The following is a 144,179-nucleotide window of genomic DNA, read 5'->3' on the forward strand; positions in this document are numbered from 1 at the left end:
ATTTTCCTAAAAATCCTTGCTAAATAGAAAAGTAAATAAGTATGCATAACAAAAATAAGACATGGGGCAAAATGAGACCATTTTAAGCAAAGCATTTTTTTTGCAAAAATGCTCAGTTTTGACATCGAAAAAAAAAAAAAAAAAAAAACGGACACTGGCCAACCTGGGAAGTGCGAAAAATTTTCTTTTCCACCTATCTATTTTCCTTTCGACAACCGGAAAAATTCTGAGGTAAAATGGGTCAGTAATATAAAAAAAATTTTTCCTGAAAAAATGTATCTAGACTGAAATTCTGTATTTTACGTCAACTTTGACTAAAAATGCATAGAATATTTTGATAAATTTATAAAATTATTTTATTTTTATAACTCGTTTTGAAATTTTAATTACCAACTGACGCAGATGAAATTATCATAAGCTATCAATGTCTTTCGCTCAGTTTAACAACGTGCCTGATCTAGTTAAACACGTTTAGTTTCATGTTTACTTTTTTTTGTCAATATTCTCCTACTCCGATTTCCCTGGAAATACCTGCTGACTGACGCAGTCGACTATTACTTAAGCATAAAAAAATACTATGCTAGTAAATTTGAAAAACCACTGACACTCAGTGACTGGTTATTGTTGTTTACTTTTTCATTCTTCACCTAAAAACATACTGAACGAATTATATTTCAATATTTTATTTACCTTCTACGTATCACACTATCACGTCCTTAGACTTCCGTCAATATGTTAGACCGGAAACGAGAAACTCGGGTTAAGAATTTACACGGCAACGTTGTGCTGCATTTAAAATCACTGATGATTCAAACTTAAGATTACGAACTGCAGTTTAACATCGTCTATGTTGTCATCTTTGTTGTCGTTTTCGCTGTCCACCAGTTGATGTCGCATATATTTATATTTTATTTACATTCTTTACGTTTTCGATCATCCAACTGAAAACCCGTATTTTAAATTTCAAATGTTTGCGTTTTTCAAACACAAATTTTCATTTTTTTTTTTCATCAGCAAACAGGAAATTTTTTTGAATTTTCTTTAAATCAGGAGCGCAAGTTTTAAATATTTTTTATTATTTTGAAAATTTGAATTTTTGAGAATTTTAAATTTATTGGCTTATAAAAAACTGTTATATATTTTCAAAAATATGTCGCAGTAGAGGAAGGGAGGGGTGGGGCAAAATGGGTCCCTAAAATTTAAGGGCCCCATTTCTCTCCCCCACTTCCTCTACTAGGAGAGAGTGGGGCAAAATGGACCTCTGGAGGTAAAATGAACTGACATTTATATTACGTGTCATATATATATATATATATATATATATGACAGCTACATGCAGTGATATTTATAATCCCACTGCATTAATATGTCATTATATATATTTAAAAAAAAAAAAATGTTGCCTACAGATAACCCGGGGTAAAATGCCACACTATTTTTCAAATAAAAAAAATCTGTCAAATTTAAAATAAAATAGTGAAGTCTAGGATAACAATCTGTACATTTACTTAAATTTTCATGTACTACTAAAATTATCAGATTATGTAATCAGCCCTAAATGTATCTAAGTGACTAGCCCATCACTTACCTTCCCGAATATATATAAACCTATACCCGTAGGGTCATCGATGACTCACGATTAGCATAAGATTCTTAGCTTTTAAAAGTTGGCTGTTAAATAAAGGAGCCGAACAACGCAGACATGATGCGAGACGCACAGGCACAGGGTCATTAATAATTCATCATGTAGGGACACCACTGGTATTTAGCTTTTGAATATTCAGACAGCCCTATAATTATTATTTATCATTTTTATTGCAATTTAACTCAATAATATTTCATACATACATTTATATATATATTTTTATGTAAATATATATACACATATGCTAAAGACCGGAGTAAAATGATATGGGGTAAAATGGGACAGCAATTTTTTTTAAATTCTACTAGGAAACGGGGTAAGTTGGTTCAAAAAATATCGAAATTTCCTCTGAATTTTTTTTTTTTCCAAAATTTTTTTTTGAAAAACGGAAATAATAAATGTCGGGGTAAAATGAGACAATAATGATTTTTTAAAATAAAATTTGTCATTTAAAAATAATTACACTAAAAAAAGGGGCAAGTAGGTCACTGGAAATTAAAAATTTTTGAAAACAAAGTAACAAACGTGGGTAAAATGGGTCACCATAAAAATTTCCTAAACTTAAATAAATTATTAAGAAGATATAATTATTTTTAACAGATGAAAAAAATATGTGACGCATTTAATTTTTTTTATCATGACGCATTTTAACTCTCGGTCACTTTTTGGTAATTTAAATAAAATAATTAAAACTCAAAAATAATAAAAAAAAAATTACTAAAAATTTTTAAGGCCCACTGGTAAAATTGACTTTTTTTACGAATAAAAATGGTGTCTTATTTTACCCTGGTGACTTATATATATATATATAGATATATATATAATGACCATGCAATATGTACCTGCTATAAAATTTTTCTAAAATAATTCCAGGACTAGTTGAATTTACATCCAGACAATTTTATTCATGTATCCGAATTTAAATTACGTTTCAATACTAAATCAACATAGATTCTTATCAAATTTAACTATATATATATAGTTGAGATAACTCTCACTTAAAATATTAAATAATAAATAATTTATAAATTGCAATAATAAAAATAAAAAAAAAATTTATAAAAATTTAGAGGAAAAATTAGTCATCGACGGATGTGGACGTTGGCAAGTGTAAGTATATAAATAGGTCGAGTACTAATTCGGAATGTTAATATGCAATAGTAAGTCAATATTGTTATTTAATCGTATGGAAGTGAGTATAAATTATTTATTGGATTAACGACCTATTTAACGGTTATGATTATGTAATCACTGCGGTTTAATGATAGCCGTTTCTAACACTGAGCTTATAGTCAAAATATAATTGAGCTGGACAAAATTATTCTGGGGTAAGATAGGCCATTATTGTGAAAGAATTTTTATTTGGCCTACTGTCCGACTCGGGTTTTTTTTTACTCGTTTATTTTTGGTTTTGGTAAAAAATGGGGAGAAGGGGTAAGTTGGTCAATGCAAGCTGGGTAATTTGGTCAGCCTGAGAAGTTTTGTTAGTAAATTTTTTTTAAAGATTTTAATTATTTTGAGAAAAACAAAAAAAATTAGTGTCTCATTTTGCCCCTGTATAAATGAAGATTAGGGTGGCAATTTTTTTTGGACTTTTTGTTTTGGAGCTCATGTGAAAAATTTAAGTTTGAAGTATGGAAAAACTACCCTCCAAATTTCAAGTCATGGAAAAATTTTCTAGAGGTCGCTCAAGAATTTTTGAACTTTTGAAAATCAACGAAAACCCATTTTTTTTTTTTTTTTTTTTCAAAATTTTTGGTCCTCGCTAGTTGAATCTTTTCTATGCAGGCCGTAGAGAAACAACCGAAATTTGAAGTAAAAATATTAATACTTGAAGGTCGGTGGATATTTTTAAAAATAAATTTATCGAATTTTGAAATCGTTTTGAGCGAACTTTAAATATTGATATTAAGACTTGATCTCGTTATCTCTATTGTTTTATAGTGCAACAAAGGAATTTCGAGAGTGAGCGTAATTTAAATTAAAAAATATAATAAAAATAATGAATACTTAAAATTAGACAAGGCGGCCACTAATTTTTAAAAATAAAATTCTCTGAGTTTTAAAAATTTGTCAGTTTAATAATATTTTCATTTTCTGACTATATATGTTAATATTTATTTATTTGTATTGAAAATTACAAAGAAAAATAGTGTAAGGTGATTCAATAAATAATCAATTCGATAAATTTATTTTCAAAAATCTTCACCGACCTTTAAGTATTAATATTTTGACTTGAAATTTGGGTTGTTTCTCTACGGCCTGCATAGAAAAGATTCAACTAGCAAAGATCCAAAGACAAAAAAAATTGGTTTCATTGATTTTCGAAATTCAAAAATTCTTCAGCGACCTCTAGAAAATTTTTCAATGACTTGAAATTTGGCGGGTAGTTTTTAAATCAAACTATAATTTCTCATAAGCTTAATAAAAAAAAATTTCCACCCTACTATATATTTTTATTTATACCTCTACATAAAAATTCTAACCTGAGGTTTACAAGGAGTAAGATCCTAGACAGACTTAATAAAATATATGTCAGTCGCTTTGTCAACATCTGAAAAATCAAGGCCAAGGAATCTATCACCTGATCTACTCTCAGCTCCGTAGTCTCGCACTCGAATCCTACATATATTTCATAACATCATTTATATATATACATATATATATATTTAATTTTTTTTTCGTTGTCCAGTCTCTTTTGCATTCGTTAGCCAGACTAATCATATCGCCACCTTTTATTATTCATTTTTAATCGCCTTGACTATTAAAAAAAAAAAAAAAAAAAAAAAAAAAAAAAAAAAATTGTTCAATTACATAACTCGGTTACGTACTTGGAGTAGTCGGTAAAAAAAATATAAAATTAGCAAGGCAGATTAGCTGGATCGAACCTATCAAATGACGGTTTCAAATAAATATTTTTATTATTGCATAAAAAAAAAATGTTTTTATTTACCGCCATAACTTTCTTCAGATTTGCGAAAGTATTTCGACAAATGTAGATTACGATCTTTAGATAGTCGTCTAGTGACATAAATATGTAGTTTAATATCTAGTTTTATTTATAATAATAAAAGAATAAAAAAGATCGGGTAAAATAAATATAAAAATAAATATTATAAAAATATATAAAATGAGGTCGAGTTTGATGCTCCAGAAATTAACGCGTCAGAAAAGGAAGAAAAAGTGACGTCAAAAGTGTACCAGCCACGCGCGACCGACATGGAAGGATCAAGGATCGAGAGCCTCGTTTAAGGATCCAGGTCCTGTCTATATATATTTATATGTTTATAAATATATAAATGATGGATAAGGATGTATGGCGGTGAGCCATGGAAACAAAAGGAAAGTACCGCTATTCTTAGGCTAAAGCTGATATGGCTCGCGGTGCTCAGATTAAACAGAAGCGGGAAGATCGGTATCGCATCAAGTGTTCAAGAACTTTTTGCATTGCTAATTTTTTTTATTTTTTTCTTCGATGTTTTTTTGACTTTAGTTTATTTAATTTTTATTCCGATCAACGATTTTATGGAAAAAAAAAAAAAAAAAACTTTTATTGGCCGCGCGTGGATTTATTTATATATATATATGGAGGGAAAAGTGGGGGAAAATATATGATACTGGTTAGCAGACGGTTAATAATTTTTGGATTTTTTTTTTAAATGATGGGTTAAGAAAAAAAATATTTTGAAAAAATGCACTTGTAGGTTTTTTAATTTTCTACATGTGCATATTTTTTTTTTTTTTTTTTTTGGAAAATTTGATGAAAAAAAGAGATCTGAAAATTGTTAATTGTCTGTTAACCTCAGGATCATAGTTAGCAGATGGTTAATAATTTTTGGATTTTTTTTTGAAATGAGAGATTGTAAAAAAAAATATTTTGAAAAAATGTATTTGTAGGTTTTTTGATTTTCTGCATGCGCATATTTTTAGTTTTTTTTTTTTTGTCATTCATTTGGTGAAAAATAAATTATTTGGTAAAAATTTCGAAACTGACGAATTTATTATACTTTTCACGACTAAATGAACGTTTACTGAAAAAAAAATTTTTTTTATTGAAAATTGGTGTCTCGTTATACCCCACTATATATGTATATATATTTATAAAACGTATGTATCACGTTTTAGTTACACTCGATTCGAATTCTCCGTCAATGTTGACTACAAGATGTCTGGGTGACAACTTGTTCTACTTTTACTAAATTATTTTGTTTACAAACAACCTACGCTGTTGCGTTAACTCGTGAAAGTGTCACATGTTTACTCGTTCATTATTTACTATTTATATAATTTATGGATAACTATTATTTTAAATAAAAATAACTTTTACATTTTAATTATTTTATTATTCTACTGCGATTTAGGTCTGCGTCTTGGCCAAGTCATTACTTAATTCTGATTATTATTTTATCTAGATTTCTATGGAAAAATTTACTGTACATGATAAACTCTATATAAATCCCCATAGGAATCTGAAGTAGATTCCCATATTAATTTTTTCATGGTTCAGATTCCCATGGGAAATCATTGAAAAAATCCACGTGAATAGGAATTCATACTAGAATTTTCGCATGGTTAAGATTCCTATGGGAAATTATTACAAAAATCCCCATAGAAATCTAAGCCAGATTCCCATATGAATCTTTGCATAGTTTGAATTTCTATGGGAAATCATTGAAAAAATCCCCATAAGAATCCATACTAGATTCCCATACGAATTCTTGCATAGTTTGAATTCCTATGGGAAATCATTCACAAAATCCCCATAAGAATCCATACTAGATTCCCATATGAACCTTTGCATAGTTTGGATTTTAATGGGAAATCATTGAAAAAAATCCCCATAAGAATCCATACTAGATTCCCATATGAATTTTCGCATGGTTTCGATTCCCATGGGAAACCATTACATAGAAATCTAAATTAGGTTTCCCATATGGATTTTTACATGTTTCAGATTCTTATGGAAAATTATCACAAAAATCCCCATACGAATCTGAGCAAAATTCCCATATCGATTTTTGCATAGTTTGGATTCCTATGGGAAATCATTGAAAAAAATCCCCATAAGAATCCATACTAGATTCCCATATGGATCTTTGCCTAGTTTGAATTCCCATGGGAAATAATTGAAAAATTCCCCATAAAAATCCATACTAGATTCCCCTATGGATCTTTGCCAGGTTTGAATTCCTATGGGAAATCATTGAAAAAATCCCCATAAGAATCCATACTAGATTCCTATACGAATTTTCGCATGGATTAAATTCCTATGGGAAATAATTGAAAAAACATTTTTATACTCTTATTTTTTACCAATCTCATGGTTCATCTTCCCCATATTCATTTCTACTAATTTAATTTCCAGACTTTGCCATCTCGGATTATATATATATTTACATATTTATTATTATGGATCAGATCAAATAGTTGAATATATATGTAAATAACTTGTCTAGTTTTTAATTTAAATAGTCTTAAATTGTAACATATATATGTTTATATATATATATATAAAATAAAAAGTTGTCTCACAGTGAATTCGATCAAAAATATATTTGCATTTAAGCGAACGTACGCGAGTAGTGACCGTGACCTCAAGATTCGTCTTATAAATCGAGTTTAATGTTCCATCTTACCCGGAAGTCTCTGCATCTTTAAATTTTATTTTCATTTTTTTTTTTACGAAAATAGCTAAAAAAAATATTTATATATATGTATACATATACATTTGGCATGAAATATATATGCAAGGTGGAAAGGGTACTTTACAATGCATTATGTAATTGAAGACGCATTCTATTGTCTATCGATCGCGAATGCGAGATAAAAAAAATTTAAAGAGACTCGAGACTGGTTTTTGAATAGCAAATTCAGCGTAGGTGCCCTCCAACGAAGAATTAATTATGTTTTTTTTTTCTTTATTCTTTAGTTCGTATTCTTCAGTTTTTTTTTTTACAAAAAGAAGTTTGCGAGTCACGTGACTCGAGGGCGGCCAAAAAGATGAATTACATTTAAATATTGAATTTTTTATTTTAACTTTTGGGAATCGTTTGACCATGAAATTTTTTTATTAGAAATAAAATCTATTTATTTTTTTTATCATTAGTTTTTGGGATGCGTACAAAAAATTTTTGTATTTTAAATTAGACAGGGATTCGGTCAAAATTGGCGCCATTTTTGGTGCATAGATTTTTTTTATTTAAAAAATGGGTCAGCGCGGGAAATTTTAAATTTTTTATTTTTCATTTTTTCAAACCGAGTCTGAGGTAAAATGGGCCACGAAAAAATTGTTGACCAATTTGCCCCATTATTTTACTCGACCTGTAATTAACCCCCCCCCCCCCTTTAATTATAAAATAATTAATTTTTGAACTTTTACATCTGTCCATTTTGCCCCCAAATTTGGAATTTATTACAGGAAAAAAAAAATTAGATTCTGAATTTAAATTTACTAAAAAAAATTACGCGTGGTTGCAAAATTAATTATCGTAAAAAAAGTAAGGGGGTAAAATGGGTCGTGTATTAAAAAATGTCCTAATTTTTTTTTTTTTTTATTTTTTGGACTGAATAAATATTCAGCATCAAAACTGTCTGCAAAATCTACAAAATTTACCACGGGGTAAGATGACACCCTAAAAAAAAATTTCATTTTTAAATTTAAATAATTTCCGCCAATTTTTCCCTTTGAAATTTAAATTTAAAAAATTCTCATGACCCACCCCCACCTATAGGGGGGAGAGGGGGGGTCTAAATTCTAACTCTTACATCTTTTTTGAGCTTTAAATTTCTTATAAATTAGAATCCACTAGAAATTAACAGAAATCACTTTCCCAGATTTCCGATAAAAAAAGAATTCACGATAAATAAAAAAAAAATGTATATTTACATACACATATATGGTAGCAGTAAAATAATTCCTTTTTTTGTCGATATCGAACAAACACGCGATTCGCGGTTGCCATGACGAGACTCGCGAGTTGTCTGACTACTCGACATCGTCTCTTGTTTCCGGTCGACACTTTCTTACGCAAGCTGTCAGTTCTTTAAATTTTTATATACAAATATATATCTATATATATAAATTTTTTTTTGTCTCGCATTTGTTTTATTGCCCGACTTTTTGTCATAATAAATTTGACTTCGACAAACAAGTTGCCGTTTATTTTATTTTATTTTTTTCCGCATAAAAAAAAATCCCATGGAAATCGAAGGTGCCCTTGAGGAACTAAATAAAATTAACGGGGAAGTTGACCATAATAGAGACGTTAATTTATTAATTAGTGCGATAAGTGACGAAAAAATGATTATAGTGGAAAATAAAACCAAAGCGCTCGATAAATTGGACGTTGAGTTAAATAGTGACTGCAATTTTTCCCATAATGATTTTGAGCAGCCCCTAGACGAGGGTGACGCCAGTGAAATTAAGAAAAAATTTTACCATGACAGTTTTAAAATTGAAATTGACGAGGGTGAGGATTTTTTGGAGATTGAGAAAGAAAATTTGAATCGGGTCATTATTGAGGACAAAGTTTATGAATTTAATGAGAAACATGGAAAAAGGTATGGTAGAAAAAAAAGTTATTGAAATTTATGTTAATAAGGGTAAAGATAATTTTGAATATTTAAGGATGACGGAAGATCTGATAAGGAATCACTGCAAGAAGGAAAATTTATATCAGACACCGTATCTTAATGATGTGCTGTACCTCCACTACAATGGATTTTCATATATTGAGAATTTGGGAAAGTACACGGGGCTGAAGTGCCTGTGGCTGGAGAATAATGGAATCAAGGAGATCGCTAATTTGAGCAATCAGAGGGAATTGAGATGTTTGTATTTGCACAATAATTTGATATCGAAAATTGAGAATCTTGAAGCCCTTACTAAGTTGGACACTCTTAATTTGTCGCGCAATACTATTAGGACTATTGAAAATCTTGGTGAGTTGGGATTTAAATTCTGGCAAAATGGGTCATTTAAAAATTTTTGACGTTGAAAGGTAGCTAGAGTTTTATTTGTCAATTTCAAAATTTATCGAGCCTTGAGTTGATTTATTTAGATTTTATTGACTTAATTTCGATGGAAATTAGATATGGTTCGAAATTTTTTATGTGAATTTTTCGAGGTTAGAAAATTGCTCACTTGAGATTTTTATTCCTCATTTTTTAAAAAATTACAGCTTCAAATTTATTTACTTTGATTTTATTGGCTTCATTTCGATGGCAAGTACAAAAATTTCATAAATTTTTTATAAATTGTTTCTATGAAATTTTTCGAGGTTAGAAATTTGCTCACTTGCGATTTTTGTTCCTCAGTTTAAAAAAAATCGCGGCTTGAAATTTAATTATTTAGAATTTACTGTCCTAATTTCGACGGAAGATAGACAAATTTCATAAATTTATTATGAATTGTCTATGAAATTTTTTTTGAGGTTAGTCAACTCGTCACTTGCAGATTTTATTACTCGCTCTCTAAAAAAATACAACTCGCAATTTAAAAATAATATTTTTCTCGGCTTCATCTTGAGTGAGCATAAAAATATTCTCAAGCGCGGGAAGAACTTGATTAAATTTGAATATTACAAGAGGGTTTTTAAATTTTCCATCTGTCAAGGTTAGGAAGTAGGAGAATCGGAATGAACATTGAAAAATGTCATCTATTGGATGACAATAATTAAAAAAATTTTCTCAGCCAATATTTTAATAAATTCAAATAAAGTCGCGGGAATTTTGAAAATTTAAATTTTAAAAATTAATTAATTGCTAAATTAACCGAACAGTGGCCATTTTATCCAAACATATCGATGTTGGTACTCATTTTACTTGAAATAGTATCGACTTTTGAAAAATCATGTCAATTTTGCAAAAAAATTATGAAAAATTTTCAACTTACAATTGTACGTAAAATTAAAATTAAATTCAAAAATTCCGCAGCCCAATTTGTCTCACATTTTTTCCCCGCTAATTAAAAAAAATGAAAAATTCCAGTGACTTTCACTTTTAAAAATTTAGTTACTTAAAATTTTTAAAACCTGTTTTGCCCTTATGTGGCCCATTAGTAAAACTATAAATATTTCAAATTGAAGATGGCTTGAAAGTTTTGAATACTTTGAATCTATCGCACAATTATCTGACAAGTGTCCAAGATATTGAGCACTTGAAATATTTGGACTCACTCTCAGTTCTTGATGTCTCGCACAATCAAATCGAATCACCAGAAGTAATGGAGGTTGAGTATCTTATTCATTTAAAAGATAAGATATGGAAAAATTTGACACACATTTGAAAAGTTACTTTTATCTAGATTTTTGGCGCCATGAAGTCTCTACGGGTATTGACGTTAATGGGAAATCCAGTTTTGAGGTCCATTAAAACCTACCGTAAAGTAATGATTTTAAAATGTAAGAATCTGAGTTATCTTGATGACCGTCCGGTTTTTCCCATAGATCGAGCTTGTGCTCTAGCATGGTATCTATGCATTTCATCGTCTACATTTTTTTTTTTATTCATATATTGTTTTTTTTTAATGACCAATTAGTTGATGTCAAGAAATTTGATTTAATTTTTTTGGCCTAGGGAACGAGGAGGCGCTGAAGAAGAAATGAGGGAACGGGACCGATGTAATAAAGCAGAACAGAAAAAAATAAATGATAGTGTTATGGGGTTACGTAATTTGCCGCGAATTCAAGGGGAAATTGAAACAAATTTATTTGATACTGATGATGAAAAATCGTCTGATGGTGAAAATGATGAAAATTTAATGGAAAATTGTTTGGAAAATGTTGATGAAAATTTTATGGAAAGTAAGAAAAATTTATCGGAAAATTTTTTGGTAAAAGAAAATTTAGTGGAATGTAACGAAAATCACTTGGAAAATGAGGAAAATTTTATACAAAATGGAGAAAATAATGAAAATTTAACGGAAAATGTTCATAAAAATTTTACGGAAAAGGAAGAAAATAATTTGCAAAATGAGAAAAATTCTAAGGAAAATTGTGTGGGAAATGAAGAAAATATTTCGGAAAATTTGTTGGTCGAAGAAAATTTCAGGGAAAATACGGAAAATAGTGTGGAAAATTTAGTGGAATGTAAAGAAAATCACTTGGAGAATGAGGAAAATTATTTACAAAATGGAGAAAATAATACAAATTTAACGGAAAATGTTGATAAAAATTTTACAGAAAAGGAAGGAAATTACTTGAAAAATGAGAAAAACTCTATGGAAAATTGTGTGGGAAATGATAAAAATATTTCGGAAAATTTTTCAATGAAAGAAAACAGTGGAAAGAGTTTAGAAAATGATAATTTGTTCAAATTAAATCTTCCGCAACTTGAAGGAACTATTGTAATAGATTTGCCGCCATTGGACGATGAAGACACAGAAAATTTAATGAAAATTGGAGTGTTCCCTAGAAAAATCGGGGATTTAATCAACATCTCTTCCGATGATTCCGATTCAGACTCAGAAAATTCGACAGATTTACCTTCACCAAAATCACGTCCATTAATTCAAGTCCTCAATTCTCCCGCCAAAAATTTGAAATCTCTAGAAATGCAGGTCGCACAGTGCGAGTAAATAAAACAAAAAAAGATTATTATTATCATTATTGTTATTATTATTATTTTCTTTAAATACCTACATACATTTTTATTTTATTTTTTCCATTTTCCACATTCACATTAATTATACTGACGTTTGATGGCAATGAACGAGCCTCCGTGAAATAATTATGAGGTCATGAAAAAACATTTTATATTTATTTATTATTATTATCATCACTATTAATAATAACAATAATAATAATATAATTGTAATTGTGGATTATTTTAATCATTACAACGCCGATGATCGATGAATACAAATAATTTACCCAGTGTCAGAAATTTATACGTCATACTTATTAATTATTATTATTATTATTATTATTATTTATTATTTTAATCATTTATTTAATTAATAAAACTCGGTACAAGTTAATTGTTTCCCATTCATTCTAAAGAGATAAGAAAATTTTTTTTAATGGGCACTGATAACTGACACCGTCGTAATTACTGCGCCCTTACGATTTTTTTTTTGTATATATATTTATTATTATTATTATTATTATTATTATTATTATATTTAATTAATAATTACCATCCACTTAATTGGCTTTATTCTTAGTGTAAATATATAAAGCCGTGGAAAATAAATCCGTGGAAATATATATCACGCTCGTCTATAATAATATAATTAATTATAATTATAATTTTATTAATTAAAAAATTAATTTCGCGCAATTAACGCAAGTGGAATTAAAAAATTGAACGAATCTAGAGCGCGAGTTTTATTCACTTGGACCATTAATTTAAATAAAACCTTACGGTTTTTTTTTTTAAATGTTTAATTACTTTATTGTAAAGAAAAAAAATTATTTATATTGTTACATATAATTTTTTTAATTATCGTAGCACTGATAGAAAGATTTAATAATTAACAATAAAAATAATTAATTTTACAAATTAATTGTTAAAAAAAAAATTTGTTCGATATTTAGTAACTTTGAGTATCCAATTTTTATGAGTGATAAATTATTTATTTACAGGAAGTATAAATTTATTGATAGTCGGCAAATGTTAATTTAGGGGAAAAAATCCTCAGATATGGTCATATATTATCGTATATGATCATATATGAACATATATGGTCATGTATTATTTGTATGTTGTTGATTGAACTCATATATGACATATATGGTCATATATATACGAATATGTTCACATATGGCCATATATGAACATATATGGTCATGTATTATTTGTATGTTGTTGATTGAATTCATATATGACATACATGGTCATATATATACGAGTATGATCACATATGGCCATATATGATCACATATTAATAATTATCATCATATAGGATCTATATGATCATATATTGACTATTTCTAATTTTATCCGATTCCTAATTTTATATGACTCAATAAGATCATATGTAAATTTATATATGATGACATATCATCATATACGACCATGACATCATATATGATATATGTATAATATTGTTTCACCGTTTTAAATGGAAACCACAAAATATATGACTATATATGATAATACATATCAAAATAGTATCAGATTCTGTCAGGTATGATGTAGAAAAATCATATATGGTCGTAACTAGTCATTAGTTCAGATATTATCAGATTTTCAATCTTGTATGTCCCTATAAGAACACATACTTTCATATATAATGACGTATCATCATATATAACCATGAACTCATATATGATTATATATGGTCGTATGATTCATATATTATTTAATTCCCAATTATATATGCCCCTGTAAGATCATATACAAATTCATATATGATGAGATATCATCATATACGACCAAGACATCATATATGATCATGTATAATAATGTTCAATCTGTCTTTCATTGACACCTCAAAACATAGGATCATATATATCAAATACTATCAGATTCTCATTGATGTATGATCCAGTAAGATCACATATCATCATATATGATCATATATCCATATAACGGTATCAGATATTATCATATGCTCAGATTTCATCAGATTCTCAACCATGTATGATCCAGTAAGATCACATATGATCATATATGATTATACATAACAATATTCCATCCGTTCTAAATTAATACCTTACCAAGTTTAACCATATACGATCATATACTATATGATGCTATCAGATATTATCATATACTCAGATATCATCAGTTTTTTCAGCCATGTATGATCCAGCAAGATCACATATCATCATATATAACAATATCCCGCCCATTTTAAATTTAAATATCATCAAATATGACCATATATGATCATACCTTCCTTCTCCATCAACTTTATACTCAATGACTATAAATAAATATATTAATTTGATCCTATAAATAAACCATCTAATTTTTCCACATTGATATCACCCAATAAAAAGCAATTCTTCTATCAGTGGGATATAATTATAACAATCGCAATTGTACGTCACGTTTTATCATTTCATTTATCCAACAAATTACCAATTTGACATTTACTTAAATTTTTTTCTTTTAATTACATACGAGATAAATTATACATAAAATGAAATAGAAAAATCGCGGTACTGTTTTTTTAAATCACCTCTCATTCTCACTCGTAAAAAAAAAATTTTATAGACAATAATAATAAAACACAAGCGAGTCAGTATCAAATCCTTGAAAAATCTACATGACTTCATATCAGTAAATGCAGTAGGGTAAAAAAATTTTAAAAAGCAAACAAACGTACGAAGATCATTATAGTGATGTACACTTTAGATAAATCAAGCGGTTTATGTTTATATATATATATTTATATGTATTTAAGTATAAGTATTAATTCATTTAATTTTTTTTTCCATCCACTAATAGCTGATATACGTATATATATATATTTATATATATATATATATATATATATATATATATATATATATATATATATATATATATATATATATATATATATAATAATAGGTTTAAATGTTTAAATGTTATATAAAAAATTGTTGAAACCGTCTTGTCTATCTACCGTTTAACAGCAAAGACACGTGCCCTCCATTTATAATAATAATTATTATTATTATTAATATTATTAATATTTTTGTCAGTTAATATACACATTTATTATTTTTGGCTTTTACTCCCTCATTCGCATTGAATTTTTTTTCTTTCATTTTTTACTCATTCGTCACATGATTCAATTACGAATTTTTTTAAATTTCGGTTTTTGTTAAATCGTTTTTTTTTTTTTTTACTCGAAAGAGGCAGTTCTTCATGACGACATGGCGCCATTTTTTTTTTTTTTTTTTTTGCGAAATTATAAATAATTGTAAGTAGTAAAGAAAAATTAATAAATTAATTTTACATGTTGGTTTTTAATTATATATATTTGGCGTATAAATATGGTGATATTGGTATCACTTTTTAGTGCGTAGTCTTAAGTTTATGAAATAGGACCCAGATATAGAAATTTTTTTTTTTTTAGTTAATTCGAGGATAAATTAATTTTTTAATTTTATGGTTTATTTTTTTAATTATTGAGGTGAGAATTTTAATTAAATAATTAATTAAAAATTCTTTTAAAAAATTTCTGTTAATTAGTTTCTTTACAAAAATTAATTAAGAAATTTTTATTAATTGTTTCCATTAATTACTTTTTTTTTTAAAATCCAATTAATTGTTACATTAATAATTTTTTTTTTAATTTACAATTAATTAGTTTTTTAAAAAAAATTAATTAGAAAGGGTCGAGTAATTGAATTTTAATAAAAATTAATTAAAAAATTTTTAATTGATTGTTTATATAAAATATTTACTTTAAAAATTTCCGTTAATTAAAAAAGAAAAAAAGAATTATTTAATTAATTTTTAAAATAAAATTAATACGGATTTTAATTTAAAAAAAAAGTACAGTAATTAAAAGTATTTAATAATAATAATTAATAATAAACATACAAGTTATATATTACGCGAATTTAATTATGACTAGATCATATATTTATGTAATAATAATGTTTCATTTATTTGTTTTTTAATTCCACTTAAAACTTACTAATTATTATTATCAATAAAATAAAATAATAATAATAATAATTAATTAAAAATAAATTAGAGGATCAATCCGTGAATGAAGCTCGCGTTTTAACGCAGTACAAAAGGATTTACAAGATCTAGATACAAAAAATCGCAGATGATACTTGTGCTCTTTAAAATATTTAAGTTAATTAATTTAATTATGTAATTATTATTATTATCATTATTATAAATATTAATATTTAAATTAGTGTACTTAATTTAATAGGGTCTTAATTACCGAAAGGCAAGATTTGATTGAAAAACGCAGGAGTAAATTGACAGAATTACAATCGACGATTGTTATTGTTATTATTATTTTTTTTTTCTTTATAAATTATGGGAATTATTTTTTTTTTTATAACAAACTTGCTTTTTATTTTGAATACAATTCTAGTCTTCCTGCAAATTAATCATTAATTATCTTAAATACTTATATTATTTTTATTGTTATAATTATTTACTTATAGTTATTTTATTTAATTAATTAATTAATTATATAAATTACAATTATTACAATTTTAAATGCAGATTTAAAATACAAATTTTTTTCCTCAAATTTAAAAGTAAATTTTTTTTTGCTGAAATTTGAATTTTTTATTTTTATTCGGTTTTTTTTTTTTTAATTTGAATTTCGATAAAAATTTTTTATTTTTAACAAAAATCAAAATTTTTATAAGAATTCAAATTTCAGTTAATAAAAATTTTTAATTTGAATTTACAAAAATTAATTTTTTTTCAGTTTTTTTTTTTAATTTGAATTTTATTAAAAAATAAATTTTTCGTAAAATTCAAAATAAAAAAAATTAAATTTTTATCAAAATTCAAATTAAACATTTTTTTTTTTTGCTGAAATTTGAATTTTTAAAAATTTATTTTTTTGTTTTTATTCAGTTTTTTTTTATTTTGAATTTCAATAAAAATTTCTTTCTCTTAAACAAAAAATTAAAATTTTTATTGAAATTTAAAATAAAAAAAAAATTAAATTTTTATAAAAATTCAAATTTTACAAAAAAAAACAATTTTTTTTTTATTTGAATATACAAAAAAAAATTTTTTTATTTCTGTTCTTTTTTTTTTATTTTGAATTTTAATAAAAAATTTTTCAAAAACTCAAAATTTCTATTAAAATTCAACTTATTAAATGGGTCCTATTTCAAAATTATTTAATTTTACAAAAAAAAAAATCCTTGCCTGTCAAAAAAAAAAAAAAAAAAAAAAAAGAAACAGTTACAATTTTCGAAATAAATTTCACTGCTCAAAAATTTATCTCTAGTTTATTAAGTGACAGCTTAAAGGCAAAGGTCTATACAAAATAAATAACGTTACCATTAAATCAACACATCAATAATTAATCAATCAATCAATTAATTAATTACAGTTATCATTAGACTTAAAATTAAAAATATTTAAAATTCATTTTCTGATTTATATTTTATTGTTTATCATTACCATTATCATTATTATTATTTTAATTTGTGTGATCGTGTGCGCGAGATTGCGTGAATTATTTTTCCGATGCACAAGCATCCAGTTCGCATGCTCTCGATTTATTATCATATGCAAATAAAATAAAAAAAAATAAAAATCAGTATATTTATTAGCGATACAGTAAAACGTCTCAAGTCTTTACGTTGCCAATTAAAATCTAAATCGAGAGCTCAGTATTTAGAACATTCATATTATTTATTATTAATCATTCATATTTTCTTAAGTCACGTGTGTATTGAACACAAAAATTTATCTATCAAACGTAATAAATTTAATACCAACATAAATTCAGTGACTGTTCTAATTTATTATTATTATTATTATTATTATTATTATTATTTATTATTATTATTATTATTATTATTATAACTTTGTAAATCCTCTACGGCGCATGCAGACGACTCGCTGATACTGTTGGTTCTTTTATTATTTTTTTTTTTTTTATTTACTTGTTTAAATTAATTAACAACTCACGATAATTATTTAATTCCAGATACGTAAAAATGAGTCCCATGATCCCGTTGCCACGGCCATGCCGTCTTCAGTTACTCCAAGGCAGGACACACGATTATCGTGACCCGCGAGTATTCCTAATCAATAATTTTTTTTAATTATTAGTGAATTTTTTTTTGTTTGTTAGGAAGAAATAGAGGGAGAGCTGAATTTTTATTGAGTGAAATTTTTAAATTTTTATGTTTGAATTTTGGTGAAATTTCGCGGGTAAATTTGAAATTTGAATTTTTTGAGGGAAATTAATAGTATGGAAAATTACGGTATATATATTTATAAATGTATATTTGGAGTTGAATTTCTATTGAATGAAATTAAAAAATTTTGAATTTGAATTTTGGTAAAATTTCGCGGGTAAATTTGAAATTTGAATTTTTTGAGAGAAATTAGTAGTATGGAATATATATATATTTGATTTATCGAGAAGGACAAATAGAAATTAATTCACTTCTCACAATAAAAACAAAAAAACAAAGTGATAAAAAAAAAAAAAAAAAATACCTGCGCGTTCACTCTTCATAGAATCCCAGACGTTACAATTGAAGTCATCGTAACCAGCCAATAAGAGTCTACCGCTCTTGCTAAATGCGACACTCGTGATACCACAAATAATATTATCGTGGCTGTACATCGCCAATTCTTGATCTGCGCGTATATCAAAGAGTCTGCAAGTCGCGTCGTCTGAGCCAGTAGCAAATGCGTAACCATTGGGAAAGAACTTTGAATAAAAAATAATAAATTTATTAATTACAATTAATTAGACTGTAAAAAGTATTTGAATTCACCACCAATTTTGTACAGAACTTTGAATCAAAATTGTGGCTAAACTATTGAATTTATCAATAAAATGATTTAATACTTTTTTGTAGAAAATTTAATTTCCTACAAAATTGTTATCATACATTTTTGTCATATTTTTAATATTTAGCCCAGAAAACTAATTTAAAAACCAAAAAACTACAACAAGTCTACAATTTCTGAACCTCAATACTTGAAATTCAAATTCTGAGTTATTTTTCAAAAATACGATAAAAATATTTTAGACAAAATTTGTAGGGAATTTAATTTCCTACAAAATTGTCCTCATATATTTTTTTCATATTTTCAATATTTATCCCAGAAAATTAATATAAAGACCAAAAACTGCAACAAGGTTCCATTTTTTGAACCTCAATACTTGAAATTCAAATTCCGAGTTATTTTTCAAAAATACAATAAAAATGCATCAGACCATTTTTGCAAAGGATTAAATTTCCTACAAAAAAGTATTTTTTGAATTTTTCCATAAACTCAATATTTCCTAAGTTACATCAGCTCAAACTTTAATTAAAACCTTTCTAAAAAAAAAAAACAATAATAATAATAATAATAATAATAATAATAATAATAAATACCGTGACAGCATTAATATCGCTCTCATGCCCAGGGAAAGTCTGTTTGCAAGAGCCCTCACGTATGTCCCATAATTTAGCGCTGGCATCACACGCCCCAGATACAAAAGTCCTCATGTCCGGTGCTAATGACAGTGACATAACGTCACCAGTATGTCCAATGAATGATGTGCACTGTTGTCCAGTTTCAATGTCCCAAAGTGCGCAAGACATGTCGCCAGAACTGGTGACTATTTGATTGTCATCAATAAACCGACAACAAGACAAGTAGCCAGTGTGTCCAGGTAATTCTCTGCTAACCCGTACGTTGCCCTCGCGAGTTTTTAAACTGTATATGGAGCAAATGTTATCAAGACCACCGCAGGCTACGTAACTGCCTGATGGTGCGTAGGCACAGGTCATTACCCATGATGATCGCAGAGGTATTGCGTGGACTTTATTCGTAGTATAGCTGTCCCATACTATTAATTTACCGTCTTGGGATGCGGACACTAGATTTCTGTGATGTTTAAATAAGAGGTAATTAATTTTTACTTGATTAGAGGTGATGGGGCAGGGGTAAGACGTACCTAGAGTCGCTGCCCCAGTGCATGGCGTAAATTTTGGCCAAGTGACCACGCAACGTACGTCTCGTCCGCATTTGGATTCGCCCGATTGGCTCCATTCCGGCAGTTGCCTGGACCAGGCTCGTGTCGCAGGCGACTTTTCGAGCATCCTGGAATTTTTTTTATGAAATTATGATTTTGGTTATTGATATATTTGTATATATTTGGGGGGATTTTTAATTAAGATTGGGAAATTTATTGTTAGATTGGTGGATTGGAAATATGGCAGAGTGAATTTAGAAAATTGGGAAGGGGATTTGGATTTTGACATTTTATATCTAAAGAACTAGTGGAGGAAGACAATTTTTGTTGAAATGAAAATTGTAGGGAAAAGTTTGATCTTTCAAATGAGACCTTGATCAAGTCTTAATTTTCATTAGTTTACAAAATATGAATTTTTTAAGGAAAAATTATAAAAATTTTTATTTGGAGTAAAGTTTTGGATTTCAAAATTTTATATCTCAGAAAATAATGGAAGAGGAAAATTTTTATTAAGATGAAAATTGTAGGGAAAAGTCTAATCTGTAAAATGAGACTTAGACCGACTCTTAATTTTCATTATTCTACAAAATATGAATTTTTAAAATTTTGAAGAGAAAATTATAAAAAATAGATTTGGAGTAAAATGTTTTGGATTTCAAAATTTTATATCTCAGAAAATAATGGAAGAGGAAAATTTTTATTAAGATGAAAATTGTAGGGAAAAGTCTAATCTTTAAAATGAGACCTAAACCGACTCTTAATTTTCATTAGTTTACAAAATATGATTTTTTAAATGAAAAATTATGAAATTTTCGATTTGAAGTAAAACTTCCGTACTTAACTCCCGCCATTATTTAAAATAATTTCCCAAAATTGAAATTTAAAAATTGAAATCATGAATTAACTAAAAGAAAATTTCGATTGCACATAAAAAGTAATTGTCTTCTCAAATGAAATACCAAGAAAATAATTGACAATAAAAAATCAATAGGCAATAAAAAATTACAGTGGAACGACTTCTAAAAATAACCCATTTATTTTACTAAAGCATTTATTTGTTAGTAAAAAAAACGGTATAAAAAATAATATATCGCGTGTATAAAATAATCGCGTGTTGCCGGTACTGGTATGGTAAGTCAGAGTTACAGAATGAGAACGAAAGAGGGATGATGGTGGTATTGATCAGCGTTATATGCCGCGCCCTACTACAAGCTCCCTCTCGCCCTAACGTATCACAAATAGAAACATAATAAAAAATAAAATATTTATTAAAAAAAAAAAAAGAAAAAAACAAAAAAAAACAAAGCCAGCTCACCCGAATCGCATTTTTCAGAGTTTCCGCCTCCTGGCGCAGGCTCTCTAGTTCGTTCATGCTTGTTTACGAAGCTTTTACTCTAAACAAACTCCAATCAAATAACAACTGATTGATTCCTCGAGCGACCGGCGTCCTTTCCTTTCCTTTCCACTGCTTATCCTCGTCCTTTTCGCAATTAAATCCTTCGATCCTCGCCACCTGCTGACGCCAGCCGAATTCGCTGTTTACTTTTCCTGCCACCACCTTCGGATCCTCCAGTCTTTGCCACCCCTGTAATTTTTAAATTCAATTTTTTTATCTGTTATTATTATGGGGATGTATGAGAGTGGGAGGTATTGGAAGAGCGGGTTCAGTTTTTTAATTTTTTTTGGCTGGCAAAAGTAAATATTTTCGGGCAATGGCCTAGTAATTTATCCTTTTTAGCGGTACCTGTTGATTCGGTAAAATTACATGGCGAATTGCCACGAGCCTACGTCCGTGACCTAGTCGGGACCTTTACAGGGTCCACGCCCACTTACTCTCTCTTTCTTTTTACTCATATATTTTTTATTATTTTTTTTCTTCATAAATTTTTAAGTTTTCAATATTTGAATTTTTTTTTTAATTCAGTACAAAAATTTATATATATATATATAAATATATACAAATAAATTTTTGCATATTTATACATATATATGTATATATATTTATATATGTATTTTTTTTTTTTGTAAAAATTTATACTCCATAATAAAAAAAAAAAATTCCATATATATATATATATATACATATGCATATGTATGTAGGTATGTATATATTTTTTTTTATATAAATTTGAGGTCCATTTATATATAAATTAATTTTTTTTATGGAATATAAATTTTTATTAAAAAAAAAATATATATATATATAAATATATATACATATATCTACATATATACTAGGTATAAATTTATTTTTGATTTTTTTATTTTTACTCCATAATTAATAAAATTTATATTTGTATGTATATGTATACATGTATATGTGTGTATATATATATATGTATGTATGTATATGTGAGAAAGTATGCGCATGCGTAAATTCTAAATAAACTAAAAAATAATTTCTTAGAATAAAAATATGATAAAAACGATAAATACCAAAATATAAAAAAAACCGCGAAATTTAAAAATTCAAATTAAAATTTTAAAAAACCGAAGTTCAATTGGCGGTAAAAAAAATTCAACTTTTTTTTCCATAAAATGGCCACTTACTCGACCTCGTATCGTCACGATATCATTTCCACCTCTTCATAACCTCTTGACGTCAATTAGCACGCCCTCGACAACCGGACACACTTTATTTAAAATAAAAATATAAATTAAACTAAAAACTAAAACCGCTGATAACTACCGGCAAAGTACGTCAGTGAATCGCTAGTTTCCGAAACCGGTACATCCGTAATGCACATGATTCACTTTTGAAAAATACATTTTTCATATATATATATATAATGTAAAAAATCGGAGCACTATTGTAATTTATTAGAATGACGGAAGCACACGAGGAAGAGAGTGAAGCAGAAGCAGAAGGAAATGTATAGCGATGGAGGGAATGACGGCAAGTGAAGTAAAAAAATGGTTTGCTTGTGGATGAGGAAGAGTGACGTCGGTTGCGTACTGGCTGGTTTAGTTGTACGACTCGAAATCGATGAGGGAAACAGCTCCGACGCCCCACTCGAGACTACTGCGGTCGTCGTCGTCCTCGTAATTTTACTAAAACTTCGTCTACTAAAATATATATATATATATATATATATATATATATATATATATATATATATATATATATATATATATATATATATATATAAATATACTTTTTTTTGCAACAATTACTAATTACCAACTACCAATTGTCAATTGAAAATGATAAAAATAAATTTCCCCCTCTTAGCTAACTCATATTTTATTTATAGACTTGACTTCTTATTTTTTTGTCTGCTTCAAAAAATTTAAATAATTACGCGCGAAAAAATTGATTTTAAAAAATGATCCTGAAATCAGCAGACAATTTAAATTTTGAATTTTTTTTTCAACTAATCAGAGACAAAAAAAAAAAAAACTAAAAATATGCACATGTAGGAAATTGAAAAAACTACAGGTGCATTTTTTTGAAATATTTTTATTTTTGTAATTTATAATTTTTTTTTAAATTCAAAAACTATTGGCCGGTAAATTCAGTATTATGGTAAAGTGATCCTGAAAGCAATTTAAATTTTTGAATTTTGTCCCAACCAGACAAAATAAAAAAAAATAAAAATATGCACATGTAGGAAATTTAAAAAACTACAAGCGCAATTTTTTGAAATATTTTTATTTTTATAATTTATCATTTTTTTTAAAAATTCAAAAACTATTAAACATCTGCCAAATTCAGTATAACATGAAAAATATAAAATTACTAAAAAACAGGGTAAATAATTAATAAACTAAAATTTCGAAAAAATGCACATTTACAAAATTTCAAAATTAACAAGTGCATTTTTTTCAAATATTTCTTTTTTAAATATTTACCCTATTTATTTATAATTTAAAATTCCCTTGACGTCTATTACATTCACACTCATCATAAATTGTCTCAATTTTCCAATTTGACTCAAAAACTTTTTTGAAACGTATTTTTACTATCATATATATATTTAATATGACCCTTAGGGTTTTAGCTTTGTCTAAAAAAAAATCAAAAAATTGAACGCCCAATTAACCCGGCATTGTACTAGACAACAAACGGCTGCTAATATTGAAGCTAGACGATAAAATTGTTCCTTGTAAAGTTTGCACAGGTCGGAGACCAAGTACTAGGTACTAGGTACTATATTTATATATATTTATACATATATATTTATATAGACGGTACATACTCATGTACTAACTCATATTCTCATCACTTTACTAGCGATTACGCTTCAACTTTTACGTCACGGGTCATTAGCCCGTAAAAAAATAAGTATATTTTATATATTATAAATATATAAATATAAAGATGTATGTTGCGAATTAAGAAAATTTTATTTTCAAATGATTAGCGAACCTTGAAGACGGCAGATGCGAATGACGGTTTGAAAAACACCTGCCGGTTTAAATAAATTATCAATTTTTTTTTTTTTTTCAAACGTTGGCTTGCATTGAAAAAAGTTATGGTAAAATATAACAGTGACGTCAAACTGACGGAGATTCATTGCGTCGACGCGGGTTTTAACCTCTTTAAGATTTTATACCGCTGGGATTGGAATTGTTTTAGATTTGGAGCAGGATCTTATCGGAGGGATGAAAAATCGGAGTTTGAATTTTTATTTTTAGCTCTGACGTCAGAGGGAAATTTCGGGGCAATATGGGTTTTTTTTAATGAGGGGTGATTGATTGATCGAGTGTTTGATTGATAAGGGGGAGGTTGCAGATATTTTGCAAATCGGGACTGAGCCAAAGATATTGACCCTTGACCTCGCAGTCTGAGTTCATTTTATTTTACTTTTATCAATGGGACATTTTATATATTGATAAGACTAAAAGATGAATTGTCTTTATTTTTACTCTTTTTATTTATTGACTTCATTAATTCGCGCACAGAAATGAAGAAAATTTCTTCGAGCAAAGACAATTTTGCATTTCGAAATGAAAATTAATTCTTTAGTAGGAAACTTTTTTACTCCAAATTTTTTGATTTTTTTTTCAACAAATGAATTACAAAAAAATAAAAACTAAAAAAATGCACATGTAGAAAATTGAAAAACCTATAAGTGCAATTTTTTCAAATATTTTTTTTTCATGATTTGCTGCTTTAAAACAAAATTCAAAAATTATTAGACGTCGGCTAACTTTAGTATCATCAATTAGCCGGCGTTTAATAATTTGTTGATTTTTTAAAAAATGATAAAGGTTAAAAAAAAAAAATATTTTAAAAAAATGCACTTGTAGTCTTTTAAATTTTCTATATGTGAATATTTTTAGTTTTTTTTTTTTTTTTTTTTTTCAAATTTAATTGTTAAAAGGAAAAATGAAAGATTTTTTAATTGTCTGCTAAACAGGATCGTTTATTTTTGTTGATAAGTAAAATTTATGATTAATTTTTTTTTAGTTAATGAGATTTATGACAGTCATTAAAATTTTTTATCAGTTTATAGAAAATTATTTTAATTCCTGATTACATATTTATTTTTAGATGTAAACATATATATATCAGTGATATTTATGAATTTTTAATTATCTGACAGAATTTAAAAAAAATTCTCAGAACTTTTAAAAATAATTAATTTTAATTAGAATTTTTTTTTTAATTAACAATTTATAACAATATTGAATTTCTCATACATATATAAATATATCATACTAACATATATATTTTGTTATAAGACAAAATTTTTTTGAATATTTAAATTTCCCACCAAAAAATTTCAAATTTAAATTTAAATTTAAATTTTTACCAAAAATATTTTTTGTAACTTATACATATATATATATATATGTAATAAATTCAAAATAAATTGGAACGAATTAAAACTTTTTTTTAAAAAGCGCGCGAACGCATGCGCATTTAAAATACGCGCGTACGCATTACGCAATAGAAAAATGACGCTCGTGCGTATTCGGCCTACACTTCTGTCACTCTCTCTCTTTCTCTCTCTTTCATAAATTTCATCTCATCTCATTCAAATACGTGGGAATCTTAACGAGCTCATAAAATAATTAGGTCGCATTAATAAAATTTTCCATTACCGCTCCACTAAAATAAATCCCCATTCAAATCTTCCCTCCCAAAATTCAAAATAAAAAATACTCCAAAATCAAAATCCAATAAAAACAAAAAACCAGTTTGACAGAACGGCCGCCATCTTTGAACCGAATCACAAAAAAATCAACCTGACATTAAATAACAAAATTAACACTTTTAATAACAACAATTAATTAATTAATTAATTTAAATTAAATTAAAAAATTACCTCGTAATTTTCCAAAACGCAGCCGTCTTTTTTTTAAAATTCAAATTTCGAATTATTAAAGATGGTTTCCACTCAATTTAAGTATTCACCACAAAATACACTCGAAATATATCACATATATTTAAATATCAGTCCGTGATATATTTAATTAAAAAATTTAATTAAAATTAATTTTTTTCGCGATGTCAAATTAAAATGACAGCTGATTAATTTTAAATTTAAAAAATTTTTAAGCACTTGCACACATGACACAAAACATGTAGACAAAAAATGTAACACTGTCAGACAAACAGCAACAGTCTTAAGCCGGTATTATTATTATTTTTGACACTTAACTATTTTATTTCAGCTCGCGTCCAAGTCCTGTTAAGATGGTGTCCGATAGGTGGAGGTAATTATTATTATTATTAACTATAGTTATTTATATGTAATATAATATCATAAAATATTATTTATATAGATAGTAATAATAGTTATTATTATTATTTAATATTAATTGTGCAGTCACTATTTAAATATAATAATATTCGCGGTTATTTTTAAATAATCGGTATTGTTTTAATAATATATTTATTTATATTTTAATCTATAATACTTTGGAGCTTTAGCAAACGACAGCGGCTTGCTGGCGAGCGGCAGGGCGGGGCTCCTTGAATGGACTCCCGTAGACCCCGTAGGCACACGATTATTCACGAATTTTAACGGAAAGAAACGAATCATTACGAATTATTCTGCGCAGGTTACGCGGGAAATTTGAATTTTTAATTTTTATGACAGTTGACAGCTGATGGTAAGAATCAAATTTATATTAACGATTGTTAATATATATATATATATATATGATATATATGATATATATGATATATATATATATATATATGATATATATGATATATATATATATATATATATATATGATTATAATTATAATTAATAATTTAAATAATGGCGGGAAAAATTTTTAAAAAATAAAAATTTTTTAAAAAAATGCGGGAAATGAGACGCGGGCGCGAACCGTGGACTTGAGGGTAAAGAATTTGGTTTAAAATGAATAAATTTTTGTAAGGGAAAATATGAAGTTTTATATATTGATTGGTAAGTAAATATGAGTAAAAGGAGAGAGGGATGAAACCAATGCCAGAGTCATCAGCATGCAATTAACTTGTGAAATGTCGTGCGGAATGCAAAATTAAAGGGACGGTACTGTCTGATCGTACTTGACGATCTGAACACGCGATAATCTACTACAATGCATCGTTGCATTTAGTATGCAATTTAAAACTCCCTCAAAGCCAACCTCGTCGTTATATATTATGAAAGCTTCTCACTATATGCCAGATTACGACTGCTCACGTTCTTCAAACGGTTTCGCTACTGAATAATTGTACTCATTAATATGCTCGAGGCCATTAATATTCAATAAATCAACACACTTGTCCTTATATATATAAATATATATATATATATATATATATATATATATATATATATATTCAAGGAAGAGTGGGGCGAAATAAAACATTTTTTCATTTAAATTTTATTTTATTTTTTTTTTTTATGAATATTGTTATAAAGTTCTAGAAAGTAATGGGGTAAATTGGTCATGAGTACTGCGACCATTTTAAAACTTTGACTAAAAATTTTTCATATTTGCTAAAATTTTAAAAAGTAAAATATAAGAAAATTTTGAAATTTGGTGGGAAATTTAAAATGATTTTTTGAAATTTTATTTTACCCGCCAAATTTCTTAACTTGTAATAAAATTTAAATAATAAGCAGGAAATAAAATTTCGAAATGGTGGCAGTATTCAGGGTGACCAACTTACCTCGTATTTTGTCTATCGATAAACATTCAGACGATTTTTTTAAAATTTGTATCTCATTTTTGGTTATTTTAGCCCTTTTACGAAAATAAATCACCTTTGAGGTCGCGGCACCAACCGAAATACAGCGAAAGGGTAAAAAAAATTAATTTCATATATTTTATATCGATCACGAAGCGCCAATTATTTTTCCTGGCTGAAAATAGACAATTTCTACATCAGAACATTAATTTTTTAATTAAATTCTTGGCCAAAGTTAAACTAAAAAAATCGGGACCTAATTCGGAGTGATTACAGTTTTTATTTAAATCCTCATTCGCCTCAAAAATAATACTTATAAAAAAATGCACTTATTAATTTCAAAATTCTCTACATGTGCATTTTTTTAGTTTTCTTTTTTTGTCTCTGATTAGGTGAAAAAAAAAAAATTCAAAATTTTTAAATTGTCTGCTAACCAGGATCACGTTTTTTACCTTTACGAACTTCAGCTCTCTTAAAAAAAAATTTAAATAAATATTTACTATAAATAATAGTAATAATAATAATGATAAATTTAAAACTTAAAAATTTTATCTAAAGCCACGAAACCCCATAAATTTTCATAGACTCCAGCAATGTCCTGATAATAAAAACTAACGGCTTACAATCTAAATCCCTGTCGCTTATCAATATTATTTTTCTCATCCTTCCTATTTTTTATCCGAGCCTCTAAAAGACCAATAACATGCAACATAAAAAATAATAACCGTGTTAATTGTTTGTTAAACGTTATCAATATTATCACGTCTGTTTTGTTGATAGTGACATAGTAACTATTTTATTTTACCTCCACCCTCTTTCTCGTACAAATTTCCACCCCTATCTACTCGCTCTCTCAAAACTTAAATTTTTCCGCGGTGGGGATTCAAATCGCGCGCGCGCACTCGCCGCCATTCTTGCGCACTGATCGCGCATGCGCACAGACTTAAAATAAATAAAGTCCAGTGTCTTTTGCAGTCGTCGTCGAGCCCACGCCGTCATCCTCGGCATTTGTAGTCTTACACCAACGGCATTCGTTAGTCCCACAAACATTCATATATATATATATATATATACATACATATATATATTAATATTAAATAAATAATTTAAAATTTAAATAAAAGCCCGCGTTTAATTTTTCAAATCAGTGATTTAAAAAAGTGACATTTTTTTTTTTTTGTTAAATATAGATATATATATATAATATATATGAAATCATGATTAAATTTTATATAAAAGTGGTTGAATTTAAAAATATTTGTGTTGAAAATTTAAATAAAAAAAAACGTATCGCGATTTGATAAAAAATTAACAGCTGACTCTAGACATCGAAAAAAAAAATTTTTTTTTTTATCTGATAATTAAAAAAAAAAAAAAATTTAAACCAACGTGCCTAAAATTTGTCACGTTTATTTACCGCCTGAATTTAAAAAAATTAGGAACGTTAATTATAAAATTTGTGGAGGAAATATAAAAAAAATGAATAAATATATAAGTAATTTAAAATTTATATCACAAAAGGTCCAGCATCAAGACTACGAATCTACAAAGTGGATCGATTTAAATGTGGAGTTTAAAATAAATAATAAAAATAATAATAAATTTATAAATATTAAATGGGTCCAGATCCTAGTTAACGAGACTCCGAGTCTTAGCTACGACTGAACAATTAATTTATTAATTAATTAATATTAATAATAATAATAATTAACAAAACTGAATAAATCGACAATCACACAGTGCATTTATTTTCCCATAGTCACTATCGGGTAGACAATTACACTAGATGATTACAGTCAAGGTCAAGTTTAATTATTTGAAAATTTAAAAATTCAAATTCCCGCTTTTTTTTTAAATTTAAAATTAAAAATTCAAATTGCCGCTTTTTTTTTAAATTAAAACTTAAAATTCAAATTACGGTTTTTTAAAATTTTAAAATTCAAATTCCCGCTTTTTTTTTTTTACATTTAAAATTAAAAATTCAAATTGCCGCTTTTTTTTTTTAAATTAAAACTTAAAATTCAAATTACGGTTTTTTAAAATTTAAAAATTTAAAAAATAAAAGGCTTGGAAAATTTTTTAAAAATAATCGCAAATAATTTAAAATATTAAGGAGTAGGTTAAAGTCGTTGTATTAAATCTTGGCAACGAATAAATATCGCGAAAATTACCCGCCGCGCTTTTTTGACCACGCATTCACACGGCCTTCAGCTATTAACTTTTATTAATCGGCAAATGCTTTATAACTTTGCTCTACGTGTCTTTTATACAATTTTAAATATAAATATATAAATAATAATATATACATATGTATGATAATAATAATAATAATAATAATTAAGTGTTTAAACGTTAATTATGCTCAATTCGTGCTGTGCTTTTTTACGAAACTCCGAGTGAGTTAAATGTTTATTTATTATTTTTTATTTAGTGCGTAGTTGTGTCGACTGTTTATTGTATGTATATATGCATATATATGTGTGGATGTATATAGATTAAATTTGGATAGTAATTGTAATTACGGTTATTCGTTTTTACATTTGTTGTAATAAATAAGTGGAGAAGTTTGAGATAAATAGTGGTCCTTTAAGGACGAAAATATAGGGATGCCTGTCAGAAGAGGACACGTTGCTCCAAGGACCACCATTATTGAAACCATCATTAGGAAATTTGATACTCATGGTAATGTATTTTTTTTTATTTTTTTATGGGGATCAGAAGCTAGACATTTCAGAATTTTTAGATTTTTGTTGAGGCTATAAATTGGAAAAAAAAGATATTTTGAAAAATTGCACATGTTGTTTTTTAATTTTCTACATGTGTATATTTTTAGTTTTTTTTTTTTTTTTTTTTTTTTAGGGAAATTAATTTTTTTGGGAATTATTTATGGGAAATGTTGATGTGTGAACGTAGCTGACGATTGTTAATTTTATAAATTTTAAAATGAGTGAATTATATTTTAAAAAAATAAAATTTAAAAAATGGGCATTTAGAGAATTTGAAAATAAAGATGTGCATTTTTTTAATTTTTTGATTTTTATTTGTTTTTGTCATTTATTTTTAATTTGAAATTTATTTCATATCCGCTACTTTCATATTCGAAAATTTAATACTCATGGGAATGTGGGGGGGGGGGGGTCGCCAATAAAATTCAAGCGTTACTGAAGAAAAATAAAAATTCTAACGTGGGGTAAAATGGACCCATGGAAATTTCTACATTTATCATTTTTACTCTCTTAATTTTCTTAAGACAATTTTTATTGAATTACTGAAATAAAATTTTTAGAACAGATTTAAAAATAAAATTGGACCAAATTACCTCATGTCGTACTTTGATACTTCCTACAGCCGATCATTTTTTTAGTTTCAATTTTTGATACCCACTTTGACCCACTTTTCTCTATCAAAATTTTTCAAAAAAATTTTCTCATGAACTTTTCAATCTCCATTTTTTTTCTTTGTCATTATTAATTAAATTCTACACCCACACATATATATATAAATAGACATACATTCAAAACTTTAATTTTCTAAATTTTCTTTTCAAATAAAAAAAGTATCAAAAATTTCCTATAATAAAACCAGACATAAAATTAATCAATAAATTAATTCAATAATTGAATAAAATTGTACAGTAGATATAAATCAATCTTAACCTATCATGATATTCTGTATTAACATTTATTAACCTTGACCGAGTCTGTAATTTTTTTATTTCTTATCTTACAAAGTCCCTCAATTTTTCTCATGACAAAAATTATAACTTTTTATGTAAATTATCCGTATCATTCAATCACCAATCAATCTAAATAACAATAATCACCTTAAACGTAAAAAAAAAAAAAAAATATATCTATATATATATAATAATGATAATAATAGGACATTAAAAATATATCAAGGGGTCGCGTGTCACAAAAATCACTCAGCAAAAAAAAAAATGCATAAAAAAACGTATAATTTTTTTTTCTGTCAATCATGTCAATTAAATAAAGAAAATAAAAAATTAAAACTGAGCCGGATCAGTCTGATAGTAATCGAAATTGACAGACGGATAGATTTCAGGTGAAGCCTTATGAGTTATAATTTTATGTAACATATGTATAGCAATTTATCAATCCGACTTTAAGGCCTTAAAATTTATATTCTAAATGACAATTGTCCTCTTTCTTTATGTCCACAATCATTTTCGTACATCGCAAGTAATGGCTTCTAATCTGACGTTTTTGAATTATTACTTATTTACCCGCGAAATATTTTTAATCGCGACTCAAATTCAAATTTATTTAAGCTTCTGGTCATAAATTACATATATCATTTTTTATTTATATGAAAACAGTAAATTTTCAAATTTTATTATTTCCGCTATTTTTTTTTTTTCAAAATTTTGACATATCAAGAATTTTTTTTATTTTGATACTTCATACATTTAATAATTAATTATATGTATTTATGACATTTTGATGTCAATTGTCATATTTTTTAAAAATTTATAGAAAATTAAAAAAAAATTTTTTTTTAATTTGAACGAAATTCAAAATTAGCCTCATTTCTAAACACAAAGTAGTAAAAATAAAAAATTGTTTAAAATTAAAATAACTATGAACTTTAAAAATGAGTTATTAAAATTCCTGAGCGTCTAAAATTAGGCGGGCTTTAAATTTAAAATTCAAATTACTTGAAAAGTTTTAAAAAAATTTGAACAAATTTTAAACTCCCAGTAACTGAAAATAAAAAAAAAATTCCTCGTAAACTGGCCTATGGTACATTACAGTAACAAAGAAGATAATTGCCGATAATTAATAACTAATAAGTAATGAGTAATGAGTTAATTAGCATAATATTGTGCATGTTGATTTGCATAAATATCTATTTTGGTCATTACCGGAAGGATATTTCGAGGAATACCAGAAATTCGTCCTCGTTGTGTTGAGAGCACCATGTCCGCATGATTTTCCCGCATCGTAGCAAATACGTGACCTCGGAACCGTCGACACGCTTGCCCCGCAAATCCCACGACCCACTTATCATTTTTATTATTATTATTATTAATATTATTTTTTATAATACCTTCACCCCTTTAATAACTTAAACTTCCACCGGTCTTTCATATCGTTAATATAACATCCGCGACTTTGACCGTTTTATTCAGGGCCTGTTGATAAACGAGTGTTGCTAAAATATATGTCAGAATTCATCAAATATAAAAAAAATAATAGTACGTTTTAGGGTAATGGTAATGGACATACATATATATTTTTTTTATCTAATGGATGGTGTTCATATGTTATCAGTTAAATTTTATAAGAATAATAATACTAAAAATTCGGGGGTGGATTTGGAGTAAGGATTTTAGAAATTGGAATTTACTGATGGGAGTGCAGGAGGTAAAATTATGCATGGGGATTTTTCGAGCGGTGCGATGGGGATTTTATTTAAATTGCATTCACTTCTCTGGAGTTTTGACACTTAAATAAATTTATATTTTATAGAAATAACTTTTTTATGAGAAATATTATTATTTTAATAAATAATTTATTGAGGTATTGATAATTAACACATGATATATTATGTTTTTAATTTATAAAATGTTTTAGTAACTCACTAAATTATAATTTCATATAATCCATAGTAAAAACATTTAATTATTTAATTGTTATGGTGACGTAGTTTTTATGGGAATATTTTATATTTCGGTAGAATATAAAATGTTATTTCGCGGGTTGGTTGATGTGAGTCATGTGACAGTTTGTGACTCTGTGAAAACTGTATTAATGATGGAAAATGTTAAATCTATTTCTTTAACTTGATAAGCGTCAAAGTTTTAATTATCAGCTGGTTCGAATTTTTAAAAATTATTTCGCGGGAATATTTGAAAAGGGAGCTCGTAATTATTTCCATACTCAATATAAATGTCTAAATATAAAAGACCAAACCTCACTACGTATTAGTAATTTACTCCGCGAGTTTTTACTACACAGAAAAAAAGGATTTTCTGGCGCAAGAAAAATTTTTCATTATCAAATGAAAACAAAAATTTTCTTAGGACTAGAAAAAATTTATTGGCGCAAGAAAATTCTTTATCGCCCCTCGAAAATTTTACTTTTCAATTCATAATACAAAAATTTCTCACGGCAAGTAAAAATTTTTTTGGGGCGAGTAAAATTTTTTCCGCGAAAAAATCCTTTTTTTCTCTGTACGATTTCATTCTGCATTTTTATAATAAATATTTTTCAAAACTCCCTTTCGTGTAAAATTCACTCCGAAATTAAATAAATAAAAAATCCTACTCCATGTTAATTTCGCATATTTTTAGTGTATTATTATTATTATTTTTTTATTCATCTAACAGATAGTGCTCGTATGTTGTCGCTTTAATTTTACCTTTATTATTATTATTCATATTCTAGCTGACTCTATCTATTCAGTCAGGAGGTAGGGCATTTGTAATCTAGTGTGGTTGACGAAAAACCACAATGAAACATAGCCAAGGGGTATTGACTAGTGACTAGTGGGTGGGTGGGAGAAAAGGAGAGAAAATAGAGAGCGAATAGTGACTAGTGACGAGTAAAATATAGTTGAGGGTAAAATATCTCTTCCGTAGAAATAATAATGGAAACCGATACAATTGTCCTGAGAGCTCATGTAATGAGCAGATGAGAGCTCATTGCGGTACAGACTTGACCACGATAAATTTATCCTGTATGCTGACGATGAGTTTGGCACACTGCCAAAATTTATAAATTTCATTTAAAAACTACTTCTTCCGCGACTATCGTTTCGTTTACTTTTTACTAAGTGGATATTCCAATTGATTTTCATTTCTTTATTTAGCTTTGGCTTTATATTCAGTTTTTTTTTACTTCCCACTAGAAACTGATTAAATCCCAGCTCTTATTTTTTTTTAATTTAATAACTTTACTATTTAGGTCATATTAAATTTTTTTTATCGGAATCTGTTAAAATTCTGTAATTTATTTTTTAATTAAAATATTTCTAATCATTACTTGAATTTTTTTACTCTTTTATGTATTTTTTATCTTTTCACTTGAAATAACTTGTGAAGTATTGAGTTTATGTAAAAACTTGTAGAGTACTTTTTTACAGGAAATTTAATTCTCTACAAGTTTGCTCCAATAAATTTTTCGCGTATCTCTTATAATTACCTTGGAATTTCGAATTTAAGAAACCGAGTTCCAAAATTCTGTTCTAAATTTCTCTTGAATATTTTCTTTTTCTTTAAAATTATTTTCTGAGTAAACTATTGATAATATGAAAAATATGAAAGAATGCATTTTTGTAGGAAATTTAATTTTCTGCAAAAAAGTATTTCTATATATTTGTCATATTTTTTATAGTTTAGTCACAATTTTGATTTAAAGCCAAAAACTACTGAGAGATTCAGAAATCTACGATTTTCAAAAACCGGGTTCTTTAAAATTAAATTTGGAAGCCATATATAAAAAATATGACAAAAGTATAAGAAATTAAATTTATAGAAAATTAAATTTCCTTCAAAAAAGTATTCTTATATATTTGTCATATTTTCAATATTTCAGTCACAATTTTAATTCAAAGCCAAAAACTACTGAAAGATTCAAAAATCGACAATTATCAAAAACCAGGTTTTTAAAAATCAAATTTGGAAGTCATATATCAAAAATATGACAAAAATATAAGAGACTAAATTTGTAAAAAATTAAATTTCCTACAAAAAAGTATTCCTTAATTTTTTCTCAAAACTCGATAGTTTCCTCTCAATTTTAATTTTAAACAAGTAAATAATTTTTGAAATTTTATTCAAAATCTTATTTAAAAAAAATTAATAATTATTATAATTAAATTTATAAAATTAAAGATACAATGACGTTTTGTATTAAAATAAATAAGAAATTCTTAGAATTCGAACTTAAGTACTTCCGGTGTAAATATATATATTCCAATTTTAATTCGCAGTATTTATTATTTATATCAATGTTAAAATAAATATATATATATATATATATATATATATATATATATATATATATACATACATATATATATTAAAAATTTTTGAAGGTTGTCCAATTAAAAAAACCCATTTGTAACCACCAATTATTTTTCCTCATTACAAAAAAAATTTTCCAAATTACCAGAAAAAAAAAAAAAAAAAAACATTTCAATGCTAAAATAATAATAATAATAAAAGTTTGTAACCAGACGGTCATTATACGTTACCAAAAATATTTAATGGATCGTTCTGGCATCGACGTCGTATTTAGGACGAAGGTCAAACTTTTAACATCAGTTCAACCGGAAGTGTTCCAGAGTCTACTCTGTAAAAATAGTTATAAAAAAAAAAAATAAAATTTACATTACCAAGCATCGGCTTAAATAAATCAATATAATCCGCGCATTAATTTACAACTAAGTATATACATATATATGTTTAAAAAATTAAATAACTAATTTATGAATTTTTTTTTTTATAAATATTACAGACAGAAGTTTTTTGGTAGCCAACGCTCAACAGGGACTATGTCACATTATTTATTGTTCGGATGGATTTTGCCGGCTTACCGGATTTTCGAGGGCGGAGGTGATGCAACGGCCAGCCGTTTGCGATTTTCTTCATGGACCAATGACCTCACCTCATGCTATTGCTGCATTACGTGATGCATTGATTGCAGGAGTCGAGAAACATTTTGAAATCCTATACTACAGAAAAGACGGTAATTTATTTATTTATTTATTTATAGATACAGAAAATCTTTCATTTAATTTTGCGCGGGAATTTTAATCAAAATTTCTAAATTTAAATTAAAAAAAAAAAAACCTAAAAATAGGTTTATTTATATTCATTTTATTTTTGTATACTTTGATGGGGGTGGGGATTTTTTTTTTAAATTTAATTTTTAGAAGAATTTTAACTTTTTTGAATTTTGGTATTCGGTCAAAATTTGAAATTTTTATTTTGAAAATATTTTTAACATTCAAATTTAAAAAAACTTTAGTTAGTAATTTTAATTAATCGTCTAAATAAATATTTTTCGAAATTTGACAAAATGGGTCAGAAATTTTTTTTTTCAAAATTTTAATTAAAATCTAAGGGAAATTTTTTTTTTTTCAAAAAATTTTTGTCATGATCCAGGTGGCCCAACTTGCACAGTTTTTGTCTCAAAAAAAAAAATGTCGCGTCCTACCCCGGGTTCAAAAATAGAAAATAATTAAATTTTCAAATTTTCTTTAAAATTCAAATTTTTCAAAAATTTAAATTTAGTAACTTTTATTAATCGTCTAAAAAAATAATTTTTTTTCAAACAGAAAAAATGGGTCAAATTTTTTTTCCAAAATTTTATTTACAAGAGAAAATGGTCCAATTTACCGCAGGCACTGCGGTCATTTAAAAGTATTGACCAAAAATTTTTGTCATGACCCAGTTGGCCCAACTTACCCAGTTTCTGTCACCGCAATAAAATTTTCCCTTTTCCTCCAAAAAAATCATCCGACCCCAGGATAAAAAACGAAAAAATCCAAATTTTTTAAATTTCTTGCATAATTTATTTCTATCAATTATCAAATTTAATATTTAATCAAACAAAAATGTGTCCGTTGCTTTTCGCTTGTCAGTCCGTCCGTTATTATACGTGACCCATGACCCTTTATCCCTACACTTATTTTTTCTTTTTACCCAAATAGAATCAAGACCAAGACCCAGACCGCGACCAATCCGCCGCGACAAACTGACGACATATATATATATATATATATATATATATATATATATATCCAGCTTTTTCTCATTTTACTCAACCTCATTTACCACATTCACGCTTTCCCTCTACTCACTTATTCAAAGTAATCTTGGTCTATACAAACTTTCCCCCTCTTTGATCTCACAATCTAACAAAATTACCCGAGTAAAAAAAAACCGGATGAAAAGCTGTCGTGGGATTTTTTCAATTGCCTATGAAAATTTATATACAGTATCAGTTTCTTTTTATTGAAATACTTTATCGGTTTTTTTTTTAAGGAAAAAAAAAAAATGCGGGAAAATGTTTATTAGTAAAGTTTCAAAAACAAATATGAATTTATGAATTTAAATCAAGCAAATTGTTCGCGTTAAGTGGGAAATTTTTTTTGTTTAAATTCTATTGGCGGGAAAAAAAATTTGAACTTTATTTGAAAATGAATTTTTCATTAAAACGATTACTAATTTACATACGCGATACATAAAAGAAAATTCAACCACCTGTAACATATCAGATTTCCATATATATATGAATGTATATATATGTGGATATATGGCTTATACATTTGTGTATAGATGTGTTCTGTAGAGTGTAATCATGAATTCCTTTGAATCGCGATTCAGTTGCGCAATTTAATCGCGACATTTACAGTTGGGTATAGACATAAATATATATGTTTGTACTGTTATTTAAATTTTAACCATATTTTTGAAATAAAGTAGAATGAGCGATATTTTTTAAAATAAAATTTTTAACTTAATTTTTTAAAAAAATTTCAAATTTATTTTTTCTGACAAAAAAGAATAAAAGTTATTTTTTTATATAAAAATATTAAAGTTGTGTAGAAGTATAAGTTAGAGCCGGGGTAAAACGACACGGAAACCATTTTTTTTTTTTGGTAATAAATTATTATTTTCGGTGGCTGGGACGGGGCAAGTTGACCATGTCCGCGCCCAAATTTTAAGTGAAAAAAAAAATATTTTTTTTAGTGTTTGTTATTTTAGTTATTTTGGTGATTTAGGGGAAACTTAAAAAAAACGAAGAGGGGTAAAATGAACCGATGAAAAAAATTTTTGTAAAAATAAAAAATTAATAATTTTAGTACGGCCACGACAATTAATGCCTGCTTCGATGATTAAATAAATAAATTACAAAATTTTTATCTAAATAATTATTTAATTAGTTGTAACTTATTAATATTTAACAATAGATTTTAATTACAATTATTAAAATAATATTATTGTTAAAAAATAATTAAAATTACCAACCAAAAAAATTTTAATCTGTACACTGTGTCCACTTGTCTAGTCGAAATTATTTTTTTTTACACTGGTTCATTTTACCCCAGTTTCGTTTTGCATCGCTACCCCCGTTCAAAAAAATATTTAAAATAACCTCTGAAAAAAAAATTTTATTTAAATTTTTGTGTCCACTAGGTCAACTTATCCCACTTTCAGCCATCATAAATTAAAATTTGAAATACCAAACCGGAACACTTTAATCACTAAAAATACAGTCTTCTCTTAAACAAGCAGAAATAAACTTAATTTAATTTTCAAATTCCATTTTCCAAAAACTAAAACTCGTAAGAAAATAAAATACTTCTCAGAAAACTAGACAAAAATGAACAATTGAATAGTTTTTGAAACAAAAGTTTGTAATGAGAGATAGACAAGTCCAAGAGCTGAGTAACACAATTCAAAAAGAGGACACACGCGCTGTTATTTTGATGCTTTCAAAGCGCACACTTAACACATTCATTTCACCCATTTAATATCTACATATGCTTACACACATTCGTAACAAAACGTGCTACATACATAACACGTCATTGGGGCAATGCACTCACGTGGTAGTGACGTCACTAGGCCGAGAGTACCGTCATCGACCAATTGGGGAAGCTGCCGTTGACCCAAACTACTGTCGGCCGGTTTGTTTTCTCGACGCAGTAATCCCAGTAATCGTGACCTCCTATTATATATTTTATAATATACATACATATGTACATATAGATACCCCCAACCTAACCGTGATCATCGGACAACTCATTTTCACTCCAACCTTCTGCTTAATGTTATTTTCATATATTTTTTCACACCTTTACCTTGTCTTAGTCACCTGTCACCTGTCCCAACCCATTAATATTCTTCTTCTTCTTCTTTATCGTCTTATTCTTCATTTTTTTACTGCATCGTCGCGTATAGTTGATACACTCCAAGCTTAGTCTGCTATGTGTGTGTGTGTGTGTGTGTGTGTGTGTACTAGAGTACGTGAGTACATGATAATGATAATCATGGGTCACCTGCCAAGTATCCCACGCACTTATTCGATTTAATATCAAATACTACAGGTTTATTTCTGATCATACAATTTTGGGCGCCAGCCAAAATATTAAAATATTTCATATTGTTTTTTGTATACTGGGATTACTTTTTTATTCGGCGGTTTAATCATTGGAAATTTTATGGATATATATTTTGGGTAATCCAGAACTAAATGTGACACTATTTAAAAAAAAAAAAATTTTTTTAAGTTGGCGCCATTTTTCTGCAAAATTATTTTTTGCTGGGAGAAAAAAAAATCTGGAAATTTGGGATTGATAAGGGCTGATCAACTTGCCCCTTTTTTTTACTTATTATTATTTTTTTTTTTTTCAAAAATGGCGTCAAAAATATGTCATATATATTTGGATAGACGATAGATTTTTTTGTAAAATTGACAGATGTATTTTTGAAATTCTTTTTTTGTAACAGATTATTTGAAATATGAACTGAAAATTATTTCTGTTACTTTTTAAGTCAAAGCTAATTTATATATTTATTTTTCAAGATTTCTAGTATATATATAAATACATATTTCCTTATTTTTTACACTTAAAAAACATTTTATTGCACCATAAATGATGTCAATTTTTAATTTGATAGAATATATAAATGTCAATAAAGATTATTTGATAAACTAAAAAAAAAAAAATATGAGTAATATCTTGTTCATAAACAATGAGACCGTAAAATAGTATAATATTTTTTTTAATAACCTTCATGACGGTATTAAATGACTCGTAACTTCGGCGTCAATAAAATGAAACTAGCATATAAATTGTGTAACATTTAATGAAGCAATTGTGCAACATTTAGATGCTTCAATGCAGACCATAAAGCCTCGACGTACGTTCATATATAGAAGACTAAGACAATGAGGCATAATGTGAAACAAGAAAATATGTAGTGGATGCAGTAATAAAGTCTGAGTATCATCCTGTTGCAGTTTAGTTGTTATATCTTAGGGAAAAGAGCATCGGTCAGAAGTAGTCAGAAGTAGTCCGAAGTAGTCAGAAGTAGTCTTGGTTGGGCGTCGACACTAGCTTCTAGCGCAAGCACCCTCTACTCTTTTCGGATCGATGAACGTTCCTAGCTTTCATTCCACACAGCTTCCAACCCATGCACCACATTCACCACCCAGCCCACGACCCACCGCCCACTTCTTTACTATACCTTCTTCCCCTTTGTTCCCACTCTATACTACCTTCGGTACGTTCACCCTAGTCTCGATACTCTCTTTTATTTCCCTTCGGCTCAAACTTTGATCTTCACTCTAACCAATAAAATACTTATATTGTAATAAATTTATTTATTTATTTATTTATACTTATTTTGTCTCGTTTAAAATTATATTTATCGTCGACAGAATTTATCTGTCGACATTACACAGGTTTTTCTAAATAAATCTGTTAAAAAAATTTTCAGAGGAAAATTTCTGAAGGTTTTTCTGAATAGATAGCTTAAAGGGTTTTTCTGAGAAGAATTTTTGTGAAATTAATTAAGAGGGTTTTTCAGTGGAAATTTTTCAAAAAGTTTTTCTAAATGAAAATTTCAAAGGGTTTTTCTAAGAAAATTTTTTTGAAAACTAATTCAGATGATTTTTCAAAGGAAATTTTTCAAAAAGTTTTTCCATTTGAAAATTTCAAAGGGTTTTTCTAAGAAGAATTTTCCGAAAATTAATTCAAAGGGGTTTTCCGAGGAAATTTTCCAAAAGACTTTTCTAAATGAATATTTCCAAGGGTTTTTCTAAGAAGAATTTTTTTAAAATTAATTCAAAGGGGTTTTCAGAGGAAATTATCCAAAAGATTTTTCCAAACGAATTTTTCAAAGGGTTTTTCTAAGAAAAATTTTCAAAAGGTTTGTCTAAATGAAAATTTCAAAGGGTTTCTCTAAGAAAACGTCTTTGAAAATGACTTTAAGAAGTTTTTCGGAGGAAAAATGTTTGCTCTGAATTTAAATTTCTTAAGGTTTTTCCAAGCAAATTTTTATGAAAAATCACTTACAAAAGTTTCCATAGTGAAATTGCAAAAATCACTGAATTCCGTTTTTTCTAGGTTTTTCAAACTATTTTCCTGAAAAACATTTCGAAATATTTTTTTGAATCAGTATTCTAAAAAAATATCTAAGCCAACTATCAGCAAGGTTTTTCTAATTGAAATTTCAGAAACAAATGACTAAATATAAATTTCCTAAGGTTTTTCTAAATAAATTTTCAAATAATTTTCCTGAAAAAAAATTCCAACCATCTTTTCCAAGTCAAATTTAAGACAAAAACTTCTCAATAGAAATTAAGAAAGGGTTTTCAAAGTAAAACCTTTGAAAAATTTTTCAAAAAACCTTTTCACATAATTTTCCGAAGGAAAAAAGATTTCACCCAATTTCAACCTAAATATTTTCTAAAATTTTTTAAAAATGAATATATCAGAGGGTTTTTCGAAATGAGGTCTTCGAAAAAATTTTCATATTACCTTAAATAAATTATGTAGATAAAAATGTATATGCGTGACATCACAGCGTAAATAATCTGGACTTTGTGTAAAATCAATACAAAATTATGAAAAAAAATATTCAAGCAAAAAAAAAAATATTTATAAATAAAAAAGTTGTAGGAAGGATTATGTAGGTTGGGAAAGGCTGTTACGTGTATATATGTATATATAAATATATATATAATTTTTTTTTCATTCATTGATTTTGCTACATATGTATCGTGTTCTATAAACGGAAGTCGATCGACAAGAATTTCCAGCTCGCTATTATTTTCTCATCTACTCTTTCCTCAGCGCTATTAGCTGGCATTCATGTAATTATTACTCTGGTGAATTAAATTATGACAATAATACGGATATTTAAATATCGAGTAATTGAGCTCTTGTATAGAGACAAAGCCATTCTCTATTTTTTGCTTCATTTAAATGCTATTTTTTTTTTTTTTAAATATCGGCTGTAATTAATTTTTTTCCCTCTGATTTAATAAATTATTTTGAAAATTACCATCCTCGGATTATACGTAAGTGAATTACATAATTTTTCAACAGAAAAAAAAGTTAAGCGATAAGAAATTTGTTAAGCGAATCAATTCCGTCGGGATCAATGAAAATTAATGGGCTGATTCAACTCATCTAGTGCAGTCTATAAATAACTTTTAGTGTTTAATTCTTTTTCTTTTGATTTATTTATTTTTTTTAATATAATTTATTTTTCTCACTTAATATATTCCAGGCACCAAGTTCTTGTGTAGCGAGGTTATTGCTCCAATAAGAAGCGAGGTAGATGACATCTGCCTGCAGATTATCAACTTTGAAGATCTGAGTGCTCAGCCACCCCCGCCGCCAGCTGTGCCTCCACCTTCGACAACTAACAATCGTCTTGCGACACGATGTAAGAAATTAATAATTTATCATTATCTATTTTATTTTTATAAGTTTTTGTTAAAAATTTGGAAAAAATGTTGATCAAAAATATGTATTCTGTAAATAAATTCCAAAAACTGTTCTTATATATACGTATAATTTTTTCAAAAAATATTAAACATTGAATTTTGATCCTATTCCATTTTTTTCCAAAAACAGAAATTTGTATCGAATTCCTTAAAAAAAAAAAAAAACAATCAATTTTTTATCCCATTCCATTTTTTCCAAAAATGAAAACGAAATTTGTTATCAAATTTCTTAAAAAACGAAAAAATCAAATTTTAGCTCCATGTCATTTTTTCCAAAAACGGAAATAAAATTTGTTAAAAAATTTCTTAAAAATTACATTTTGACCCAATTCCATTTTTTTCCAAAAACAGAAATAAAATTTATTATTAAACTTTTTAAGAAACAAAAAAATCAAATTTTTATCTCATTCCATTTTTTCCAAAAACAAAAACTAAATTTACTATAAAATTTCTTAAAAATTACATTTTGACCCAATTCCATTTTTTTCCAAAAACAGAAATAAAATTAATTATTAAACTTCTTAAAAAACAAAAAAATCAAATTTTGATCTCATTCCATTTTTTCCAAAAACAAAAACTAAATTTACTATAAAATTTCTTAAAAATTACATTTTGACCCTATTCCATTTTTTTCCAAAAACAAAAACTAAAATTCTTATCAACCTTCTAAAAAAAATCTATTATAAGGATTTTTTCCTCCTCATAATTATATAAAATAATACCAACAACAATAATAATCGTCATGAAAATCATCCTCGATATCACACTAGGTCAAACTAAAAAAGTATGTTACGGTCTCAGTAATTATTCAGCAATTCCAGTCATTACAATAAACCAAACCAACTAAAATAAAATAAAATAAAATAATTATCCAATTGTAAATAATTACTGCCTCATTTAAATAATAAACCTTTCAATGTAAAAACCAAGTCAAGTATCCACCGCAGCAATGGCTGGTCCTTCGAGCCGAAAGCTGCCAATGCAAAACCATTTGCATGCATAAATTTTTAAGGGCCGAAAATTCAAAGCCCACAATAGGGCCGGGGTTGAAAAGACAAAACGTGATAAAGAGACGTAAACATCTTACTAATATAACGTTGATCGCGTTTTAGTATCTGGAGTATTTGTTCGCACGCCAGACTATTTTTAGTTTTGCCTCCGCAACGTTGTCGGCTAGCCGGTAAAACGCGTTTAAATCGTTAACCCTGACCTGGTAATAAATGTTACAGTTGTTGTTATTGTAAATGTGCTTTTGAAATTTCTGTATCATTGTCAATGATAATAAAATTTAATATACATTCATATATTTAGTTAACTTTATATATATAAATATATTAGACTGGGCTAAAAAAACCGACTATTTTTTTTCACGAATGGTCTTACAATTTTGGTGGATACCAAATTAAAGGGCCTGTTAATATTTGAGACCTTAGTAATAAAATAAAATTCAGAGGTCGCTAATTGCAATTTCTCTGCCATTTAAATAACATGGAATTTTTTTTTTTTTCATTTGGAATTTTATAACTCGTTAGTGAATCAGTGGATCGAAAAGGTCGATATACATTTTTTGTTGGAAATTGAACGCTCTACAAAAAAGGTCTCTTATCATTTTTTGATAAATTTAATTTTTCAAAAGTTATTCGAGGTCAAAGAGAAATTCATAGTAAATTTTATAATTATGTGAGATTGGCGAAACTATCAGACTTATCACAAATTGTTATAGGACCTTTTTTGTAGATCATTTTATTTCCCACAACTTATCTCTTACAAAGTTTTCAAAATTCCTGAAAGCTCTTTAGATATTTGCATTTAAATGTCAGTTTGTCAAGAAATCGTATTCTGGCCAATTTTAATTAATTACTTTTGAATGCAAATAACTAAAGAACTTTCAAAAATTTCGGAAACTTCATAATAGATAATTTGTAGACAATGAAATTATCTACAAAAAAGGTCCTATAACATTTTGTGATAAGTCTAATAGTTTCGTCAATATCACATAATTATGAAATTTACTATGAATTTCCTCTGCCCTCGAATAACTTTTGAAAAATTAAATTTATCAAAAAATAATAAGAGACCTTTTTTGTACGGCGTTCAATTTCTCCCAAAAATATATATCGGCCTTTCCGATCCACTGATTTACTCGTTATAAAATTCCAAATAAAAAAAAAAATTCCCATGTAATTTAAATAACAATGAAAACTTACAATTAGCGACCTCTCCACATATATATATATATATATATATATATATATATATATAGATATGTATATGTATATACATTTATATATGTATAATATATATGCATATTGTTTAAAAATATCAATTTTTTTGGTAAATAAAAAATTAAATCTATTTATTTTTATATTAGAAAATTTAATTACTATAAATAAAAAAAAAAAAGAATTTTTGTTTATTTATTTTTGGTAACACGTGTATTTTACGGATAAGTTTGGTAGAAACTGCCAGATACCATCACGTGTTTTAATGCTGAGTCTTTTTTTATCCGCGTACGATTTAGATTGCAAGTAACGGGTCTGGTTTATATTTTGACCTAGTGAGTGGTAAATTGCTTTAGTGATTAGATCGCTTAGGATTTTAAATCCTTAATCCGCAGTGAATTAAATAATAATAAATTAATTATTTATATATTTTTTGATTGATAATCGAATTTATTTACTGCAGAGTTGGCAGAATTAATTAAATAATGACTGTGACAGTTGACAGAGCCAGAGCATCCTTTCGTGCTGGATTGTCTAGAACTGGAGTCGTTGGTCCTCCGAGGGTTAGAAATAGACCGAGAGCCGCTTCAACTGTGCCGCAGAGACAGCTCGCTGATGGGACCATTTTAGATGAAGAGGCTTCTGAAAATTGGTAAATATTTTTTTGTTATTTTTATCCTTTATTTTATTGACCATTTCATTATTTTTTTATTACGTGCAGTTGTGGCTTCAGAGCTTTTAAATTAAAAAAATTTTTTTTTTCTAAATATCAGAAAATTAATTAATTCAGATTTTTTGAATTTTTATTTTTTTTTTTTTAATTTATTTCAATTATTGTCATATATTTCATTACCTGACATAAATTAAAGTATAGATTAAAATTTTATGCAGAAAAAAAAAATTTCGCGCGCAAAAAAATTTTCTGCGTCTTGAATTAAAAACAAAAAATTTTAATTAGGGGTGATAATAATTAATATTTAACTCAGAGTAATTTTCGTTAACAAAAAAAAAAAACAAAATTTATTTACTGAATTTTCAAAAAAAAACAGAGTCGGTATTTTTAAAAATAAACGCAGATTTTTTTAATTTTTTGCAAGAAAAAATTTTTCAAATTTTTAAAGCACAGAAATATGAAAATAAAAATTTTCAATAAGATAATTTGGGATAGAAAAGTTCAATTTTTTTAAAGTAAGGGAACTGTGGCGCGTTGGCTTGAGGCTGAAACTCACGCGCGAGAGATCAAGGTTCGAATCCCGACTTAAGCAAAAAAAAAAAAAGTTAATTTTAAGTGTTTTGCTTTATTTTCGGCACGAATTTCGAGACACTACAGGAATTTTTAATGCCGATGCGCGACAAAAAATAATAATAAAAAAAATAAAATAGTGATTTTATTGTTGCATTTAAATTTCGCGGTCATAAAATATTAATTTAATTTTTGTGGCCGCTTAAAAATCACTTTTTCGTTTTCCCGCCAAGTTTTTATATTTTATTTGACATGTAAACGTAAAATTTAAAAAAAGAATTTATTTATTTTTTCAAACTGAAAGTTTACCCCTCTCTTCCTACATATATATAGATATAAATAGAATATATATCTTTTTAATTTCAACGTTTACTTAAAATGACGAGTCTCTAAATGGGAGTTTTTTTTTCCCGCAATCTTCTTGTTCTCTTTTTCTTTCTTTATTCAACTGAGAGTGTTTGCTAGAACATTACGAAACAAAAGTTTCATTTAGAAGTAAACAAGGACAAAAGTTTCAATCTGCAACAGACGACATATCTACAGTTATTTTCGGTCTCATGAAACAACGAATTTGCTGTCGTCTGTATTATCGGTATCCTGTCCCTTTTTATCTATATCTTACCTTCGGGTTTGGCTTTAGCTTTTGCTTTTGCTGTGGCTTATCATCATCAATCGTTATGAATATTGATTGTAAATAAATATATTACCGAATCGTTTTCGTGTTCACCTACTTCGGGTTGTCATCAGCATTTTTTTAGCAATAATACGGTTTATTAAAGCTCCAGTATTTTTTTGTTACTTTATACAATAGAATTTTACTTGCTTCAAAAAAATTTCTACTGACCCCAGTGAATTTTTTTGTATCATAAATTGAAATCAAAACTTTTCTTAGGGCAAGAAAAAATTTCTTGTTTCAAGAAATTCCTTCTTTCCGGAAATTTCAAACTCGTCTCAAGAAATTTCTTACTTGTCTCAAGAAAATTTCCTGTTTCCAGAAAATTTATTGTTTCAAGAAATTTCTTACTTGTCTCAAGAAAATTTCCTGTTTCCAGAAATTTTATTGTTTCAAGAAATTCCTTACTTGTCTGAAGAAAATTTTAAGTTTCAAGAAATTTCTTGTTTCCAGAGATTTCTTACTTGTTTCAAGAAAATTTATTGTTTCAAGAAATTTCTTATTTGTCTCAAGAAACTTTCTTGTTTCCAGAAATCTCTTACTCGTCTTAAGAAAATTTATTGTTTCAAGAAGTTTCTTGCTTGTCTCGAGAAACAATGAGAAAAAATTTCTCAAGAGCAAGAAAAAATATTCTGGGTCTAGAAAAATTTTTTTTGCTCCAAGAAATTTTTTCTAGTCTTAAGAAAATTTTTGTTTGTTCCTCAGTCAGTCAATGTATTGAAAAACAAAAATTCCAACTGAGTGACCTTCAGTCTAATCAAATTAATTTTCTGAAAATCACTTAAATAAATAAAATTTATACAAGTTTAAACTCTAGCCATTACGATTACTCTGCTATAAATAAAAATCTTCCAAGCTAAATTAATTTAAAACATTTACTATTATAGAAAAATATCTAAGTTAAATGAATATTCTGAGAAATAGGTCGAAGTCATGAAGAAAATAAATAAATGTTAATTAAATAATTTAAAAAAGCTCGAGAAAAAAATGGTGTCTCTGAAAAATATAATAAGAAATGCGTGGCAAAGAGTAATTTATACGACTTTTTAGTTTTCTATTCACGTGAGAAATGTCGCTGTAGTTTTTATATTAGTTGTGACCGGATCGATCGCGTGTAAAGGAGAGACCGTGGAAATCGAGATCTCTTTCTCGCGACCCGTTTTAAGCGGGTGTAGAAAAATGAAAAAAAATATATAAACCTAAAGAAATATTGGAGCTTTGAGAGTTTAAATTCAGGAACAGGGAAATGTAACTAAAGTGTACATGCTGATTTATTATGTAATAAAGGTGATTGGTTATGGGAGAAAACTTGTTTCGGAATCCTCTTAATATTTTATGTAGTCAAATATTACCGATCAATAGATTCGTACATTATTTATTGCCGTAGTTAAATTTATGAGAATTATTATAATGTTGAAGTCTGAAAAATTGACGGATTATTTTTATAACTTTAATTTATATGGGGGAAGGCGGGCTCAGGAAATAATGGAATTTTTTTTCATGGGAAAACGAATTTTTTTTTGACCTACATGTCAAATAATTTAACCAAGTTTATAGTTGCCATAGAAAAAAATTTTTTCTGGGTGGGTAAAATGGACCATGGACAAAATGTCTGAAGATCTTGGATAAAATTTAAATATAGTGGAAACTAAAAACCATTAAAAAAAAATATATCAATTTTTGAGGGTGGCCCATTTTGCCCACCCTACAATTTAAAAATTTTTTAAGATTTTTTTTTAATTGCATGAAATTTTTCTCATGTAATTTTTTATAAAAAAATTTGAAAAACGATCGACTGTGAAAATTTCTAAATTTCCCGCCATTTTTAAATTCAAAAACTGAATCTAGAATTTCGATAAAATTTCTTGTGCGGCGATGCAAATCAAAATTCAGGCATCCATGGCATGTTTGGAGGCCTTGGGGTGGAAAAGTCTTCTGGAAAAACGTTAGCACATGAAAAAAAATTTTCTAGAAATTTTCATTAAGAAAATATTAAATATAGTAAATTTTCTAATGGAGTGGAAATTCTCCATATCGCAGCAGATATTCACCGAGAGTTTCATTGAATTTACTTTATTGAAAACTAAAGAAAAATGAGTGAGGTAAAATGGGTCAAAATTATAAAAAATAATTTTCTGGAAAATTTTTATTTGCCACAGTCTGGATGACCAACTTGCCCTATTTTTTATTTCTAAAAATAGTTACTGCGTAATTTCACTTGTCCATTCTACCCCGGCAGATAATTTTTTCTTAATCCATGAAAATGCAATTTTAAACCTTTTAATTATTTTTTTTTATCGGGACCCCATTAATCAAATATCTATAACTTATAAATGAATAACAAAATTCAGTCTCCCACTAGCTTTTAATTGAAATTGACTCCGGAAGGTAATTCATGTTCTCAGAAAATATTTTATTAGTAAAGATCATAAAGTTAATTTAGTATCAATTGCTGACAATTGTGGTAAATTTTTACCCTAAAAGAGCGCGATTAATAAAACAAAAAATTATTACCTCACTTTTCATCAGTGACATGTTAACTCTCTTTATCTATATCCATAGTTCTAAGCTCGAGGGAAATTAAACCAACTCTATGATCCTTGTCACTAAAATTATTTTACTCAAAAAACAGGCCACTAATAATAATAATAATAATAATAATAATAATAATAATAATAATAATAGAGATCTCGAGTTTAAAAATTTTGACAAAATTTTTTGATGATCTTGAAGAAGTAGACAATTAATAATTTTCGATTTTTTTTTTTCAACAATTAAATTAAAATAAAAAAAAAAATAAAGAAATGCACATGTAGAAAATTTAAAAAACTACATGTGCAATTTTTCAAATATTTTTTTTTTCTTAATTTATCGTTTTCAAAAAAATCCAAAGATTATTAAACGTCGGCTAGCTTATGATCCTATAGTTAGCAGACAATAATTTTCGAATTTTCTTTTTCAACAATTAGATTAAAATAAAAACAAAAACAAAAAAATGCACATGTAGAAAATTAAAAAAACTACATGTGCAATTTTTTCAAAAATTTTTTTTTTTAAATTAATCACATTCAAAAAAATCCCAAAGATTAGTAGACGCCAGCTAACTTCACTATCACAATTTTTTGGCAATTCTTATAATTTTATCCTCAGTATAAAGTACTTGGGGTAAAATGGGTCACATTGAAATTTGCAAAAAATTGTTATTTTCACCCAAAAAATAAAAAAAAGACTGCTGCAAATAAAAACTCGTGCCCTCTTTAAAAAAAATTCAAAGGATCACGCGAATTTAAAAATAAAAATTTTGATAAAATTTTCAAAGACCCAATAAATATGAATTGCATTGGATCAGAAGCTCCAAGAATAAATAGCTTCCTGCAGCATTGAATCGTGCCCCAGTCCCAGTCTCCTCACATCATGAACTAAAACAATACAAGAAATAATAAGAGAAAGTGGTCTCAAGGAACATGAGTCAGACACGCAGGTAACGGCAGTTAGCGTCATGTCAGACCTTCGCTGACAATGACATCAACTACAAAACAGCTATAAAATCACCAGGCTAAGCCCTACACTACAGGACAAAAGCAATATTGTAAAAGTAGCTCTAGCTCTAGCTCTAGTTCTAGCTCTAGTTCACCCGAGTCTACTGCAATGACACCGATCGGTGTCTAAGTAAAAGCAAATAAAGGATCACGCGATCCCACGTAAAATAATGGAGACCCTGAAGTAAAACCGGACGTGTGTCCGACAGCTAAAACTACAACCCAGATGACAAAGTAAATCCAAACCCATGACTCTCTTCTGCTCATGAGTTTTCAAGGTCTCCAGTTTTCAAGATATCCCAGCCCCCAACACTCGTATTTACCTCAAACACGCCAACAAATCAATTTGTCAGGTGGAAATTCCGATGGATTATAACTTTAAGTACTTGCACAACATCTGGACAAATAATTTATATCATACAAAGTTACATATTTAGTTATTTATTCATGAAAAAATATCATTAACGGTAAGGAAATGAAGGTTAGGTGAGTTTATAAGACAGAGAACAAAGACATGTGTTTGTTTTTTTTACAAAGAAATGGACAAACTTTTGACAACAGATATATGTATTGCGGTAATGTTGTACGTCATGTTTATACATCGATTAGTATGGATGGTGACCTAACACTGACACACTTGGCGATCCCGAGACCGGCTGACCTCCGACCTCATGGCGTCTGTTTATCGATCATTTTCTATCAATGTTCTGTCTTTTTTGTTGCTTTCCTGGAACTGTAAAAGCGGGGTAAATTGGATTTTGGAAATTGGAATTTACTGATGGGAGTGCAGGAGGTAAAATTATGCATGGGGATTTTTCGAGCGGTGCGATGGGGATTTTATTTAAATTGCATTCACTTCTCTGGAGTTTTGACACTTTAATAAATTTATATTTTATAGAAATAACTTTTTTATGAGAAATATTATTATTTTAATAAATAATTTATTGAGATATTGATAATTAACACATGATATATTATGTTTTTAATTTATAAAATGTTTTAGTAACTCACTAAATTATAATTTCATATAATCCATAGTTAAAACATTTAATTATTTAATTGTTATGGTGACGTAGTTTTTATGGGAATATTTAATATTTCGGTAGAATATAAAATGTTATTTCGCGGGTTGGTTGATGTGAGTCATGTGACAGTTTGTGGCTCTGTGAAAACTGTATTAATGATGGAAAATGTTAAATCTATTTCTTTAAATTGATAAGCGTCAAATTTTTAATTATCAGCTGGTTCGAATTTTTAAAAATTATTTCGCGCGAATATTTGAAAAGGGAGCTCGTAATTATTTCCATACTCAATATAAATGTCTAAATATAAAAGACCAAACCTCACTACGTATTAGTAATTTACTCCGCGAGTTTTTACTACACAGAAAAAAAGGATTTTCTGGCGCAAGAAAAATTTTTCATTATCAAATGAAAACAAAAATTTCCTTAGGACTAGAAAAAATTTATTGGCGCAAGAAAATTCTTTATCGCCCCTCGAATATTTAACTTTTCAATTCATAATACAAAAATTTCTCAGGGCAAGTAAAAATTTTTTTGGGGCGAGTAAAATTTTTTCCGCGAAAAAATCCTTTTTTTCTCTGTACGATTTCATTTTGGAAATTTTTCGCAGTTTAACTCTACTGACTTATTGACAATAAAATGATATTTTACTAGATGATAATAACAGAATAAATTTATTTCAGTCCACTGACATGTGGGTCACCAACGATGGTAGAGTCCTGGGGCCCAGGATCCGGGAGAATGGGGACCCCACCGCCAGTGCCGCTGCCATTGCCAGCCAGCACCAGCGGGCATGGGATCTCTGCGGGCCTTGGAGCGGCAACTCGACCGACGACGACTACCACAGTGGCAACTGCGCCGATAGCCAGCCCCGAAGGAGTAAGCGACGTCAGTAAATGCTTTATAGTTATATTTAAATATTGAGCACTTATGTTTATGCATGCACGTGAATAAATAACTGCGGGAATAATTAACGGAATTTATATCAACAGATTTCACCGAAATCGGGAATCTGGGATGGCACGAATTGCTCACCGGGAAATGGTAATGATGGACCGTCAAGAAGTGTATCTCATGCTGCCAGTCTGGATGCCATTTCAAGGAGGATGGTCAAGAATGACATGTCCAGAATACCATGTAGGAGTCTCACTTGCAGTGTTCGTAAGTCCCCCACGTGTTTTCCTCCTCGGACATACTTATACTTATATATATTTATACAAATATATATAATTATAACATATGGGGTGACCATTACTTGTCTTATTTCTTAAATTTATCTGTCAGTCACAAATATTTTAATTAATATCAAAATTTAATTTTTGGAATCTTTGAGAAAAAAAAATATTTTTTTTTTAAAATGGATCCCGTATTCGTATAGTTAATAAAATTCCGCGTTAAATGAGTACCAACAACGATATATTATGATTAAGCATTTTTTCATTTGTTTGGTGATTAATTAGTAAGTGATTTCTTGAGATTTTAAGAAAATAACGTTTTGGAGGGAACTTTGGTCAGGATATTCTGAAAGCTGACGTGATTCTGAGTTAAATGAGTACCAACATCGATACATTCCGCGTTGATGATTAATTAATTAGTTAATTAATCAAATTCATTAGGATAAAGTGAAGTATGTTCAAACATAGTGATGTGGGTACTCAAACTAAAGGAAATTTTACATTCTCACTGACTGTGATAACAAAAAAATTATTATTGTAAATTTTGGAAAAATTCGTTGTTAATTTTTTTTCCGAAAATGAATACGATATTTTTATAACTGATAAAATTCCCAGTAAAATAAGTACCAACAACAATACATCACTTTGATTTCATATTTAAAAATTCGCGCGTTTTTTTTTTCAATTAATTAAAATATTAAGTGACATAAGTAAACTTAAAAAATAATTAAAATAATAGTCACTTTGTATAAAATGACATTTTCCTTGAGTAACTGACAATGACGTGGCTTGTGATGATCCTTGTTTATGTAGTCGTCACGATCCTGTCTATCAATATCTTGGTGTCGTATTCGATGTCACCTATTTTTAATTAATATTTTTTTTTGTCTACCTCAGTCTCACATTTCCTTGTTTGTATTGTCTAACGTAAACGTTACCGCTTATTAATTTCACCAAACCTACACTCTATTTAAATTTTCCCGCCAGTCCTAACCTTGACTCAAATGAAAAAATTCAAATTTCTCTTTTAAAATTCAAATTTAATCAACTTCTTTTCGGGCTTGATAATATTTTTATGTTCACTCAAGATTAAGCCGAAAAAAATATCATTTTTTTATTCTAAAGTACACTTATTTAGTAAATAATAAATGAAAACGGCAAGTGAGCGTTTTCTAATTTCCGGAAAATTTCATAAAAAAATTTTATCAAAAATTTATAAATTTTTCCTTAACTCCATCGAGTTGAAGGCAATAGAACATAAATAAGTTAAAAATAAGCGGTATCTTTTTTTTTATCGAGTCTCAAAAATCGCAGGTGGGCGAAATTTTTGTTAAAAAAAAAAAATTGAAATAAATAAGCGGTAATTAAATTTTGTGTTTTCCTTACATGTGAGTCCATTTGTATTTGTGTGTTAAATAAAACCAGTGTAGAAATGAGTACGCAATTACGGACACGGGCTGCTTTTTATATGAATAATAATAGATGGCAGTGTTTTGTGGTGACCTCGGATCGATTGTTAGTAGAGAATTTTTAACCAATAAACTCATTGAAATGAAATAAATAAAGCAGGATAACGATATAAATTAAATGTGAAAACTGAGATAAAATATTCTAGTACCGAATCGAGGAAGTGAATGCGCAACCGGGTTCGAGCGGTGGCCAGCAACGGTCGATAATCTCATGGAAGGTAAAAAACATAATCCACAACAAAAAAATAAATCGAACAATAAATTAATAAATACTAAATTAGGAAAATTAATTTTTTGAAAAATATGCAACTAAAAATTGTTTTGCAACTTTTTTTTTTTTTTTTAATAACAAAATCACTAAAACTGGGAAGTCCTGAAAAATTTTGACAGCGCGCTTATTTTTTTTCTCATGTCGGTAAATTACCGTCACTTGCACGGATAAATTTTTCCTTATTTACCACCAGGGGCTTTTTTACCGTCGGAGGGTTCATTTTTTTTTGGATAAAACAAAATTATATATTTTTTTTTTTAAATTGAATTTTTTATTTATTTACTGGGTTAAAATTTATGTCGATTTTAAATGAAGATAAAAAAGGCCGTAAATTTTTATTTGATAACGAACATTCGGTATCTTTCAGTCGTAAAACATTTAATCTAATAATCTAACTAGATAAGTAGATAATAAATAGACCAATTTAATTGACCTACTTATACTTTTTTTTTTCTCTAAATATTTAGGCCAAATTATTGTGATATGAGTGGCAGCATTTTTTTTATGATTTCAAAAAAATTTTTACTATTGAAAATTGTCGTCATTTTTTTTTTTTAGAATTTTTTTATTTTCAAATTTGGGAAATTATTAAATTTTTAAATTACTTTTTTATTAGTACCGATTTTTTATATTTTCTACCGACAGTTTAAATTATTGGCGGTAAAAAAATTTTTAAAATAAACAGTTGGACTCGATTCAAAAATTTTCAAAATTTGGAAAAAAAAATGCTGTCTTATATTACATACATATATACACACAAATATATATATGTATATATATATTTATACATTTACACAAAATGCTTAATGCGCAATTTCTGAAAAATCCTAAAAAGCGTCGGCTTCCTGTCAAAATTTTTTTTGCGCCATCTATCAAAATCTAACCTTAAAGTCATTGTACATTAATCATTCGCCATTAATCATAATTTCAAAAAAAAAAAAAAAAAAAAGAAAAAAGTATGAAACGAAAAAATATTTCACACGGAAAATGAAATTTTCACTGGATGCAGCTTAAAGACAGCGAAACGACATTAACACTGGCCACCACTAATACTATAAATAATTATATGCTTATACATATAAAATATAAATATAACTATATATATAAATAAATAAATATAATGCGACTCTTGATTATTCTGGACAAAAAAAAATTCAAGACTCGCCGTAGTGTAGACTTGAGCCTGTTTTCCTTATATTTGTTTTGTGTTCATTTTATGTACAGTATATATGTAAATATAATATATATATTAGGGGAGAGCGGGGGTACATAAGACACCATTTTTTTTTGTAAATTTTCATTTATTGTTTCAAAAAATGTATGGGGTAAGTTGGTCATGAGGGTCGCGGCTATTTTTAAAATTTAAAAAAAATTTCGTGGTTAGCAAAATTTTAAAAAGTGAAATAGTAATGCGCATATGAACAATAAAAAAATATAAAACTTTTTGTCAAAATTTTGAAATGGTCGCAATATTTAGGGTGACCAACTCACCCCATATTTTTTCTAAACTGCAGATAAATTTTTGCAAAAAAAATTTTTTTTCGTTTGTCTGCATTTTTGGTAAAAAATTCACAAATTGACCAACTTACCCCATATTTTTTCTAGAAACTGCGGATAAACTTTTTCAAGCAAAAATTTGAATTTCGCGCATGTTTGTATTTTTGGTTAAAATTTGAAAACTGACCAACTTACCCCTCTTTTCTAAAATTTTTACAAAAATTTATTATGAAATTTTTTTTTTTTTTTTTTTTTAAATGGTGTCTCACCCCCACCCCCACATATTAATAATAATAATATTTATAAAAATTAAATTCTAGCAACGAAACATTCAAAAATATTTCCCGGTGTCGCATCCGAAAGTGATCTCCAAAGATGGCGGGCTTCGAAAGAGAGAAAATCGCCGTCTCTCAGTCAAATGGGTTCAGACTCCGTTAAACACAAAGTAAGTAAGTCAACTAATGTCTAATGTCCAATGTGCAACATAAATATATATACCTATAGATATATTTATATATAAACAGAATAGAGGAGCTCATTCTTTTTTTATCACAAAATATATTCTCGCAACGGTGAAAATTAAATTTAGACAAGACCCCAGTTACACTTGTGTTCTTTTCATTGTTTGAGATTGTCATTAATTAATTGATTAATTTTTAAATTCATCGCGGGTTGATTATAAAAAATATTAATTAACGACACAAGTGTCAAATGAAACTGCAATTAATTTTCGGTTGAGATGACAAAAGATTACAGCAGATATATAATTACGGAAATGAATGGCTCGTTTATTGCTCTTTTCCCTTTTATCTTTAGTCTTTTGTGTCCTCATTTTGTGCAATCATCCCTTATTGTGTTTCTCTTGTGACACAGTTCTCTCTTCAGGACAACGGCTCCGCCAAGTACTTTCAAGGAGTTATGCACACACCTAATATGGGAGAAAAAGTTGCTCAAGTAAGTCCTCATTTACTTATCTACACATATATTTTACGTATTTGTTATGATTATTCTGGAAAATGTCTGAGGATGCGAAAAAAAAAATTATCGGGTCATTTTTTATTTGAATATTTGGAAAAGCTCTTGACGATTTTTTGTAAATCTGCCGATATCTGGGAAATGGTTGGAAATATGAAAAATATGAAAGATATAAAATTTGTAGCTGATGAAATTTGGAAAATAATGAAGCAAGAACGGTAATTTTAATTTGAATTGTTTTTGAGTTATGAATTTTTGAAATTTATATAGATAGTGATTTTTATTTTTGATTTCTTGTTTTTGATAAATTTCTTGCCGATATCTGAGAAATGGTTGGAAATATGAAAAATATGAACGATATGAAATTTGTAGCTGATGAAATTCTCAAGCGAACCCCGCAAAATCCGTCCTAAAATCTTCATTTTTCTCCAAGTTATCAATTTTCAAAATTCAAATTACCTAAAAAATTTTTTTTTCCCGCCGATTTTTATTTATTTGCTACCTCACTGATCTCCAAAAATTATGACACAAAATTACCTCCCCCCCAAATTCCAAACCAGCTTCTCCACACCCCATAATTAAATTTTTTTTCACTACCCCCATTCAAAATTCAAAACCTAGATCATAAAATAAAAAAAAAAACATCAATTTTATTCTCTTCCGTGCTCATATTCTCATAAAAATACTATTTATTTTCTAGATAGATAGTTTGATATTTAATGGAGCATTTTGTAGTTAAATCTTCTGGAAGATCTCCATTAAAGTAAATAAAAAAAAAAATAATAATAATAACAATAATAAAAGTAAATCGTAGACCTTTACCCCTTTCTCGCGTGACAAATCGATCTACATATATATATATATATATATATATGTGTATATATTTTTTTTTCTGAGAATATATATATCGTCCACAAGCTTATAAAGGCAGTGTACTGTATAGGTATGAAACGGACATAGTAAAGGATTGGGGGTAGTTTGGGGGTTGGTAGCATGGCGGCTCCGCTAGACTGCGTACTAGTCAGTGCTGCAGTGACCGCCGATTCGCGCGGTGGCTCACGTAACCCACTCCTGTCACTTTACTTATATTTACTATAATAAACTATAATATCTTTACTTTATACTTCTTACTCTTTATTGCTTCTTGTTTATCTTTCTTCGGACATATATTATATATACATCTATATATACATATCCAAATATATATACATATATATGTGGTTTATAAATCGCGATCGTTGCCCTACATAAGTGACAATAATTACCGTAATAAAATTACTCATTTTTTTTGTAAATAAACTTTTTTTTTTTATGTATTTTTGGAAAATTTTTTTTGAAAAATTTAACTGTTTCTTTGAAGACTTTTTTCTTTTTTTTTTTTTGAGAAGGAAGTAATCGGATTATTTCAATTAAACATTTTTTAATTGAATTTTTTCTTTTTAGATAAGTCGATTGATTTAGTAATTAGCTTCGTCGGAGCTCGTTACATTTTTCTTTGATGTTGACATCAAAGAAAAATAATAATTATTATTTTTTTTGTTAATTAATTGAAGTTGATTATAAGGTGAAGAAATTTTTTGACTTTGAATTTAAATTGTGGACTAAATATTGAGTTTGAGAAAAAAGTTAATGAATACTTTTTTTTAGGAAATTTAATTGTCTACAAAATTGTATAGGGGTAAATTAGTCATATTTTTGATATTTTGGCTAGAATTTTAAATTTAAGAGAAAAAAGTTTTAAAAATAGTTAAAAATTTTTTTTTAACAGAAGTGTAAATTTGAATTCGGTTTTTTTATCATCGCTGTAAAAATTTATGGACTAAATTTTGTGGAAAAAAATTTACAATTTTTTTTTTTTACTCAAATTTTGGAGTTGATTTTTGAAAAAAACCAAAAAATGATAAATTTCGATGGGTTGACTTTAAATCGAAATTGAGACTGAATGGTTGAGTTTAGGGACAAAGTTGTCAGGAGCTTTTTTGTAGAAAATTAAATTTCCTATAAAAAAGTATCAGAGTATATTTTTGATATTTCGAATAGTTCGCTCAGAATATCAGTTTAAAGACCTCAGAATATTTATAGATTCTCATGTTTAATTTATTTATAAACTTGATGCTTTAAATCGATATTATGAGTTATTCATGCGAGATACGATAAAAATATATCAGACAAAATTTATAGAAAATTCAATTTCCTATAAAAAAGTATTCTATTAATTTTTTCATAAAATCAATAATTAACAAGTAATTTAAATTCCAAGATTAACGAAAAGTTAACTCACAATTTTTAATAAAAAAAAATAATATATTAATTTAAATTTGTCATATATATTTCCAATAGTATAAATACAATCCAAAGTTTTTCAATAAAATCACCAATAAAAATTATTATTACTCTTATATATACAACATCTGTAATAAAAAAACATCCGCGTTACTTTTCCCACTGACCTTTTTTTGAAAAACTGCAGATAAATCTCAAGGTTCTCGGCCCCCTGCCAACTTATCGATTTCGAAAGCTGCAGAGTTTGTCGCCTTGTTATATAAATCACAAAAAAACTTTTTTAATTAATACTTATTAAAAAAAATAGTAGAAAAGCCTTACATTTATAAGTAGACACCGAAATAAATTTTGTCGCAAATATTGTTGCCATTAGCGACCGACAAAGTCGCAGCAGATCAATGACTCGCGTCCTTGTGGTCATTCCACATAATATTTATGTAGAGACCTAGCTCTATATACTTAATTCAACAAATACTACCAACTAATTTGCTTATGATACATTTTTTTATTATTATCGACTTGAAAAAACAAATTTTTTGCCAAAATTAAAATTACCTAATTTCGATAAATGACCAATGCATTTTTTTTTTTTTTATTGATGTAAATTTTTTATTAAGTCCAAAAATACCAAATTTCGATAAATGACAATTTTTATTTTTTGCTATTATTATTAATTAGAAAAAAATTCAAAATTACCTAATTTCGATAAATGACAATTTTTATTTTTTGCTATTATTATTAATTAGAAAAAAATTCAAAATTACCTAATTTCGATATGTGACATAGTTGCAATTAGTATTATTATGACAATTATTATAGATTTGTACCAAATTTTGAGAAAAACATAAATAACAAAATTTTGATAAATGACGGTTACAATTTTTTTTTTTTTAAATTTTTGACTTAAAAAGAGTTTTTCAGTAATTAAAAAATTACCTAATTTCGATAAATGATTTGAAATTTTTTTTTTGTTATTACTATTAATTTCAAAATGACCTAATTTCGATAAGTGACGCAATTTCAAATATTATCATTGTGACAATTATTATAGATTTGCACCAAATTTTGATAAAAACAAAAATTACCAAATTTCGATAAAAACAAAAATAACCAAATTTCGATAAATGGCGGTTGCAATTTTTTTTCTTTAAATTCATGACTTATATCTTCTTGACTTTTTTTTTATTATTGTTAATTAAAAAAAAAATTACTATAAAATTCAAAATAACCTAATTTCGATAAGTGACATCATTGCAATTATTATTATTACAAATTTTAAAAAAATTTCTAAAACCCAATATTACCAAATTTCGATAAATGACAATAGAAATTTATTTTTTATTTTTTATATCAAGTGATTTATTAAGCGCATTGACCTCTTGTGAGTTCAAAAATTTAAGTGAATTCTTGATTGATTTATATACATATAATATATGTATAAAAACCACTTGCTATCCACTTGAATATCAACATACTCGAACTATGCACTCTATCGTGCTCTATATAAACTAGTAGACATGCGATATTATTTTTATTATTTAACTTTTATAATTTATCATAATTTATGATAAAAAAAAAGTATAAATTAGAAACCGTAAAGAAACATTAATCGCGTATTTACAGTTGGGTATATAGACATAAATATATATGTTTGTACTGTTATTTAAATTTTAACCATATTTTTGAAATAAAGTAGAATGAGCGATATTTTTTAAAATAAAATTTTTAACTTAATTTTTTAAAAAAATTTCAAATTTATTTTTTCTGACAAAAAAGAATAAAAGTTATTTTTTTAAATAAAAATATTAAAGTTGTGTAGAAGTATAAGTTAGAGCCGGGGTAAAACGACACGGAAACCATTTTTTTTTTTGTTAATAAATTTTTATTTTCGGTGGCTGGGACGGGGCAAGTTGACCACGTCCGCGCCCAAATTTTAAGTGAAAAAAAAAATATTTTTTTTAGTGTTTGTTATTTTAGTTATTTTGGTGATTTAGGGGAAACTTAAAAAAACGAAGAGGGGTAAAATGAACCGGTGAAAAAAATTTTTGTAAAAATGAAAAAATTAATAATTTTAGTACGGCCACGACAATTAATGCCTGCTTCGATAATTAAATAAATAAATTACAAAATTTTTATCTAAATAATTATTTAATTAGTTGTAACTTATTAATATTTAACAATAAATTTTAATTACAATTATTAAAATAATATTATTGTTAAAAAATAATTAAAATTACCAAAAAAAAAAAATTTTAATCTGTACACTGTGTCCACTTGTCTAGTCGAAATTATTTTTTTTTACACTGGTTCATTTTACCCCAGTTTCGTTTTGCATCGCTACCCCCGTTCAAAAAAATATTTAAAATAACCGCTGAAAAAAAAATTTTATTTTAATTTTTGTGTCTACTGGGCCAACTTGTCCTACTTTCAGCCATCGTAAATTAAAATTTCTTCTCTGAACTATATCTAGTGTCTCATTTTTCGGGTGGGGTATGAAGCTATTGAAGGTAAAAAAAAAAAAAAATAGTGGCTGTGAATAATTTAAATGAAGTCAAAGGAATGTAAAGTGAATTTAATATGAAAATAAAAATAATAAATGAAAAAACTTAGTAAGATATTTAATGTGACTTAAATGAGCGATGAGGAAGAGCTATGGCGGCTGACTGAGGGTGGGAACAGAAGGAACAGTTGGTCGAGCTGGTCGTCAGGTTGGAAGCTAAAAGACCAGAACGAGTCCGACGACTACGACGATTACGAGGAACGCGAGTCGGAAAAAGTTCAAAAAGAAGAACGGGAACAAGAACAGGAACTAGTGGGTGTCGAAGTTAAGAAAAATAAAGTTTTAGTTGTCGAGAGTACAAGCGGATGTGAACTGGCGCCTCATAGTGCAATGAACGCGGGGGCTGGCAGGGTATCAGATTCCCCCAGCCCCCAGGACATTAGACTCCTTCATGAGCTTGTCGAAGACATTGAAAAGTGTGACGAGCAAAGTAAACCACGGGAAGAAAGGGTGAGATCTCGATAATGACACATATATTTTTTTTTTAATTAAAATTTACAAAAGTAATTAAAAATTTTTCTGATGGACATAATTAGGAAGTTAATCACAGTATCACTTTCACTCGCGAATTAAATTTTTTTAAATTTATTAATCTGGATTATGGTAATTAAAAATACAATTTTAATTAACAGTCTTAATTAACTCAATTAAAAATGAGTATTTCTAATTTTAATTCTCGTTAATTAGGGCGCTAATTGTGAATAAATTTATAATAATGATATTTCGTTGACACAGTTAGAGAGGTTGGGAAATTTCCTTCAGTTTGAATACCCACATCACTACGTTCTAAACTACTCGATTTTACACTAATTAACCTGATTAATTAATCGATTAATTGGTCATCAACGCGAAATGTATCGATGTTGGTACTCATTTTACTCGTAACCGCGTTAGCTTTCAAATTATCACGGCCAAAGTTCCCTCCAAAATTTTCGTTTCAGAAAATCATTATTAATCTACTCTTAATTAATTACTATTAATTAAAAAAATACCTCATCGTAATATATCGTTGTTGGTACTCATTTTACGCAGAATTTTGCCAGCTTCAAGAAAATCACATTCATTTTTTCTATAAAAATTTTCAGCACTCCAAAAATCAAAAAAACGTCTTTTCATTAAATCTCAAATTTTTTTTATGAATAAAGTTGATTAATTTTTCTTCGCGAGTTAATTTCCATTGTTTTTTATACATTTAACTCTGAACTACAAAGAAGTACTTGACAGATTAAAATAAAAATTATTTTTTTAAATTTCATTTAAAATTTCGCGCTCTAAAAATTTTCCGCGCGTAAATTCAAATCTCTATATAAATAATAATTAAAACGTTTCACGAGAGTGAAAATTTTTGTAGAAAAAGTAATTAATTCCACATCACAATCCCTGATAATTAAAAAAAAATAAAAATGTTGTTGAATTTTAACGCAGCTTTGAATAACGGCATTAAATTTTTTTACTGTAACGTAAAATTGATGCACGCAGCTTGAGTTGAGCTTCTCTAATAAAAATTCGATACACTAAAAAAGTGAAACCCATTTTTATTTTTACGTTCAGCTAAAAAAATTTGACAGTCTGACCCTGGGGACGTCTCAAAGGAAATTATCCTTTTGCCAAAAAAAATTGCCCTTTAATGGAGATTATAGCGACGATGTAAATCCAATTTCTGAAGGCAAATGACTGGAAAATTACAGTTATATTTAAATAAATTTTTTCCGAATTATTACCAAGGGAATTTAATAAATATTCAAATTTATTCAATATTCGATCGATTATAATCAAAATAACGTTTTTGTAACCCACTAGAAAAAGAGATAGCAAAAATGGGAAACTGACCTGCGTGCCATTCCTACCCGCTGTTCCAAAGTGGCTCAACCCGTGGCATAAAATAATTTAGCTAAAGATCTAGGTCAAAATATTGAAACGATAATTGATTTTTACACATTTTTATTACACCGAGCAGAAAATAAATATTATTATTATCATTATTACTAAATATTTTTTTTTCTTAATTAATCAGTGTTTTTTTTACTTAAAAAAAACATTTCTTTAGAGAAAAGTCATTATCAATTAAAATAATTATCAAATAACGATTTTCAATCATATAAATTTCTTGCAGTTCAAAGAAGTTTTTTATGATGAAGGGCAAAATGGACCATCAAAAAATTTAGCAAAAATTTTTTGGATTTCAAAAATTATTTTTAATAGACTTTTGGACTCATTTTATTTTTGTCGAATTTTGAGTCTCAAAATTTTGTTTTCAGAAATTTTTCAGTCCATGTATTTTTGGCTACAAAAAATTTTACTTTTTTTTTAGGCATGTCCATTTTACCCACCTGTCATAAAAAAATTTTTTTGTGTCTACTGAAAATTTGGTTCAATTTTTTAAATTGGGTCAAAAAAAATTCCCCGTACTCTCGAGCTCAAAAATCCATTTCTTTATCGCTTGGGTTTCGCCCGCCCTTCAACTATATATATATATAGCTTGTAAAATATAAATCATAAATTCAAGTAAGTACATTTACTTAATGAGCAATTCATTCAATTGAGTAAACATTCACTGAACCAAATATATATTTACGTAATTCGAGAAACTCTTATAAATCAGTCACGATTATTTACTTGATTCAATAGAATATTTTATCATTACCATAACAATATATATATCTACATTAACATGTAAGTCTATTATTCTCATTCAGTAAATAGTAAAGTGGCTCAAAAAATTATTTTTATTTTTTCGCTTCCATCCTTCGTAAAAGTATAGGGGAAGGAAAAGAGACAAAATGGGCCCCTGAAGAAATGGGGACTTATATGCAATTTAAAAGTCAGCCTATTTTGCCCCCAGGAGTCCATTTCCCCCCACTCTCCCCTAATAGAGAAAAGGGGGAAAAATGGACCCTTTTAATTTTGGGCCCATTTTGCCCCCCCCCCCTTCTTCTACGTAAAAAAAAATTATCAACAATATTTAGTTCAAAAAATTTAATTCGCAACTTAAATCATTTTTGGAAATCTCAAAAATATAAAAATGCCCAATTTTTTTCTCCTTACAAGAATTTTGAAATTTTCCAAAATTTTTATATTTCCAGCCTCTAAAAATTTCTACTCCAAGGTAAAAATTTTCCTTTTAAAAATTCCCTACTAAAAAATTCCTTTTTATAAATTTTAAAAATTTTAAAAATGTGACCTCTGAATTTTCAACCAAAATTCTACCCCATTTCCCTATCAAAAACAAAAATTTTACCTCCTGTCAAAAATCCCAAATCTTAAATTTCGATTCCGTAAATCTCATCAGTATTTATTACCCAATAAATTTCACGCATCGACTCTATTTCAGAGTATCCATAAACTATTTAGAAATTGTCATAGCTAATTTCCTTTCCCACCACCTCTGATATTTACTTTCCAGCCATCACAAAATCCTTTATCTGTCTTAAATGCGAAACTCAAAATACGGAACGCGAACTCGCTTCAATCTAGTCGTTCTAAATCCCAACCTTTTAAACCACTTTTTCTATGCACTAAAACCCACCCCCTGCAAATAAACATGTATATACCAATATATATATATATACATATAAATATATATGTTATATAAATGCTAGGTTTTTGACGCCTGCGCAGCTTAAAAATAATCTTCGCTCTCATTCTGGTACCGCGGAATCAATATAGGGTTCTCGTAGCACAGGTGGCGGTCGTGTGTTGGTTCTTGTAGTTTCTATCTAGGATTTTATCCAGAAACGGCGCAGTAGCTTCCATGCACGTGAATGATTGTGCATCAAGTGTTATCTTAAAACTAAACAACCCAGTTCCTATCCACTAAAATGATTAAATATTCAATTAGTCTAATTACCAAAAGTTTAACAATTATCCTGATAAATTAACTCGGCTGTCAAATTGACATTAAAAAATTTCGAAAAATAATTTGAGTGAATTTTGAAATAATTTTTTTTTTCTAAGTGAAAAAAAAAAATATATTTTTATATAAAAATCGTAAAGTTTTGAAAAAATAAAATGTCCATACCTGATGTCTAGTGAGAGGGAATTTATCACAAAAGAAAAACGGGGACGTAGAGAACGCGGCCGTCGACGTCGACGGAAAAAGATACCTTTTATTTAATTTTTTTTTTTTCACAAAAAAAAATCGAGCCAGTGATTAAGTGAGTTATCGAATTCGTGCCAAAAAAAGTTTTAACCATAAGTTGTAACGCACAAAAAAAAATTTTAAGTTCAAATTTTACTCGACTGAAATTTACAAATTTTTTTAAATTTACATTTTATGAAAAAAAAAAATTAATACGCACAGAGACTGTTTTTTTACTTGCCTCAATGCCGAAATTTAAGTATTACAATTAATTTATAAATTTATAATTAAAACCCGACTGTCTTTCGCCTCAATGCCTTAGTTTTTAATAAAAATGTTTTTAAAAATAAAAATATTAATAAATATTGTCCAATAAATGAGAAAGTAATTTGTCAAAATTGATCAACACGAGGAAAGGAAAGACGTGGAGCGGGGAAAGGACAAAGGCTGGGGCTGGTGCGAAGCCAAAGGAGTGGGGGGAAAAGGTAAATTATCAGATGAAGAAGAGGCATCGAATTATTTGATCGAAAGAATCGGTCGTTTGCCGCCACCGGTTGTCATTCGCCGGAAAAGGATCGGCAGAGTGGGCGGGAATTATCCGTACAATAGACCGACGTCAGACACGACCAGTGACTCCGCGGGATCAGACCTCGCACGAATTATCGAAACGGACTGCAGTCAAGAGGGGGGTAATTTTATAACCAAACTGAGATCTGCGTCCTGCAATGGCGAGCATGCGGGATCGTCGACCTTTTCCAGCAGATCTTCGCTGAATGTAAGGGACCGGAAGTCTCAGGGCAAGAGGAAGTCGTCTAGGGAACGACGAACCCGTGAGGAAGAACGGAATCCATTTATTGGAACGAGGAAAAAATATTCGAGGTCCTCTTCGGTAACTTCGTCGACGTCTTCGGTGGTGTCGAGTTCGTTCGCGCTGTCGAGGAAATGGTGTCTGAAGAAAAGCAGTCAGGAACTCGTGGAAATCCCGATTGAGGCTGAAGAACCTCGGGATCCCCAGGGAATAGAAGACACGGAAAATTACCAGGGGCGAGTAATCAGGGAGACATTTTTCAGCATCGGTTGGCCGAAAAGATCTTTCACGCACCCGCTGGGAAGAAAACTCGCAGCCTGGGGCCGCGAAAGCAAGAATCTTTTGGTCAAGTCTGTTTCGTCGGCTAACACGTTCGTACCGACGACAATGACGTGTATCAAGTCCCCAAGGGCCATGTCGGAGAACCTTCTGGGACAGAACGATGCTGATGCTCCAGTATCCTGTGGCGATATGTCTCCTAATAGGATTACGTCCTCCCGCACGGGGGGGAATCAATATCAGGCTGAACGAGCTGGGAGTTCGCTGAGGGCCGACAGGCTCGGATTGACAAGAATCGAAATAGATCCTCCTGAGAACACCAGCCCGCATCAGGTTTCTAAGCAGAAGTGGAGTAGTGTGAGGGTCAAAGGTGGAAGTACCAAGAGCCTTTTGATTGAAAACGGCGGGCTTCAGGCCAAGGTTCCTATCAATAGAGAGGTAATAATACTCGGTTATGAATTAACTATCAGCTATCAACGGAGGCACTTTATTGATTTTCTTCACGGGATTCGGCCCGTCTTTTGTTTTCCGAGATCTTAATATTTTATTGTTTCAAGTTTATAACTTTAATTAAATACGACCTGGAATAAATTATTCAGTCATGGAGATCTAAATACGGGCTTTTTATAGACTGATCAATTTTTCTTAATTATTCAGATCTGACTTGCGCGGATCACGTGGGCGGGATAAAAAAATCAAATTTTATCGCTGGAAATTGAGAATATTTTGAAAATTAAAAAAAATTAAGATCTAGATCTGCTGGATCTGAATAGATCTACTAATATGTGTAAAAAATTAAGAGTGAATCTGGAATTCATTTTTAGTCAGAATTGACTTCGTCTTTTGAATTTTCGGAGGTGAAAAAAAATGACTTTGTTAATTTTTACTAAATAAATACCTCGATCTGCATTAAATCTGCACAGACTCCGAACTGAATCCGCTGAGTTTTTTTGCAGAAAAAAAATATCGATAAAATATCGAAATTGAACAACTTTTTGTATAATGCGGGCCATTTTAGATATCATTCATCAGCAAATCCATTTTACAAGTGGCAGCTAATTTTTTTCGACCATTCTTTCTGTAAAAAGCTCATAAACCTCAATCTTTCGTCTGTTTCGTTGAGTTTTTTGCCGGATTAAATAAATAAAAAATTGCCCGCACTGTTTTTTTGCAGTATATAGATTTAAAACCTCAAAACAGGTATTTTTGAATTTAATCAGATTTCATTAGATCTTAATAGTTTTTACATAAAATTTCGGCGATAAATTAAACACCTTTTTTTCAATGTGGGCCATTTTAGTTATCATTCATCAGTAAATCCATTTTACAAGTGGCGGCCTTTTTCCAACCATTCATTATATAAAAAGCTTAAGTTAGGCCTCGATCCGTTTAATTTTTTTCGGCCACTCCAATTAAAATGATTCCTCTCAAATAAATTTGAGCGGGATTTTGCGAGAAGGTTTAAAACTTATAAGCTTAGTTAAGAAGTTACTGCAATAAGCTGTGGATTTAAAGTTTATAATCACTATTTGTACTGTTCAAACGATTTATCTCTCGATTTATCAACAATTAAATTCCTTTCTTACATAATTGGTAGCGCAATTATTTGTTTTAACTCTAATAGTAATTATACGAAAAATAATTATTCGCCATTTAAATTTCATAAATTAGAGTCAAAGCTTCCTGAAGAGATACCGCCACTTAAAATCTAATTATACAAACGGTCTTGTTATTGCGGCTGCCTGACCTTTCTCTCAAAATTCCGTCACCGGGTTTCCGTGTAAATATTCACTTATTAGGTTCCATAACCCGGCTCCAAATCCCCTTTGCCATCAGCAGTGGCTCTTGTTTGATCCAAAAGCAATCAACTTATTATTCATAACCATCATCTCTGTCATCATACGGAAATAATGATTGCCACCCCCACTCTACTTCCTAGCGTTACTAAATCATCGGCCCTGTTATTGGTTAATCGATCAGTATTTGAGACCCATAATTCCTCGCTCACTTATCCGTTTACTTTTAATGCCTTAACTCTGCTCCAACTTTAACAAGCTTCCATCTTGCTCAACAATAGGGTTTACGATCAGATATAAATTTACATGCTTAAGCCACTCGAACTTTTTTCAAGTATACGACTAGTTCTATTTTTATTTCCTCTGGATTTTTTTTATTTCTGCGAGTTATTAATTTTTTCAGCGATATTTTTAACCTTCTTATAGAAACATCAGCTAGCTAATTTAAATAAATCTATATATTTATGAGTATGCTAAAAAAATTGGCTAATTTATTTCCTGTTGGAAAAGTTTTCGCTACTTGGAAAAAAAAAATTCCTGAAGATACATTTTTTTTTTCAATCATTTTCGGTGCATTTCACAATTTCTTTACAGAAAATTAACCCAAAATAGAATTAAAATTTTTTCCATAAAATATTTTTTGTGTAAAAAAAAAATTCATTTCAAAAAAAAAAAAAAAAAATTTTTAAAAGTTTTTTTTATGAACTTGAAAAATTAACGATGAAAAACTATTTTTCAACTTCGGAAAAGGCAAGAAAATGAAACCATGGTTGACTGAAAACTTATTCTGAATGTTTCATAAAAGAAGAATTATATAGTGACGTTATAAGAAAAAAATTTCATATGTTGTTGAGAAAAAAGTAAGAAATGTCTTTTCCTGAATTTTTCATTCATGCATGCAAAAAATTTCTGGAAAAGCCTGTTGGAAGTGAAGTTACTGAACTTTGCATAAGTCATGCAGAAAATGTTCACATATACATATTTCTATATATTTTACATATATAAAAGCAGATCCATTATTTATCAACAAAATGGCGCCCACGGATCAGTAACTTATCCCCCGATTTTTTCTTAGAAAACAGATGGAAAAAAATGTGATTCTAAAAATTTGAGCTCCATGCTTTGAAATCTGGTGGCTGCATAATTTTTTCTTAAATTGCAAAAAATTAAAAACAGAAATTTTTTAGAGAATTCGAAAATTTATTTTTTCCGGTTCTATAGAAATTTAAAGATTTAAATAAAATAATATTTTTTTTCCTCTAACCTTGACTGCCTTTAAGTGAATCATATGCTCATATATATATATATATATATACATAAATTTTGATTGTTTATGAATTTTTTTTTTGTTGAATAGATTAAGTGGAAAGAAGTTTATATTTTATTTTATTTTTAAGACAGAACGAAAGATTTAATGACTTTTATTTGAGATGATGATGAAAGTGAATAATTATGAGTAGTAAGGCAAAGTTTAACGCAATATTCTATTTTAAAATCACAAGAGGAAAAAAAAGAGAGTTCTGTTGGTACCGCAGAAGCAAATGAAAGCTTCTTTATTTTTTTTTTTTTTTTTATATGAGCTTTATTTTTATTTCCGTCGATATATTATTACACACGAAGAAGAAGTTGGGACGCGGGGGAGGGAAAGAGGTAAAGAACTCGAAGAGCGACCTCCGTTTTGTGAACTCGTGGTCTATGGTTTAGTTTACTCGCGTGTGTTTCCGCGCAAGTAGGTCTCGTTAAAGTTTTAAATAAAAGGAGAATTAAAAATGAAAAATCAAACGGCAGATACCAAACAGTAGATTTATATTGTGCAGATTGTTTTCGTTCATTTTTACGCCGGAAGCTTTCGTCTGAATGTGAATAAATAATTCTCTGTGAAAAAAAAAATGTCAACTTTACTATTATTATTATTATTTTTAGTTTTGGTATAAAAGATATTTCCTGGTAATTTAATTATGTCGCAAAACTACAAAGTTTCTCATATTATTTTTCGGGTTTGATAATGCATTTTGAGTTTATTATGCCGGGTAAATCTTTACGGTCTTATTTTAGTAAATGCAGTAGGAAGCAGAAGTTTGGCTCCACTTTATCAACGGTAATTTTTTATTACTTTTTATTTCAAATAAAATTTGAAAAGATTTTATTAATATTTCATTTAATTGTTACTCAATCTGCAATCATTGTTGTACTTTTTTTTAACTTCCCGCTAAAAAAATTGAAAGTTTAAAAAAAAAATAAGTTATTAGTTTCGGTGCGATTTTAGAAAGTTGAGTTTTCAACAGATCTCGACGTTTTCAGGTCCTAGGAATCTCTTCTGACTATTTTCAAGATGATGTACGTATGTATGTAAATATTCAGTAATTTTCGAACGAATACAGCAATTTGGCTTTTTGAGGTCGCGTTTGAAGCAGCTTATTAATTTCAACAGTTGTGAGAACTTGAGCATAATCGGTATAGTATACTCGGAGATATTCCAATAAGAAAATTTTTATAACGATGTTGAATTGGACGATATTTATGTCCGACGAAAAATTTATCAACTATTGATGAATAAAGTTGACATCGACGCTCAGATAGATTTCTTCCAGGGTACTCTTATGTTAATAGTCCGCAACAAGAATTTTGACATAGTGAAAAAATTAAGAAATTTTGGTGCTGACGTGCGAATAGGAAATTATAGCGATGGTAACGAAATGACTCAATTAGCTTTCATTGTTAAAAATAACAATCTACGTATAGTAGAACTATTGGTTGATTCCGGAGCGAAATTTGCCTCAGGGATTGATACAGTTCCGATGGCCTTAATATTTTATCGTAATGAACCAATAGTTGAGTTACTGAAAACTGAAATCGAGATTGAGTTCAAAGAAGAGAATGCATTTTTGAACTCATATATTTATTATGCAATTAAGGGAACTCCTGAAATTATCAAAACTATCTGGCCGTATTACCCTGGTGACTCAGCCCTCTGGTTACATTTCTTGTAGTTATTACGCTTCTGAAAGAAATTCAATAGCTGTGGAAGTGAATTTAACGAATTACGTGAAAAATGTAATGAAGTAAAACCAACTTGAATTATTACAGAATTTTGTATAAATCTATGCGCATGTTAGCAATAGGAATATTGAGGGTTGAAGACGATGAAATTTTCAAACTTTCATTGCATGCTAGTTTTTCATAGTAAAGAAAAATGTTATTTTATCGGTTAGAGAAAGCATTGCGAAGAAAAAAATTAGTACTTTTTGCTGAAAATGTTTTGTAGGATATTTCCAAATATCGACTTTCGTATGATTTAATAAGAGATTTAGTTTCCTTTTCTTTAAGTGACAAAGATTTACTGAAATTGTATGGAAAATAATAAAATTTCTATTGTTAAGTTTCTGAAATAAGCTATTCAATTTAAAGTTTTGTAAAAATAATAAGTATTACGTTCACCTAATCTTCAGTACATTCTTTTATAATGACCTGAACAATTGCATTGAAATGTTCCACTTAGAGACGCATTTAGCCATGAAAGATAGTGACAAAAATTCTATATTATATATAAAATGCATGAAAAGGCTTTGGATCTGAATGGGAACAAAAGAAAGTTTATTTAGCATCTTAGGTATAAATTGTAAAAGTTAAGATATGAAATTACATGGAGAAAAACATGTTTTGAAAATATTACTTACATTCAATCCCTCTTTCCAGATCTGGGATTTTACATTTCGTTGAAACATATTTTTGCAGAATTTTTTCATAGAAAATGAATTTTGCATTTTATTGCATACAATATTTTTTCTACTGCAATTACATGTTGGTAGCAAATAAATTCTGATGATCGGCATAATCTTTCAGTATTTTTTATAATGCATTTTTAATGATTCCTGGTTTAGAAAATCCAATGAAAGCGCTTACTTACTATCTTCTCGATCTTGTAAACAAGAGGCTTAAAATATCTAGAAAAAAAAATTCATAACTCAGCGGTATTTTCATCAAATACTATATTGTGAAAAAATTGAACAGTGAATGCCGAGTGAATGATTTTCTATTTCACTCCAAAAAAGAGTTTTGCAAAATATTAATTATAAAAAAAATTCCGCAGAATGAAATCGTAGTAAAAACTTGCGGAGTGAATTACTAATACATAGTGAGGTTATTAAAATAATAATATTTCTCATAAAAAAGTTATTTCTATAAAATATAAATTTATTCAAGTGTCAAAACTCCCGAGAAGTGAATGCAATTTAAATAAAATCCGGGCCGCACTCCGCTCAAAAAATCCCTATTCTCCTTATGCAATTATTTTCTTTTAAACTCTAAGTGACTTACAATTATTTCGTGTATTTATTGATAAAAATTTTCATTTAGAGACTGACTTTCTGAAAAAAGTACAAACTGGACAATCTTTAGAATTTCCACATGTGGAAAATTCTGACCACGTCCATTCCAATTTTCAAGTGAAATAGATGATTCAGTTATTTAACAATGACCAGGGATTTATCAGTAACTATTTCTCCCTTCATTTTCCCTATTCTTTTATCAAATAATAATAAAAATAATCTTTATTCAAAAAATTCATTTCATATTCAATCCATATCTCATCTCATCGGAATTTTTTTAAACGATTACCAGGATATTAAATTAATATATTATAGATTATTAAATTCCTGCACAAGTTGAATATTACAAAAAGAAAAAAAAAATTTATTGATTATTTATTTTCGCAAAGTATACAAAACAATCTAAAGGTTTTTAAAATAATTTCAAATATAAATAAACAACTTTGTATAAAAATAAAACAAACATTTTTTGATAGATTTTTTTTTATACTAGTAAATAACATCTCGAGTATCGACCAGCAAAAAAAGTAAATATAAATATAAGAGTATGGCAGTAAGCCAGTAGGCTTTTCGCTATACTCAATATTACAGAGGAAATATATAAGGGATGGTGGGAAAAATGGATCAATTAGAAATTTTTTTTAAAATTATTCAACAATATTTATTTTTTTCATTATAATGTACAAAATGGTGTCATTAATTGTAATTATAAGTTTTTTCAATTAAAACTTTTGTAATAAAAACTAAATGCATTTAAAAATAAAAAAAATTTACCTTAATTTAATATTTCTATTTTTCGATGAAACACAAATATATAAAAATAAATAAATTCAGCGGATCTTACTTGATTTTTTTCTCAACGTCCCCATTTCATTCGCCCCTCCACATATATTTATACACAGACAACCACATATACACACATATATATATTTTATATAAATGTAAAGACAACTTATACACATAAAGTCTTAGTAACACTTTGTAGGGTTTATAAATATATATAGGGGTGGATTGTGTACGAGTAATACAGGACACTTCTCTTAGAGGGTGCGCCTGACCTATGCACCCTCATCCCCATCGCGAGCTCAGTACACGTTTAAGCACAAACAAGACCACAACTAGAACTCGTCTCCAGTTTAAACCATTCTTTTCTTCTTATAATTGTAGTAGCAATTAATAATAATAATAATAATAATAAAAATAAAAAATTACTAAATGAATTTCTAACAATGCGATGGTGGAAAATCCAGTGACCCGATCTAATAATTTTGCGACGGAGGTAATACAGATAATTGCAACAGACCTACGGGTTTTAATTTTTAATTGCGCGGTGGTACGTTTCCGGTCGTGTAATGGCTAGATTTGTGGCTAGGGTGATAAGATTACGTATGTAGATATGTAGATATGTGAGGGTGGTAATTAACGTGATTTTTTTGGTGATAATGTCAACAGGTTCTTTCACTTGGCGCAGATGTACTGCCGGAATATAAACTACAGTCACCGCGTATCCACAAGTGGACGGTCCTGCATTATTCACCTTTCAAAGCAGTTTGGGACTGGATTATTCTTCTGTTGGTTATGTATACAGCCATTTTCACACCCTATGTCGCTGCTTTTTTACTCAGTGAACCTGACTATAACAGCAGGAAGGCTAAAAAGTATAGCGATGATCCAATCGTCATTATTGATCTCATTGGTAAGTTTTTTTTAACCACATTCGCTGAAAAAATATATAATCTTGTCAGATTTGGTCAGATTTATCCATACAAATCTTCCCAGATTATAAATTTAGCTCTTATCTATTTGGTGACGTCCGACTAGATGCAGCGTAGTGAAAAAGTAATCAGATTTGAGTAGATATGGCTAAATTTTTGTCAGATTTAAAAATTGTCTTTATCTGACTAGATTGAGCACGATCTAACCGGGTTGGTGTAATGAAAAAAATATTAGATTTGAATAAATGTTGTCAGATTTAATGAGATCTTAGAATTGTCAATCTGATAAGATTTAATCAGATTTGATGCTAAATAAGCTGGCATATTCAGATATAATATAACAAAATCAATGATCAAATTTGTTCGAATCTGATTAGATTTCATCTGATCTTGAAGTGTGTATCTGACTAGATTTGGCCAAATCTTATCAGACACAGTCAGATCTGATATGAGATAATCATTAGATCCCAACAGCCAAGAAAAGATTTGTCCAGATTTTTAAATTTTACAAATCTTGTCAGATTTGAAAAATCTAAATCTGATGTTGTTTCTACAAATCTGGTCATATCTTTTTATGCATCATCAGAAAAAAATCAAATCTGACCATTAAGTCACAAATAATCAGATTTAAAATTTTTTTTACATGGATGAGTTTTCTTATAAATTTTTTCTGTCTAACAGTTGACGTGACATTTGTCGTTGACATTCTTATAAATTTTCGTACGACATTCGTGAACACGAATGACGAAGTTGTGTCAGGACCGTGGAAGATCGCCGTCCATTACCTGAGAGGGTGGTTTATTATTGACTTGGTAGCGGCCATACCGTTCGATCTTCTCCTCTACGGCTACAACACCGACGAGGTGAGCGATATTACTCATATTTATCGCACTTTATACTTATTTTTATTATTTACTATTATTATTATTATTTTATATTCGTCTTTATTTTGAGTAAACATATTTTCTCTTGTCCTCTACGCCTTATCCCACAAAATAATTCTATCAACTGGAATTCATTTTCACTATTTTCGTAATACGAGAAGAGACGGGTTTAGCTTTATAACGAAACAACTCACGTGAGACTAATGAGCGAGTCCTACGATCGATACGATGGTGTCGTCGGTGCAATATTCGAGCCAATTACTTCATATATATTATATTATATATATATATATATATATATATATATATATATTTTAATAATACTCATAGTAATAATAATAGATATTGAAATAATAATGTACCAGTCTTTATTACACAGATTGAAAATCTGACCTCAGAATTTTAATTCGATGAATTTTTTACCCCAAATAAATACGATTTTTAAATATCGCGGGTAAATTTATTCAATGTCAGTACTGCTTTATACACTGTGCTCGAATACTTATTCGGATGGTATGAATATAAAAACGTTCATTGCATATGAATTTATAATTTGACGACCTAGTGATTAGTAAACTAGTTTTTGACCTTTTCAAAATTTTTGTATATTTGGAATTAAAACGTTTATTTAAAATTTTAAATAAGTGTGACGGGGTGTGAAAATATCTTTTGCAGCGTCGAGAATTGAAAAAAACATTTTTAATTATTATTGTGACACTTTATTCTTAACGGATACCGTATCTGATAATTATTTTTTTCAAAGAGAAAAGCAAAAGAATTATGACTGAAAACAATCATATATGGTCATATATCCGTACTCGGGGCTCAATGTTCGAAAAAAAATGATTTCCCAAGCATATTTATATATATATGAATCATATATGTCAAATAAATCAGACAAGTAAATTTATGATCATATACATATTCATATATGACCAATTTTCTCATATGGTCATATATGATGCTTTGATGAGTCAGATAAATATATTGATGCTCCATAGATAATCATATATAAATATATATGCTCATATATCATCAATTGGAAGTTAAATTCTAAAATATAATCATATCTGATGATATATATTCCCACATAGAGCATATCCACTTATATATGAATCATATAAATTAATCGACACACACATATATATATATATATACATATAACTTTTTCAGTCATATATTTTTTAACCTCAAAAAATTTTAAATGAAAAATTTTAAAAAATAATATTATTCTTCAATAAATGAAAGTACAAATAAATATTATTTTAAATTCACATTTCCCGAGCTAAGAAAAAAAAAATTACAAGTATTGCGATGCAAATAAAACGCTCTAGAGTTCATTAAAATCCGCAAGTGAGGCGTGAGTAAAACGTTGACTCAGATCACGAATAAAGATCAAAAATTTAAAAAAGAAATTTTCTTTTTCTTCTTTTTTATTTAAATAAAATAGAATTGAGGATTCTAACTTTAGACTTTATCAGAATTAAAAAGCAGTACTGTACTCGAATAATCTCGATCGGAATAAAAATATAAAAATAGATCAGAGGACAGAGTAAAAGAACATGTGAATTCGAGGTTATCGAATCTTAATTATAATTTATTTACATATTTATTAAAAGTAGTATAGACAAAAAACAAAATAAATAAAAAAAAATTATATTTAACAACTTAATTAACATTTCTGTAGCTCGGCTTGGATAAAGACGAGGTCAGTTGTACTAAATTCCATGGCAAGACTTAATTATATACATATATATTTATTTTTTATATAAAATATATATGGTGTGGCCGTGTGACAACACCCATAAAAATAATATAACATATCGCACACGTCTTGCAATTATATTTATATATATAAATATATAATCACTCATCATACTCGTTTATTACACACATGTGTCTTTCTCTTCCTCTCGACTCTTTTTATCAATCAACAAATTAATTATCTACTAAATCTATAAACAAACAATTCATCATTTGCTTTTTCTGTAACTAATCCCCACGCAGAATTTTTGGAATCGATTTTCAACTGCAAGCTTATTCAGAAAATATGAAGAATAACAATAAGAAAATTAGTAGTCAATTGGTCAGATGCTTAATTTTGATAATTTATTACTGGATATTAATATAATCATATTCGCTTACGACAACCATCGTCTTATTGCTTTTTCAAAGTGCTTCGTTTTTTCACTTTTCTATCAAATCAGTCATTTTTTCTAACATTCACTTCATTTTTTTTATCTTACATTTTATTTATTTTATTACAGAGATTTTTCATGAAATTGCTACTTATTTTTTTTTTTTAATGTATGTAATATATATAATAATATACAATTTATCAATTTTTGGATATTTTATAAATTATATATTGAGATTTTAACCAATAGCTGAGACTAGAAAATTTTAAATACAAACTGCTGGTTACTTCGACTAGAGCGATAGGGATTATGGCGCGCAGGCCTGAGATTGAACTCGTACGCGGGAGATCGGGGTTCGAATCCCGGCTCGGGCAAAAAAAAAATTATGATTTTATTTTATTGAGTTGTGATATACCTGAATACGAAAAAATTCGGTGTGGAATTTCGAAATTTTAGAATTTCTAACTTTTGTCAAAATTTTACGAGTTTTTTGAATTTTTCAATAGTAGCAGACCCGGATTAACAATAAAACTTGATTTAGATGTTTTTCAAAAAATTATTGCATGGAATTGGAAGACGAAATGAATATTTTGCAAAAACATGTCCAAAAGATTAATTGATGTTTTACTTAATTTCTGAAATATAAAAAAATCACTGAAAAAATATCAAAATAAACGTTTTGTTGAAAGTTTAAAAATTCAACAAATTCGAATTTTCAAACATGAAGCTGTAGCTAGCGTCCGTAATAAGTAGCGGCCACGCAAAAAAATTGCGTGGCCGCTACTTATTAGGTCCGCTAGCTTCAGCTTCATTTTTCAAATTAATGATAATTATTGGGAAAAAATTTATAAAATGTTGAAGAAAAATGAAAATTCGTCTCAAATTTCGAAGTTCAACAGTTCGAAGTTTGCTCAAGGCAGAATAGTTAAATTTAGTATATGTACAGAAGCCGGAAGAATAAATGAGCAGTATCTTAAGCAATTTCATGAGAATGCTTCTTTAAATTTATTATTTACAAAACTTTATCTGCCAATAATTCATTTATATATATATATATATATATATATATATATATATATATATATATATATATATATATATATATATTTAATTAAACTTTTGTTAAACTGATAATTGTTTGCCAGTCCAATTTAACACGTGACCTATTTCCTTCACAAAATTAAAACGTACTATATAAAACTACAATTGTATCTTATTTAATATATATGTACCCAAAATATCTAGCCAATTTCAAATAATGAAGATTGATATCACATATATATAATATAAATATAAAGATATATGAAAATAAACAGAACTCTTATTGTTTTCAAATTTGAAATTCGTTCCAAGTTACAGAGAGGAGAATAAATTCAAAATAAATATTCACATTATTGAAATTACACTTTAGCTTGTAGACAATTAAATGCTTTGATAAATTTGTGTGTTCACTAATCAAACATTTATCACTTTTAATTATAGGTAATTTGATAAGAATGTGTCAATATTCAAATTTACAAATATTTGAATTATTTGGAAATTTTCAAATTGCTCGAAAGTTTTTGGATTTTTTGATCCAATGAATGATTAAAATTTGACCAATTTTGAATAATTTGAAAATTTTTCTATTTTGCAATTTTTGAATCATTCAAAAATTTGAAATACTCATAATTAATTTTGGAAATTTTTTTTTTTAACAATCAAAATTTAGATAAAAAAAATAATAATCAAAATTTGAAGCGGGAATTTAAATTCTACTTGAATAATTCGAAAATTTCAAAAAAATTCAAAAACTCAAAATTCATAAAAATTTCAAATTATTCCAAAATTAAAATTCTGAATCGAATAGTAAATCAATTCATTAATTATTCGCACGTTCTTAAAATTCAAATCTCAAAAAAAAAATTAAAAAAAAAAAAAGTTATTTATTTTTGACATCAATCGCTTGTCATTCCGTGACACACAAAAACACTGAAACACTGAAATACGATATTTTAGGAGTGAGCAGAAGCAAAATGCCTCTTTATAAATATATATGAAATATATATAAATATATGTATGTTGACAATGGCCTTAAATAAAAAAAAAAGTACGGTTTATTTTCAGACAACGACTCTAATGGGGCTTCTCAAGACTGCGCGGTTACTGCGTTTAGTCCGAGTTGCAAGAAAAATAGACCGATATAGTGAATACGGAGCCGCTGTATTGCTGCTACTTATGGCGACGTTTGCGTTGATCGCTCACTGGATGGCTTGCATTTGGTAAACATAATAAATAATAATAATACACAACAATGTGTATCCAATGACATGAGATCTTAAATACTGAATAGGGAATCGGAAATCGATATAAATATATACTAACAAGTAACTTGTTTTGCAGGTACGCTATTGGAAATGCTGAAAGGCCACTTTTGAAAAGTAAAGTCGGCTGGCTCGATATACTCGCAAATGACACTCATCAATTCTATTATCACAATAATACTGGTGGACCCAGTATTAAGGTAAATAAGTTACTATGCGTACTACACTGGAAAAAATAATCTGTAACAGCTACTGATTGACAATCGGTAGCCACTACCGATTATTTTTTGGTAGCGGCTCGCGATTATTTTTCAGTGGCCGCTACTGATTATTTTTCGGTGTAGCCGCTACTAATTTTTTTACGGTAGTCGCTACTGATTATTTCAGTAGCTGTTACCGAAATAATTGGTAGCGGCTACTGATTACCAATAGGTAGCTGCTACTGATTATTTTTTTCAGTGTATAAATTGACAGATTTTTTTTTTCTTGGGGGTGTCATTTTTGAGCAACTTGTTTTTTCAACGCACTACTAGCTTTTATACTTGCAGGAAAGTAGAATAAGATGCGACTTATTGCGATTTTCTATTTCCCATTTAAATAATATGAAAAAAAAAATTTCAAGTTTGGAATTTTATACCGGCAATGGCTCATTGTATAGATGAGTTCAGCATGTAATTTTGTAGGAAATTAAACGGTCTACAAAAAAAATCTCTTATCATTTTTTGATAAATTCATCTGTTCAAAAGTTATTGGAGCTCATAGCCAAATTTATAATAAATTTTCGGATTTTTTTACTTTTCCAGCGAAACTATCAGGCTTATCACAAAATGTTATAGGACCTTTTTTGTGGACAATTTTATTTCCTACAAATTATTATCAATAAATTTTTTTCGAATTTCACATTATTTTCGAGTTATTTTCATTTTAATGTCAAGCTTTTAAAATTAATCAAAACACTATTATTTAAGAACTTGGCATTAAAATTAAAATAACTATCAAGTTATGCAAAATTTGAAAAAACTTTATCAGAGATGATTTGTAGGGAATAAAATTGTCTACAAAAAAGGTCCTATAACATTTTGTGATAAGTCTGATAGTTTCGCCGGGAAAGTAAAAAGATCTCAAAATTTATTATAAATTTGACTGCAAGCTCCAGTAACTTTTAAACAGATCGATTTATCAAAAAATGATAAGAAACTTTTTTTGTAGAGCGTTTGATTTCCTGCATTTAACAGGCATTTATTTTACCTTTCTGCAAGTATAGAAGCCAGCAGTGCGTTGAAAAAAAAAGTTGCCCGAAAATGACACCCTAATTTATACTCATACTTATGTTCATTACAGAGCCGTTACATAACTGCATTATACTTCACCTTCAGCAGTCTTACGTCAGTAGGTTTTGGAAACGTCGCACCCAATACGGATACCGAAAAAATTTTTACAATCATCGTGATGTTAATTGGATGTAAGTTTACTTTTACAAAAAAAAAAAATACGATTTTAGATGGAATCAGTGGGTTTTTTAAACCGCAATTCGGTTTCTTTTAATGGAGCATAAGGTAATTGTATAAAAAGTATCGGTAGAGTTGAAAACTATGTCAGCTAACCAAATATTTATTTGAATTCGATAAAAGTTTTGAAGAAGTTCTTAAAGTCAATAAACTAAATGAAATTTCTGTGAGTTTAAAGTTAATTTTTACACGATCTTCAAAGTTCTGTTTGTAAATAGGGTTCAAATATCAGTAGAAAGTTATGCTATTTATTACTTTGGGTAAATAGACTTCATTAGATAGATCAAAACAGAGCAATCTATAATTAGAGAAGTGCTAATTAACATAAATACTTTTTATATACAGTCGAGTTGATTTTTTTTTTCATTTTTCAGAAAAATTCCTGCTAATTATTTCAAAGCCGCCGCTCTATTTTAGGTCACGAAAATTAAAATCAATTTTTTTTTATTTTCACAATTTTTTTGAATTTGAAAAATTTGACCTAAAAATAATTGAAAAAATCCTGACTTGAAATCTGTTAAATTTTTTCTCTCCCATTTTAAAAAAAATTTCCCGCTTTTTTTTTAAATTTTGAATTTTTTTTTAAATTTTAGTCAAAAAAATATTTGAAAAAATCGCACCTGTAATTTTTAAAATTTTCTACAAGTGCATTTTTTCAGTTTTTCATTTTCATAATTAATTTTTCAAAAAACATAATCCGAAAATTATAAATTGTGAAGTCATCAATTTTTTTTCCCATTTTAAAAAAAAATTCATCTCTATTATTTTTTTTTTTTTTTTTTCAAATCAAGCCAACTTTTAATCCTATCAAATTATCAATATCGAATATTTTCTTACAGCCCTTATGTACGCGAGTATTTTCGGAAACGTATCAGCAATAATCCAACGACTGTACAGCGGAACTGCACGATATCACACGCAGATGCTGCGTGTCCGTGAATTCATTCGTTTCCATCAAATCCCGAACCCACTGAGACAGCGACTGGAAGAATATTTCCAACACGCTTGGACTTACACCAACGGTATTGATATGAATAGCGTCTTGAAAGGGTTCCCCGAGTGCCTTCAGGCAGATATTTGTCTTCATCTGAACCGGCAACTTCTCAACAACTGCAAAGCTTTCGAAAAGGCCAGCCCCGGTTGCCTGAGGTAGAAAAAAATTGCTGGAGGTGGCAGTAAATTCAAAACTTTAAACAAGGCTTTGTTGTACTTAAACGTTAACTTTTTAGGGCTCTTTCGCTCAAGTTCAAAACAACCCACGCTCCGCCTGGGGATACGCTGGTCCATCGTGGAGACGTCCTTACCTCGCTCTACTTTATATCGCGCGGCAGCATTGAGATACTTAAGAATGACATCGTTATGGCGATTCTTAATCCCCCGGACATATTTGGGGAAAATCCCTGCGAGCATCCTACTGTTGGAAAGTCTTCCTGCAATGTACGGGCACTTACTTACTGTGATTTACATAAAATACATCGAGATGATCTTCTAGATGTCTTAGCGCTCTATCCGGAGTTTCATCAACATTTTATTGAAAATTTGGAGATTACTTTTAATATGAGAGATGTAAGTTCATTTTTTTTTTATTTGCGACTTTGTAGAGAAATTTTTTTCAATGTAAGTTTGGGAGCTGGATAGTAAAAGCAAAATGGCCGCCGTGAATGACAGCGACAAAATGGCCGACATGCGTAAGTTAGGTTTAGGTTAGAAATGAACGTCGAAAAATCAACCAGTTTGAGGTTCGTCGAAAATTAACGGAAAATTCTTAGCGGAAATGTCAAAATGGTTTTACAAAAAAAAATTGAATAATTGCGGGAACTGGAGCCGCGTGACTGTCACAAAAATTAACGAATTTGGGCCCGTTGAATAAGGCCGCGATGACAAAAATCAAATTTGGGTCAGTCAAAAATAACCGCGAGAAAAATTCTAATTTAAGGTCCATTTAAAATAACCACGGCAAAAATTACCGAATTCGGGCCCTTTAAATAAGGCCGCGATAGAGAAAATCCGAATTGGGGTCAGAAAAAAATAATCGTGAGAAAAATTTTCTGACTTAAGGCCCATTGAAAATAATCGGGAAAAAATTAACGAATTCGGGCCCCGTTAAATAAAACTAATAAAAAAACTTTAAATTTGGGTCTGTCAAAAGTAACTGTAAAAAATAGTCTCTGACTCAGGGCCCATTGAAAATAGCCATGACAAAAATTACCGAATTCGGCCCCGTTAAATAAGGCCGTGAAAAAAAAAAAAATTTGGGCCTGGCAGAAATAACCGAAAGAAAAATTACCTGATTGGGACCCATAAAAAATTACCGCGACAAAATTACCGTCAATTCAATCATCTCATTTTGGGCCCGTAGAAAATTGTGACAGAAAATTCGAGTTTGGGTCTGTCATAACTAACCACGATAAAAATAACTGTAAAGGAAAATTCCCTGACTTAGAGCCCATTGAAAATAACCGAAATATAAATTACCGTCACGAAAATTATTAAATTTCGGGCCCGTTAAATAAAAATTTGATAAAAAAACTCTTACTTCAGGTCCACTGAAAATAACCGTGACAAAAATTACCGTCACTAAAATCATTCAATTTTGAACCCATGTAAAATAACCATAACAAAAAAATTCGAGTTTGGGCCTGTCATAAATAACTGCGATAAAAATTACCGTAAAAATCCTGATTCACCAAAATTACCGAGTTCAGGCCCCATAAAAAAATCAACTTGACCAAAAATTCCCCTGATTTGGGGTTCATTTAAAATTGCCGCCACTAAAATCACCAACTTTTCAGTTCATAAAAAATAACCTCAAAAAAGTCATTAACTATGCGTTCACTATAAAAAACCATCTTAAAAATTATCATAACCATTCAAAATTGACTCCCGATCTCATAATAAAATATGTAAAATTATTAAGGATGAGCAAGCAGGAGTTGATCCGATATCAGCGCGATTTCCTGTGAGCACTCCAACAGACGTAGATGGAGACACTCGAAGATTTGCGTTCCGTCCACCACGTTATCGATTTGGACCAGGTGTAATCGGTGCACCAAACACTCACCTAGTGCCGACAGGTCGTCAGAACTCGTTCCAAGACGACCCCGACGACTAGTAAGTACTCAACTCCCGTTTCTTCTCCAAATGCAAAAAAAAAAAAAAAGCTAACCTGGCAACACTTTTTTAGCGACAAGTCAAGTGGCCATGGGATCCTGGAGTTCAGTACCGACAAAGCGGGTCAAGATGTCACTCCAATGAACCTCGAGTTCGATGAACCCAAGCAACGAAGCTCGACCCTAAACTCCATTACCGGTAAAATATTAATCTGATATTTTTTCATAAATTTTTTTTACTTTCCTACTCCATTAATTTATAAAAAAAAAAAAAAAAAAAAAAAAAAATATAAATATTTATTTACTATTTACTTTGCAAGTTCCTTGCACGATAGTGTGTTAATTCAGAGTTAAGCACGACTTTAAAGTCGGTATATTTATTTTATAACTTTTTAAAAGCTAGCGTGGATGCTCTGCGATCTTTAGCAATCATCCCATCCTTTAAGTTTTTTTTTTTTTTTTTTTTTTACTGTTACTACATTTTATGAATTTATGAGTAAGACGTTAATTATTTAAAAACATAACACATACACACAATCATTTATCGCTTTTTCGCGTTAATTTCAACTTTACACGTAAGTAAAAAACGGTTTACAAAAATATTAAACGTTTCGCGCTTTGCGTGTTAACATAATCTGTCATTTTATCATCAATCAGGGTTGCTAAGTAATTAATTAAATTAATTCATTAATTTTAATTTATTCCCGGTGGAATTTTTTTTATTGCCCGGAAAATTTCTTCATATACTTGAATATTTATTAATATATATAATATATGTTTGTGAAAAAAAGAATTGGGGAGGGGAAATTATACAAAGGGGTAAGATGGGCCGCACAAAAATTTTTTTATCTGAAAATTTAAATTGAATTTTATTTTTCATTCATTTCCGTCCGGATTTTTTGAAAAATTATATAGAAGGGTAAAATGGGTCACCTAAATAAATTTTGAAGACAACAGAATTGATTAAAAAAAATTTCCTCAAATTAATGACTTTCTCATAATTAATAACTTGCAACCATGTAAAAGAAATAATTAATTAAATTAATTACAAAAAATAAAATAAAAAAAAAATTCCCTGGTGCACAAAATTAATTAATTAATTATTATAAAAAAAAAAATTACCCACGTTTGAGTACGACTCAAAGTCGGTTTAACGCCTATAAAACCTGGTTGTTCAGGCATGCTAACCCACCTCAAGCGCAGCATACCGGACCTTCGACAGCACACTAAGATCCACCTGCAGCCGCTAACGAGTCACGACTACTTAGCTAAACAAGGTAAGCAGTATGTTCATTAACAACAACAACAGACAATTATCTATAAATAATTAGAAAAAAAAAAAAACATTGATAAGTAACTTAACAAAAGAACGATGAGTTAATTTATTGGGCAGCACCGTCAACGTCAGCACATGCACGCCTTGTCTGAATCTGCCGACCGGCAGTCAGCTAAATCATTTATCAAAATAAAATACTAACTTATATATGAGACTGACGTCAACTCATTTACTTACTTATTTATTCATTGTTTTTTTTTTTTTAATCACAGTGACCACACCATTGACCAGGCCGCCACGCAAAAGTTCGACCAATGGTGATACCAGTCACTGTAATATTATTCAACCGGTTTCAAATCCATCTAGTCATTACACAACACCATCACCACCTCAGCAACAGCTTCAGCTTCTTCAGCAAAATTCGCATGGTTAGAAATAATGTCGTTCATTTTTTACTGTTGCTCTTATTGACAGTCAATCGGTTATTTAAATCTTTTGTTTTAATGGTGGATTTTTTTGAGAAATATATGTATGGGGTAATACCTCTCATTACGCAATTCAAAAAAAAAATTTATATAAATATATAGTGCATAAGATAGGAAATTGAATGCGCTTTAAAATGAGTACCGACATGCCATATTTATTTAATATATTTTTTTTTATGTATATATTTCTCTAGAAAAATATATAAATATATATATAAAATATCTCATTATAAATACGGCATGTGGGTACTCATTTGACAGCCCACCTAATTCTCTATACTTTTCTGCAATCAAATATATATATATATATATATATATATATATATATATATATATATATATATATATATATATAGTGCATTAGATAGCAAGTTAAATGTCCTTTAAAATGAGTACCAACATGCAATATTTATTTAACATATTTTTTAATATATTATCTATGAAAATATAAATGTATAAAAAATAATTAAAAATAAATATGGCATGTGGGTACTCAATTGAAAGAGCGTCAAATTCTCAATGTTTATATGTACTCAAATATGTATATATATATTTATACATATATATTCGAGACAGGAATTATTCATAAATTTTTGAATAATTCGATGAATTTAAAATGTTCATAAATTTCTGCTTTCTTCAAATTCGCATCAAAATCGACTCAAAAATTGAACACAAAAATTCATAATCCGATTTCTGAATTTTAAATTTAAATTTTCCCGCCCAAATTCCAATTTTAAACCTTTTATCTCACGTCCTTCCTATCAAACAAAAATAAAAAATTATCAGCGAACGTAACTCTGATTGACTGTTTGCCCGCCATCTAAAAATAAAAATTCCAATAATAGTTCTGTCAAAAGCAGGTGAGTTCCAAAGCGGGCCGGGGCGACCCCTAGAGGACATAAACATCCGCATCGACGATCTGTCGCGTCAAGTGTCATCTCTAGAGCGAACAATGGCAGGAGATCTAAGATTAATCTTGGCGCTGCTTCAGCAGACACTGGATACATCAAAAGACAGTTCCAGCACGGATATGATGCCTGGCACAGCTCCAGCGGCGCCAATTACCGCAGTGAGATCATCCCGAGCACCCGCATTAGCACAAAGATCTGCCAGCGAACCCCAGCCCTCGTCTCTGCCCGGTTCCTCATCCGCTAACGGAAACGGAGCCAAGATACAGTCCAGTGCATCGCACAGTCTCTTCCGGTAATTTTTTTCCCATATTTATTTCCATTCAATTTAAATGCCACTGATAAATCCACTTCCCCTATTGTTAATTAACTCTTTTAATTTATTTATTTTAAATCGCATGTACTCCCATGAAAAAAAAGTGTAATAGATTTATTTCTTCTTATTGTCCATCAACGAAAGCTTTCTTTCAAAATCCCTGGATCAGTTGCATTTGATTTCGGCGCGTTTTGTTTTGGAAAAATTGGACAAGATCCGAAGGTGACGTGATCATACAATCAACTGAATACATAAATAATAATACTGTTATTATTTACTATTTACCATGTATACTAATAATAAATATATAAGAGAACTTATGTCTCTCTATTAATCTATTCTTCTTCAGCTCGTTTTACAGCAGCGTCACGTGTCTCCATGTCCATTTGTCCTTTCTTATCGATCCTTAACCTCTAAACGATCTCCGTGGTCACGCGAGACCCAGAGCGATCGATTCCCTGATGTTCATCACCGAACTTCGTCTAGAGAGAGACTGAACTTCGGGCGACCCCCACTACTGGCGATTTCTGAACTGCGCATGCGTGGAAAAGTGGGGGAAGCTTAGTTCATTCTCTCGCTGGGACGATTGAACCATTAAGGTCATTATTGTTTATTACTGTCATTTTATGGAGGTAATTTGAGAACCTGGAGATTGTAGATTAGAGATTTTAATATTTTACGGAGACAGGTGGCGTTGTTTTATAGATGAGTATATTTATGGGACATTCGGGATAATTTAAGGTCAGTGAGTTTTGGTATTTTTGCTGATGGAAAAGAGTATGGAAAGTGTTTTTGAAGCTTGAAGCCTTTGGAATTTGAAGGTTAGGTATCGTAATGCGAGAGATAATTGGCCCTTATGGTGCTCGAGACCGTAAGGGCGCATTAGAAATTTTTTTGGTAAATTGTTAGACTTTTTTTTTAGAATAGAAATTTATAAAATAGGGTTTTTGATATTTTTTGCCCTTATGGCGAGAGATAAGGGCCGGGAGTTATAAGGGCGTAAAATATTTTTCTTTCTATTTTGGTTTTTGGATAAAGTTCTTTAGAAATGCAAGTTTGTAATTTTATTCATACGCCCTTACGACGGGATAAGGACCGGAAGTTATAAGGGCGTAAAATTTCTTTTCCTTATGTAGTTTTTGACAAAAATTTTCATAAATATAAATAAGTAATTTTTTCATACGCTCTTAGGGCTTGAGATAAGGGCCAGAAATTATAAGGGCGTAAAATATTTTTTTTCTGTTTTTAGTTTTGGAATAAATTTTTTTAGAAATTCAAAGTTTTAATTTTATTCATACGCCCTTAAGACTCGGGATAAGGACCGGGAATTATAAGGACCTCAAATATTTTTCCATTTTACTTTTTTAAAATTTTTTTACATGAATACGAATGAGTAATTTTTTTTCATACGCCTTTAGGGCTTGAGATAAGGGCCAGAAGTTATAAGGGCGTAAAATAAAAGGTCGTAAATTTCTTTTCTGCTCTAGTTTTTTGAAATTGTTTTATGAATAAAATTTTGTAACTTTTTATCGGCCCTTAGGACTCAGAATAGGTCCTAAGGGCCATAAGGACCAAAAAAAAAAAATAGATAAAAACTTGCATTTTTGAATTTTTACACTTCCAGTTAAAAACTACATTAATTAGTCAAAAAAAAAATAGTGCGTATATTTTACTAGGATGCGCTCTTACGACCTTTTTTACACGATTTTAAATTCCAAAAACATAAAAAATACCGATTGTATAACGTCAACAATAGACTTTCCATCAGCAAAACGAACCAAAAACTGCTCACCCCGAACCAACTAGTCTCCGAATGTCCCAACCTTTAACTAGATCTGTAACCTAGTGGCGCATACACATCCACTGTAAATAAAGTCACCGGCTTGCTCGGGTAACTGAAGGCTAATGGCAGCTGCTTAAGTAACTAAACCATAGATTAAACCGGCTTAATCAGCCAATTATTAACCAGCATCACTAAAATAAGAAGACTAATTGTTGAATAATGGATTTGTCCGGGTAGGCCACCAACCCGCGATCCAACCTCAACCTCATCGGGAACGTCGCGACTCACTCTTACATCAGACACATCAGCCCTCGCCACTGCCCTGCAGAGTGCCCTCAATGGCGGCTCCCGTACAGCCCCAACGAGGTCACAGAGTCAGCCCGTCGATTTAACTGGCCCGCCAATCACTTCCCAAGCCCACCATCACCATCACCAGCTTCATGGATGGCACAGTCAACCTGCCGCCTTTAGACGCGGGGAATTTAGAACCGGGTATTTTTATTTCCATTAAATCCAACCCACCGATAAATCAATTAATCAATCAATTAATCAACCAACCAACCAATTAATCGACCAATTCTTCCATTAACGCCCAGCTAATTAACCTGATTTAGTTACAGTTCATTCAACAAAAGATCAGAGCCAGAATCAGACGACCCCTGGACCGCGATACCAGCGGTCACTGTCGCTACCGGAAGTCTTCAGCGACCCAGATCAAGTGACTTGAGAAAAGACGGGAAATCTGATAGACTTGCGCAGTCGCAGTCGCAGTTACAGACTCAGACCCAGACCCAGACTTCAGCATCAGCGACATCTGACACCCGGCCCGAAACATCTCGACAACCCAGCGATGAAATTTCATGGGAGTTCACGATCAACGAAGCCCCGATTGCCAGGTTGGAATCTCTGGATGAACTTGATCAGGATCATGGTAGTTAGGCGACAGTTTATTTATAATTGATAACAATAATAATTAATAATAATAATAATAATATTCCACATACGGCAGAAACATATCATATGTTATGTCGTAACCACATTGGCTGTGCTTTTAATTATATCGCATCTCATCTTCGAAAAGCTCTTATTTATTTATGATTAAACTTTGAATATATATATATATATATATATATATATATATATATATATATATATATTTAACTGCATAAAAGTGTAGAGGATTAGGTACGCTTTCAAATGAATACCCACATGCCATATTTATTTAAAATGTTTTTCAAGATATATATATTTATCTATAAAAATATATACATATATGTAAAAAATAATTCAAAATAAATATGGCTTGTGGGTACTCATTTGAAAGCGCATCACATTTTCTATACTTTCATGCACTCAAATATATATATATATATATATGAAGCTTTATGGTATTTAATAATAATAAACGTCCATATTATTTAAAAATAGAAAAAAAAAATAAATAAGTCACAGCCAAGAGCATTTTCGACGCGAAGTTATGTTTCATTATTGACAACTAGGTTACGTTTTTTTTTATTAACCAATCAGTGATTGGTTAATTAAATAAATATATAAATATATATGAAGAGAGCATGGATATGAGTGCGCTTTGATAAATATTGTTATTTTATTTTACTAAGGTATTTATTTATAAATATAATAATTAAATTTTTTGTTGTTAAATATAAGCGAGTGTGAGATACGAATGAAATTTATATTATCGATTATTTAAATTCGATTTTAGCTGTGCGACGATTAAGTCAAAACTTAATTAAAATAATAATAATTATAAATGTTATTAAATTTTATACAAGAAACGAAAAATAAACAAAAAAATTATCACGCGTACCGATCTCTCTTTGTCTTCACTTGTTCTTTACGCTTTTTTTAAAATATTAAATATATTGATTAATTATTATTAATATAATTATTATTATTATTATTATTGGTATGATTATTAAATTTGATGTAATATAGAAAATGATATATTCAATAAATAAGATGTTGAGGTGTATGTTAATTTGCTCAGTATTTGTATTGTATTATGTAATAAATTATTATCATTATTGATATTATTATTGAAATTTAGATTTTAATGCACACGAAGTATAGCCGCAGTTTAAAAAACAAAAATAATTATTTTATAAGTATCGAATTTTGAATATTGGGGGGCCGCAAAATGAGCCGCTGATTTTTAGTTTGAAATTTTGATTTTGGGGTAAAATGGCCCGCTTTTTTTCACTGAGGGTAAAGTGGGCCATTAGTTTTTATTGAGATAAAATATCTATCTGTTTTAATCACAGGAATTTCGAGATATTTTGATAAATCAGAATTTTGGGGTAAGATGGGCCATTTTTTTTTTTTCAAAATTTGGTAAAAATTTGGATTAGTTCATATATATATATATAGGTTCAAATATATGTAGAAAGAACATGAATTGCAAGATATTTTGAAAAATCAAAATTTTGGGGTAAGATGGGCCATTTTTTTTTTTTCAAAATTTGGTAAAAATTTGGATTAGTTCATATATATATATATAGGTTCAAATATATGTAGAAAGAACATGAATTGCAAGATATTTTGAAAAATCAAAATTTTGGGGTAAGATGGGCCATTAAGTTTTTTTTCCAAATTTGGTAAAAATTTGGATTAGTTCATATATATATATATATATAGGTTCAAATGTATGTAGAAAAAAAATGTATTTCGAGATATTTTGATAAATCGGAATTTTGGGGTAAGATGGGCCATTAAGTTTTTTTTCAAAATTTGTAAAAAATTGGCAATAGTATATATAAATATATAGTTTCAAATATATGTAGAAAATACATAAATTTCGAAATATTTTGATAAATCAAAATTTTGGGGTAAGATGGGCCATTAAGTTTTTTTTCAAAATTTGGATTAGTTGGGGGTAAAATGGGCCACTAAATTTTCCAATTGTGAGGTAAAATGGACATCAGTTCATATTTATATAAAAGTATGTATATATATATATATATATATATATATATATATATATATATATATATAAAATGAATTTTGAAAATTTTTCATAAACTAAAAATTTGGGGTATAATGGGCCACGAAGTTTTTTTTTCAAAATTGGGGTAAAATGGGCATTAGTTCATATATTAATAAATATAAAAATAAAATAAATTCTTAGAATTTTTCGGAAATTTGAAAGTTGGGATAAAATGGGTCATTAATTTTTTTAGCCCCAAAAAAAAGTCAATTTTATTTTACTCATTTTGCGCCCCTCTTCTATATGGCGAAAAGTTAGTAGAAGAATTTAGTAATTATGTACTATAATTAGTGAAATAAATTATTAATTATAAATTATTAAAAACGTATTGTAATTAGTAGATGTACATGAATGATTTGAGAATAATTTTGATAATTGAAAATGGATTTTTATTTCATTTAATTTTATTTTACAATTCTAGTATTGGTGCTAATGTAGATTTAATAATAGAAAGTAATTAGTTAATTAATGGTTAATTAATAATTTAAATTAAATCCGTTTTCAATCATTGAACAGCCTTCGCACTCAAGCAATATTTACGAGTACTCTCAGTCTCACTTTATTTTTATTTTTTATCAACAAAAATAATTACCAAAGTGTTTCATAATTATAATAATGGTTATTATTTACCTAAATATTTTATTAAACAGCGAATTTAAATAATTAAATATATGACTAATAAATTTAAATAAATAAATAATTAAATTTTTATTTATGTCTTCGTTTAAATTCTTTATGAGATTTAAATATCCGCCATGTTTAATATTTATACTGCTAAGTATTTTAGTATCAATGAAAGCTTTATCAGAAAAATAAATTAATACAATTTTATGATAATTAATTAATTAATTAATGTCCGTAAATTAATCGAAAATTTGATATATGTTCAACTTTATCATTAAATTTAAAAATTATTTTTTTTTAATGAATGCTCACCCGCATTTTTAATTTGGTTTTGTGATGAAAAAATTTTCATACATTTAAAGGATTTTTCTGGTTTACTAAAACATATATATATATATATATATATATATATATGTTTGATTGTATAAATATATAGAGGATTCGATGCTCTTTCAAATGAGTACCCACATGCCATATTTATTTTGAATTATATTATATATATATGTATATATTTATATGTATGAACATATATCATAAAAATTATGTAAAATAAATATGGCATGTTGGTACTCACTTGAAAGGGTATTCAATTTTCTATCTGAATATATACTTTTTTTTTGCCAATGACGTTATCGTTAACGTCTCGATATGTCGATATATCGATATTTGTAAATATCTGCAAAAACAATTTAAGAAGTAACACACGTTCCGCGCCGTTATATATTTATATACATATGTATATATATTAATGTTTAAATATATCAAATATACATGATATAAATTACAATATACATATACATATATATATAAAAAAAAATTTATTCAAATTAAATAACACTCATATATATTTGAAACCATGCAATATAGATATATATACACATATATATATATATATATATATATATATATATATATATATATATATATATATATATATATGCATGTTTAATATTTCATTGTAATTGTTATTATATATTACACGAATGAGCGCACTGATTTATATTGTATGACGTTAAAAAAAAAATTTTAACTGAAAAAAAAAATTCCGCAATGAAATAAAACATTATTAAATTTAATTGAATATCTTTTTATTAATTTTTATTAATATATACATATATATAAATATCCCAAGTGAAAGATTGTCGAGCTGAAATATTAATGAAATTTTTTCTCGACCGGCAAAAGACTCAAGTTTAAACACAAAACCGAAATTTGGTCGGAAACCCGAAATTTTCTATTTTATATGGATACTTGATATTTTTACGATTAAAAAATAAAATAGTATAGCGGAAAATATACTGACTAAAGTTATCGGGTAATTTTCGGTTTGTTTATTATTAAGAGTAAGAAAATTTCGGCCAAATTTAGTCTTTTTTGAAAATTTTCGACCGATTATTTTTACCCGGGGTACTTCTGCAGAAATCTGACTTATCAAAAAGTTATTTGATGGCAACTCCTACCAGATCTACGGCGATCAAAGTAGATTTCATATATGTCAATATTTTTTTCAGGAAAATCAATGAAAATATTGGAAAACTCACGTGATAAATTGACGAAAATCTCTGACGTTAATTAAAATTTCATTTTTTAAATTCCAGAATTAAATTTTTATCCCGACACATGAAAAATAACCGTAAGTTTTTTAAATTTCCCTCAATCTAAAAATTAAAAAATAATAAAAAAAAAAAAAAATATCAAAAAAAATTTCAAATTCCCACGGATCTCATTTTTCCCTTCTCCTTATCAATTAAAATTTTTCTTTTTTTCACTCCGAGCTCCAATCTCCTTTTACTCCAAAGATTCAAGAAAATGTACAAAATTTCCCAAAAAAATTTCATCTCACCTCATCTTCTACAAAAAATGAAACCTCCATATTTTTTTAACGTTTTTTTTTATTTATAACTCCATACATAAATTACCAAGATTACAGTAAAAAATAATTATTTCTAAAAATATTTTCTAAATTACTAATTATTAATTACAATTTTTTTTTTTTTACAATTTTTTTTTTTTACAATTTTTTTTTTTTTACAATTTATAGTAATATTTGGTAAATATATAAGTCTATGTTACACATATTTATACACACAATTTGGTATTTAATTATAAAATAATAATAATAATAATAAATCTAAAATTATCCAAATTTACATTAAAAAAAAAAAAAAGTAAATAAATAATTAAAACTAAATTCGCTATGAGTACCAGTAAGCTCCAGGTGACTGCTGGAAACTATTCGGCGGATAGCCAGCAAAAGATTGATGATGATGATGGTAAGGATGCTGTAGAGCTGGAGGACTGTGACGAGGAGCGTTGATGGGAAGATTCCAAGCTGGTGGAGACTCGCCCTGACTCGGCTGCGGGGGATGAGTCTGAGTCTGAGCCTGAGTCTGGCTTTGAATCTGAACCTGGAGCCTCTGGTGTTGATGCTGAGAATGAGGGTCATGATGAAGGGGATGAGGGTGAGGGTGAGGATGAGAATGCGGGTGCTGGTGAATGGGAGAGACCGAGCCGATGGACAAATCAGTGGAAGACGACAACTGGTCCGGCATCATGTTGAGGGAATTGGGAGTTGGTGGCAGCTGATGGTGGTGACTCTGCTGGTACGGCTGCTGGTGATGCTGATGGCCTGATGATCCGGGGGTCAGAAGTGTTGGGTAAGAATGCGCTGGGTATAGATCTGAAAAATGAGTTCAGTTCCTGGTAATCAACTAGTCTAGTATGGAAAAATTTTATCTTATTTGAAGGAATGGATCCTTACCTTGGGCAGAAGAAGTAAACGCGGATTCTTGACCGTGAGTCTGCATTGGATGACTCGGGAGACTCGCGACTGCTGTGGCAGCAGCGGTAGCTGCGGAGTGACCTGAAGATGCTGTTGGATGCAGGATGTAAGAGCTGTTGGCTGGATAAGTGGAGGCCATGTAACCAGAGCTTTCAGACGCGTTTTGCTTACGCAGTCTCGCCCGGCGGTTGCTGAACCAGACCTGGATCCTCGCTTCTGTTAACTTGGTCCTCTGAGCCAACTCTTCGCGGGTGTAAATATCCGGGTACTGAGTTCGGTCGAATGCTCGCTCAAGTTCATCTAATTGTTGCGCTGTAAAAGTTGTTCGGCTACGCCGCTGCTTACGTTTCAGTGGAATTCCTGGTTCGCTTTCGCAGTCAGATCCTGAACTTGTCTTACCTATTAAATTATTATTATTTTTTACTTAGTTTCATTTAATTATTTATTTTTAATAAATTCGAAGGAGTCGCGGGATTTTTTTTAAATTTTTTTGTGTCCTAACTTACCCCAGTAATTTGTATTGCGTGAAATTTTATCAAATTTTTTAAATGTCCCATTTTACCCCACTTGTAAAATTACAGACACAATTTTTTTTATTTTCAAAATTATTTGAATTTCCGGGTTTATCGCAAAAATTTTTTAAGTGTCCCATCTTACCCCAGAAACTAGTGATACTTTAAAATTTCCCTTAAAATTTAGTTTTGTATTTTCAAAATTATTTGAGTTTCAACTTTCCCCTAAAATTTGAATTTTTTTGAAATTCGACTTGAAAAAAAAAAATCAAATTTTTGAGATATCCCATTTTACCCCACTTTCTTCTAAAAGTTACAACACGTCATTTTTTTTATTTTCAAAATGCTCTCGTGTCCCAACTTACCCCAGACTTAAGTAATATTTTCAAATTTCCCTTGAAATTTTTTTTTTGTTTTTAAAATTATTTGAATTTCCCACTTTACCTCAAAAAATTTAATTTTTTTAAAACTCGACTTGAAAAAAAAACTACTGGGATACCCCCTCCTCCCACTCTTCTAAAAATTCCACCACATAAAAAAAAACGCGCGTCTAATCGTTCGCCGACGCCTGACGACCCGCGACAATATTAATTTTCCACGCAGTCTATTTCAGTTAAATTTTTTCCCACAAAAAAAAAAAAAAAACAAACTGCCCTGGCGTCAAAAAATGAATTTACAAAAAACTCAACAAATTTTTTTCTACCATTTGTTTTACTCCCCACTTCCATCTGTAACCCACCCCCAGCCCCCCGTCGACTGGGGTCACTTTTCTTAATGAAGTTTGTTTTTTTACCAAGGTTTTTGTTTTCATTGATATATTTAACACGAGAGAAAAAAAACCAGGCGCCAAAGGTTGCCGCCAAACGATCCCCTGAGCTATCGGCTTACGGTAAAACGCGTGAGAGTCTTTCATCTTAACCGCGATACAAGTCATAGTCTTCTTTTAGTCTTTACACATCTCGTATCAGGATTTCACTCTATTACATATTATTAACACACCAGTAGGTTAACTCACGGGTGCACGGCTATAACACAACACCGTAATGCGGAAAATCAAACCGATGCTTAAATGGGGGAGAGAAGAGGGGGTAAAATGAGATATCATTTTTTTAACGAAAAAAATTTTTTTTTTATGTAAATGTTTCTATTCCGCCTCAAAAAAACGGAATAAGTTGCTGATGATTAGTACGGCCATTTTTTAATTTTTACCAAAATTTGAAGAAGTGAAATAAACGCGCATATAAAAATTAAAAAAAAAAAATTTTGATTTTGTGGAAAAATTTTTAAAATTTATGTAAAATAAATTAAGTATAAATGGTAGAGTCATTGCTGGTAATTATAAAATTTTTAAAAGTTCATTTTACCTATCAATTTTTGTGCCGATTTTTCAAAAATTTTTTTCCCGCCAAAAAAATTATTTTTAATTCGTAATGCAAAAATTTTTTTTAAAAGAACAAGACAAAATTTTCGGTGTTACTATTGGGATGACCAACTTACCCATATTTTTTCTAATCAATAAAAACCCGTTTCATTTTCTCCCACTTCTATGCAGACTTTAAAAAAAAAGGATTTTTGGCGCGAAAAATTTAAATCCTTAGAAAAGTTTTTTTGGCGCGAAAAATTTAAATTCTTAGAAAAGTTTTTTTGGCGCGAAAAATTTAAATTCTTAAAAAAGTTTTTTTGGTGCGAAAAATTTAAATTTTCAAAAAAGTTTTTTTGGCGCGAAAAAAAAAATTATTATTTTTCAGTGTAGACTCAACGGAAATTGATGATAGAAAATAAAATTAACGGAAGTGAGGATCAAAGTATAAATCATAATAAAAACTCAATAAAGAAATTCCGTCCATAAATAATATAACATCAAGTGTAGAATGGTAGCTATTGAAAAGACTCCCCATGGCGAGCGGCGAGAAAATTACAGACTCGATCATCATCAGGCACAAACCGTTCATCTTTTGCGAGTACCAGCAATTTCATATCGCGATCGCTTAATTCACCTTTCGATCTAAATCCCCGAATTAATAATGATAAATAATAATAATAATAAAAAGTAGTTGATGCTTACCGTCGGGTAATTTAACGGCGCCCTCGTCTTGGGGATCTCGGTTGCGCAGAAGCCGTGATATTGCTGAAAGACTCGGAACTGTAGTGCGATCGCAAAGACCATCTTCGACCAAACGATCGCGGACTTCGTAAGAAAATATTGAAGGGTTCTTACGTTTATATTCTTCTATTCGATTCTCGATTTCTGGAGTAGCGACTCGCGGCTTGCTGCCGCCGATTACTCCGGGTCGGATGCTACCGGTTTCTTGGTAGCGGTTCAGGATTTTTGACACACATCCATGGGAGACTCGTAGCTGTCTGTTTAAATATATTTTTCATATATATACATATATAATAAAAATAATTTCATTTTTTCCAAAACAAAAATTTATTTAAATCTAAAGTCGGTTTTTTTCTTTTTAAGAGGATCTATAGATCTTAGATCTAGAATGTAGATCGCAGATCTTGAATTTTGGAAATTTTTTTATTTTTTAAAGAAAATTTAAAAAAAGTTAAAATTTTGCAAGCCGTCTGATTTGAGATAAAATGGCCGATATATTTATATATTTATTTGGAAGGCTGGTTAAATTTATTTAGCAAGGTAAAAAAAGCCCTTAAGAATAATTTTAAAAGCTCGGTGGTAATTTATCGCGATTCAAAATACCAAATAAATATTTTTAGTCGCTGAATGTTAATTTAAATAATTAAATAATTATCTGGGGTTGCTGATAAAACAGCCGGGCGGAAAATAATCTAGAACAAAAGCCCGCTGAGTAAATCTGTGGGTCAGAGTTGAGATATTTTTTGAATCGTACGGGGGTGAAAGTTTATTTTAAATAACAAATAATTATAAAATTTCCCGCCCTCGGTCAACTTTTAAAGTTACATTAAAAAATTAAAGGGACATTTTTTCGATAATTAATTGGGCTAAAAAAAATATCTCAAGGAACGAACTGATAAATTAAAAATTTTAAAAGTTACCATTATTTTTAAATAAAATACAAATAAATAAATAATTTAAATATTTTTTAACTTTTTAATTTAATTATCTACAAATTTATCTGGCATATATATCATCGATAATAACCACATATTTTCCGTCCGTTAAAATTAACAATTAATTTAATAAAATAATTTTTTTCACGGCTAATTTTATTTTATTTCAGCGGCCATTTAAAATCATATTTAAGGGCTTCAATTTTTTTTTATTCATTAATTTCAGACTGTGAAATAAAAAACCTAGGAAACTGCTCATGGCCCATTTTACCTCAGAGTAAATTTTTCTAATTTTCCATAGCAATTAAAAAAAAAGCAAAAATAATTATTTACCTTGATATATTACAAGGTCGGACTCCGGATGCTGCCAACTGGACAATCTTCATCCTCACCGATCCCGGCAACGGCCTTCCATTAATAAAAACACCACCCAATTGATTAACTCTTCCCTGTCCTGGTATTGATCCAAGATCTGAATCACAAACAACATCTATGTTATTAAAAATTAATTGACATCTCATGCTAATTGCAGTAATGAGCTCTCGTCCGTTCCTGACCCAAGATAATGAACAAGAAAATTTTAGGCTCAACCCAACACATTCATCCCCAACTCACTGAGCAAACGTACAAAAGAAAATTTTCTTGAAATATGACCCCCAATAAACTGCCCATGTTTATTTTATTTGTCTTCTTATCTTGACCTAACGTTAGTTTACATTTGACCCTTAAGCTCAGGTATAATTTCCATTTCTGTTTGCTTAAAGATCTTAAGTAATGAATCCCTAGAATTGCTAATTACGTAGTCGGCTTTCAATATATAATTCCTTTATATACATACTTATATATATATATATATATATATATATAACAAATTTTGACCCCTAAGACAAAGTAGAATTCTTAAATCCTTATTTGAAATAGTATAGAGCTTCTATGTGAAGTGAAGAAAAAAAAAGGGGATGGGCCCAAAAACCATTTGTGAGATTTATGACGTTAATAAGATCTCAAGTATTTATGTTGCAAAATTTCCCCAGATGTTTCATAATATTTTGGGATATTCCCGAGTTTTTCCCAAGGACGAAAAAAAAAATTTACCCTCAACTCTTAAATTCATATTGTAGCAGCCTACATAAATTTCTATGGCTGAATATTTGGTGTCTGCCTTGAAAAATAAAAATTTCACCTGTGCATCGAAAATGAAATTTTTTGAACGCATGCATGGGAAATTATGATAAATTTTACTTATTAATGGGGAGAAAACACGTTTTTGAATGATTTGGAAATTAACAAACAATTTGAAATTTTCGGATTTTTCCTCAACAACTTAAATTATAAAAATAGTAAAAAATAAAAAAATGCACATGTAGGAAATTTAAAAGACTATAAGTGCAATTTTTTGAAATTTTTTTTTTTTTTATTATTTATTGTTTAAAAAAAAATCCAAAAATTATCGGACCTCAGTTCACCAATTTTGATGATAACAGACAATTTAAAATTTTCGAATTTAAAAAAAAAAAAAACTAAAAATATGCACGTGTAGAAAATTGAAGAATCTATAAGTGCAATTTTTTCAAATAATTTTTTTTTAAAACTTATAGGTTTTAAAAAAAATCAAAAAATTATTAGACAGTTATTATACGTATCATAGCAAAACTAGGTTCAATCGTCGTAAAAAAAAAACATGATATCAAATAATTTTTAAATAAAAAATTTCTTTGTTTTTGGGCCAGGTTCAGTCCAAATTGTAGAGTAACTTTTATCAAAAATTATCTCTGTAGTATTACATCAGTTCATTTTAGGATTAAAATTTTTTCCCTCAAAAAAGTATATATATATATATTCATACCTTGATAAGAATATCCAGTAAAACATGGTCTCATCATAGAATAGTTTGTCGTAACCGTCATCTCAAGTTGCGGATACTTAATTTCCACAACACTCGGAATTAAACCAGAAAAAAATAAAAAAAAAAAAATCAAACACTGAACAAGTAAAAAAAAAACTAAGTATTAACTAATTAGTATAGTATCTAAAACACACAACCAGGAGTTCACAAATACAATCACTGCGCGATAAGAGTCTATGAACTTAAGATACCAGTTGGTAAAATTTCGATGGTGGCTCAAACTGTGCGATCGATCGGCGTTAGATCTCGACATCGACTGAACAGTTGAGGTTTAGGATCCCGAGTTAAACCAACCTTGAAGGCCCGCCCACATTCTTTAGGACCTCAGATGCTGCCAGCACTTAAAGTGTAAGTAAAAGCGCTAGTCATTCGTCGGCGATGGTTTGCCCCAGGTGGTGGGGAGATTTAGCAGGTTACCTGGAAATTGTGACCAATCAGCGGCCAGTGTGCACAGGTCACGCCTTCGGGCTGACTGAATGATAGCTCAGCTATCAGTCGATTTTGATCACTGTTATGAAATCTGCTACTGATGCTCTTAATCTATCAGGGAATTTTCGGGATTAGAAGAGTCCTTATTAGAAGGCTTAAAAAAGGATTATTTTCATCTATTTCCTGAAAAAAAAGGAAAAAGGGGGGCATTAGGATGATAAACATCTAGAAGTTGTTATAAGATGGGATTTAATATGTAATTTTGTTAATGAGCAAGTAGGGGTGGGGGTGAGACCCTGAGGTCAGTGAAAATAAGGAGAAAACGAGGCTTAGATGGATAAATGTATGAAATATATGAGAATATTTATGTTTTAGAGGGAATGTAATGTTAAGAAAAAAATTTTCATTCGCAAAATTGGGCCCATTTTACCCCGGTTTGTGCAGGTAGTATTTTCTACAATAGATCTAATGATATTTTAATATTATTTTAGAATATTACATGATGACTCACAATATAATGATATTTTAAAATGTATATAATGATATTTTAATGAACTGTAATTAACTGTGATTGTATTATGGGGTCGTATACATATCGATGTGATATCTAAATAAATATTGCCATATATTTTCGAAAATATATAAGGGAGGGGGAACAGAAGGGTTGCTTAAAGAAATACTTTCGATGACTAAAATACGCTAAATCTTTTTGTTTTTAATGATATTCTAAGTAAATAGATAAAATTTTCAGCTGCCGTGAAAAAATGAAATTTTTATTTTTGGCGGGAAAAATGGGGTAATTGAAAAAACAATTTCTAGAAATTGATCAAATTTCATTAAATTAAATTTTTATATGTAATATACATAAAGGAAACTTACACTTCATTGGTGGACACGAAAGCAAAAAAATTTTTAACTTCCCGCTAAGAAAATCGACGATTTTCAAAAATTTCGGGAAGTTATTGTTTTCACCCCGATTTTCGAAAATCGAGTTTTCATCAGATGTCGACGTTTTGAGGTCCTACGAAGCTATTCTGACTATTTTCAGAATGATGTCCGAGTGTGTGTGTGTGTGTGTGTGTGTGTGTGTGTGTGTGTGTGTGTGTGTGTGTGTGTGTGTGTGTGTGTGTGTATGTATGTAAACTCTTTGTAACTTTTGAACTAATGAATCGATTTGGATGGTTGAGGTGGCAATCGAAAGAGCTTGTTGGCCTTCAACTTTCCTGGAAATTTCAGATTATTTGATCGAATAGACTCGAAAATATTTGCGAATTACGAAAAAAAAAAAAAATTTTTTTTTTAGTTTTTTATTTATTTCTCAAAAACGACTTATACGATCGACTTTAAAATCTAATCAGCTCTAGTACTCAATAAAACGCGTCGATTGCCACCTCAAACTTAAAAATCGGATAATTCGTTCGAGAGTTATCGCGGGAGAAAGAAATGGTGAAAAACGGTATTTTCTAAATATTTTCGAAACGACTGACGCGATCGGTTTCAAATTTTAATCAGCTCTAGAACTCAATAAAACGCGCCGATTGCCACATCAACTATCAAAATCGATTGATTAATTCAAAAGATATCGGCGTTGAAAAGTTAAAAAAATAACATTTTATGTTATTTTTTCCGGATAAATCAGAATATAACGTACTAAAATGTGCCTGATATCATACCAACTCATCTTTTTCATGGTTTCTTTTGATCATATAGTGTCATCGAACTTGGTTTTTAGTTTAAATCATATTATTAACAAAAAAATCGATAAAACGTAGTTTTTAATATTTTTATCGGATATTTCATATTTTATTGTTTCTTACATGAGTCAAAATTTATTTAAATCTTGATTTTGATCCCCGACATTATTTTCTGCCTCAATACACTTATTTTACTGAACATAATCAGGAACTAAATTTAAAAAACCGCTTCATTGACGATTTTCGATTCTTAAATTTTCAAACTTCATCATAAGAGCATGACTTGTTAGAGCTTGAAAAGATCATAAAAAAACAATTGCATGTAATAGCATTTTCGAGCTCGAAGATTTTCAGAAAAGTTGAAGGCTAATAAGCTCTTTCGATTGCCACCTCAACCATCCAAATCGATTCATTAGTTCAAAAGTTACAAAGAGTTTACATACATACACACACACACACACTCGGACATCATTCTGAAAATAGTCAGAATAGCTTCGTAGGACCTCAAAACGTCGACATCTGATGAAAACTCGATTTTCAAAAATCGGGGTGAAAACAATAACTTCCCGAAATTTTTGAAAATCGTCGATTTTCTTAGCGGGAAGTTAAAAAAAGATTCTAATTTTTTTTTTTTTTTGATTTTTTAGATTACAGTATTTTGCATAATTAGTTTTATCAAATAAAACATAAAATCATATTCATAATAACATAAGATTAGAAATTTTATCAAAAATCAATTAAAATTTAATTTTCTCTAATCGCATTCTCATAGAGTTTAATAACTTAATAGTAATGTTTACTGAGTTACAAAGTAAAATTAAGTAAATAGACCTTGAGAAATATTTTGAATCGTAAATTGAAAACAAAAATTGTCTTAAGACTAGAAGAAATTTTTTATTGACCCAAGAGAATTTTTAATTGTCCCCGAAAAATTGCATACACAATAAAAATAAAAATAGAAATTGTCAAAATAAAGTTCTCAAAATATTTTAATTCATACAGAAGGCAAAGGTTGGGGTCTGCAAAACCCCATGTGTTAAAAAATAAAACATTAGCTGTCGATAATTCGAAACAAGTAGCATTGGAACATCAGCAGCAAGTTTGTTTTTGGGCATGAAAATTCGTCTGAATGTGAACGCGTCAACGTAACGGTGTGTTAACCCGAGCTCTTGGGGGTCCTTTTCACACACAAGTATTTTTAAACAATATTCAGTACACATGGATCGAATAATTGCTGACCGATGCTTTTTCCTAAAAAAATTCATTCCATTTTTTAAAAAATTTCTGTTCGTCCATGTTCTCATTCCCGTTTTCGTCAATAGTCCCCGGAGGTGGGATTTTTCTGGCCATAATAAGACTTCAGGGTGTTTTGTGACGAATTATTCACGGGATCGTTAGATTGTATTATGGAGTTGATGAAAACTCAAACAAGGCGATAATAACACACTGATGGCAGCATATCAGTGTTAGAATCCCAGGTATGCTTGACGCTTGTTGATAAATTTCAGGTTTTTCACCGAAATTTTCAAACTACTGACACCTCTTTCGATTCGCTTTATTTACTTGATACTTTTTTTTTTACGCTCCTGTTGGTATTTTTATAAATTTATTTAAACCATAAGACGAAACAGGTAAGCTAAGTAAGATATATGTTGGCTGGCATAAGTTATAACTTGTGACGAAATGGTATTCTGAGCCATTTTTGCTGTGGAAGCATTGCAGCAAATATTTTGGAATATTTTGTGCAACAATACTCAATACGTAACTCAGGTTTGGACAGTGGTAATTTTTCAACATTGAAACCGTTTATGAAAAAATTATTACAATGGACTATCCTTAGAAAATGAAAAAATGCATGAAATGAAAAAATTTATTTTTAGATGATTTCTGGAAAAAAATGCATTTATTGAACACATGGAAGAAAATGTAGAATATCTTACAGAATAAATCATTGAGAGCATGGAGCTGCTGAATTACGATAATGGGCAATCTATAACTTCGTAACCCGGGGTAAAATGGTTAATGCAAAATTTTGAAAAACAAAATTTTAGTCTAAAAATTTTTTTTTTAAATTTTGATACATAGACTGCATTTCTTTGCAAATTTTAACTTTAAAATTTTATTTCTATAGATTAAAATCAGTGAGAAATATTTTTTCAAAGCATTTTTATTCTGTTTCTACATCAAAAATTTTAAATATTTCTTATCAATAAAATTTTAATCCATTCAAATTTGAATCCTCCGCGCCCGTCTCAAAAAATAGAAAAAAATTTTTTTTCGCCTTTTCTATCATCTTCAAAAATACATGCATTGGTAAAATGTCCAAACCCTTAATTATTTTCTTGGACTTTTTCAAACTTTCCTTAAAATTATCCATCATCTTTCACCTAAACGAAAGGAATAGAATGTAAAGAAAGTGCAAATGTATACAAAATACAATACTAAACTTTTTAAAAATCTTAAATGCACCTTTTGAGCAGACCACAGAGGTGACCACAGGAACAGTATTTTATCTGAGAATATCTTTTGGTGCCATACCAAACACTGAGCGTTTTCAAACCGCAATAGTGCATAAATAATCAGCCAAAAACTTGTAGATGATTTATGATCACCGATCCAACCGCAAACTATCGACAACTTCTTCTGTCTACAAAGACAATATTTTCCCTCTACACCCCCCCCCCCCCACACTTACGCACACAATATAAATATTTGCCTGACAACTTCAGTCGATCAAAGGGTGGATTATTTACGGTTTATTTTTAACTAATCCTCAAATTAAATCTCTCTCGCATTGAAACAAATAAACAAATAAAAAAAAACGTAATTATTTCCAGTCAATCTACGAGCCGTTAAAAATTATCAACTTCCGCGATATTTTTTTTTGTCGCTACAGATTTGATTTCTTTTTTATAGACAAAAAAAAAATTTTTTTTTAGATGACACTCTTGGGCTTATGTTAAATGTTTTAGGAGAAATCTCAACAGTAAATTTATAATTTTGAAGAGCGTGTTGACGCATTCACACTGCGACGGATCTACGGGGTGCCCTCGTCGTAGTCGTTTACTCTCGATAACTACTAAAATAAAGTAATAGTATATATGTATATATGTATATAATAGTGTAGAGGGAGTTTTTAAAAATAATTCTCATCTTGCTTTGTACCACTCGCTGCAGGTTCCCTAAGATGGAGACCAGACCGAGGAAGAAGGAGATGAATAAAAGTTTAAAAGGCAGGCAGTAGTTGGTTTGAGCCCGAACTTTGGCCACTAGTTCTGGGTTTGCGAAAATCGGTTGGTCAAGCCGGACCCACCAGCGCTCGTCACACCGAACCGAGGACGGTTTTTTTCTCTCAGGTAAAATTTTAGAGTCTGAGATGGACGTGGACAGGAAACAACTTCATCTTTACAAAATTATAAATTTTTTCTTCCTGCTCCTGCTTCTCGTCCTTTTCCTTTTCCTCTTCTTCGAGGAGATGTTTCGACTTACTAAAGAGTCCTTTAGAGGCTATAAATCTTCAGGGCATTGTTCTCTTGCGTGCCTTTAAATTTAAGGACAACGAGGCACAGGATGATGGGATGATGGGTACATGAGACTGACCAATAAACTCATCATTCCTGATATATGACACAAGTTATATATTTTTCCTTACAATAGAAAAATATTTAACGTTTTTATTAAAATCTACCGTCTAATTGTTTATTATTATTTCAGTTTGACGTCCAGATGGTATTTTTATAAGCCAATTTACTGCTAAATTATCATTTGAAAAAATTTTCAGTGAGTAGACAATTTTGTTATTGATATTAGGGTTCAATGATAAAATGGACACGAGTGTGAGTTTATATTCATGAGTCGATCGTGTCAACTCGCCGAGTTTGAGCAGAGCATTCATATTTTGCTTTGTACATCCGTTTTTTTAACCCCATCAAAACTTTATTGAACCTTTTAATCCTTTGCAGCCTTTTTTACTTAAATTTTTAAAAAATCACCAGACAAATAAAAATAAATTTTTTAGTTGTCCCGGTTTGGAGGTTTTATTTATCAGAGGGCACAGACTTTAAAGCTCAACTGGGTGGTGCCTGAGGCATCATCTTTAGTACAAGACGATATATGAGTTGCTGATAACAGCAAGTGTCGGTATCGATACTCGATATCAAGGAGATTATGTTGACGTTGCGACATCTCGAGTGTCTTCGCTGTCTGTATCTGCTCTTAGTCTACAAATCAATTAATTAATTTACAGATATTACGCGATAGTCCATCCAATGAGGGCTCAGTACACCTGCACCATCAGCCAGGCGAGACGAATCGTCATCGCAACCTGGACTGCATCATTTTTTTTGGCCATTCCTATCATATTCACTCAAGTAAATTATTATTAGTATTTTATATTTATAATTATATTTTTAAAAATAACTTATTTGTACTTTTATTTAAACCCGAAGGAAAATATGCCCCTGGAAAAATTTAATATTTTTTTATAATAACGATTTTGGTTTTTACTAAAATCCAACACAAGTTTTTTAAATATTTTTCAAAATTATGACTTTTTATTAAATACGAGTATATTTTATTTTAAACTCTATTATTTATATTTTTTTTATTATTTATAAATTTATTTTCAGCCGGTTATTACTTATAATAATAATAATAATGATAATATTATAAATATTATCGATGCAATAAATAGTTTGGTGTAAAATCCTCAGTTTGTAAACTTAAATCTTTTGTCAGTCTGCGTAAAAAAAATTGTGAAAAAAAATTTGAAAAATACTGGCTACGCTGGACTTAAAAATGTCAGACAATAACTAATTTTTTATAAACTATTTTAGGAATTGTGAAAATGCAGCAAAAAAACAAGAGTCGATTAAAAAAAATTTGACAGTTTTATGATTGGGAAAAAATACCGAAAATATCGCTTTGAAAATCGAGTCAAAAAAATTATGAATCAGCCTTTTATCAGCAAAAAAATTTTAACACTAACGGATTCAAGTAACGTTCAGAAAAAACTTAAAACTGACACTTTTTATGCCAAAAAAAAAATTCTCAAATTTTACTTGAGTCAAAAAATGTCAAAAAAAATTTCCGTCAATCATCGCTTCATTTCATATATATTTTTGGTTAAAAAAAAAAAAAAATAAATTTTAATTTTCAAATTTTTGAAACCCAAAAATCACACATAATTTTCTTACAAAAATTTCTGTCCTTGGAATATAATTTCAATGTAAAATCATATTTTCATTGAGCAAATCTTACACTAGTAGTCTTCGACTGCAAACATCCTAAAAAAATTTTTGTCTGTTCCTTTTTTTTTGTTTTTTTTTCATGCAACAGGAAAAAATTCCAGGAGATTTGAAAAGTCAATAATTCTTAAATAAAAGAGAAAAAGAAACTAACAAGGACTCGAACGTTGTGTAAATGTTAGGTAATAAAGTCTGTCATAAATCCGTAACATCATAAACTCATAAATATTCGTCATCATCGACCATAATATTCATTGTGTCTCGAATTTAAGCATTTCCATGTTGGCTCTATCCGAGGCACAAAATATGTGAACTCCAATTGTCAAACGAAAATGTCGCTCACCCTTTTTTTGTTCTTACAGTTGCGTAGAAGATGGAACACTCCTTTGTAATATTTCATGGATATTTTACACCAAATAAATATCATTCTACGAAGCTGTTAAAATTACCCATTTTTTCATTTTTCTATTACAAATTACAATAGATCAACTTTTCAATGCCACGAGGAGTTTTATTGACTGACAACAATTAAAATTTGTAATAAAAGAATATAAAAAATTTTTTCTTAAAGTTTTAATTTTAAAAACCCCATAGATATTTTACAAATACATTTTTTTTAGTATTCGCCCAAACTCATAATTTTTAATTTTTTTCCCAATTTCTTAAAATTCGAAAAAATTTTCAATTTCTAAACAAGAAACTCAAAAATTTTTACAAATATAAATTTCATTTATTTTTAAGTTCAGAATTTTTCTCAAAATTTCCCACTAAAAATTTTCAACAAAAAAATTTCAAAAGAATTTTTATTAAAAAAAAAAAAAAAATTGAATTCCCATAAAAAAGACAAAATAATAAATCCTATGTCTGCATAATAAAAAAAAAAAATTACAAATTTTGAATCTCAGATTTATTTTCCAAAATTTATTCCACCTCGAATTTTTAAAATCTTCTCCCACAAAAAATATTCAGCAAAAAAATTTTAAAAAATGAATTTCTGTTACAGAAAAATTGAATTTCCATAAAAAATCCGTCATTATAAAAATTTCTGCATAAAAAAAAAAATATGAAAAATAAATTTAAAATATTTTCTAGGTTAGAATTTTATCCTTTTTCTCTACAAAAAAAAAAAAGTCTCGTGAATATCAGACTCCTGGTATTCTCACGATGCCCAAGCAATTGAGACGGATATTCTCTGACCCTTTACAAGTCACGATACAAAATAAATTTTTTGTTTAAACAAAACAAGATCTTACTGTCAAGCAAAACAAAATTCACAACTCGCCGAGTCACAGACGTTTTATATTTTTTTTTTAACTTTTACTCCTCTTACAAGAAAAAATTATAGACAGACAGTACTTTTTAATCCACTGATCCATTTTACCGTTGCTATAATTTTCTCACCTTCGACATTTAAATTAAAAAAAAAAAAAAAAAAAATTGAATTAAAATTATCGAGCAATCAAATTCAGTGTAATGACTTTAGAAAAAAAAAAAGATAAATAATAAAATATATAGAAAATATAACAAAGAACCCGATGAATTTCCAGGCAATCATTGAGTTGCTCTCGACCTCCAGAGTCCTGCGGTAGGTCCTTATTCTTTAGTTCTTTGATTTTTCATATAAGAACACAACTTGATTCTCTTATTTCCATTTGCTTTATATATATATATATGTATATATATACTCATACATTTGTAAAGACTCCAGCGGCTACTGTACACCGCGTTCACATTCGATCATCATCAACCGGCATACAAAAGTGTAATAACACCTGAGTCAGTCTCGAACGTACATTATTAATTTCTTTACATCATTTTACTTACTTCCATTCATCTGCTCATATATTTTGCAATATTTTTATAATTAATCTCTGTATATATGTATATAACTTTCATTATATTAATGACTTTTTTTTTTAAACAAACAGATTTATTGAATTTATTCATTTATTTTACCTTTTTTTTTTGTTTATAAAGTTAATTGAATAATTATATATGTTATGAAGTATTTTTGTAATTTGTTGAGGTAAAAAATTGAGAAATTTTATTTTACTTCAAATCGCGGGATTGAGATAATTTGGAGGGTAAATAAATTTTTTGTTTGGAAATTGAATTGCGGCCCGGTTTTTGGAGATATGGAAAAATAGTAGAGGACAATTTTGTAGGAAATTTAATTTTCTACAAAAAAGGTTTGAGTCAATTTTTTGGTAAAATTAATATTTTAGCCGTTATGGGGATTTGAAGTCTGAAGTTTATGAATTTGGAGAACGAATTCAGTAATTTTTAAATTTTGTTGTTTTGAATTGGAATTCTGGGTCAAATTTTGAGAATACGATAAAAATGGTCAGAAAATTTTTTGTAGGAAATTAAATTTCCTATAAAAAAGATATCTGTTAATTTTTCTGTGAAATTGATATTTTAGCCTTTATTTGAATTTAAAGTCCCAACTTTACAAATTTGAAAGCCAAATTCTATAAATTTGAAATTATTATATTTTAAAACTTAAATTCTGCCTCAAATTTTGAAAATACAAAAAAAACGCTAAAGTACATTTTTATAGAAAATTAAATTTTCTTCAAAAAAGGTATCTATAAATTTTTCTGTAAAATTGATATTTTAGCCATTATTTTAATTTGAAATCCCAGCTTCAAAAATTTGAAAGCCCAATTCTATAAATTTGAAATTATTATATTTAAAAACTCAAATTCTGCCTCAAATTTTGGAAATAAAAGAAAAACACCCGAATACATTTTTGTATAAAATTAAATTTTCTATAAAAAAGATATCCATAAATATTTCTCTAAAACTGATAGTTTCCGTCCAAATCAAAATACAAGTACTCAGTATCCAAATTACCAAAAAAGTAGAACCAAACTCTGTTCTTTTTTTTCCAAAAAAACTCAGGGTCAATTTTCGCGCCACAATAAAAACTAAAATTAATTTGCATCCAAAAATGATTACTTTGGTATTTATTTTCCAATTATCTATTAGAATATCGAGTACAATTCAATCAAACCTCCAACATCACACAATATTTATATTTATATTTATTAACACGGTTGTTTTTATTGTAATCCGAACACGAGAAGTCGTGTTTCAAATTACAAACGACGCCGCCGCCCACCTGTGTCCGGTTTTCGAGGGACCCTCATCTGTAACCACACTACCGACACTCTCCCATTTGTCTCCTTCATTTTGCGTTATTATTAATTGCCGATCCCTCTCTCTATCAATCTGCAGCCACCGCACATTCAATCAAGCCGTCGATTCAAATTCAAAATTTAAATCGCGCGGGAAAAAAAAATTTTTAAAATAAACTTCATAACAACAACAAAAAGCGCATTCCAGTCAGGGTCACTCCGAGGACGTCCTCTGAATCTTTTTGCTCTATTGCAATATTTTTTTTTTTTTTTTTTTTTTTTTTACCGTAATGACGAGAGTTTGCAGTACTTGCAAAAATATAAAATGCATATGGACGTAAATGTACAAATGTCCTGGAGCGTATTAAATCAGTAATACGGTGATGTAACTGGAAAAAAAAAAAAACTGAATCAACTGACGGTTTGATTTTTTTTTTTTTTTTTTTTTTTCTTTTAGTTAATTTGTTTATAAAAATGTATTATTTATAAAATGAATAATTATTTATCTGCGCGATTTTCTCACACGAAAAATCCAATTTTACAAAAATATTACCCGGATAATGAGAAATTTTTGTCGAGTCACGCGGTTGAGATAAAAAGCCGCCGTCGCGCTAACTCTCGGCGACGATGTCCCACGCCCTCGTACAGCCAACGATTAAACAAAAAAATTTATTTTTTTTTTTTTTTTAAATAAATTAAAGAAAAATAAATTTTATTAACAAATTTAATGAATCTTTTTTTTGTACATTTATGTGTATATAAATATATATAAAAGATGGAGGTACGATGTTATATAGGTAATTAACTCCGTAAGTATTTTTTTTTTTTAAATTTATCGAACTACAAGTGAATTTTCAAAAAAAATTTTGATAAATTACTTTTTTTTATTCAGGTGGCCCATTTTACCCCAACTGCTCTGAAATGGCTGTGATGTGATATATAAGTATATGTATGTATTCAGATATGATTATTATAATTTTTGAGCCGTTACAAAATAACTGGGGTAAAATGGGTCACCTGAATTAAAAAAAATCATTTTATCAAAAAATTTTTTTTTTCTTCAATTTGCTTGTAATCCGATATATTTTTTGAGAAAATCTTTTATAGAATAAATATATATATATATATATATATATTTATTTTTTTTTTCATGAAATTTTGAACGTCACTCATTTTGCCGCCAAAAATTTAAAATATAAAAAAGTTTTTACCCTAAAATATGTCTTATATATAATGTTATCTATATATATATATGAGTATACCATTTATGATTATTACAGAGAATAATATAAATTTTTTAATTGAGTTGATTAATAAAATTACTTTTAAAAAATAAAAGTCACTGGTTTATTAATTTAGTCTCGCTTACTAAAGACTATTCAGGAGAATTGAAAAATTTTCGTGTCATCGCATGAGTACTTTACTAAAATTATAAACCACTATATGTAATAATATAAATATATAAAATGTATGTGGGCTCTGTCGTCCTGGAAGCTGTTAATTCTTCAATTAAAATTTGTAATTTAAAAATAAAAAAAAAATAATTAAATATTTTTCTATGTATATATAGTTAAAAATAATAATATGATACAAAGTATTAAGTATATAATAATATGTATAGTGTTATGTGTTGTAATATAAGACAGTTAGCTGGTGTTTACGGGTTGTTGAATGGGTGAAAGAGAGGATAATATGTATCTCACACCTGCGGTTTAAGACAAGATATAGAGACCGGTAGCTTTAAATTAAACGATGACGAAGCGATGCGCCGACCATCACGTCCTCAGGATATTGTTCTTCGTCCTTTGATCATTCCAATAGCCGCAGTTGTTCATCTTGTGCAACTTTAAAAAAATCACAACCTTTTTTTAAATATTTTAGATCACTAAAAAATCAAATCAAACAACCCCATCATCAACTAATTTATTTATTTTTTAATACTCTTTATATTTTCTACCTATATATATATATATATAGAAATTTTTATGAATTAAATTTTTGAAGTAAAGGCACTACTAGGTTTTATTTTAATTTTGGCGCCAAATGGGCCATATTCAAATTTTAATTTTCAAAATTGGAGTAAAAGTGACATTTGTTCATATTTATATATAAATACATATATATAAAAAAAAAAAAAAAACAAGTAATTGAAATTAAAATTTTGGGGGTAAAATGGGCCAGTAAATTTTTTTTGTAACTATGGGGCAAAAAGGCCTAAATTTTTTTTCCAAATTACAGTAAAAGTGACATTTCATAAATATATTCATATATAATAAAATATGTTTTCATGATTTCCGACTAAAAGAATATTTTGGGGTAAAATGAGCCATTCAAAATTTTTTTTCAAAATTGGAATAAAAGTGGCATTTCTTTATATATTTATATATATATAAGTAAAACAAGTGTCTAGAATTTTTGATAAGAGGGTGAAATAGGTCACGGCTTTTTTTTTTTGCTACACGGTAAAATGGGTCATTAGAAATTTTTTTTAAAAATTAGAGGAAAAATAAATTATTCAAATTTTTAAAATAATTCTAATTAGCTGCAGTCTTAATTTTCGTCATTACTATTGGTTACATATACACATATATAAATATATATACATATCTTGATAAAGTTAATAAAGCCATTGTATATAATTGTATCAGAGTAGAATAATATAATAATCCTTTTCACGGCTATCCGCAATTTCAATTAGTTTAAACAATATAATGTTATGATTATATACTTTAGTTATATATCTACCCCAGTGTACAATAATTTTACGATGATTTTTAACGACGCTGTAAAAAAATACGACCAATAGCCAACGAACACAATTAAATCTTCATCATTTATTTGTTGGTATTTTTTATATTATTTTTCCTATCACTGTTATTATTATGCTTAGTCTTATATTTATATTTTATTTTATTTCATATATTATGATTGGTTGCATGTTTTTATTTGTCCGATATTTCATTGATCTTATTCTCGTAATATTATATTTTAATAGCGCGTGTAAGTTTTGTAGGCGAGTATGTTTGATACTTTTTAAGTTATGGTTCATTATCATTTATGTCGTTTTTACACGAGCAAAGTTGCAGCTGTATACAAGTTGCAATGACCTACCACGTAGCAGGCCAATTTGAGGGATCATTTCCCATCTCCTACTGTACATATATATATATAAATATATATGTAAGTATGTATGACTTGGTCTTCATGACCAAGATGTTTAAGCAACCGCGAAGAGACGCTGTGATGAATAGAGGGACCACACGCGTATGCTCTTATCTTCTTTTTTTTTTTTTCAAATTCTAGGAGCTAAAAAAAATTTAATAAACTTTTATAAAATTTACTAGACCACCGATTTTTTAAAAATTCTATTCCCTTTATTTCTTCTAGATTTCAAATTTAGCGCCAAAAATTCAAAAATTTTTGGTGCTAAATTTTATCAGATTTAAAATTTTCACTGAAAAGATAATCGGTAGCAGCTATCTATTGACAATTGGTAGCTACTACCAATTATTTTTCGGTAGCAGCTACCGATTATTTTGGTACCAGTTACCTAATTTTCAGTAACAGTTACTGAAATAATCAGTAGCGGCTACAAAAATAATCGGTAGCCGTTACTGAATAATCAGTAGTTGCTACCAAAGTAATCGGTAGCAGCTACCTATTATTTTTTGGTAGCCGCTACCCATTATTTCGGTACCAGTTACCTAATTTTCAGCAATAGTTACTGAAAAAATCAGTAGCGGCCACTGAAAAATAATAAGTAGCGGCTACCAAAATAACCAGTAGCCATTGCTGAATAATCAATAGCCACTACCAAAATAATCGGTAGCAGCTACCCATTATTTCAATAACTGGTATCGAAATAATTGGTAGCAGCTACCGAAAAATAATCGGTAGTAGCTACTGATTATTTTTTTCATTGTTCAGGACTTGTAAAAAAAATTCCTATACATCGTTGCATGCATTTTTTATTTAATGCTTATTTTTCATTTTTTTTTACCGCCGGTTTGAAAAAAAAATTCAAAAATTGGCGGCAAGATTTCATCTAAAAATTTCATAATTTATGATATTCAAAAAAAAAAAATATTTTCTGTGCAAATTAAAAAAAAATTGAAAGGTGTCCATCTCACCCTATACTTGAACTACGTAATACATTTGTTACCCCCACCCCTTCCTAGACGTAAGTCCGAATCCTGAAAAATAAATAAAAATCCTCATAAATTCTCGAGGACTGTAAATATTTGAAAAAAAAAATGGGCGGGAGAATTGGCCCTAAGATTTAGTAAACGTTGAGAATTTATACAATGATTCAGCCGATAATTACAATATTTTTCACTCTTCTCATTGACACTTTGTACGGTTTTATTGTAAAAAATTATCTAACCATAAAGGAAAGAGTTGACTTATGGCTTTAAAATATTTAACAATGCAAATTGTTGAGAGCCAGAAGGAGTAACACCCAAGGGAAATAAAGTCATTGTTTTCATTTAAATCCAGCCGATTCTTATGACTGGTCTGCATCAATATATGTTCATTTATCGTAAGTACTCCTCCCATTGCTGACCCTCGGCGAGCTGGGGCAAAAGGATCGACGAAATGAATTGTCATCGTCATCGAGGCTGTAAATTGACAACATTTGCTGAGGATTAGGCGGACTGTTGGTGTTTATGACTGTCATACATTGGCAAAACTTACGGATAATCTTGTGGTAATTCCCTTAACTCGACTCATTCATTACCTTAAGCCCCTTAAATGTATTCACAATATTTATTTACTGACAGCTCTTTAGAAATAATCCCTCAAAATTATACTCTTACTTTTTCCCAAATTTATTTTCATTATTTTCTAAGTAAAAGATATATTTACTGTAAAAAATTTGCCGTCTGTATAGTGAACGCAGAGTAGATGATTTTTTAATTATTTAATCTCGGAGTGAATTTTACACGAAGGGGAGTTTTGGAAAATATTTATTGTAAAAATGCAGAATGAAATCGTACAGAGAAAAAAAGAATTTTTTTCGCGCAAAAATTTTTACTCGCCCCAAAAAAATTTTTACTTGCCGTGAGAAATTTTTGTATTATGAATTGAAAAGTAAAATATTCGAGGGGCGATAAAGAATTTTCTTGCGCCAATAAATTTTTTCTAGTCCTAAGGAAATTTTTGTTTTCATTTGATAATGAAAAATTTTTCTTGCGCCAGAAAATCCTTTTTTTCTGTGTAGTAAAAACTCGCGGAGTAAATTACTAATACGTAGTGAGGTTTGGTCTTTTATATTTAGACATTTATATTGAGTATGGAAATAATTACGAGCTCCCTTTTCAAATATTCGCGCGAAATAATTTTTAAAAATTCGAACCAGCTGATAATTAAAACTTTGACGCTTATCAAGTTAAAGAAATAGATTTAACATTTTCCATCATTAATACAGTTGTCACAGAGCCACAAACTGTCACATGACTCACATCAACCAACCCGCGAAATAACATTTTATATTCTACCGAAATATTAAATATTCCCATAAAAACTACGTCACCATAGCAATTAAATAATTAAATGTTTTAACTATGGATTATATGAAATTATAATTTAGTGAGTTACTAAAACATTTTATAAATTAAAAACATAATATATCATGTGTTAATTATCAATACCTCAATAAATTATTTATTAAAATAATAATATTTCTCATAAAAAAGTTATTTCTATAAAATATAGATTTATTTGTGTCAAAACTCCAGAGAAGTGACTGCAATTTAAATAAAATCCACGTCACACTCCGCTCAAAAAATCCCTATTCACTCTTTATACAGAGTAATTTTTTTTTTTCATCTCCGGAACTTCAAGTGACTTTTAAATATTCACATTCAAAGTAACTGAAAAAAAATATTAAAAATTTTTTTTCCAATTATTCAATTATTTCGCGAGTAACGAAAATCCCAGGTGACGTTACGCAACGTAAAAAAATGGCTTAAGCCCGCCATCTTGGATTCGATGGCTCTGGCTATGGCCAAGTATCTTAGCAGAGTTTATTGAATAAAAAATGATTTGTAATTAAAAATAAAAAAATCGAGAAAGTCGTCTATATAGAGCGAGAAGAAGGATTGATGAAGGCGGGTCAAGATAAAATCACGCGAGAAGGTGCGAAGTGAAGATCGGGCCTCAATCGGGTTTAATTTGCTCGCAGTAAAAAAATTTAGGTAATTTAGTATCTAAATTTTTTTTTATCTCTCCTTTACTTTTCTCCAGGCAAAACAACCTGCAGCTGATAAATTAATTTGCACCGGAAATTTCTGACGCGAAAATGACGTCATTACCTTGCTACCGAATGAGACCACCGTGATTTGGACTAAAAAATTTTTGAAAAAATAAAACCGCGAGTCATTTTTTTAAAATTATTAATTAATTAAATTTACAAACTTTTTTTTTATTTAAAAAATATTACAGAACAAAAAAAACGTATATATATTTTGAGAATGCCAGTGGTTGAGTCGATTACCGACGAGTTATAACTGAGATCTGGTGCATCATTGTGGTAATTTTGCTCATCATCATCGAATCATCAACATCATCATTTTCATCAGAGTATCCCGTGTACTAGAATGGCTTCTCGTATTACCTCTTAATAATTATACCATCTTTAGCTTCTTATTTCCCTTTTATTTTATTTATTTCAGGCCATGAATCAGCTGCCATCATGATGACCATCCCAGCCAACAAGTCACGCGGCCATTGTTGTACGCGGAAAAACTCTTCATCCAGTTGAGAAGTGGATACCTTTAGCTCTCGCTCTTCAGGATTTATATAAAAAGTATATATGTATATGTATGTGTGTGTGTGTAGAGGCTGTATGATAGAGAGTAGAGTGAATGAAAAAAAAAAAATTAAAGAAAAAAAATTGAGAGAGAAACGCCGCGGGACAGACGGCGATCACGTCGTTTGAGGTAGCCGCCGACTCATTCACGTTTCGAAATTAGATTGCTGTCCTCTTCTATCATCATCATGTCGAGAGATACAATCTGTTTTTAAAATAAAATATGTATCCAATAAGTATATTTGTACCTATAATACTTGTAATTAATAATAATGTAGAGCACGATAAGGATTAATGATCATTTTTTTCGGGGAGTGGGGTCAGACTTTGGAGTGAGTTTTGGGGAAATTTGGGAATTGCCGTGAGAGGGAAGGAAAATGGGAAATTTTACATTTGTGGGGAAAGTGGGGAAAATAAGTTGGGAAAGAATTGTTGATTTTTGGAAAAGGGAAAATTTTGATTATTTTGGAGAAAAGAATGCTCAGGTTTTTTTTACATTTGGTGACAAAATGTTGAGATTTGGAGGGAATTTAGTGCCATGGAGTTTTATGATTTCGTTTTTGGATTGGAAAGCAAAAACATGGAAAATCAGGAAAAATGGGAAATGTTTCAAAGTTCGAAATTAAAATTTTTTCATTTTGCAGATTGGCATGGAATGGATGAAAAAATTTTCTTTTACATTCGAGATCAATTTAAAATATTTTTTAGTGTCCGTGAAAAATTAAAACGATTTTTTATTAAAAAATTATAGAATTTAAACTTTTTCAACTTTACGCTCCAAAATTAATTTTTACACTTTTAAGTCAAATCACATAAATTGCCACCGATTTTCAAGTTTTTTTTTTACTGGCAGTAAAAATTCTGAAAAATCGACAAAAAGGAAATGGCTCAAAGTTCGATTCTTAAATTAATAATTCTATTGCATTTTTTTCAAAAATTCGCGGGCTGGAATTTTTTTCTATTTTTCTCTCCATGGAAAAAACCGAACTTTCATATTTCTGTCAACTCCATTTTTTTAAATCAGCATTCAAAAATTAAAAAATTCCCTCTCTCACCACCATTATATAAAAATTCCATCCCAAAAAAAATTTGAATAAAACGCGGGAAAGTTTCACCATTTTGACTTAAGAGACATTTTGTCGTAACCTTCCTCTAGCTCTCAGTAAATTATTTTTCTCTATTTATCACTATGATTTACAGTTGTAACTTGAGAAAACTTAAGTCCATGTTACTCTTAACAGTTTCTAGATTTTCAGGTAGTATATATATATATATATTTATGTATTATATATTATAGAAGGTACAAGTAAAACGAAAAATTTTATGAGTTTTAGGCAATAGTTTTATGGAGGTCTCAATGGTGGCCGGCGTGTGGCCGTCGTTCGACCAGAAGAAATCGTCTCACCATCGCCTAAAATAATTCTCTCTCATCTATATTACACAGATAAATTTTACCATTTGCTGACATAGACAAAGACATTGAAATAGACGGCAACTAACTCGGTACTGAGTAAATTTGTGACCTCGAGCCCGATGTCCGAAGACGAAGACACCCGATGTCGATGATTTACAATGTACTTAGTACCCTCAGTACTTCGTACAGAAAATTTTTTCTGCAAAATTGCCATGTTAAATTTTCCATGTGTTCAAAATTATGTCTAAAGTAAACTCAGACGATCTAGTAAAAAAATTATTTGTAATAAATGGATAAATAGTCTATTTATTACCAGCCGGTGACTTATTTTTGAGTAAATATATGAGAAAAAAAATATATGCATACATATATAAGGAAAAGACATAGAATGAAAGGTTTGTGATGAATGAGAGTAGAGAAGGGAAAAATGAAAACTTTTTTTTTTTTAATTTTTTCATTTCTTCGCATGCTGAGTTGCTCACTAGGTCAGTCGGACAGTTTGTTATGAATAGTGTCGAGTTTCAAGGACGAGTTTTCGGAGGCTTGATTGTAAATAAAGTGTGCATTTAAAAGTGTATAGGGCTTTTAAAAAAAACTATTGCCATCCCGAGAAATTGGCCAAACGGTAGCAGCCTATTTTTCTTTATTTTCACTTGTTATATTATTATTTACGGCCTGTTACACTCAACTAGAAATCTTTTCGTTTTTTTAACACTTTTTTTTTTTCATTTAGAAAAAAATTTTTTTTAAGAATAGGGTAGGGGGTACCCCTAAAATTTTGTGAAGCAGTTTTTTTTTAAACATTCAAAAATCACTTTTGCTTATGAATATAGTTATTGAGCATTATTTTGAATTTTTTTTCTAAACTTTTTGAAAAATCGAAAAATTTTTTGTTTTATGAAATAAATTATAAAATTTTTTTTTTGCCTCCGGTAATTATGTAGAATTTAATTTTTTCTCTTTTTTTTGGGGTGTCCCATTTTACCCTCAAAAAATAAAATTTTTTTTTATTTACCCTGAATATAAAAAAAAAATTTGACGTATATGAGTCTCCAAAAATTTGGTATTTCCTCAGTAGAAAAATTTCTGAAATTTTTTTTTTGTAAAAAAAATTGTAGGGTAAATTGGACCTCAAAAAATTCCAAATTTAACTGAAAAAAAAGTCAAGCAAATACTTAGTGTCGCATCGGAATTTGAAGTATTTACAAAAAGTTTATTTTTATCTTTAAATTTTACAAGAATTTTATTTATTAGATCGGAATTTTTAGAATTTAAAAAATAAAAAAAAAAATATACGAAATTGGTGTGAAGGCAGTACCGGGTACGATTGTCGTCCATTGAAAGGTAAGAAGAAAATTTGGTGTAAGGTTGCTACTGTACTGAAAAATTCCAAAGTATGTCACTAAGTCAGTAAGTCATCAAAGGACCCCCCGTAGATGCTTCCGAATTCCGTCACTCCTGGCGCGCGCGAGCCATCGTCACTTTTACTAACTTCTGTGAATCTCCTGCAGAGAAATGGCTCTTGCTGTTTTATCTTGCTACATATATAAATATATATATGTGTGTATAAGTGTGACCTGTCCCATTATACGTACCAGAGAACAAGACACTGAAAAGAGATCACGCGCAGGCTACCGGCCCTCGATAATTTTAACTTTTCATTTTTCAAAAATGTCACAGTTGATTGTTTTTTTTTACTCATCTGTTTTAAAATATTTTCAGATGTTTGACAGCAGCCACGTGCCCTTTTTATCTATCAGCCCTATAAGATAATTTTATTTTATATTTTTTAAAATAAAATATTCTTGATAATTAACCGGAGTACGACACTGCTGGAAATAATTTGAAAATTACTTTGTAAAAGGAATTAAATTTTTTTAACTAATATATGCATATATTATATGATTATATATGTTCAGATCTGATAGTATATGAACTCATATATAATTATGCAAAGTTATGCAAAATCATTTTTTATCAGTAATTCGCGATCATTGATAACAATTTTATCATAATAACAAAGGTCATAAAAAATCTAACAAATAAAAAAGTAAATTTTTAAGACAAGTGCTATTACTCTAATTATTTAGAGGTGTAGATTAATATAAATTCATAATTTCAAATTCATAATCTATGAAGTACATGAACAAAGAATCGATAGCTTCTGCAGATATGTAAGTAAAAAATATATTGCTTATAAATATTAAATTTGACAGTACAGTTTCTATTTGGGTGAAAATCCAGTGATCGATAAAATTCCCATTTTACCGATCACTGGACCATCTTCCCACGCCTAACGATCAGAGACCTTCCATTTTTTACCCTGGATATTTGTATTTTTACATTAGAGTGTCCCGAAAAAAAACAAATATTTTTTTCTAACCCGTTATGGGCTCAAAAGATACTTTATATTATAAAAAAAAATCTTTACTAGGGATTCCCCTTTCCCATTCAAAAGACCCGCAACAATTTTCATTTTAGTTTTTCGTTATTAAGACTATGAAGAAAAGATGCCATTGGCAAATAATTTGTAAAAGCGTAAGATGACGTTTTTCAAGTTAACCTAATATTGGAATAATTTAATAATATTGAGATTAATTACTAAACAATTTAATTTCAATATAAAATAGGCTTGCCTGACTCACAATTACTAATATGTTCAGCATAATGTCCATTCTACTTTCATGGCAATTCAAATTATCCACAGGAACTTCATAATTTTATCTTTATGTGTAAACGATTACTAATAATAAAATTCTTTAAAAGTAAATAAAATATTTTTTCGAATTGATTTAAAATAATCCTTTCCTTTTCTTTATTATATAAATTCATTTTATCTTAATTGTCTAGACGTATAAATGTATTACGAGGTTCAAGGGGACAATAGTCGGTCGTAATTTTTAATGTCGGATTCAGCGGTTCAAAATAGTACCTCATAGTAAATGGCAGGATCCTAAGGTTCAAAGTAGGAGCTAAGGCGGCTTTCAGTGCTCTAAATCGGTTATTTTATTTCGGGCTACAAGAATAAATGTAGGCTTTAAATTTTGACTCGAAAAATTGAATTAGAAAAAAACTATTCGTTACTTTAGTAGTCTATTTAATTATTTCAACCGGCATTATACTGCCAGAATAATTATCGTTGATAATTAAAAGTCATATATCTTTAAAAACATACATTTTTATTGGTGATTGTAGCATGATAGATTATATCCATACATGTGTAAGTTTATGCATGCAAAGTTTCGTAACAAAGAAAATAAACGATGACACTTTTCAGTGGCATTGAAATACTGATAAGAATAAAATTGCTATCAATTTAAACATTTTGTTTACTTATATTTATTATACTCTATAATATATCGCGTGCCAAATGCCAAAAGGGCGTATAAAAAAATTCTTTTTAAAATCGTTCGAAACGTAACGATCTGTAAAACAAAAATTTTTGACGTACTGACGCCAAAAGGACGTGTCTTAAGATATACGCCGTTTTAGCTTTGGAAATTTTTTTTTATATTTTTACGCTTAAAACATGTGTACAAAATTATTGGCAACAAAAAAAATTATATATATATATATATATATATATATATATATATATATATATATATATATATATATGTATTGTGGTCATTTCGGTGATTTTTTTTATATATTCTGAACATTTCCATGACTTTGTTACATTTCCGTGACTTCACGGAAATGTCATGGCATATATATGGGATTCCCGTGACTTTCATCCATGATCAAGAATTCCCAACATATATATCCCTGATCGGTCGCCCCTTCTGTATAGGACTTATTTCATGAAGTCATGAAAATGTACAAGTGACTTACATATATATATATATATATATATATGTAAGTGCATGACAAATCGACCAATGGTTAAAATCGACCCCTTTTGATTGGGACGAATTTTGGTCAGGTTTCCTATTACCATACAACGCAATTCTGCCAAAAGAAAAAAATTTGAAAATTTTTCTTCAAAAGTTACTGAAAATTCAAAATTTAGCTATTTTTATAGTTTTTCATTCTTATTCTTTAAATATTTCTAAAACTATGATAGTGACAATAACGATCCAAAAGGTTTTTTTAAAAGGATACTTGAGGCTATGAAAAAAAATATTCCACGAAAAAATTTTGAAAAATGACAAATTTTGAATTCTTAAAATTTGTCAAAAATGACGATCGACATAAAATTTTTGACTCGAGCTTTTTTTGTATAACACCTTGTATTTATTTTAAATAATTCTGAAATTTTTAGAACTGTGTTTTTTATTTTTGGCAAAAATATGAATTTTTGGCTTAAGAAAAAAAAAAAAAGAATTTTTTTGTTAAGTAAAGTTATTAAGCAATTACGTAATTGAGTAAAGTTCACCAGTGAAAATTTGACTTACTGTCATAATAATGTGAAAAAGACCATCATTAACGGTTATATTATAATTTATTAGTTATCTATGAAATATAATTATTATATTTCATATAATAATGTGAAAAAAAAAAAAAAACATTTGTGATAATTATATCCTTATTTCTTGATAGACATAAAATAAATAAGAATATAATGGCCTTTGTCACATTATTATGACAGTAAGTCAAATTTTTACCGTTGAAATTTACTCAATTACATAATTGCTTAACTTTACTTAACAGAAAAATCAAGAAATTATTTTTTTTTTCTTTTAAATTCAAAAAATCATATTCTTGCAAAAACAAAAAACACAGTTCTGAAAATTTCAGAATTTTTTAAAATAAATACAAGGTGTTTAAAAAAAAAACCGAGGCAAAAATTTTATGACGATCGTCATTTTTTACGAATTTACAGAAGTCAAAATTTGACAAATTTTTTTTACTTAGACTTAAAGTTTTAATTTGACAACTTTTATTTTACTATATTAAAACTGTAAAAGTTAAATAGAAATTCCGCTTGACTTTCTAACCTCTTTCAACTTCTGGATTCCAACATTTCGAAATTTTTTTGGAAGTGATTCCTGAACGGGTATTGATCTACAATTTTCAAAATCATAAATTGTTACAATTTATATTTTTTTATAAGAAAAATAATTTACATGTTTGAAATACAATATTCTGTATTGGAAATGACAGAAAATGTAATATTTATATTTTTTTCTCTTTTTTGTATTGCGAAACCTAATTATAATATCACCTATATTTAGTATAGCTCACTCTTGAGTGACCTCAAATTATTGATAAGAGGAAAACTTGATGGAGGAAATTCAAAAACTACGTAATCTAAGCAATTAAAATAAAAAAACGAGTTTACGGCAATAAATCGAGAGGGGCAAAAGTATAAATAATCTATGAAAAATATTAACTGCGCACAAATTACTTAACCGAAGTATCGATAACGTCCGCAAAAGTGTAAGTACAACTGTAAAAAAGAAGCTCAGACCACTTGTTCGTCAGCCTCGGCTTCGTTACGGCCAACAATTATACGTGATCCGAGGCTTTTCTTATTTTACTCGCCCAGATATGTGATATATTATTAATATAAGTTATATATTTATAAACATTACTTTCAAATATTTAAATAATTTTTTTGTTATTTCTTATAAAATTTATGATATATTTAAAACAATAAACTTTTTGTTATTGTATGCTGTCAGTAAAAATATTAAATTTAAAAAAGATATATTTATAGTTGCGATGTTTTCTTTCATACACATAAATGGTGGAGTTAATTATGGAGAAATAAATTTATATTTATTATAAATAAACAATATATGCATTGTAAATAATCAAATATTCTTGGCACACCAAATATTAATACTTAAGATACTAGTGTTTGAGCGTAGCACTAACTTATTAATTACTAAAATCCTTCACTGTTAACGCAACTTTAGATAGATTAATAGTTAAGATATTGATATTTGAATGAACAAGTAGAATTCTTAAGTTGAAATTAATTATTTAAATAGTTCCATTGAAAATATATTACATTAAATAAAAAATAAAAAATCAATACAGGACAGTATAAGCACAAGTCGGGCCATAGCCGCACAATGAAAGCAGAAAAGAAGAAGCAGTTGCGATATTAAGGCAAAAAGTGTAAAAGGCCGTACATGTGGCTATACACTAAAACAATTAAAAAAAAAAAAAAAAAAAAAAAAAAAAAAAAAAAAAAAAAATTTAATTTAATTAATTTATTTTTTTAATATTTCAAAATTTGAATAGTTTAAAGTTCATTAAATATGGTAACATTAAAGTTATTATATCTTCCCATCATCAATATCATTGATTAACTATCATTATTATTTAACGGCTTAATATCACGTATTTTTCTGGAAGTACACTAAGTATTTTTTCTATTGTACGTTATGTGAAGACAGTTCTATTTTTTACAAAAAACATTTTGATGATTTTTCGAATCTACTCTATAATTTAACAGAAATATTTTATCAAAATAATTATTTTATTTTTCCAGAAAAAAAAAAAAATCAAAATGTCACGAATTATTTTATTATTATCAATAATTTTAATCATCGGCTGCATCAATGCTGAGGAATCATGTCAAGGCCAGTGGGTAAATAACAATAATTACACAGTTCCACAACAATAAAAAAGATGTATGCGCTAATAAGGGTCGGGCTATATTTCTCTTACGCATTTTTTTCCGCTGAACACGAATTTGAAGTCAGATTTGGGGGTCGATATAAAAAATATTTTTAAAAACCCATAAAAACTATGTTTTAGTAACTTTATCTCATAGCTCTTAAATTTAAAGTTTTTCCGTTTGTTTCTCTCGGTAACATGCACTAGTACTTACAAATATCTATTTTCTCATCATCCGGGGCCGTTCCGAGATCATACGCGGGTAAAAAAATATTTGAATTTTTCGTTTTCACACAATCGGTGCAAATGTTTGATCTCAAAAAAAAAAAAAAAAAAAAAAAAAAAAAAAAAAAAAACTTTAGACTTTTTGTTAGTTCTGGCGATCCTTGTGGTTGTGAATGTGATGAGTGTTCTGGAAACTTTAAACGCAACTGTCGCCAGTCAACTAATAGAATCGAAACTTTTAAACCAATAAATGTCTATTTCATCTTAAATTTGATAATAAATTAATATCATAATTGACTATTTTCAGTGTTCTTGGGGTTATTCTTGTGGCTGCCCGGGTTTTCTATGTACCGAAATTGTAAACGGTTTTTGCACAAACAAAGGTAGTCCATTTAAAAATGGAGGTCCATAAAATATATTTTTCCAGAAAGGAGTATTGGTTTTATTAAAAGTTCGTCTTGGGAAAATTGTAATATTGGCCTTATTCAATTATAATAAATATAATTATAATCATATATGATAATCTATTGTAGTAATTATTTACGAACCTTAAAAGAAAAAAATAAATTTGGAGCTTTGGGAATATATGAAAATTGGAAAATTTCTGTCATTTTTCCTCACTTTTGAATGTATATTAGCCATTATTTTTCTTTGATTCCCGAACACAATTCTCTTCTCTATTACCTCATATTCAATGACTTCAAATAAATTAATCATCTTCCTACTATTAAGTATCTATAACACATGTTATAATATGCGGGTGTCAGATGACCGGAAAATTTTCTCAATTATCTGACATATGGTTAATATTCTTCTCATTTTCCTCTCATTCTTCTACATTTTTTTGCCCCTTTACATTAAAAAATTTTTCATTGCAAGTTGATGGAATGTCAGAAGTTAATTTTTAAAAAACTATTTATCGTAAAAGTGTAGCAGAGGAATTTTAGGGGTGAAGGAAAAAGGAGGGAAGAAAATTAGAGAGCAGTTTGGCGGAGCTGATGAGCTAATGGAAAAATAAATAAATCTTGATAGGCAATTTTATTTTTGTATGATAACGTTTGTTCATTTTATCTAAATGCGCCTTATAAAATAAATAAACGATATTATAAAAAAATTAACTTCTTCATGATAATCTTTAGCTATTTTATGTAACGCAATTACATACAGGACACGAGCTTACATAAACAAATAATTAATCCAAAAAATAATTGGTCAGAGTATCGATAACTTTTGAATAAACGTAAGTAAAAAAAAATATATATACTAAATCCAATTTATATACTGCTATTTTTTGCTCGAAAAACAATTCGATTTTTTGTACTTTAAAAGAATAACTTTTGTTTTTTAACTTTAAATAGTCAGAATAACTTCCTAGACAGAAAAAAAATATGATGGCAAGTATTCCTATATTATCATGGGAACTATTTCTATAAAGTTATGGCAACCATCCTTATAATATGATAAAATTTTTAATTTGCAAAATTTATTTCCAAAATATGAATTTTCTCGAATTTTCTGCGCTGACGAAAAATATTAGTTTTAAATTTTGATGTTCTTTTTGTCAAATACGAATTTTTTTTTTCAAGGTTTGACTTTTGTTTTTATATTTAATAATATTTCTGTGTATTGTAGAACTGATTTACATATTTTGTTTTAGATTTATAATTAATGGGAATGATTCTTATAATATTATCTCTAAAGGGCTACAGTTATTTCTTATCCACATATGATTTTATCTAATAATCTATAAAATTAAAATTTAATTAAATAATGCGGAATATCAGTCCAAGGACTTTGACCTTTTGTTTGATAACTCGCGATTATCAATACCAATCTTATCATAGTAGCAAATGTCATGAAAATCTAATAAATAAAAGGTTAATTTTTACAACAAGTGCTATCTCCTTGGTTATTAAGAGGCGGGAATTAGTATAAATAACGCATTTTCGAAATGCAAATCTATATGGTACTCGAACAAAGTATCGATAGCTTCTGCAGAAATGTAAGTAGAAAATATATATTCTTATAATGCTTTTAAATATATAAATTTTTTCATAAATTTATAAATTTCTTTGTATAAAGAATGAAATTTTTAAATTTAAATGCGAGACATAATTTTTTTTTTTGGTCTATTTTTCCGTAAATGAATTGGTTAGCTTTTGAAAATGATATAATTTTTTGTAAATAAAAATTGTTAACCTGAATTTATATTTTGACAGTCGGTGAATTACTCAACTCAAAAAATGTTCAACATAAAGACATTCTTATTGGCAATTTTGGCAGTGGCTTTGTTTGCTGCCGAAGCATACGCTTGCATTGCAGACGGCGCTGATGTATGAACAAAATATTTTTATTATATATAATATATATATGTATATATACAGGGACGGCGGGCAAAACGGATCTCAAAAATTTGATTAACATTTTTTTTTTAAATTTATTCTAATCGTCATTAATTAGATTTGATATAAACACTTTTATTTGTCATTTGGGGGGGGGGGGGGTGTTTCGCCCATCGGGGGTGAGAATTTTTTTTTGACAAGTGGAAATTTGGTTTGATTTCTTCAAATGTAAGTCAAAAGAAGAGTCACCATATTCCCAAGCACAAAAATTCATTTTTTTATGGTCCCATTTAGTGCGCCCTCTATATATATCATATTATATTATACTATATTTCATTTACTGAATTTAGGTATACTTATTGAATAAATTTATTATTTTTCTTTAAAGTGCACAGAAGATAGCGAGTGTTGTAGCCACGCTTGTTACAATGCAGACTGGATGTCACGCCATTTTTGTGGTACGACTATTGGTTAAATACTCAAAATTTATCCTTCGATAATAACTTTGGCATAAATATGGTCTATGAAAATTTGAAAATATTTAAAACTTCTTAAAATTATTGTCTTACAATATTTTTTGTTTAACTGTAAATAAAAATTTTCTCAAAAACATAACTATTGTTATTATGTTTTATATTGTTTCGCATTGCGCATGGTCACATTATAGTTCTAATTTTTTGCATATTAAAATACATGTACCTGTCACATCATTTTGGAAAGCTTGAGAAATCACCTTTAAAGGCCTATGCAAAAACATAAACTGTGAAAAATTTCCAACAAATTTTACTATGGGCGTATTGTAACCCCAGACCATAAGAAAACTGATACAAAATTTTCCAAGTATCCTATAGTAAACGTATGCGCAGACGACACAATTGGGACCTATGCGCATACGTTTACTATGGGGCGCTTGTAAATTTTGTACGTTTTCTTATGGTCCGGGGTTACAATGCACCCATAGTAAAATTTAATGGGAATTTTTCACAGTGTTCATATTCATCAGATGTGAAATTAAAATTAAAACAGCGACCTCTTAGAGTTGAACTAGAGGGGCCATCTTTGATAATGTTTTTTTGGAAGCACCTTAGTGTACACACATTTTCATATTAATAATAAGAACAGCTACTGGACGATTTTTAACTACAGAACTTATGATCGGACAATGTATGAGTTGAGTTTTGAGACAATAATAGTGAATGGTGTGAAAGATAATTAATCAGAAATATATTTTCTTAAGAGCTTGACATTGAAATGCAAATAAATTTTAAACAATGAGAAATTTCGAAAAACTTTGTTCTTAGTTATTTGTAATATAAAAAATTATTGGTCGTATAAAAAATTTTTTCAAATAAAAGTTGTTCAAAATTTGATTTTATGAAAAAAATGTCTCTTATAGTTTTTTTAAGGGTCTTATAAAAATTTCATCATTTCAAAATTAAAATTTTCATAATTTACAAAAATTTAAATCATTCATCATGAAGCTTAATTTCAAAATTATGGTAAAAATATTGATCGTAAAAGAAAATCATAGGAGACATTTTTTTTGGAAAATTAAATTTTCTATAACTTTTGCTTGAAAAATTTTTTTATGAGACATAAATTTTTCAAAATTTTGGGGCATTTTTTCTTTAAATAGCCATAACTTATTGGAAAATTTGGGTCTTTTTTTTTTGAAATTCATATTTTTTGATGAATTTTCTAGAAAATTTATGCAAAAATTATTCATTATGGATTTGATTGTTTTATTTTTATTTTAAACTTAAACCGGAAATTTTAAGATTGTTAGTAGCCTTAGATTTTTTTTTTTAATTTTCAAAAATATTACTCCCAAAAACACGAATTTTGAGCCTAGTCTCGTAACCTCATAATGATTGGTTATCATTTTTTTTTAACTTTCCGCTAAGAAAATTTAAAATTTTCAAAGATTCGGGGAGTTATTGGTTTCAGTCTGATTTTCGAAAATCGAATTTCCATCAGATCTTGACATTATGAGGTTCAAGGAATCTATTCTGACTACTTCAACGATGCTGCCCGAGTGTATGAGGGTGTGTATGTACGTCCGTATGCAAAAGAAAAAGAAGAGAAAAATTAGAGAGCAGTTTGGCGGAGCTGGTCAAAAGCATGTAGAAGAAAATGAACATAATTTAAAATTTACTTTAAAAATATATTTCGGACAGGAAAGTTTAACTGGCTAAAAATTGTAGGCTGATCAACTCTCCTCATTTTTTCGTCAGACCGTAGGCGAAAATTTTTAAATACAAAAAAAATGGATTCCCATTTTACCCTAGATACTCACACGTGTACATATGTGTAATAATCACAGTACCCTACTGAATCATAAATAAATATAACTGTCGAAAGTCAGTGACTTATACCAATTGCAATCTTTATATATAATCGCTCAAAGGGTTAAAAGATCATTCTCTAATACTCTACCATGATAATTACGGATTCGTTGTGGAGCTCTCACGCTTTAATATTTTATTTTTTATTAATTGTTAAATTATTCATTTGCTCAATTAACGGATTATTTTATAACTGTTCTCTATCGATACATATATATATATATATATATGTATTGTTTACTTTTTAAAATCAAAATATTCAAACTCCAGTTATTTGGTTCATTCTCTAGTAATTTATTATAACGAACTCATACTTTTGCACGACTCATGATGCGAAGCATCAGAGAGTGCTTTACGATCGAAAAATTTTTTTCGCCTCATTTTGGCAGCTGTTTTATTATTATAGCCTTGTTAGTTCACGGAATCAAGATATTTTGCATACTATTGTCGAGATAATTTAATGGAGATTAATTCCATACTTTTTAAAAATTGATTTACTGCAATAGAATCGGAAAAAAACACCAAAATAGGTCAAAAAACTTTCCTGCCCGTCATGTATGAAACCCCGGCAACACTGTAACTTGTGAAAAAATCCATTATTTGAGTTAAATTTTTTTTTTAAAAATTCTAATCGACGATTGTAGGTCACTGTATGCGAATGATTAATTAATTCACTGTCGTTTAATTACAATTAATAAAAAACGAAAACTACAAGACTGTATATCTATATATATCCATGTAAAATTAACATGGATGGTGATATATCTATATCTATAGATATTATGTACATTTTATTCCACCAGGGGCGCCTGTGCATCACTTTCCTAGTACAGATGTTTTTTTTCTAAATTAAAAATTTTTTTTTTTTTGCACGACTCATGTGTTTTTTTTTATTTCGTTTTTTTTCAATTCAATTCTCTTTTTTTTTATTTGTTTTTATTCATATATATATATATATATATATATATATATATATATATATATATATATATATATATATATATTTTATTATTAATCGAGATATTTTAAGAAAATTCTTTTATAATTATAAAAAATTACTAATATAATTAAAAAAAAAAAACAACAACAAATTTTTGATATTTTAAATTTATTCGTGCTTCCCGCCATTTTTTTGTTATTATTTTATTATTTCATAATAAATGAGCATTATGACTCGTTCACTTTTGGATTTTCCAAATTTTTTTTATTATTATTTGTAAAATACTCAATTTTATTCAATATCTTTCGCCGTTTCATTAGAAGCTAGAATACGACTCAATATTAAATTACATTTAGATATAGTTGTTTTCTTTGAATCTTTGTTCACGCCAAGCAAACGCTTTTGCCGACATTCAATGTAATATTCAGCACGTATCAAGAATGATGTCATATTATGAATAAATGGACAGCATGGAGTTCCACCTAGCGTGCACTGTAAAATATAGTAATAATGATGGTAAAAATATTATAAATATAGTAAGTACATGGAGAAAAAATTTTTAGTAACTGTTCCTAATATGAATTTCATAAAATATTAAACTATTGGGTTATAGTAATAATTACTTAGAATGATGGGGAGGACACTTATGTTTTCTAAAGAAAGTTTTCTCAGTTATGGGAACAATTCCTGTGTTATGGTAAAAGTTCCTTATATCGTATGGTAATGATTACCGTACTTAGGAATAGTTCCCATAGCCACATAGGAATAAATTTTATATCCACATTGGAACAGTTCCTAAGTGCAGGTGAGAACAAACCCACTATATGATGGTAATGATTACCATAATGTATGTGGAATATTTCCGTAATATTTTTACAGTAAACTTTACCATTCATTGTGGTAATAATCCCCATAATGTATCAAAAATATTACCACAATATTATGGTAATTGTTACCATAATGTATGTGGAATATTTCCGTAATATTCGTACAGTAAACTTTACCATTCATAGTGGTAATAATCCCCATAATGTATCAAAATTATTACCACAATATTATGGTAATTGTTACCATAATGTATGTGGAATATTTCCGTAATATTTGTACAGTAAACTATACCATTCATTGTGGTAATAATCCCCATAATGTATCAAAATTATTACCACAATATTATGGTAATTGTTACCATAATGTATGTGGAATATTTCCGTAATATTTGTACAGTAAACTTTACCATTCATAGTGGTAATAATCCCCATAATGTATCAAAATTATTACCACAATATTATGGTAATTGTTACCATAATGTATGTGGAATATTTCCGTAATATTTGTACAGTAAACTTTACCATTCATTGTGGTAATAATCCCCATAATGTATCAAAAATATTACCACAATATTATGGTAATTGTTACCATAATGTATGTGGAATATTTCCGTAATATTTGTACAGTAAACTTTACCATTCATCATGGTAATAATCCCCATAATGTATCGGAATTATTACCACAATATTATGGTAATTGTTACCATAAAATTATAGTAATGATTACCATACTCTCACAGTTATTGTTACTATAATATTTTGGTAACTATTACTATAAATGACGGAAATAATTACTATAATATGATGGATTTCTGAATGTTATGGTAAATGTTACCGTAAAATTATGCTAATGGTTACCACACTATCACAGTAATTGTTACTATATAATCATGGTGATCTTTACTAAAAATCATAGGAATGATTATTATAGTATAAGAGATTGCTAAATTTTATGATTATCATTAACATAATATCATGGTAATTATTACTATAATATTACGGTAACTTTTACCATCCTATATAGTAATGATTACCATACATGGAAAACTTTTTCTCGTTTGAAATGCTATAGTGTCATTAAAGCCAGCCCATGTTGGCCACCTGCGAAAATTACTATGACCATAAGAATTATTACCATACTTTTCACATTAGGAACTATTCCAATATCGTATAGAAATGAAATCCATTGATATATTAATGGTTACCGTGACTATGGGTGCGATTGTTATCATCGATATTTACAAAAAACCTTTTACCATAAGATATGGGAACCTTTACCATAACATTTTGTAATTATTACCGTAAATTTCTCTCCGTGCATAGATTTTTTTTTTTTTTAATTTTAATCATACCTCTTCAAATATTCTAATGCACGTTTCATTTTCGGCCACAGTCACAACAATAAACAATAATAAAAAAAAACTAGTCTGAGAAATTTTCATGGCGATAAGCTGCAGTTCAAGAATTTCAATAAAATTAAATGGAGATTAAATTAACACAGAAAAAAAAACTGGTTTGTACAGAGGTTAGATTTTTTTTAACTGTCAGCAATGATTTAACTATCAATACTTCTGTCGATAACTATTATCATTACAGTTGAATTAAATGTCGGATTTCATAACATCTGAATTTTCCCTCACTTTTGACCCTGTCTACTTGTAACGCTGCCCCCACCCGATTCTACACACATGCATGTTCTGTGTACACATAGGTGCCATTCATGTAGATGTATCAATAGCGCATGCGCAAAATCAACTTTTTAATGGAGAAAGGGCATTCGATACGTCTGAATTCACAGAAAATCTCCGCTCCCGCGTTTGCTGCTTTTCAGGCACATTAAATTTGAAAGCAATTATTATTATCTAATCTTTTTACTGGGTATCTAAAAAAAATTTTATGACGTAACTGCATTCTTTTGTATTTAACTGTAAACATAGGCAGGTGTCTCAACTCGTATGATAGTCAATACGAAAAAAAAACTGCGCAAAAATTTTATATTCTTCTAAAAACAAGTTTTAAATTTTATTGGTCTTTTTGATTTTTAAAACGGAAAAATTTTCAAAAATTTAATTTTCTACAACGATTTAGATCTTAACTTTAATCAAAGTGATTGTATATTTAAATTAATTTCGATTCTTGAAGATTTCTTTAGATTGGAAATTTTGGAAAAATTTGAAATTTTGGAAAAATTGAAATTTTGGTTTTTAACAAATTTTGGTGTTTTTGCGGCCATTAAAAAAAGTCAGCCGTCAGCTTTCCAGATTATATTTGGAAAAAATTTCATTGCTTAGTTTTCTTAGAATTTCTTAAAAATGATTCAATTACTCAATGACTGAGTTTTTTTCCGTAAGGTTAAGAAAGAAGAGCTTGAAAATGTATCAGCGATACTGTTTTTGAGCTTTTTAAGCTGAAAAATAGAGGGAATATGTTGTAAGGCTGGTTTGCAGGGTCAAACGTTTTCCAAATTTTTTCATATAACCTCGAAATCTCGATAGAAATTTTTAATTTCAGTTTAGTGATTCCCCATTTTTCGTCTTGATTGCAAATTTCAAAAAATGGAAAAATCAAATTTATATGGATCTTTACAGCAGAATTGAATATATATATATATATATTACGTAACCCCATGTCGTCAACTCGGCTGATTAGATCCCTTTCTTACCGTCAGCAACAAAAGGAACAAACTGATCGTAGGCGCCATCTGTAGGCGCGTGCCGTGATCTTCAAAAAGCGCGTATTACAAAATAAAAAAAACAATGGGATACATTTAAATTCTACATACTTTTATTACAGCGAAAGATAATTATATGACATTTAAACTTATTGCACTTGATCATATTTATATTTACATACAACATACAAATTTATTACTTAATCATATATACGCAGCTATTTTTTTTATGTAAATTATTTAAAGAGTTGAATTGTTATCAGTCGTCAAATATTTATGACGCTTTTTTATCATAACACTTGGATATATTTTTCTAACGATATTCATTTTTAAAAATGGTCGTTAAATAATAAATTTATCTATACAATAAATATACATACATATATTTGTTGCAAATAATTTACAGATTAAACTTTTTTTTTAGTTCTTATATTTTATGTTTTTAATAAATATATATATAACTTTGAAAATTTACTTTTATAAAGTTTTGATTTTTGTTTGATTTTCGACATTAATTTTCTTCAAACGCATATATATAGAAATATATATATATATATATATATATATATATATATATATATATATATATATATATATTAAATAAATAAATAAATACAATATTTAGATATTTTTCATTTATTTAAACAAAAATACTTAAATAACATTAAAATATTAATAAATATATGGATTTACTTTTATATATATATATATATTTATAGTTCGGAAGATCTAAAAATTCAATAAATAAATGCGTCATTGCTCAATATTTTACACATACAAGTCCAACTAACCATATCTGTTCAATTTCATATATATATATATATATATATATTAATAGACAACACTTATAATAAATAAACATAACTACCTCATGTCATACTTGAAAATTTGAACATTACATATATTTATAATACAGGGAGAGAATAAAAGTTCTAAAATTTTCTCGAAAATCGCTGCGACTTGTAACGAATTGTTATAAATTAAATGAATTTTTCGACGTATTATCTATATATTTAATGCTAATGTGTACTTAAATGTGAATAACTTAAAATTATAACCAATTTTTTTTTTTTTTTGAAACGTATTTTTCTAAATATTTACTCATAATTTACAACAAAATTATCTTCAAAATTTAGTCCCATGTTAGCTGATCCCAATGACCATTTGATCCCACTGATCAAGACATTATTTGTTGATGTATTAGTATGGATTGAAGGATCAGTTGTCATGGGATCACTTGACAGGGATCAGTTCAGTTTTCTGATCCCAAGGGCATCTGATTCACCAATCAGGACATCATTTATTGGTAATTTTATTTTTATTATGTATATTAAGGGATCAGTTTCCTTGGAATCAATTATCTGGGATCAGTTGGGCTCCATGTCAACTGATCCCAGACAACTGATCCCAAGAACATCTAATCCCATCAATCACGACATTATTTATTTGCAATTATTTTTTTAGTATATACTAGAGGATCAGTCATTATGGGATCAAGTGCTGGGATCAGTTCAGTTTCAAGTCAACTGATCCCAAGGACATCTGATTCACCAATCAGGACATCATTTATTTATAATTTAATTTTTATTATGCATATTAAGGGATCAGTTTCCTTGGGATCAATTATTTAGAATCAGTTGGGCTCCATGTCAAGTGATCCCAGACATCTGATCCCAAGAACATCTAATCCCATCAATCACGACATTATTTATTTTCAATTATTTTTTTAGTATATACTAGAGGATCAGTCATTATGGGATCAAGTGCTGGGATCAGTTCAGTTTCAAGTCAACTGATCCCAAGGACATCTGATTCACCAATCAGGACATCATTTATTTGTAATGTTATTTTTATTATGTATATTAAGGGATCAGTTGTCTTGGAATCAGTTATCTGGGATCACTCGTCATGGGTCCAAATTGGGATCAGTTACCCCCCCCCCCCCCAATCCTCCAACTTCTGAAACCCCATAAAAAATGAACTAATCGCTACAACAAAGTTTTTATTTTCCTTTAAATTGTCCTTGTGCACATAAATTAAAAAAAAATCTCTTCATTAAACTTTGATATGTCAAGCTTATATATATTTATATTAATGAACAAAAATGCTCTTGCTATTGACGAAACTAGTAATCCCGCCGATTAAGCTGTCATGCCCACCTGTAACAAGAAATTACTTATAAAATTACCTGTAAACTTCCGCGAGTTATCATAATAATGTAACAATTTTATTAATTATCAATATTTTCATGCCCTTCCTCATAATTTAAAAAATCAACCAAAGTTATATAATAAACACATGCTCTATATATATTTATAAATTTATGTAAATATGAATTACCTAACACTTGTCGTCCTTGTTTGACTAAGGCTCGGATGCCTTTTAACCGGAGGTGTATATACTTTTCTACGGCAACAACACCACCAACCACCGCAAGCTGCTGCAAGGAAACTCTCTCTGAAGTGTTTCGACATAAATCCATAAACAATCGGATTAATGCAGCTAAAAAAAAAAATAAGTTAGACAAGTTTAGACAGAAAAAAAATTATTTCTTAATGCAAAAAATTTTTTACTTCCAATTAAAATTTTCTTGTGTCAATAAAAATTTTCTTGGGGTGAGAAATAATTTTTTTAAGCGAAAAATTTATTTTTGTCTGTGTAGAAATTTTTCAGTCTGATATCGGATAATTTAAATGATTAGTTAGTGAAGTTAATTAAATTTATTAATTAAGTCATCAACTTGATAAACGAGTTATCGATTATTTAATTAAAGAACCAGGAGAAGGATTAAAAAGGATTATGAGATTATCGGGGGCAAATCAGGGCTTAAGGATTTAGGTACCTGTTGAAGTAGGCCATCAACTGGAATGCGGTGTTCATGTGCTTGATGGAGCCATGTTTTATTCGCGGCAGGATATCGTAGGCTGTGAGCACGTTGTCGATAAGCAAAGGGCTCCAGCAGATTGCGAAGAGCACCACCACTGCCACCAACATTTTCACGACCTGGTTGGAAAATTTACGGTCATTAATTGGTTGGTTACTTAAGGAATTATTAATTAATTGGAAAATAGTTTGTTTTAATTTTAAATTTCATGCAGAGCTCGACATAATCTTATAAGTGCTACGATTTCTGCCGCATCGACGGCACTCTAAATTATTCTGTTATTGTTTAGCATAAATGTGGAAATTTTTTCCAATGGTTTATTTTCGCTAATGTTAATAAAAGTCTATTTTTTTATCATTTTAATAAAAATTTTTTCCGGGGCAAAATGAGCCGGCAAATAAATTTTGAGATTTTAACTGTCCCTTGTTGCTGTTAATTTTTATTTACTTCGGTCATCAAATTATTGATCAAAATTCGGAGCAAACGTCTAAAAGTTTTTTTTTTTTTAGTGGGGGCAAAATGAGTCACCGAATGAAATTTGAAAATTTGTCAGTAATTATTTAAATTTGTTTTAGTAATCAGACGTTAGATAAAAATTGAAAGCCAACATGAGAAAAAATTTTTTTTTAATTTGGGGCAAAATGATCCACTTTTAAAAATTTCTGAAAAAAATTTTTTTTTTATTAATCACTTTATTTAATTTTTCATCTAACGAATGCTTGTTATTAATTTTTAGCCATTAAATTTTTTATTACTGTGGGCAAAATGGGTTTTAAAATTTTAATTAAAAAATTCAGTAAAAAATTTTTTAAAATTAAAAAATTTATTGACGTTAATTATCTGTGGCCAATATTACCGTCTGTAATTTCAAAAAAATTTTCAGCGGTCCATTTTGCCCCTAATCTCTACTCACACCAATCCCTTTATTAAAAGAAAAAAATAATAAAATCGTGTATTGATTCTGATTAACTTCAATGCCTCGAAATCACTCGAGCTTTAAACGACTCGCTTTTACACTATTCCGTTATTTATTGGCTTCCTCGTCGCCTTATTATTGAAAATTAGATTTCGATTAAAGACGCAGCTATGAAAAATTAAATAACTCAAAAAGTAAATTTTTAAAATAATTTATGAGTTTCTAATTTAAATTTTTATTGCCGTAAAAAAAAAAAGTTGTCCTCGGGTCAATCCATAAATATGAAAAGTCCATATTTCGTCTGCCTTATATATATTTATATATTTAGGTCAAAAAAAAAACATCAATAATCATTAAGATTTTGTTAAGATTAATGATAAATATGACAATGATTTACAAAAATAAAAAAAAATTGTAAACCTGCTTTATAGTCCGGGATTCACCCTCTGTCCTCGTATTTTCACGTCGGCTTCTAGATCGTCGTGAATTTTCCACTCGTCCCCTTTCCGTCATAAGGATACACTCTCCGTTATTTGTGGATATCGTTGGACTCAATCTAAAATATATAAATATATAAATATCTTACTGAGCAGATAAAAATAAAAAAAATTTGAGTAGTTTTTAAAAAAAATTATTTTCCCGCGCAAAAATATAAATATGAATTTTGAGAAAAATTTTCGGAAAAATTAACTCTGAAGGAGATTTTTGGAAAATATTAATTATGAAAAAACGCAGGATGAAATCGTACAGAGAATAGAAGGATTTTTTGGCGGATTTCGATAAAATTTGAATTAACCCGATTTTTTACAGTATGTAATCGGGGTAAAAAAAAATATGAAAGCTCGATAATATTTAGAGTATATGAAGAAGCATATCGACCCTCAGTAAATATATTTAATCTCGAGTGGGTTTTCGTGTTATCTGTTGATCATATGTTCGAAATAACGTAATCCAGGCCGGGCTCTATCAAAATTTATTAGTAAATATATGAGTATTACCTAGAAATAATCTCCATTGTCTATTATATTTTTTGCATAACTATCTCTAATAGAGTATCTTACTTAACTTTTATATTTTATCAGTTTTATATCCACAAAAAAAAGTTCATGCTAATAAAAAAAAAAAAATATGAAAAGATAACTTTCATTTTTTAACTCGTTTTTGCTTTGAATTTAAATTGTGTATAAACTATTGACTTTAAGAAAAAAGTTATTTCATACTTTTTTGTAGATAATTTAATTTCCTACAAAAGTGAGTTCTTATACATTTGTCATATTTTTGATAGTTTAGTCAGTATTTTAATTTAAAGAATAAAAAATAATTTGAGATACAAAAATTTCATAATTTTTATAAAGTGAATTCTTAAAACTCAAATTACAAGTTATCTATCAAAGATACGACAAAAATGTATAGATACAAATTTTTTCGTCGTAAAATTTCCTACAAAAAAGTACTCTATATTTTTTTTCATAAAATCAATAATTGACGAGTTATTAAAAAAAATATAAAAAATTAAATTAATTGGTAAATATTTAAGTATAAATAAATCGGTTTTATGAAAAATAAAATCAAATATTTTCATAGTAATATTCATACTTTTATATCCAGTAGTATATATATGACGAGGTCAAACCGCTCAAACGATTTGCTGTTTATATACTCAACTTTACAGCCGCTAAAACGATCCGAGAACTAATATTATCCTTAAAGTTTCACATAATCTCATATATTATATATATCTGTATATATATATGAAGGAAAGTGGGCTGATGCTAATCTATATTTTATGGATATTGTATCGGGAAAAGTTAATCCACTTTGAAAAAAAAAAAATTAATCACTGTCATATATTTATTTGTTTTGTTTGACATGAGGGTATATGTCTATTGCAGATGTATATATGTATATATGTATTTATATAAAATATGTATATTTGATGCACATCAGATAAATTTGACTTACGCATGTCTGGATGTCATGTGATATCTTCGCTTCATAACGCGCCAAATTTCCCAGCATATGGCGGTGTAGCAAAAAGCCATAACCACTAGGGGGACAACGAGGACCAGCAGAAGCATATAGAGCTCATGTAAACGCCAGAGAAGTTGTGAATCCGAGTCACGTACACACCAAAAAGACGGAATGCGCTCACCCACGGGCTTATGGATCTAAAGAGAACAGGAAATGGCGATAAAAATTTTTTAAATAGACTGGGTGACAGTTTGTCAGGTAGATATGGACCCGGAAGATCTTCAGTAGGGTTAAGATATTTTGATTTTTTGTCACGTGTCGCGTCAGTGGAATTTATATTTTTTTATAAGGGTTGCTCTTAGGGGTGGTTATTTAATAAGGAAAAATTTGGTGTCATGGGAGATTTTAAAATTGGAAGGGATTCCAATTTTACAGTAGAAAATATTTTATTTATGGGGAAATGATTTCTTTTAAAGGGGAGAAATTTACTGTGGACTATAGTGAAAATTTTTTTTTCTGGCGGCAAATTTTAAAAAATTAAAAAATTTTTAATTTGGAATTTAAAATATAAGACTCTAAAGAAATTTTTATGGGATATTTTTGACTCGTAAAATTTTTTATTTTTTTTTGGGCATAAAAAGTTTAAAAGTGTCAGTTTTAAGTTTTTTCTGAACGTTACTTAAATCCGTTAGTGTTAAAGTTTTTTTTTACTGATAGAAGGCTGATTTATAATTTTTTTGACTCGATTTTCAAAGCGATATTTTCGGTATTTTTTCCCATTCATAAAACTGACAAATTTTTTTTAATCGACTCTTGTTTTTTTGCTGCATTTTCACAATTCCTAAAATAGTTTATAAAAAATTAGTTATTGTCTGACATTTTTAAGTCCAGCGTAGCCAGTATTTTCCAAATTTTTTTTCACAATTTTTTTTACGCAGACTGACAAAAGATTTAAGTTTACAAACTGAGGATTTTACACCAAACTATTTATTGCATCGATAATATTTATAATATTATCATTATTATTATTATTATAAGTAACAACCGGCTGTAAATAAATTTATAAATAATAAAAAAATATAAGTAATAGAGTTTAAAATAAAATATACTCGTATTTAATAAAAAGTCATAATTTTGAAAAATATTTAAAAAACTTGTGTTGGATTTTAGTAAAAACCAAAATCGTTATAAAAAAATATTAAATTTTTCCAGGGGCATATTTTCTTTCGGGTTTAAATAAAAGTACAAATGAGTTATTTTTAAAAATATAATTATAAATATAAAATAATAATAATAATTTACTTGGGTGAATATGATAGGAATGGCCAAAAAAAATGATGCAGTCCAGGTTGCGATGACGATTCGTCTCGCCTGGCTGATGGTGCAGGTGTACTGA

At 28.6% G+C, this 144,179-nt stretch overlaps 5 protein-coding genes and 2 long non-coding RNA genes across 24 annotated transcripts in view; 3 read left to right on the forward strand and 4 right to left on the reverse strand.

Moving 5' to 3' along the window:
- Nucleotides 1-8,945: 8,945 nt before the first annotated feature.
- Nucleotides 8,946-11,555, forward strand: LOC103578523 (dynein axonemal assembly factor 1; the record flags this gene model as incomplete). Its single annotated transcript, XM_053743185.1, has 5 exons — nt 8,946-9,210; nt 9,254-9,586; nt 10,732-10,874; nt 10,950-11,113; nt 11,222-11,555. Coding segments are annotated over exons 1-5 (1,239 nt in total), but the record flags the coding sequence as incomplete, so codon positions are not given.
- Nucleotides 11,556-18,024: 6,469 nt separating this feature from the next.
- Nucleotides 18,025-27,140, reverse strand: LOC103578498 (guanine nucleotide-binding protein G(I)/G(S)/G(T) subunit beta-1). 2 transcript variants are annotated; one of them, XM_008559625.3, is made up of 6 exons: nt 26,501-27,140; nt 21,541-21,810; nt 20,208-20,353; nt 19,642-20,137; nt 18,749-18,965; nt 18,025-18,327 (listed from the first exon to the last, which is right to left on the reverse strand). In XM_008559625.3, the coding sequence occupies exons 2-6, from the start codon at nt 21,595-21,597 to the stop codon at nt 18,221-18,223; spliced, it is 1,023 nt and encodes a 340-aa protein (XP_008557847.1). In that variant the 5' UTR covers nt 21,598-21,810; nt 26,501-27,140; the 3' UTR covers nt 18,025-18,220. The 2 variants fall into 2 exon arrangements, with proteins under 2 accessions (XP_008557847.1, XP_014295305.1); XM_014439819.2 differs by lacking the exon at nt 26,501-27,140 and adding an exon at nt 22,776-23,228.
- A 3,198-nt stretch (nt 27,141-30,338) lies between these two features.
- LOC103580266 (potassium voltage-gated channel subfamily H member 6) lies at nt 30,339-91,563 on the forward strand. 16 transcript variants are annotated; one of them, XM_053743151.1, is made up of 23 exons: nt 30,339-31,026; nt 36,828-37,058; nt 43,622-43,780; nt 46,562-46,715; nt 53,224-53,428; nt 53,533-53,701; nt 55,331-55,402; nt 57,273-57,397; nt 57,826-57,906; nt 75,512-75,755; nt 76,456-76,637; nt 80,903-81,057; nt 81,179-81,299; nt 82,441-82,561; nt 83,447-83,756; nt 83,837-84,173; nt 85,525-85,718; nt 85,792-85,916; nt 86,896-86,994; nt 87,266-87,421; nt 88,339-88,684; nt 90,726-90,980; nt 91,109-91,563. In XM_053743151.1, exons 1-23 carry the CDS (start codon nt 30,951-30,953, stop codon nt 91,425-91,427), a joined length of 4,236 nt encoding a protein of 1,411 aa, XP_053599126.1. In that variant the 5' UTR covers nt 30,339-30,950; the 3' UTR covers nt 91,428-91,563. The 16 variants fall into 16 exon arrangements, with proteins under 16 accessions (XP_053599126.1, XP_053599127.1, XP_053599129.1 ...); XM_053743152.1 differs by having other exon boundaries at nt 88,342-88,684; XM_053743154.1 differs by having other exon boundaries at nt 57,838-57,906; nt 91,103-91,563.
- Nucleotides 91,564-96,311: 4,748 nt separating this feature from the next.
- On the reverse strand, nt 96,312-102,598 carry LOC103580271 (protein gooseberry). Its single transcript, XM_008561961.1, has 5 exons — nt 102,296-102,598; nt 100,783-100,921; nt 99,476-99,771; nt 96,878-97,297; nt 96,312-96,796 (listed from the first exon to the last, which is right to left on the reverse strand). Exons 1-5 carry the CDS (start codon nt 102,354-102,356, stop codon nt 96,312-96,314), a joined length of 1,401 nt encoding a protein of 466 aa, XP_008560183.1. The 5' UTR covers nt 102,357-102,598.
- Nucleotides 102,599-126,443: 23,845 nt separating this feature from the next.
- LOC128667308 (uncharacterized) lies at nt 126,444-128,361 on the forward strand. Its single transcript, XR_008403328.1, has 3 exons — nt 126,444-126,471; nt 127,535-127,633; nt 128,195-128,361. It is a non-coding gene; the product is annotated as an uncharacterized LOC128667308 (long non-coding RNA).
- Nucleotides 128,362-133,663: 5,302 nt separating this feature from the next.
- On the reverse strand, nt 133,664-136,002 carry LOC128669016 (uncharacterized). Its single transcript, XR_008404572.1, has 2 exons — nt 135,694-136,002; nt 133,664-134,006 (listed from the first exon to the last, which is right to left on the reverse strand). It is a non-coding gene; the product is annotated as an uncharacterized LOC128669016 (long non-coding RNA).
- A 3,016-nt stretch (nt 136,003-139,018) lies between these two features.
- Nucleotides 139,019-144,179, reverse strand: part of LOC103580265 (QRFP-like peptide receptor) — a 17,371-nt gene continuing 12,210 nt past the window's right edge. For both annotated transcript variants that reach the window (XM_053743094.1, XM_053743095.1), the window contains exons 5-10: nt 144,086-144,179; nt 142,775-142,980; nt 141,233-141,368; nt 139,855-140,015; nt 139,353-139,514; nt 139,019-139,171 (exon numbers count right to left, since the gene is read on the reverse strand). The exon at nt 144,086-144,179 is cut by the window's right edge and continues 30 nt beyond it. In XM_053743094.1, the coding sequence (XP_053599069.1) occupies nt 139,162-139,171; nt 139,353-139,514; nt 139,855-140,015; nt 141,233-141,368; nt 142,775-142,980; nt 144,086-144,179 (769 nt within the window). In that variant the 3' untranslated portion in view covers nt 139,019-139,161. The remainder of the gene's footprint in view (nt 139,172-139,352; nt 139,515-139,854; nt 140,016-141,232; nt 141,369-142,774; nt 142,981-144,085) is intronic.

The sequence above is a fragment of the Microplitis demolitor genome, chromosome 2, assembly GCF_026212275.2.
Source record: "Microplitis demolitor isolate Queensland-Clemson2020A chromosome 2, iyMicDemo2.1a, whole genome shotgun sequence".
Lineage (NCBI taxonomy): Eukaryota > Metazoa > Arthropoda > Insecta > Hymenoptera > Braconidae > Microplitis > Microplitis demolitor.

What these genes read in the sequence shown, in the direction of transcription:
- LOC103578498 (XM_008559625.3), bottom strand. Translation starts at nt 21,597, where the DNA reads ATGAACGAACTAGAGAGCCTGCGCCAGGAGGCGGAAACTCTGAAAAAT. An exon ending in CACTGGGGCAGCGACTCTAG is followed by an intron (nt 20,138 to 20,207) that starts GTACGTCTTACC and finishes TAAACATCACAG; the next exon opens with AAATCTAGTGTCCGCATCCC. An exon ending in GCGATATTAATGCTGTCACG is followed by an intron (nt 18,966 to 19,641) that starts GTATTTATTATT and finishes TTTTATTCAAAG; the next exon opens with TTCTTTCCCAATGGTTACGC.
- LOC103580266 (XM_053743148.1), top strand. Translation starts at nt 30,951, where the DNA reads ATGCCTGTCAGAAGAGGACACGTTGCTCCAAGGACCACCATTATTGAA. An exon ending in CAATCGTCTTGCGACACGAT is followed by an intron (nt 43,781 to 46,561) that starts GTAAGAAATTAA and finishes TGACTGTGACAG; the next exon opens with TTGACAGAGCCAGAGCATCC. An exon ending in CAGACTCCGTTAAACACAAA is followed by an intron (nt 57,398 to 57,825) that starts GTAAGTAAGTCA and finishes CTTGTGACACAG; the next exon opens with TTCTCTCTTCAGGACAACGG.
- LOC103580271 (XM_008561961.1), bottom strand. Translation starts at nt 102,356, where the DNA reads ATGACGGTTACGACAAACTATTCTATGATGAGACCATGTTTTACTGGA. An exon ending in CGACCTTGTAATATATCAAG is followed by an intron (nt 99,772 to 100,782) that starts GTAAATAATTAT and finishes ATATTTAAACAG; the next exon opens with ACAGCTACGAGTCTCCCATG. An exon ending in CGCCGTTAAATTACCCGACG is followed by an intron (nt 97,298 to 99,475) that starts GTAAGCATCAAC and finishes ATAATTTAATAG; the next exon opens with GTAAGACAAGTTCAGGATCT.